A 144,179-nucleotide genomic window follows, 5' to 3' on the forward strand; every position below is an offset into this window, starting at 1 on the left:
GAGAGGAAGATGAAGGCATGGAAAGTGTCCACCATCCCAGTGTGAGAAATGGCTTGGGGGAAAAAAAAAAAAACCCTTGCCAGGAAGAAATGGCTGAGCTGAGGCTGGGAGGTCAACAATTTAGTTTCCACTTCAAAACGCCATCTTGAACTTACTTAATTTTTTTTTTTAAAAGGACAGTTATTTTATTGAGCTGGAATTGACTTACCAGAAAGTGTTCATCTTGGTAACTTTGACATTTTGATATATGCTCGTATATTCTGCAGTTTGCTAAAGGTGTGTACATTTGCTGTTAAACGCAACTGATTATTATTACTGTGTATGGGGAAGGGGTGTGCATGCAGATGAGGTCAGAGGACAACTTTGGGGAGCCAATTCTCTACTTCCATTGTGGGATCCAAGATCAAACATGAGTTGTTCGGTTTTCTTGGTCAGTGGACTGAGCCATCACGCCGTTCCCCATGTACTTTCTTCCAATGTTCTTGGTTTTGTGTGTGTGTGTGTGTGTGTGTGTGTGTGTGTGTGTGTGTGTGTTGTTTTTTTTTTTTGTTTTTTTTTGTTTTGTTTGTTTGTTTGTTTGTTTTCTGGAGCTGAGGACCGAACCCAGGGCCTTGCACTTGCTAGGCAAGCGCTCTACCACTTCCCCATGTACTTTTAAAAGTCCCCCTCATGCATCTCCACAGTCCCAGTCCCCAAGCAGTCAGCAGTCACTGTCATTCTGTCCATCTCACTCTAAGGGACTCACATGTGTATCCTCCGATGGAGCGAGCCTTCTCTTGTGGTTTTGAGGTTCGCTCATGTACTAACACCTTATCCTTTACTCCTGTAATATTTTACGAAGTGGATATGCCTCAGTTGACCTGCCAAGGGACATGAAAGTTGTGTTCATGGAAAATATTGCCACTGTAAGTACTTATGGTACTTGATACTCTAGTCTTATTTCTTACGTGAATACCTAGGAGTAGGAAGGCCATAGCGTATGGCAGGCCCGTGATATTTATTTTTCAGTTACTGTATGAAATACTGGGTTCCATCGTGCCAATTTCGTATACCTAGTAATTGTACGTTGTTCTTATTCATCCCTGCGTGTTTACAGTTTCAGTTACTTAAATCTTATTTTCCAGTAGTCCTACTGACTTTACTTTCTCACCAAGGCTTGAAAGTTGTGGCTCTCTCTCTCTCTCTCTCTCTCTCTCTCTCTCTCTCTCTCTCTCTCTCTCTCTCTCTCTCTCTCTCTCTCTCTCTCTCTCTCTCTCTCTCTCTCTCTCTCTCTCTCTCGGCTAATGAAAACGCACTAACAGAAAAGGGGACAGACAGAAGCTCAAGGTTTTTAATTCTGTCCCTCTAACAAGTTACCCATATGCTCCATGACAGCATCTTTTCTTTGGAAAGGTTTTATTTTTTAATTCTGTAAATGCGGCACAACAACTTCTTACCCAGTGTTTGCAAGGTACAAGGTGTTGTAAGTCTGGGAGAAGCGCTTACAAGAGGACGTGCATAGCTTATGTGCAGATACTTATGTGCATAGCTTATGTGCCAGTTAGTCTAAATGTGTGCACGGTTGTAGTCCTAGAAGCCGCCCCTTGCTGACCTGAGGGACCAGCTGTACTGTTGGAAAATTCTGGATATGAGTTCTTTCTGTCTCTCTGTGTGTCCCTGTCTCTGTCTCGCTCTCTGTTTCTAGATTTTGAATATTCCCCAAAGACCCACTTATGAAAACATTTTGCCCTCCCCACTCAGTGTGATTTTTAATGTCCCCCAAAGGCCACTTGTTAAAGGCCTGGCCCAGTGTGTGGCACAACTGGAAGCTGTGGCAACATAGGGGTTGGGGCCTAATGAGAGGAAGTTGAGTGTGAAGAGCTGTGCTTGTCCTTCCTGGCTCCCACGAACTAACCACTCCCGCATTGACCCACTGTACAGCCACTGACCCAAGGCAATAGGATCAAGTGATTACGTGCCGGAATAAGCTTTTCCTCCCTTTAACTTGATTTTCTCAGGTATTTTGTCACGGTGCCAAAAAGCTGAGTACTAGTATATGTGACCGATGTGTCCCCTCTGGTCACAGCTTACCTTCCTACTCTTGTAATAGGTGCTTTGGATGAGCAGGGATTTCTAATCCTAATGAAGTCCATTTCCATCCCTTCATGGTTGTTGTCTATGCCGCGTTTTAAAAGTATTTGATTTCCACAAAGTTCAAGAACAAATCATCCTACGGTTTCTTCTGCTTGCTTCCTGGGCTTCAGCCTTTACATTAAAGGTATAGCTCAACTGAATTTATTTTCATGTGTATATGGTATGGTGCAGATAGGAGTGCAGAATTTTTCTTTAGTCTTTCTTTACAGACAGCTGACGCTCCAGCATTACGTACTGGAAAGGAAAGAACCACAGACATGAACCCTTTTTTACATTGCGTTTCACCAACGCCTCCCTTGAGAACAGACTGGTGGGTCTATGACGTGGGTGGTACCCTCCTCCCTATTCACCTTCCAGAACCTGAGGACCCCCAGAAGAGAAAAAGAAAACAACTTTCCAGAAAGTCTCTAGATCCGGAGTGATCCGGAGTAAGGCAAGTGGGAGGAGAGCCCTCTGCTTGGCCCCAGGCTTCTCACCAGGGTAGATTTGGGGGCTGCCAGGACAAAACTGCGAGGCTTGATTTCCCCACTTCCGTCGGGGTGTTGGTGCTCACCTGCTTTCCCGACCCAGCCCAGCTGCTAGACTGCGGTGGAAGGGAGAACCCACCACACACCCTCAACATCAGATACAGGAGGCGAAAAAACCCTCCGGGATTTGGGTGACTTGGCTAGGGTAAGTGCTGAGGGATGCAGAAATGTAGAGGCACCCTGTGTGATTTGATAACTGAGCCCTAGGCATCGGCGACTCTCAGCACGTAGGCAACCGCCGCTTCTTTTCGCACGCACGGAGAGCCAGTATTTTCTCCATTCGAAAACTTGTTAAACCACAAGCATCACTCTTCCTACGTGTCTCCAGGCATCCAGCCCTACCCATTCTCAAAGTCTGAGATTGGCAAGGATGATGACTTGCTGTACAGGAAAAGGAGGGAGATTTATAATATGGAGGAAACAGGGTTGGGTTAATTAATTCTACAGAAGAGTTGAAAATCTAAAAGGTGAATCTAATTATTTCACATATTTATATTAAAATGTCTCTAGACTATGCTCAGTTTAGAGACTAATATTTGCTGAAGACACCCCGCCCCCCGCACACACACTCTAAGTATGGATGGAATTTATAGCTCCATAACCAGGATCACGACATTTTTTGCACTTAGAATTTCCTTGAAAAAAAATTTTTTTTCCTGACTTCTTTTGCCACCAAAAATTCCTGAAACTGCAAGAAAAACTTCTCTTGTATTGCAAGAAGTAACAAAGATTCTAGGCAAGGTGAGGCACAAATCTTCTACAGAGGGTTCTGGCTTTTTCTTGAAACTCATCACCTGTGACGGGTGAGGCTCTAAAGAGCTCCATGGAAGGCTGGGTTAGCAAACCTAAAGCTTGGGCTGGAGAGACGGCTTGGCGGGTGAGAGCACTGACTGCTCTTCTCTCTAGAAGAGAAAATTCCTGAGTTCAATTCCCAGCCACCACATGGTGGCTCACAACCATCTGTAATGGGATCCGATGTCCTCTTCTGGTGTGTCTGAGGACAGCAACAAGTGTACTTATATATAATAAAATAAATAATTCTTAAATAAACAAAACAAACTAAAAAACCCAAAGAGGTTCAGAGTTTGCAAGGGTTAGCCCTGAGGCAAGAAGGGCCTAGAATGTGCTAGGCTCTGAACTGGCTACCATAACTGAGGAGCTTGTAGATGAGGCAGCCAAAGTCAATAAATCTATGATTCTGCCTGCAGGTGCGCCATTTGCATTATGGTGTCAAGCATTTTGTTTTTTAAGTACATATTCTTACATGTATTTGTTGTTCTTGTACATACATGCATGTGGCACAGTGTGTGTGTATGTGTGGTATGGTGTGTGTGTGTGAATGTGTGTGTGTGTGAATGTGTGTGTGTGGTGTGGTGTGTGTGTGTGTGTGGTGTGTGTGTGTGTGGTGTGGTGTGTGTGTGTGTGGTGTGGTGTGGTGTGTGTGTGTGTGTGTGTGTGTGTGTGTGGTGTGTGTTGTGGGGGGGGCTGTGTGTGTGTGTGTGTGTGTGGTGTGGTGTGTGTGTGTGGTGTGTGTGTGTGTGTGTGGTGTGTGTGTGTATGTGTGTGTGTGTGGTATGGTGTGTGTGTGTGTGTGTGCGTGGTGTGGTGTGTATGTGGGTGTGTGCATGTGGTGTGTGCATGTGGTATGTGCATGTGGTGTGTGCATGTGTGTGTGTGTGTGTGGTGTGTGTGGGGGGTATGTGTGTGTGGTGTGTGTGTGTGGTGTGGTGTGTGTGTGTGTGGTGTGTGTGGTGTGGTGTGTGTGTGTGGGTGTGTGGTGTGTTGTGTTTGTGGGGGGGTGTGTGTGTGTGTGTGTGTGTGTGGGGTGTGTGTGTGTGTGGTTGTGTGGTGTGTGTGTGTGTGTGTGTGTGTATGTGTGGTGTGTGTGTGTGTGCATGTGTGTGTGTGCATGTGTGTGTGTGTGAGATGTGGTGTGTGTGTGTGTGTGTGTGTGGTGTGATGTGTGTGTGTGTGTGTGTGTGTGTGTGTGTGTGTGTGTGGGGTATGTGTGTGTGTGTGTGTGTGTGTGGTGTGGTGTGTGTGGTGTGTGTGTGTGTGGTGTGGTGTGTGTGTGTGTGTGTGTGGTGTGTGGTGTGTGTGTTTTATGTGTTGTATGTGTGTGGTGTGTGTGTGTGTGTGTGTGTGGTGTGTGTGTGTGGTGTGTGTGTGTGTGTGGTGTGTGTGTGTGTGTGGTGTGTGTGTGGTGTGGTGTGTGTGTGTGTGTGTGTGTGGTGTGGTGTGTGTGTGTGTGTGGTGTGGTGTGTGTGTGGTGTGTGTATGTGTGTATGTGTGTGTGTGTGGTGTGTGTGTGTGTATGTGTGTGTGTGTGGTGTGGTGTGGTGTGTGTGTATGTGTGTGGTGTGGTGTGTGTGTATGTGTGTGTGTATGTGTGGTGTGTGGTGTGTGTGTGGGTGTGTGTGTGTGTGTGTGTGTGTGGTGTGTGTGTGTGTAGGTCAGAGGATAATTCCTGGGAATTGGTTCTTTCTTTCCACCATGTGGGTTCAGTGATTGAACTCAGGTCCTCTGGCTTGGTTGCAGGTGAGTCCTCTCATCATCTCAACCCTTTCCAATCATCAAATTTCCAGCAACTCCTAGCTTCTCTTAATTCAGAGTGCAAAAGTGATAAAAATCAAACTGGAGCCACTTTGGTTAAACCCTAAACAGATAAATAAGTAATGGAGTCTGGGAGGCGCTGGAAGAAGGAATCTAAGCTTACAATTCCATGAGCTAGAACCATAACCTTGTACAGAGGCTCCCACAAAGCTGCCTTCTATAAGGACTATCTATTAACTATCTATTAACTATCTATTAACTGCCCTTCAGACCCTTGGACTGTGTGCTGGCTGGTCTTATGTCAACCTGACACGCAAACTAGAGTTACCTGAAAGGAGGGCACCCCAATGGAGAAAACGTCTCCCTAAATCTGGCTGTAAGGCGTTTTCTTAAGTAGTGATTGATAAGTAGGGTCATTGTGGCTGGGGCCATCCCTGGGCTGGTGGTCCTGGGTTCTATAAGAAAGTAAGCTGAACAAGCCAGGTGAAGCAAGCCGGTAAGTAACATCCCTCCATGGCCTCTGCATCAGCTCCTGTCTCCAGGATCCTGCTCTGTTTGAATTCCTGTCCTGACTTCCTTCAGTGATAGACAGTGATGTGGACGTGTAAACTGAATAAACCCTTTCTACCCCAACTTGCTCTTTCAGCCATGCTGATTCATTAAAAACCCTAAGACAGACTGACACCGTCCAGGTGATTGATTCTCATAGCCAAGAATTATCATTTCAAAATAACTTGTGCAATCCTGTCTTTTAAAAAGCTCCCTCTTGCCTCCACTTTGAATACGTGGGGTTTACTCTCTGGCCTGGTCTGTCCACTGCCGTGCTCCACCCTTAGCAATCTTCAGATAATCTCCCTGTTTGTGACTTAGGTTGATGTGAGTGGAATAGAAATTATCTTCTTTATCCTTTTCCATGGGGCGGTAGAGCCAGTATTTCCAATGATCCCAGTGATTGCTGAAGGCATCCCAAGTAATCCCCAGAAGCGTCTATGAGGTAGGGATCACTCGGACTTTGGCAGCAGCCTGACCTATGAGTTGAGTTGTGCTTTGGCCAGTGGATGAGGAAAGGAAGTGAGCTAATCCATAATTCATCAAGTGCCCTGGCATCCTGAAGTCGACTTAGCTATTTTTTATGATTCGCTGGAAATGCCAGGGTGGGGTGGAGTTATGCAACCAATATTGCTGGATCCATCGCTGGAAGAAAATTGTAAATCTTCCAGAGGCAGGCACTTCCCACAATAACCACGTCAGTTTATACCTTGGGGAAAACAGGCCTAAAGATTCATACATGAATATAGAGAAGACAGTATCAAAAGGCTTCTTATGTTTTAAAGTATTTTGTTTTGTGTACGTATGTGCATGTGTGCCACCAAGCGCATGCAGGTCAGAGGACAACTACAGAAGCCAGTTCTCTCCTCCCAGTGTGCGGTTCCCAGGGACCGAACTCAGTTCACCACGATTTCGGGCAAATACCCTATACCCGCTGAGCCATCTCAGCAGCCCAAAGGCTTCTCGATAAATGTCAATGAGTTTGGGTTCAGATGGTTCCTGGGTGGGGACCACCTGCATTAGAGTGAGGGGAGATGATGCTGCAAGGCAGAGGACGCCTAAGGTACTATGCTACGGTCTTCAGAGTGTGTATTCCAAACATGCGGCCTTGTGATTCTCCCGTGCATCAGTCTTTGAAACACAGCAACTCACAGTTTGGTAGCCTAAGCCTATGGTGGTAGGTGGAGGGTGTGTCTGTGTGTGTAATAGACTAGTAATAGTAATAGTAATAGTAATAGTAATAGTAATAGTAATAGTAATAGTAATAGTAATAGTAATAGTAATAGTAATAGACTAGGAATGGTCTATGACTACACAGACACAGTTCCTAAAAAGAGAAAACACAGGGAAGTGGCCCAAGGGATGAGCTAAAACAGATGTTGGCAGTGTGTGCGGGTTATGCCAAGAGGACATAGGCAGTTCTGGGTTCGTGTCATGGGCTAGTCAGTCCTTCCAGTGTTTGTCCTAGCCCAGTGCCATGGGACCAGTTCCAAGTGAGCATTCTGTGCCTACACAGGTAGACGTCTGCAATCAACAGGGCGTAAATTAGATGTAAGGATCTCCATGCCGTCACCCAGAAGCTAATCTGTTTCTATGAGTGTGTGCAATGGGGTGTGTCAGTTAAAAATAAAATAAAATAATTCAAACAGCCAATCTACTCAATACAGTTCCATAACCCATGACCTGTCCTTACCTTCTGGGACCTTTCTAATCGCTTTTTGACTTTTTTGCTAAGATCAAGTATAGGTCTATGTCATTTCCATCCTAATTCCTTGAATGGTCCTTTCCTTTTACCCTGACCCAGGCACTGGGAAGAGTTAAATATTCAAGCTTCTCTTTCCTTGGACCCATACTGCATCCTTAGAGAGAGTGGGCAATCTTCGCCTCGCCCTCACAGCGGATGGAAGCTTGCACAACGTTTCTGTGGAAAGCCTAGAAACTTCCAACTTCTAAGCGGTTGCACAGATACCCCGGGGCAGGGTTGTCAGGAACCGCTCAAATTCACTCTGGTTTCACAAGGTCTTTCCACTTCACCGGTCTCCTCTCCCTGCTGCTTTCTTCATCAAAGCATTCGCCACTCCCTACTCATCCTTACTCACACCTCCTGGCTGCATCCCATTTATCTGACTCCCCCTAAAACCCACACTTTCTCATAGACCTAAAAACAGATATCTTTCTACGCGATGGGTGCCTCCTGCTACCCATCAAATGTGTTTTAAATTCTGAGAATACGGTTCAAGGACTCAAGGGTCGTTTTGTTTTGAAACCAATGATCCCTCAGAAATCCTTCCTGGCTCACGTAATACCTCTGCCTTGGTTCCACCTTTCCCCCCAACACCTCACCCACACCACAGCATCTCCCCAGCCCCACCCCCTCTCCAAGGATAGCATCTTTCCTCTTCCATCAATTTACGTCCCATTCTGCTTGCTTTCCAATCCAACACTTCCCATATGTTCTCTGGTTTCCCTAAATCTTGGCTCACACCATGCGTGACCTATTACCTCATTCATACCCTATAATTTTCTGTCTATCACCTGCGTCTCCTCTCTAGGAACTGACTAATTCTCTCATGAAGAATTCTGTCTGGACTCTTACTCCAGCCAACTTCCTAGACTATCAACATCGCAGTTGCTTAACAAACATATGGGCAAGTTCACAGATCCACCACCGTCTTATGGGAGAAGTTGGCCCACGTGCATATTTGGAGCTCTCGAAGGCCACTGAATAAACATGTTTTAGTCAAGTTTTCCATTTTGTGGTTGAGAAAAAACTAGAATCAGAGTTCATAAAACTTGTTAGTTGGAGATGCAGCTGCCAGTTAATTCCTTAACCAGTTACTGTCTGAGACGGAATCTTGTTACGTAGCTATAGCTGGCTTGGTACTCATTATGCAGCCCAAGCTGAACTTGAAACAATCCTCCTATGTCATTTCCATCCTAATTCCTTGAATGGTCCTTTCCTTTTACCCTGACCCAGGCACTGGGAAGAGTTAAATATTCAAGCTTCTCTTTCCTTGGACCCATACTGCATCCTTAGAGAGAGTGGGCAATCTTCGCCTCGCCCTCACAGCGGATGGAAGCTTGCACAACGTTTCTGTGGAAAGCCTAGAAACTTCCAACTTCTAAGCGGTTGCACAGATACCCCGGGGCAGGGTTGTCAGGAACCGCTCAAATTCACTCTGGTTTCACAAGGTCTTTCCACTTCACCGGTCATTTGCCTCAGTGTCAAATGCTGAGATTATAGTCATGTGTTGTCTGTTCTTATAAGTGGGAGCTTGGTAGTCTGTGTGCTAGTGATGTGCCTCTCTCTCTCTCTCTCTCTCTCTCTCTCTCTCTCTCTCTCTCTCTCTCTCTCTCTCTGTGTGTGTGTGTGTGTGTGTGTGTGTGTGTGTGTCCCTGCAGGTCTCCAGGCAGGAGGAAGAACCTTGCAAAAAGATAGGAATGAGAACCAAGTGCAGGCTGACTTGGTCAACCTGGATCAGACTTCAGGGCGTCTAATGCCATTGTCGACACATTTAAAACACAGTACAACACGGGAAAAGGTTTCTAGGCAACAAGTCCAATCAGTCCAATTCTGGGTGCGCAATAAAGCTTAAGGTACTATTACATAGAAACTCTTATGAGACCATGATGGTGAGTTCTATAGCTGAAAGGTCTAGAATCCAGTGTGGTCTCATCTACAGCATAGAGGTCAACAGGTCATAGAGTACATGCGACATCTCCCCTAAGGATGGGTAATGGCCCAGGGAGGAGAGAGTCTGGAAAAATAATTCTGGGGGATTTGGGTGAGGTCTGCCTCTATAGCAAAGGTAGGAGAGGTCAGCTCCCACAGATAGCTTAAGACTACCAGGTCTTAAGCAAAATCCACTCCCAGCTTTTTGGACAGAAATAAACAGAAATTTTATCTCCTTCACCTTGGAGAGACCCTGTGTCTTTAACATTCCTGGTTCCCTGGGGGCTCTGTGGGCACAAGGATATTTGGTCTCACTTAAGATAGAGGTTTGGCAATTTGGTTCAAGTCAATACCCTCAGAAGATTATTGCGATCAAAAATAGTTTTCAAACATGGAGTCTAAGTTTGTGAGATTGTAATAAAATTATGGATATTTAATTATTTTTCAGTAAAAACAGGTGAGAGGGGTAAGAAGGCTTGTATTGGATGGGTGTACGTTTATTTCCATTGTCAAAGGAAAGGCTTGCCGGAGGGTGGCTAGCACTGTAGTCAAAGGCATGAATGAGTTCAAGACAGGAACAGCTGAGTTCATGACTCTGTGCAGCTTTGCAACCCTTAGGAAGCTTCTTTACCTTCTGATCATACATTTCTATGTCTATAAAATAGAGAAAATGGTAACTACCTTACAGGGTGTAAGAAATACGTGGAAAATTTATGTAGAGTAGCGAGTTTGGTGTATACCATTCATACGGGCACCATTACATATGTGGAAAGTAACATGTTTTTATTTCCAGATATGGCTTTGTCTTGACATTGATGGATTCTCACATAACCCAGGTTGGCATCAGACTTGCTAAGTAGCTGATGCTGGCTTTGAACTCCTGATCTTCTCGACATTTACGCCTCGAGGGTTAGGATCACAGGCGTGCACCGCCAGGCCTGGCTTTCTTTAGGACATCTTCAAAGGACAGCGATTCTTGCATCCTGCATGTTCATTGCCTCTTGAGAGTCCTGGAGTGCAAGGAGAAATGAGGGGAGTAAAGCAGGACAGCCTCGGTGCTTTTGGAGGTCAATTTTTGATTGTTTTTAAATATGTGAAGTATGTGATATAAAATGTAGTGGGAACAGGCCGAACTCCTAGCTTTTTTCTCCCTTCCTTCCCCAATTGTAAGATGTGGTCCGTAGAAATGGTGCTCTGTGGATAACGTTGAGCGCTCGCTCTGTGGCAAGGCCTGTTTTTCCTCTGAGCGTCTGGTCCTTTTCCTGTCGTGGTCCATGCCTTGGTCCTTGGCAAGCACATGCTATCCTGCACCCTTTGCTCCTTTCCTGTTACACGGATTCCACCCTGTCTCTCTCCCTTGAAGGGCAGCGGTACACCGGCTACCATCGCCCCCACCCCCATCCTACCCCAGGCCACATTTCTCCTCTTTAGTGCATTCTTCTTACAACCCCCAAGGTTACCTTTTTAAATGCAATTCTAGGGACTGGCAAGATACTGCTGTTGGTAGAACATTTGCCTGGCGTGAATGAAGCCCAGGGTTTGTTCCCTAGCACTGTAGTAAATACATAAGAGAAAGCAAATCTTGTCATATCGTTTTCTAAACTAACGGTCTTCGATAGGCTTCCATTACTCTTAAGATGAGATTCTCATCTTTTTTGCAACAAGGTCACACTTTAGCTTGGGGACTCGCTGAGCAACCTAGACTGGACTCATAGTCAAGACAATTCTCCTAGCAAATTGTGCCCCTCCTGCCCCCTGAAGAATAAAATCGCTCACAAATAAAAACACCATACAGCTAATTTAAGGAGACTAAATAAACACTGGCTAACCCTAAACTCCGCACATCTCTAAACTACCCAGCGAGAACAGGCTCTTCCCTGGGCACTGATAGACAGTTGCTAATAAGAGATTTATTGAGGATTCTCATGTATTCGGTTATGATTTTATGATAAACTAACCTGGCTGTCAGAGCCGATTTCCCTATGAGGTTACTCCATTTCTGAATCTGTACCGATTCAGCAGTTCATTAAAACCCTCCAAGAGCCTAACAGCACCCCAGTTCTGGACACACTCCAGAAATGCTTTGATCTCAAGAAAGGCAAGGCTGTCAGCGGGCTTCTCCACCAGCTGGGCTCCCTATGTCTCCTGGGAAGTGGTGTCCAGCTTTGTGGGCAATGGTGTGACCCAGGGTGTGCCCCTCCTTGGAGTTCATAGCCATACGGGCGCCTGCCTGCTGGGGCATAGCATCAGGCAAGCATCAGGCAAGCATCAGGCAAGCATCAGGCAAGCTAAGAGCAGGTGCTGCATCAGTGGCTGAGCTGCTGGCACTGGGCTGGGAACGGATCTCATCTAATGGTCCAGAGTGGCAACCAGTTAAAGCTGCTTCAACATCTGTGCAGCTTCCTGGGGCTTTTTTCTTGCCCTCTCCTCATGCCGGACCCCCTTGCCTGTACTTCTGTACACCTGGCTGATACCGTTTTATCCTTCTCGTCCATTATGGTCTGAATTGAGTCCTTGCAAAGGGACCACCAGAGGCAATTAAATTAAAATGAAGTCATTAGGGTGAGTCCTCATCAAATTTAGCCTGCACTTTCATATATACAGGGAAGGGGAAACTCCGTGAAGTTATCAGGAAACAGATGAGCTAAACCTAAGAGGAAAGCAGCCAGAGAAGAGACACCCTGATTTCAGATTCCAGAACTTCCGGGTGGAGTGTTTCGGCAGCTTAGGCACTGGTCTGTGGCTCTCTGTTCTGGCGACCCCCATTTAGGTTGAAAGGCCATTTCCCCGGGTCACATTCCCTTGCCTCCACCTTCTGTGTGCCTCTGAAGTAGATTCCTGTGGTTGCTGGTATTTAGCAATTCTTTCCACAGTCCACTGAAATAGCTCTTTGCCATCCTAACACTCCCCCATCCCCCACACACCTTTGGCTTTCCTTTTGTCTAACCTATGGATAGAATGCATGTTTTGTTCACATTTCATACCCAGGGTTCAGAAACTATCTCACATATTGCAGACCGTCAATAGTTGAGTGAATGGATAAGACATGGGTGGTTAAAGTCTTGGAGGTTAAGTTAAGGTAAACCAAGAGTCAGCTGGAACTAGAGACCCCACAAGCAACACTGAAGATTTGAGGACGATTCAGAGTGGGAAGGGGTCTGTCTAAAGAGAACCTCAGGCAAGTTACAGTTCTTGGTTAAATCATAGAGCAACCATGCAGCAGGCAGAGAAAGACAGAGAGAGAGACAGAGAGAGAGAAAGAGAGAGAGACAGAGAGAGAGAGACAGAGAGAGAGAGACAGAGAGAGACACAGAGAGACAGAGACACAGAGAGACAGAGACACAGAGAGAGACAGAGACAGAGAGCAATGGCTGTTGAAGATCACATTTTGACTCCAAAGCCAGTAGAAAATGCTGACACATGCAGATAAATAGCAAGCAGCCAACGGTGAGATTCAGCAGTGACCCAGAGAGTTCTCACAACCCTTTTTTGGTTCAGTTGAGAGTCAGTCGCCACCGAGTCTCCCTCTGGGTACCATGACAGCACTTTATCTTATTGGCAAGCTTGATCAAGACAGGACATCTGTTGACTCTCCACGGGGTTCAGGGTGGGGAGTGTGAGCAAAGTCCGGAGCTGTGGGGTGGAGTCAGGCAGTATAAAATCCATAAGTAGACACACCAGATTTCCAGGCAGTTGATTGATGACTCAGACACTCAGTAAGCCAGCCGGCATGACAAATTCAGAGCTCGGTCATGGTGGCACATTCTGTAATACTAGCCCTGGAGTTTAAGGCCAGCCTGGGGCATGTAATGAGATTAGTCTGGGTGTGTAGTAAGAGCCTGCCTTAAAACTAAACAACACAAACCAAAGGAAAACAAAGAAACAATAGCAACAAACCCAAGACACCAAACCAACACGCCCCTGCCAACGCAGCCGTAAGATTATAGTTAGTCTGTTGTTATGTGGGCAAAGAGAAAACAATAGCGTCCTTTGGGTGTGAAATGAATGTGTCAGTGACTTACAACTCAGGTTAATTTCCTGTGGGACAGCCAGGAAATTGAACTACAATTTGATGAACAAGGATGTCCAGCCATGATCAGAGATGGTCTCCAATGTGGCTGCTGTTCCTAACGATGTTTGTGTGGATCCTTGGTCCGTGCTTTAGAACCTTTATTAAGTTATAGAGCACACACAGTGCACAGCTCAGAACCTCAGTAAGTGCTTCTGGCTGGCTACTTATTCGTTATTTATTTGTAAAGATTTCTTCATTTATATTTTATATGCATGAGTCTTTTGCCTGCATGTACGTATAGCACATGTGTGATGCCTGTGGTGGCCACAGGAGGGCATCAGATTCCTTGGAATTGGAGTTACAGTTAATGAGTTTCCAGGTGGGTTCTGGGAACTGAACCCTGGGTCTTCTGCAAGAACTCTTAACGGCTGCCACACCTCTCCAGCCCCCATTTGTTTACTTTGAGACAGTCATGGCTATGTAGCACAGGCTACTCGAAACTTGCTACATAGCCTGGTCTCAAACTCATGATTCTCCTCTTTCAGCTTCCCAGGGGCTGGAATTGTAGGCAGGAGCCACCCTGACCAACTCTGATTAGCCTCGTATTTATTTTTAAATGTATACTTATGTATCTGTATTTGTGTGTATGTGCAAGCAAGTATGCCCACACTAACACACCATGGCATCCATGTAGAGGGCAGAGGACACCTTTAATGGTTCGGTTCTCCCTTTCCACCATGTGGGTCCAGGTCACTGAGGTTATCAGGCTTGGCTGCAAGAGCCTTTCTCTGCTGATTCATGTCAGCTGTTTAAATAACAGCACTTTTGGGTCAGAGCCATGGCTTAGCAGGTGAAAGAGTTTGCCTTGCTCCATACATGTGTCATGATGCAGGAATGTCTTCCCCCAGCAAATAAAATTAAGATACGAAATGGCAATCGTTTGGGGACTAGTGCTGTGGCCCAGTTGGCAGAGTGCTTGCTTGGCGTGCCTAGCCATAGGTCTGATCTCCAGCCCAGCACAAAACCAGGACCTGTAATCCTGCTACTTGGAAAATAGTCAGGAGGACCAAAAGTTCAAGATCACTACAGAGTGAATTCAAGGCCAGCCTGGGCTACATGCAATGTCTTGAAACAAAAACAACAGCAATAATAACAACTCCCCCAATTACCTTATTTCTCAGACTATAAAGATATCATGAATATTGCAGACATACAAAAAAAAAAAAAAAGAAAGAAAGAAGGAACTATACTTTCTAAATTTTAGTGGATTTTTTGTTACGTTTTGTTTTTTAAATGTATCCAAGTACCACTGACCCTTCCTGTCTTCAGGTTCTACCTGTGCAGATTCAACAAACTTTAGGTCAAAAAGATTTGGGAAATAGGCCCAGAGAGAAGGCTCTGTGGTTCCGAGCACTTGCTGCTCTTGCAGAGAATCTGGGTTTGAATTCTAGAACCCACATTGGGTATCACACAAAAACCTGTCACGTGGGCTGGAGTAGGGGCTTAGTGGTTAAGAGTGCTGACTCTTCTTCAAGAGGTCCTGAGTTCAATTCCCAGCAACCACATGGTGGCTTACAACCATCTGTAATGGGATTGTATGCACTCTTCAGGGGTGTCTGAAGACAGCTACAGTGTACTCCCATAAATAAATTAAGAAACAAAACAAAACCTGTCATGGCAAATTGAGCAGATTTGACACCCTCTTCTGGCCTCTCTGGGTATTGCATGAATTTGGTGCATAGAGACACAAATAAAAATAAAATACAATTTTGGAAAAGTAGCCCTGTACTGAGCATGCAGAGGCTTTTAAAAAATAATTTGCATAACATTTATACTGTATTAGATATTAACATAATCTGGAGAAGATTGAATGTCTATGGAAGGATTATGCAAGTTATATACAAAAACTATGTCATTTCCTATAAATGCCTTGAGCAGCCAAAGATTGGGGAATGCCCAGAAGTCTTGAGGTCAATCCCCTTTAGACACTGAGGGAACGGTGTCTGGCTAGCATAAGATTATAATTGCATGCTTCGTATTGTCTTTATTGTTTTGATTGCCAGTGCTCTTAACATATTCTTTTACAACTTGACGTTTTATCCTTTGACGTCTCTGTGGCCTTTTCTCTTTTCACACCTGTGGTCAGCTTGTCCTGATTGTTTGAGGAGAGGGGTATGTGTATCAGACAACAGTTAGACAGGTGTTCTGATAACTGCTTAAGAGACTCTGTTTAAGAAAGAGATTCTGGGTCTACTTAAGAATCTAGGGGCTGGAGAACTGGCTCAATGGTTAAGAGCACTGACTGCTCTACAAGAGGACATGGGTTCAATTCCCAGCACCCACATGGCAGCTTACTACTGTCTGTAACTCCAGGATAAAACATCCTCACAAAGACATACATGCAGATAAACACCAAGCACATTAAAAAAAATTGCAAAAGAGAGAGATTAAATCTAGAATGGAGAAGAAGCCTAATTCAAGGGGTCTGCTTAAAATGACAGTAGAATTTGAAATGGTACCAGTCAGAGTGGATAAAATCAAACACTCGGGTGACAACAGATGCTGCTGAGGATGTGGAGAAAGAGGAACACTCCTCCATTGTTGAAGGGATTGCAAACTGGTACAACCACTCTGGAAATCAGTCTGGAGGTTCCTCAGAAAATTGGACATCGCACTACCTGAGGACCCAGCTATACCTCTTCTGGACATATACCCAAAAGATGCTCCAACAAATAACAAAGACACGTGCTCCACTATGTTCATAGCAGCCTGATTTATAATAACCAGAAGCTGGAAAGAACCCAGATGCCCTTCAACAGAGGAATGGATACAGGAAATGTGGTACATCTACACAATAGAATATTACTCAGCTATCAAAAACAATGACTTTATGAAATTCGTAGGCAAATGGATTGAACTAGAAAATATCATCCTGAGTGAGGTAACACAATCACAGAAAAACACACATGGTATGCACTCACTGATAAGTGGATATTAGCTCAAAAGCTCGGATTACCCAAGATACAATCCACAGACCACATGCAGTTCAAGAAGAAGGACCACCAAATTGGTCCACTCCTTCTCAAAAGGGGGAAGAAAAATATTCATAGGAGGGGATATGGAGGCAAAGTTTGGAGCAGAAACTGAAGAAACGGCCATTCAGAGGCTGGCCCACATATGGACCATATATGCACAGCCACCAAAACTAGATAAGATGGATGAAGCAAAGAAGTGCATGCTGACAGGAGCCGGATATAGATGTCTCCTGAAAGACACAGCCAGAGCATGTCAAATACAGAGGTGAGTGTTAGCAGAAAACCATCGAAATGAGAACTGAGAAAGGGGTCCCCATTGGAGGAATTAGAGAAAGGATTGAAAGAGCTAAAGGGGCTTGCAACCCCATAAGCACAACCATACCAACCAACCAGAGCTTCCAGGGACTAAACCACTGCCCAAAGAGTACACATGGACTGACCCAGGGCTCCAGCTGCATATGTAGCAGAGGATGGCCTTGTTGGGCTCCAAAGGAAGGAGAAGCCCTTGATCCTGCCAAGGTTGGACCCCCCAGTGTAGGGGAATGTCAGGGAGGTCAGGAAGGGGGTGAATGAGGAGGGGAACACCCTTATAGAAGAAGGAGAGGAAGAGGGCATAGGAGGCTATGGACAGGAAACTGGGAAAGGGAATAACATTTGAAATGTAAATAAAGATATGTCCAATCAATCAATCAATCAATAATTTGAAAATGTTTCCCTTAGCTTAGGAGAAATGGCCAAATGTACAAAAATCTCTGAGGGCTGAAGGGAACAAAGGTTCTAGCAAAACCAGAGGGTCTGCGTCGGCTGGGTCCAGGGGAGAGGCATTGTGACCAGAAGCTTCAAGGCCCTATCTCACTGGGGAATTCAGTGCTCACAACCCCAGGACTCCTCTTTCCTACTGAGGGTCCCTTAACAATGAAAGATGCTCCATGGAGATGGGGCATCTACTTAGGAATCGTGCTAGGTCTCTGCTCACTGCTGGCTTTCACCCGCTTATAATTTAGACATTTTGCACACTGTCATGGGACGTGTACGTTCCCACCAACATTGCGTCTGTTCTAACCACATGTGCTATGTAACAGCTCAGGTATCTGTTGGAAGGTGGCGCTCCTGCAGTCTCTGGCAAAGAGGAGTGAAGAGTGAGATATGGGCCATGGTCATTTTCATACTTCGCACTTTGATCATACAGAATGGTGGTTCTCAACCTTCCTAATGCTGCAGCCCTTTGATACAGTTCCTCATGGTGCGGTGACCTCCCCACCCCATCATAAAATTATCTTCATGATTGTATTTTTGCTACTGTTATAAATCATAATACATTGTAGCCCATATCTGATACATAGATGGTCACAGGCGACCCTGTGAAAGGGTCCCTTGACCCCCAGAGCAGTTGCAAACCACAGGTTGAGAGCCACTGCCATAGAAGGACAGGCCCGAGGGGAAGTCACCCAGAGGTCTTACCTGGAACTTGTTGTTCTGAGAAGTCTGTTAACTAGTTATTCTTATCTGCAGCGTTCTTAGAAAGCCTGTATTCTTCAGCAGTACAAAGAAGGGTTTTACCACTGGGGATTTTCAATGCTAAACACCTGCAAGATGTTCGGACGGTCAGATGTATGTGCGGGCAGTCCTGGGGAGAATGAAGACAACCCTTTAAGAATAACAGCAGCCATGTACAGGATGTGAAGGCTTTCTAATTCGTATCTAATAGGCACTTAAAGACGAGATGGAAAAGAAGGTGCAAGATACAGTGAAAGGAGTCCAATTCCCATGTTTGTAAACAGCGAAAACGGTAGCAATTAAGTCCAGAGAAAGCAAAATGGAGCAGAGAAGAGAGAACTGCCACCCCCAGGGCTTAACTACTGCACCACAAGCTAAACCTAGTCCCGACTTTTGATTTTTTCAATACCTTTGAGCTAAAAAATAGGCTTTGTATTTAAAAGACTTTTAAATTAAATTTAATTTTTTTTTGAGACAGAGTTTTTCTAATGTAACCCTGGCTGTCCTGGAACTCACTCTGTAGACCAGGCTAGCCTCAATCTCACAGACCCACCTATTTTTGACTCCTGAGTGCTGGGATTAAAGGCGTGTGCTTCAACTGGCTAGGATTATTTTCAATACGTGTGTGTGTGTGTGTGTGTGTGTGTGTGTGTGTGTGTGTGTCTGTGTCTGTGTGTGTGTGTGCGCGCTCTCGCTCTCGCACAGTGCATGCGGAGTCCAGAAGAGGGGGTTTGGACTCCTTGGAGAAGGGGTTAGGCAGTGGTGAACAACTTGGTAGGGTTCTGGCATGTGAGCTTGGGTCCTCTGCAAGAGCATCGGATACTTAACCATAAATCAGTGTCTCCCGTCCCCAGTTTGGCATTTTTAAATGCAGGGGGAGGGAGAGATACAAAGAAGAATAGTGTTTTATGAAACATGGAAAAGATACAAACTTTAAACCTCAGTGTCCACAGATACAGTTTCATGGAAGCAGCCACACAGTTTGCTTCTGTGTTGGCAGCCACTGCCTTTGTACTCTTGGGCCAAGTTGAGTAGCTGGAACAGTGTATGATTTGTAAAGCTTAATATATATGTTGTCTGATTCTTTCTAGAAAAAAAATTACTTATCTCCATGTAGTTCAAAGTTCAGATGAAGAAAACCCCTCCGGGCAGAATGACTTTGCTCTGATGTGGCAATAGTAATAAAATCAGTTCTTCCTTTTGGAGTAGTTTAGACCAAGAGCACGCCTAAATTTAAACTCTCCATTTCTTCTCCTGTCTTCTGTCTGTCTACCATCTGTGGCCATCTGCTGTGTATGTCTGGTGTCTGTCTGCCCTTAAAGAAGGGCTTTTTGTTCTGTATTTCTTAAACAGCACAGAAAATGTGGTGTGGGAAAGAGATGAGTTGTCGGCAGAAAAACGTTAACAGAATTTTATAAGCGAGGACGTTGGTGACCTCAAGAGACCCAGAATGGTACCCCAAATCACAGACAGATGTGATCCCCTGTATTCATGTGTTGCTTCCAATGTTATGGTGGATATTTGTTTTCTTTAAGATTGTTTTCAACCTGTTGGTTGCTTTCAGCAAATGATTACCACCACCACCACCCACTCACACTCTCTCTCTCTCTCTCTCTCTCTCTCTCTCTCTCTCTCTCTCTCTCTCTCTCACTGTTATGGATCAGGGCATTGAGATGCACATAGTTTAAGATTAAAGCTGTGCATTTAGCATAGGTTGTAGAAACAATTACACTAGGGAAACCGGTGGGGTCTGTAGTGTAAGTGGTCTCAAGCCACATTATTAAGTTGGCTGCAGGTCTGACAGAAGCTCAGACTGTGAGAGTGAGAGGTGTTTTCAGATAAATTCCAAGGCTACATTTTTGGTCTATGGCTAAACAGTCGAAGGTGCTTCATGCTTTCCGGACGATGTAGCATTAGTTCTTGTTATGATATCAACAATTCTAATCCTCCAAACACTTTCTAGCTCCAAAGAACTTTCCTAATAGACCTTTCTAGTTTGTTTCCACATCCGTTTTTTTGGCCAAAACCAGATACTTTCTACTTTGCTTCTAATACTATTTGTTTGTTTCTTTGTTTGTTTGTTTAGGCCTTTAAGACCATCTGTGGCACGTGTTCCAGGTCAGGAGTCTGCCTAGTCCAGTCCGAGGCCCCCCAGGGGCCAAAAAACAAACCACGCTCACCCCTGGTTACCCCTTTGGCTTATGTTGTGTTTTATTTTGATGCTTCTACCCCACTCAAAATTTTCACTACAAGTGACACAGTCACTCCAGTGACACCTCTTCTTTATAAGAAGAATAAGGAGAAATTGTGGGGTGTAAAACATGCCAGGAAATTGGGTAAGGTAGAGCAGGTGGCGACTCGGTGGGCACATACCTGAGGCTTAAGCTACTCTCTGCCCCTGTCAGATTCCTGGCCTGGAACACATGCCATGCACCTTACATACATAAGGAAACACGTCCTGCAGTCACTAGGCCCGAAGGGCTTAGCCAATAAGCTTCCCTTCCTAGAAATTAGCCCCTGCAAAAGGTATTTAACCCCAGGTCTGCCTCCTGAGAAGGGAGTATGGTACACTATGTATCCATTTTCCTCCTTGAACAACCGATAAACTCTTTAGAACCATGGACTCTCTTTCGTCAAGATCTTCCGTGGGGAGCCATGGAGAAGACATTCGACTACAGAGCCGCAACTTAATTCTCCTGTAGAAGGCCTCCCACTCTACACTCCCAGCCACAGCTGCCACCAAGCCTGCCTCTGCCAAGGACAAACATCCAGGCTGAGACAAGCCGGTGCTCCCCTTTCCCCAAGCCTCAGGTTAGATGCTGTCCCCAGACCACAGGCCCTCAACTCTGTTCTTGTCTCTTCTACGGCTCCCAGCGGCATCTGGATGTCCAAGAGTCAGAGAACCTCGTGGCCTCAGCCTCATCGCAGGACCAGGGTCCCCTGTACCAGTTCCGGCTTTCCCACATCTCAGACAATACTTTCTCACCCCCGAAGCTTGGCAGCAGTGTGGGATTAACGCAGTCAAACTCCCTACGGTCTGAGGTTCTGAGCCGTGGGTGGACACACACCGACAGCCATTCAGTCATTTTCTGAGCTGTCTAAAGAAGCATCTTGTAATATTCAAGAAACACCATAAGAAATTAATGTGCAAATCTATTAATAGACTGGTTTTACCACTCGAGAATCTTCCACGGAGCTTGGATACACAGCGTTGTCGCCAAGTGGCACTTGGCACATGGTTTATCCCTGCCAAGCCGAGGTGCCATAGAATTATCAAGGGATCACAAAATCCAAAAGCAGAACTTTTTTCTCCTCAAAGACAAGCCCATATGCTCACTCTGTTAAGTACAAAGCCAGATAGATACAAAGGGGCGGAAGCTGGAAGAACACCGAGGGGGCTCTCCTCGGTTTCTCCCTGCTGTTTATCTTCGAAAGCTTTAGTCTGGCTTTGTTAATCTGTTGGAGTCTCACAGCCTTCTTACCTAGTCCATGTTTACCAGGGATGTTTTAAAACAGTCTACATCAGAAGTCTCCATAGTATGGAGATCCTATTGTTTCTCTTTTTACTCCCTGACTCTCCAGAAGTCCCGGCAGCGTGAGTGGGGAGGTCAGAGGAAAACCCCTAGTCCTTGATTTCCGCCTTGTTCCGTGTCAGGTCTCTGTTATTTTATCTCTGAGCTTGGGGATCCAGCTGCCTGGCGAGCTCCTACCTCCCCATAGAAACACCGGGATTATCGATGTGCTATCATATCTAGTCTTTACAAAGTTTTGGAGATTAAAAAGCAAGTCTTCTTCCTGCTTGTGCAGAAACTGCTTTATCTACTGAGCCGTCTACCCAGCCACTTTAATCTTTTTTGTTAAAAGTATTATAATGAGGTCAGGCAGTGGTGGCACACACCTTCAATCCCAGAGACAGGAGGCAGAGGCAGGGTGATCTCTGAGTTCAGGGCTAGCCTCTTCTACACACAGTGATTGCAGAAGTCTGCTTTCATTGGGACAGAAACCTGCTCACTACACAGACGTTTCTTTCTTCTCTCATGGAATGGCAAATTATTTGTTCATGCCTTTTGCATATTTTTATTAGATTTATTTCTTTCCTTTTATTCACATTCTTTACCACTCCATTCCTCTCCTTACACCTTTACCCTCATCCTAACAAGAAAAATAAAATTTTTACGTGTTAGTACAAAATAAAGATTTCTGAAAGGAAAACTTGGAAGGAATTTCTCCACTCTTCTCAGGCTTTTCCTGCAATTCAGATACACTCCACTAGGTGGCAGCAAAGCTCTTGTCTATGGTTTCTAACGCCCATTTAATTTTCTCTATCAATTACACACACACACACACACACACACACACACACACACACACACACACCAAAACAAAAAGCAAAGCATAGAAAACATCTCATCGTGGACGCTGTGGTATGTCGCAGTGTGTCCCATAGTATATCCCTCTGTCCTCACATCTTGGAAATGCTCATTGCAATGAGTCAGCGGTCTGGTTCCAAATCTCTGACTTCTGTGGAACCAGCAACATGGAACCCTCGCCAGCCCCTCCTGGTTATTCTGTTGTTGCCTGTGTTATAGAGATCCTGAAACTTTGGATCAGCAGGACTGGCCCTTTCACGAGTGCCAAGTGTTCTCAGATAATATAGGTTTTGGGGTGTCCCAAACCTCATCCCTGGATCTGGGTGTGGGGGGCAGCTGAGCTGGTCAGTCTGCCAGCTCTTCCTTACTGAACCACCGGGGTGAGTTCCTCAGCACTACTGTGGCTAGGCCACCCTGTTGTTGTGAAAATACAAAAAATAAAAGATCCGGCATTGCTGTGCCCCATGATATCTGATAGATATCTTAAAACTCAATCAGCAAAGCCTCTCACCAGCTTTGTTCCATCCCCTATCACACTGCCAAAGGCCTCTCTCTGAGCCTGGCCTCAATCTCTCTACCTATCTAGTTCCCAGGGCAGGTTTCCATGCCAGAAACACACATCCCAACTCCGAGGCAGCCCAGACCAGCCGCCCCACACTCCCTTATGCTTAAATCTACACATGAAAGAACACCAAACACAACAACCTTTGATCCAATTGATAGGATATAATTGCTCACCTAAACATACAAAGCCCAGTACACATGCATCCCTTAAGAACGTTCATAACAACCTGTAAAGGTACAGTATGGAATCTTAACATCAGCTGCCATATTGTCCATGGTTGCTTTCTCTCCACTCCTCTGTTTCAGTCTCCTCCTCTTCCTTCAAACTTTTCTCCCGCCCATCCTTCCTTCCAATGACAGGCTTCATTCTATCTTGTACCTGCCTCATCTGTGGCATCATCCCACACCACCCAATGCCGCCATCAGCAGGAGGCAGGGTCAACTCTCCTGCTCTTGTGCCTTGAGGCCGGCCCTCCCTCATCCAGGCTTCCACGGACAGCTCCGGACAGCTCCGCTGTGCTGCCTCCTCAAGGCAGAGAGCCCATTCTCTCAAGTGCTGCAGGCAGGGAGGGGCAGGAGCAGCTCTCCTGCTCTCATAACCCCAGGGCCAGCTCTTCTGACTGCTAGAAGGCGATGAAGGGCAAGTGGGGGAGGGGCATCAACCCTGGACCCATACCACCTTGTGCCAGGCTGGTGGTGAGGTCAGTTTCCCATCCTCAAGCCCTTGAGGCCAGCTCACCCACACCCCAGCTACCAGGGTCAGCTCCACTGTCCTGTCTGGGTGAGGTACAGTGTCTGTTTCCCCCGAGTGCTGCCCCCAGTTAGAGATGGGGCTCCCTAGAGTGCCCCATTCAGTGGTGCGGGGGTGAAGTTATGCACAGACCCTAGACAGCCATGTGTTCCCTGACAGCTGCCCCTACCAGGAACATCCCCATGTTCTCTAGTGGTTGGTATGAGCCACAGACACACAGACATGGACACCGACCCTGTTGATGTGTAACCACGGACTCAGACATGGCCCTCAACAGAAGCTTGGGCTGGGACCTCACCATGGCCTCAGGTGGCAGCACTGGTCACTTATTACTATCCCTCTCCACCCTTGAGTCTCCAGTCCCGTCTCTCTTCATAATGCTCAACTTCTCTTTCCCTCCTGTCTGACCACCACAGACTTGCACACTATGATGGCTCCCTCTGCAGGCTGGGATGACTGGCTTGGAGGCCCGTGGATGACTTCTCCATTGGTGCTGCCTGTGGAAGCAGCAAGTGGGCGTCTATGTGCCCCTGTGTTGAGTTCTGGAGGGCAGATCCACCGGTGGCATGGAGGTCCACATGTTTCTGTCTGTCTTTCTCGCCCCACACTGGGCTGCCTGGATTTTATTTTCTGAATCCTAGGCATAAGACAGCTTTGTCCACCAAGCCAGGCATCAAGCTACGATGAACAACGGACAGCCATCTGCTCTGGCCCTGACTGATGTAAGAACACCAGCCCCCACAAGGTATGTCTTTGCCCCTGGTGACAGTGCAGATTTTAATTGTATATTAATTTAAAGCACTGTTGAAGCATTTTAAACATCATTAATTATTAATTAAATATTAACTAATATTCAAACCCAGGCACGGGAGCACAACCTTGTTTCTTAGATGTATTTCTTTTATTATTTTATGTGTATATATGTGTTTTGCCTTACATATGCATGCACTGTACAGGTATGCCTGGTGTCTGCTCTGCAGAGCTCAGAAGAGGGTGGTGAGGTTCCTGGAACTGGAGTTACAAACGAGGTGTTTGGACTGGGGTGTCTGCACAGACAGTACATGTTCTTACGTGAGCCAACTCCCTGTGTGCCACCACATCTGGCTGCTGTTTTAATACAAAGAGAAACCATATAGTTAAAAAATCTTAAAAAGAACTGATGTACATCTGTCTTTTATTCTATTTTATCCAGTTCTTATCCTTAGATTACTTAGGATATTGTTCCTTTATTCTTTGTTATAGTTTCTTAAGGAAATATGTTAGTGGCTTTAAAGAAATGTTTGACATCTTTAGTCATCATGGAAATGCAAATCCCAACAAACCCTGAGATTCCACCTCACACCAGTCAGAATGGCTAAGATCAAAAACTCAAGCAACGGTAGATGCTGGTGAGGATGTGGAGAAAGAGGAACACTCCTCCATTGTTGGTGGGATTGCAAGCTGGTACAACCACTCTGGATCAGTCTTGAGGTTCCTCAGAAAGTTGGACATAGTACTACCTGAGGACCCACTCTTGGGCATATACCCAAAAGATGCTCCAACATATAACAAGGACATATGCTCCACTATGTCCATTGTAGCCTTATTTATAATAGCCAGAAGCTGGAAAGAACCCAGATGTCCTTCAACAGAGGAATGGATACAGAAAATGTGGAATACTACTCAGCTATTAAAAGCAATGACTTCATGAAATTCCCAGGCAAGTGGATGGAACTAGAAAATAGCCTGTGTGAGGTAACCCAGTCACAAAAGAACCTACATGGTATGTACTCACTGATAAGTGGATATCAGCCCAAAAGCTTGGAATACCTAAGAAAAAATTCAAAGATCATATGAAGCTCAAGAAGAAGGAAGACCAAAATGTGGATGCTTCAGTTCTTCTTAGAAGGGAGAACAAAATACTCATGGGAGGAAATACAGGGACAAAGAGTAGAGCTGGGACTGAAGAAAAGTTATCCAGAGACTGCCCCACCTGGGGATCTACCTCATATGCAGCCACAAAACCCAGTCACTATTGCTGATGCCAAGAAGTGCTTGCTGACCAGAGCCTGATATGGGTCTCTCCTGAGAGGCTCTGCCAGAGCCTTACTGATACAGATGAGGATGCTTGCAGCTAATCATTGGACTGAGCATGGAGACCCCAATGGAGGAGTCAGAGAAAAGAGTGAAGGAACTGAAGGGGTTTGCAACCCCATAGGAAGAACAACAATATCAACCAACCAAACCCCACCAGAGCTCCCAGGGACTAAACCACCAACCAAGGAGTACACATGGAGCGACCCATGACTCCAGCTGCCTATGTAGCAGAGAACGGTATTGTCCAGCATCAATAGGAGAAAAAGCTCTTGGTCCTGTGAAGTCTCCTTTCCCCAATGTAGGGGAATGCCAAGACGTTGAGGTGGGTGTGCATGGGTGGGAGTGGGAGCATCCTCATAGAATCAGGGGGAGGGGGAGGGGTATGGGAGAGGAGGGAAAAGGGATAACATTTGAAATGTAAACATATAAAATATCCAAGAAAAATAAACTTTAAAAAAAAGGAAGAAAGAGGTAGCTTAGCCCTGGGCCTTTAGAGTTGATGCCATCTTCTTGTAGCGTCCGTCTGTCTACTGTGGTATACGGGATGCTGAGGTCTAGGTAATAGTGGTCCTGATAGTCTTTCTCACTTGTCCATAAGTTTCCATTTTTCATTTTTAGAGTTTCATTTTTATCTGTGTTGTTGGCAAAAATCAAGAAATGAAATCTATGAGTTGCTGAGGCCAAAAATCCCCCCTCTACCAAATTGGGCTTCATCTCGAGGGAAGCAGTTTCCCTTGATTCATAGAATGATGTCATCCTATGCCTTAAGCTTTCTAACTGGAAATGTACCTAAGCTAGTTTACATGCGATCACATTTGCCAAAATTTTAGCTACTGCCGTTAATTTTTTTCTTTTCTCTTTTTTTTTTTTCCGTGGGGGAAGGGCTAGCATTTGAACTTAGGGCCTTAGATGTACTAGGCAGACGCTCTACCACTGAGCTATATTACCAACACTACTATTAATTTTATTTACTAATTTTTACACGGTTGGGGATACAATTAATTTTAGAAAGAAAACTCTATAGAAGGAATTCAAAATTAAAATGTAGAGTTTGAATAAGAGTTGAATAAGTACTTATGAATAGTTTTAGAAACAAATTCCCTTAGCTTTTTTAAAATTTAACTTTTTAAGTTTTCATATATGTATATGTTATATGTTTCATATTCCACTGTTTTTTTCCTGAGATTTATTGTATATTCATTTGTGTGTGTGCGTGCCCATAACACTTGATAGTCAAGTGTGCTACCACACTAAAATAGTCACAACCTTAACATGTAAGCTTTAAGAAATACTGTGTGTGTGTGTGTGTGTGTGTGTGTGCACTAGCATGCGTGCGCTTGAATGCATGATGTGTGTAGGAACCTGAGGAGGTCAGAAAAGGGCATCAGATTTCCTGTACCTAAAGATATAGATGTGAGGACTGGGAATTAAACATGGCTTCTCTGCTGGAACAGTAATGGATCTTAATTGTTGAGCCATTGAGTAAGCGCCCCCACACACACACATACACACACACACACACACACAGATGAACATGGTGGCACACTCCTCTAACTCCAGCACTCAAAGGATGCCCTGAGAAAGCCTTAAACACACACACACACACACACACACACACGCACACACATGCACACACACACAAACACACATGGACACACACACATAGACACACACACACAAACACACATAGACACACACACACACACACACACACACACACACACAAACACACATAGACACACACACACACACACACACACACACACACACACACACACACACTCAAAGGATGCCCTGAGAAAGCCTTAAACACACACAAACAACACACACACACACACACACAAAACACACACACACAGACACGCACACAGAGACATACACACACACATAGACACACACACATAGACACACACACAAACATACATACACACACAAACATACATACACACACACACACAAACACACACACACATAGACACACACACACACACACACACACACATGCACACAGAGACATACACACACACACATACACACACACACAGACATACACACACACAAACACACATAGACACACACACACACACATAGACACACACACACACACACACACACACACGATGAACATGGTGGCACACTCCTCTAACTCCAGCACTCAGAGGATAGGCGATTGTGTATGTCTGTGTGGATATGCATTTCTTCTGCAGGAGGCCTGTCAGTGGCCCCTTTAATGTGCTGGCACCTTGGACTTATCTGATTTACCTTTGCAGTGTTTAGTGTCATGACTGCCAGTTCCGAGCAGCTTGTGAGGTTTTTCAGAAGTGGCCATGGTTTGAACCCACAGTCTTTTGGTTTGAACAAGTCTTTCAAGGCTCAGGAAGACTTGTGACCGTAGACTGTCAGATTGGGGAACCTCCTCCCACACATTAGGAAGCTTAGACCCTGAAAGGGTAAGTGCAATGGTTTCCTGTTGTTGCTATAGTATGTTACCACAGACACAGAGACCCAGACTTCACATGACCCAGAGGCGTCATTTCACACATCTGGAGGTCTGCTGGATTATATCCTAGTGCTGGCTGACTGGAGATAGGCAAACCAGCCTGGTTCCCAGCTTCTGGTTTCCTTGGTTTATGGCCACTTTCACCTGCAAAGTCTCTCCTGCCTCCGGCCTTCCCCTGACATGAAAGGACTCTGGAGATTATGTTGGGCCCACCTGAAGAATCTAGGACATTCTTCTGATCTCAGGGTTGTCTAGTTAGCAAACTAAATTCCACACGCAACTTCATCACTCCTGGCCATTAACGTAACGGTCCACAGGCTCTGGGGACCAGGACATGGACCTTGTTGGGAGCCGTTAATGGCTCCAGTAAATAGGAGCTTCTCATTAGTACTTAAACACAGTGGTTCTCTCAATCTTTAGGCATCCACTGACCCATTTAAAGAGTTGCCTCAGATCATCAGAAAACACAGATATTTATTTACATTACGATTCACAACAGTAGCAAAACTACAGTGATAAAGTAGCAATGAAAACGGTGTTATGGCTGGGGGTCAGCACGGCATAACAGGCTGCATCAAAGGGTCATAGCATTAGGAAGGCTGAGAACTGCTTCTTGAGCATACAGTGGTCTCAGGTGTTTGTTTTATACTGGAATTCAGCAAAGGGTAGGAGGAACTGAGTTCTATCCAAGAGCTTAGTGAAAGAGGTATTACAGGCATTATGACAACTTTACATTCAGACACCTGGGTAGAGACATCTGAAGGACAGCAGTATCCTGTACACCTGAAGACAGTTGGATTTCAAAAATTTATTTATTTTTATTTCATGTGTGTGAGTATTTGCCTGCATGTATGTCTATGCATCATGTGTGTGTAGAGCCCATAGAGGCTAGAAGAGGGAGTCAGGTCCTCTGGAAGTGGAGTTACAGATGGTTTTGAGCCATCATGTGGGTGGTGGAAACCGAACTAGGGCCCCTGGAAGATCAGCTATCTTTCCAGTCCACTTGTTTTGAGACAGAGCTTCACCCTGAAGCCCCTATTGATCTCGAACTTGTATCCTCCCCTTTCAGCCTTCTTAGTGCTGGGATTATAAGGCCACATGTAATTCATGCTCTTGAGTGAGTGTTAAAATCTTAAGTATCTAGGACCCTCAGCATCTTGCTCACAACTCTAGTCAATCCAGAGGGAATAAATGCTTGTCCTCTGGGCTGCCATTTAACCTAAAGCTTCCCCTGTGTCATAATCCTGCTTGCAATGTAGGGTCAATGTAAATACCTCATGCCTTCTTGTTTCGAAGGTTCATGGTAGAGCTTTTGTTTTTCTTTCTCCTTTTGCTGTCCTGGAATTCAACCTGGGCCCTTGCACAAGGTAAGAAGGCACACTTCGAACAGGAATCACACCTCCAGACACACATCCAACAGGAATCACACCTCCAGGCACACTTCCTACTGGAATCACACCCAGGCACACTTATAACTGGAATCACACCTCCAGGCACACTTATAACTGGAATCACACCTCCAGGCACACTTCCAACTGGAATCACACCCAGGCACACTTATAACTGGAATCACACCTCCAGGCACACTTCCAACTGGAATCACACCCAGGCACACTTATAACTGGAATCACACCTCCAGGCACACTTATAACTGGAATCACACCTCCAGGCACACTTCTAACTGGAATCACACCCAGGCACACTTCTAACTGGAATCACACCTCCAGGCACACTTCTAACTGGAATCACACCTCCAGGCACACTTCCAACTGGAATCACACCTCCAGGCACACTTCTAACTGGAATCACACCCAGGCACACTTCCAACTGGAATCACACCTCCAGGCACACTTATAACTGGAATCACACCCAGGCACACTTCTAACTGGAATCACACCCAGGCACACTTATAACTGGAATCACACCTCCAGGCATACTTCCAACTGGAATCACACCTCCAGGCACACTTCTAACTGGAATCACACCCAGGCACACTTCCAACTGGAATCACAGCTCCAGGCGCACTTCCAATTTGATTCAAACCTCCATTTCCTACTCCATCCTTTCGGTCCTCTAGATGTTTTCACAACGGATACAAAGTGATGCATCTGTGTGCAGGAATGTGGAACCATCCACTGGAACATGGGCAACCACAGTGTCGACACACCCAAAGAAAAAAGGGCTCTCACTCCCTCAGCAGACGTCAGCCATCGACTGCTCCTTAGTTACAGGTGAGGTCTCTAGTCCCTTATCCATGTTGGAATCTTGGCTGGCTTTATTTGATTTTATGCAGTTAACCACAGCTGCTGTGAGTCCATTAGTTATTTTTTTAATGTACACACACACACACACACACACACACACACACACACACAGAGAGAGAGAGAGAGAGAGAGAGAGAGAGAGAGAGAGAGAGAAGGAAGGGGTAAAAAGCATGTGAATACAGTACTCAGACATGACAGTTACCTTAGTTAGGGTTTTTATTGCTGCAACAAAACACCTTGACCAACTTGGGGAGGAAAGGGTTTGTTCAGACTATATTTCTACCTTGCTGTTCATCAGCAAAGAAATCAGGACAGGAACTCAAGTAGGGCAGGAACCTGGAGGCAGGAGCTGATACAGGGCCCATGGAGGGTGCTGCTTACTGACTCGATCCTCAGGGCTTGCTCACCTGCTTTCTCACAGAACTCAGGACCAGCAGTCCAGGCATGGCCCCACCTATAATGGGTCAGAGCATCCCCCATCAAGTACTAGTTAAGAAAATGCCCTCCATCTTGCCTACAACTGGATCTTATGGAGGCATTTTCTCAACTGGGGCTCCCTCCTCCTTAATGATTCTAGCTTGTGTCAAGTCGACATAAAGCTAGCCAGCACGACGTTCTCAAAAGAGGAAGAGAGCATGGTGCTGGGAGGGGAATCCATTGATGGAAATCTAGGGATAGTTGGTAGGTGATGGGGGTGATTATGTTCCCATTATATCATTTATGTATGATAGCCTCAGTGAATTCAAACCAAACTATTATGCAGTCTTTTCTCTCTGGTTAACATCTAAGGAAGCTTGATGATATCAGGGCTCTCATCGTGGGGTGTTAATGTACTGGGGGCATGGCGGTAGGTAGAGGGACAGCCTCAAGGCTACTCAACTCCAACAAATAGCAGTAGAGATTTTAAACCATTGGGTGTGGTATTAGTAGAAAATTACTAAAAGGGAATATCAAGGTTCAAGTGAGTTTTTAGGGTCATTGCTCAGGGCAGGTCAAGGTGGTCATCACCTGAAGGTGACTGTATATTGTTCACATAAAACAGCTCCTGTTTCAAAGGGAATAGGGGATGGCTTATTCTGAGCCATCTAAGTGATCATGGCCTGGGAACACAGGTTCAGATGACTCTCAGTGACATGTCCTGCCATGGAATAGTTTACATAAAAATTTTTTTTAGTATAAAAATTACAAAGTGGTTCACTTGATAACAACACATGAGGGGCATCACGAGAGGGGGCACAGTAGAGTGGGGTCTCAACTATCTTAGTTTTAGGCTTGGAATGGAACCTGGTAGTGAGCTAGCTAAGTTCAGCAACACATCCCATTGCCTCAAGGATATTGGGTCAACTTCAGGGGTTGGCAGTGAATGGTCATTCAAGGAATGGAAGGCAGCTGGTGAGAATTTCGGCCTTTAATCTGCAATGACTCATCTCCGCAATCACAAAGTTCTAGCCAAGGTCTTCAACATGTATGTTGAAGTCATTCAGAGGACTTCCGTTCACAGTATCGAGGGTGGAAGACTTCCCTAGAGTGACCTCATCCAGCAAGGATGAAGGTTAGTGCTGGGGTCAAGAGAAGGAACCTGACAACATTTGGGTCACAGTGCAGTCTTTTTCACAGTGATTCTTTAAGTCTGTGAAAGCAAGCATAGCTTGGGCACTTGTGATGGGTTGAGTCTCCCATAGAAGTGGTTGTATCAGGGGAAGTACTCTGAGCATCCGTGTGTACCCACATTACGTCATTTATCCTATCTGGAAGCTATTGCTACTTAGGAGAGAGCCGGCCTCCGGGTTGTGAGGATTTAGAGCACCGATTCTCAACCTTCCCAATGCTATGACTTTTTAATACAGTTCTTCGTGTGATGATGACCCCCAGACGGAAAATTACTTTCATTGCTGCATTCTAACGGCAATTTTGCTACTGTTATGAATCATAATGTAAATATCTGATATGCAGATGGTCTTAGGTAACCCTTGTGAAAGGGTCACCCCACCCCCCAAGGAGTCACAACCCACAGGTTGAGAAAAGCTAACTTAGAGTTTATTCTTTGGTACGTTCCTATTCCTAGGTCCTGTTCGGGAGAACTGTCTGGAGAGGCAAATGAACCAGACACTGAAGGACACTTGGAAGAGTTGAAGAAACAACACAGCTTCGATTTGAATAAGCCTCAGCACTCAGTCCCAACAGACCAGACTAGAGGTAGGAATAGATTTCCCTGTGCTTAGTTCTACTTCAACAACCAAACTAATGGGGAAAAAATATCAGAAAACATCCACATTTCCCAAACAGGCCAGTATCATGGGTATATTTCAGTTTCCTCTGCCTTAATCTTGACACACACAGGCCAACCTGAACTAACCTGTAACCAATCCATGGGCATCTCCTCTCTCACAGATGTACAAAGAAAGTAACTGAAATAATCAATCCATTTGTTTGGTTTGGTTTCTTTTTTTTCCCAGCCCTTTTCTTCTATAAAACCAACATTTTCTGCTAGCCCACAGGGTTATTTATTCTCCACTACAGAATGGAGTGTTACTTGCTTCTAGAAGCATGAAATAAAACCAGCTTAGATCTTTAAATTACCGTAACTATGTTCATGTTTTGAGTCACATTTTTTAGGTGTGTGTGTGTGTGTGTCCTCTTATACGTGCATGCATACGAATGTACATGCCATAGGAAACATGGGGAGACCAGGGCACAATCCATAGGTGTCAGCTCTCTTTGGGGTCCTCAGCTTACCAATGAGTTAACGTCACACCCTGAGCCATCTTACTGGGCTGTAATTTTGTTTTTAGAGTAGTAAAGGAGGGATGCTCAGAGCTTCCGTATCTGAGCACAGCAGGCTTGCCCTCTTGGTGAGCACAAACCCCATAGGCAAAGCCAGGAGCTCAAAGAATGAAGAAGGGCTCAGTATAGCAAGTAAAGTGAGAATTCTTCAAGTGGTATCCCCTTAAACAAGGACGGCAGGGGCTTGTATTGGGAAAACACACATACTTCACAGGAAAGTTTCTCTGTGATGTACAGCGGTGCACATGCTACTGAGCATGCTCAGTTTGACGTCATACATCACGTGTTCCCAAAAATAAGGACTGCCTCTGGGTGGGGAGTTTAGCGTTATCTGAGCAAAGCTTACTCTAGGACAAAAGAACCAGAGACTTGTGGTTTTCGATTATTTTTTTTATTTTGTTTTGTTTTCCTTCCTTCCTTCTTTCTTTCTTTCTTTTTTTTTTGTTTGTTTTGTTTTTGCATTCTGTGGGAGGACAGTCCAAAGAAAAGAAAGGCAAAGGAAAAAGAAAAAAAGGAAAAGAATCGAACCATCTAACAGCTGGTTCGTGAAGATAAGGTGAAAAATGGGTCAAATGTCATGACTGGATTCATCAGGCTCCAGGAAGAACGTCCCGATTTGCTCCAGACTCACCTTGGCTTTGTAGTAAAGACCTTCAGTTAGTTAACTTCCTTTCGGTTTTGGAGATTGCACGGAGAGCTTCAGCATATGCTGCACCCAGCTACCGAGCTATGCGCACTGCCACTGGTATCTGAACGTGCTTACCTCGTTAAAATGTTGGCTCCATAGCAGACTCCCAGGTTCTTTTTGCTGTGTACATTTGACTGACTAATTTCTCCAGTGATTAATCTCTAGTCGAGTCAGGGGAATTCTTCAGTGTGACTTTTAGGCTGTTGAATTTTTTAAAAATCCTTTGGCTGCTTTGTGATAACTTTTCATTACAGAAAAGAATTTAAACCTCGCAGAGGCAAAGAAACAGACATCCTTGATGAGCTTTAAAAAAAAAAAAAAAACAAAAGACTTACTTGATTATGTGTACAGTGTTCTGCCTACATGTACGATTGCAGGCCAGGAGAGGGCAGCAGATCTTATTATAGACGGTTGTGAGGCACCATGTGGTTGCTGGGAATTGCTCTGGAAGAAGAGCCCGCACTCTTAACCTCTGAGCCATCTCTCCAGTCCTGTCTTTAATGAGTTTCACAACCTTGACCTTCCGTGGCTCCTCCCTTTGACTACACATCTATCCCTGCACGGTATATACATATACACAGTCATGGCGTGCACACGCGTTTACACACACACACACACACACACACACACACACACACACACACACACACACGAGATCCGCTTGCCTCTGCCTCCCAAGTGCTGGGGCTAAAGGCTCTCGCCACCACCTCTCAGCTGGTTGTATTGTATTTAGTTAGATTTATTTTATGTATTTATTTTTAAATTTTATTTATTTTATTTATGTTTGTGGGTATGCGCCTGTGAATGTCCTCGGAGACCAGAAGAGGGAGTTGGATCTCCTGGAGCTGGAGTTACAGGTGGTGGCGAGCCATCCCAGGTGGGTAGTGGGAAGCAAACTTAGGTCCTCGGCGGAAGCAGCCCCACTCCTGCCTGCCGAGTCCTCTCTTCAGCCCCTCGATGCAGGGCTTTAAAGAGAATCCGGAGATCGTCAGTTCCTGTGAGCGCGTGCTTTATCATGCATTGTTAAATGACCACCGCACAAGTGTAGAGTAAGTGGGATAAAACCGATCTCAAAGATCAGTGACGGAGGCAGAGGGGAGGTCGGGAGCTCTTTGCACTGTTTTTGCTTTTCCAATTTCCTGTAATTTTGAATTTATTTCTAAATAAAAAAACAATAAGCAAAGAAAAACCGCAGCACCATCATTTCTAGTAACCCTGGTGACAGGTTTCTTCCAGAGAAGAGAGAGAGAGAGAGAGAGAGAGAGAGAGAGAGAGAGAGAGAGGAAGGAGAGGGGAGGGGAGAGAGAGAGAGAGAGAGAGAGAGAGAGAGAGAGAGAGAGAGAGAGAGAGAGCTGGAGCTGGGGGCAGGAACTCATCTTTGTTTCTCTTTATGGGAAGAAGCTAAAACTCAGCATACACAGGCTGGACCTAGCCCCCCTGCCCACACTCCCTGGTACATAAGGAGTGGATGTGCAGTTTGATCATCGTGTGGGTCCTAACCAAGATGTCACTTGTCTGTGGGATATGTTCTTCTAGCTGGGCCACCTTGTCTGACCTCTGTGGGAGAGAAAGTGCCTAGCCTCCCACGCAGAGTCTTGATGTACCAGCATGGTGGGGGTACCCAGAGGGGCCCCCACCTGCTCAGAGGAGAAGAGGATGGGGACTGGGGGATGGGGGATGGGGGAAGGATTATGGGAGGGGCGACGAGGAGGGAGGGGCAGTGAGTGGAATGTAAAGTGAATAAGTGAAAAATAAAATTAAATTGCAAAAAAGGAAATGAGATCACCCACAATTCTAAGATCCAGACACGATCCCTGTTGAAAGACTTTTTCCATACACCAGATACAGCCAGGCATGTGAAGAAGCACGTGCACAAACACACACATCACTTAAAAGCCACCACTAATGGGCTGTAACAGACCCTGCCAGACCCCACACTCTGTGCGGAACTCCCCCTGCCTGCCCTGTCTTACCTGTCAGCAGGTCGCTCCTCCTGGCCAAACCCTGGCTCATTTCTCTCTCCTGGCCAGGGTCACCTGATCATCACATCTGTTGACATGAAAGGGAATCGTACTTTGACACCCCCCCCCAACCCCCATCAAGAAAGTATGGGTTTCACTTTGTTTGATCTTAAAAGATGTGGTTTGACTTGCCCGGGTGACAGCCTGGCCTATTCACCACGGATCATGATCTTCCATCGTGTGGGCTGCAAGTCTGCCTGTGACTGACTGTGACAGCTACAGGACAGGTTCCGGGTCCTGGATGCTGAGGGAAGGTGGGGGAGGTAGTGAAGCTTTTGCCCGAGAAGGGACGGTTGGGCCCCATCCAAGCCTGAATCCCTGACTTCCCAATAGAAAATGTGTCCCAATGCCTTAGGGTGGATACCGTTCTGAGTAAGCACTGCAGAGTGGATACTGTTGTTACCAGTCAGGAAAGCCGAGAGAAGAATTCACAGAATCCCATGCTTGCCGAGTAAGCCTTGAGGCTTTAATGACTATCTATATTTTGTATATATTCTTGAAGGTGATTTCTTTCTTTCTTTTTTTTTCTTTTTTCTTCCTTTATTTTCTGAGACAGAGACTTCCCTCTGTAGTTCTGATGATTCTCTGCCCCCCAACCCTGAATGCTGGGGTTATAGGCATGTGATACCATACCTGTCTTTAATTTACTTATTTTTAAGATTTGTTATGTTTAAAAATGTGTGTGTGTGTGTGTGTGTGTGTGTGTGTGTGAGAGAGAGAGAGAGAGAGAGAGAGAGAGAGAGAGAGAGAGAGAGAGAGAGAGAGATGAAGACATGTGTTGGTGTCAAGGAGCCCAGAGGAGGGCATGGGATCCCCTCTATCTGGAGTTACCGGCATTTATGACCTTCCCAGTATGGATGCTAGGAACTGAACTCCAGTCCTCAGGAGAGCAGCAAGAGCTCTTAAGCACGGAGATGTCTCCCTGGACTTATAGCCTCCTTGTAAAGTTTAGCTGTCACTATGGTTTTTTTTTTCTTTTTTTTTTTTCAGTGCTAAGCATTGAACTTAGGGTCTGTATATACAAATAATTTTACACCAATTACTTTATTTGGTATGTAGCCATAGTTTGCAACTTTAGTAGGAGGTGTTGTATCTGGTTCACACAGGAAACTAAGACAAAGAAAGACTGGTAAACTCTCTGGCATTCTACTCTAGACTTTCCACCAATGTACACAGTTAATGTGTCCATGAATACGTAAATCAGAGGATTCCATAGACCACTCATGAACCACTCGGGGTACAGAAAAACTTTAGGGGGCCAGGGATGATTGCCCAAATAGAGTTCTCATCTTTTTTTTTTTATTATTATTATTAACTTGAGTATTTCTTATATACATTTCGAGTGTTATTCCCTTTCCTGGTTTCCGGGCAAACATCCCCCTCCCCCCTCCCCTTCCTTATGGGTGTTCCCCTCCCAACCCTCCCCCCCTTGCTTCCCTCTCCCCAACAGTCTAGTTCACTGGGGGTTCAGTCTTAGCAGGACCCAGGGCTTCCCCTTCCACTGGTGCTCTTACTAGGATATTCATTGCAACCTACGAGGTCAGAGTCCAGGGTCAGTCCATGTATAGTCTTTGGGTAGTGGCTTAGTCCCTGGAAGCTCTGTTTGGTTGGCATTGCTGTACATATGGGGTCTCGAGCTCCTTCAAGCTCTTCCAGTTCTTTCTCTGATTCCTTCAACGGGGGTCCTGTTCTCAGTTCAGTGGTTTCCTGCTGGCATACACCTCTGTATTTGCTGTATTCTGGCTGTGTCTCTCAGGAGCGATATGCATTCACTTTTTGATCATTCGTCTTGAGTTTCATTTGTTCTAGGCATCTAGGGTAATTCGAGCATTTGGGCTAATAGCCACTTATCAATGAGTACATACCATGTATGTCTTTCTGTGATTAGGTTAGCTCACTCAGGATGATATTTTCCAGTTCCAACCATTTGCCTCGAATTTCATAAAAAGTCATTGTTTTTGATAGCTGAGTAATATTCCATTGTGTAGATGTACCACATTTTCTGTATCCATTCCTCTGTTGAAGGGCATCTGGGTTCTTTCCAGCTTCTGGCTATTATAAATAAGGCTGCGATGAACATAGTGGAGCACGTGTCTTTTTTATATGTTGGGGCATCTTTTGGGTATATGCCCAGGAGAGGTATAGCTGGATCCTCAGGCAGTTCAATGTCCAATTTTCTGAGGAACCTCCAGACTGATTTCCAGAATGGTTGTACCAGTCTGCAATCCCACCAACAATGGAGGAGTGTTCCCCTTTCTCCACATCCTCGCCAGCATTTGCTGTCACCTGAGTTTTTGATCTTAGCCATTCTCACTGGTGTGAGGTGAAATCTCAGGGTTGTTTTGATTTGCATTTCCCTTATGACTAACGATGTTGAACATTTCTTTAGGTGTTTCTCGGCCATTCGGTATTCCTCAGCTGTGAATTCTTTGTTTAGCTCTGAACCCCATTTTTTAATAGGGTTATTTGTCTCCCTGCGGTCTAACTTCTTGAGTTCTTTGTATATTTTGGATATAAGCCCTCTATCTGTTGTAGGATTGGCAAAGATCTTTTCCCAATCTGTTGGTTGTCGTTTTGTCCTAACCACAGTGTCCTTTGCCTTACAGAAGCTTTGCAGTTTTATGAGATCCCATTTGTCGATTCTTGATCTTAAAGCATAAGCCATTGGTGTTTTGTTCAGGAAATTTTTTCCAGTGCCCATGTGTTCCAAATGCTTCCCTAGTTTTTCTTCTATTAGTTTGAGTGTATCTGGTTTGATGTGGAGGTCCTTTATCCACTTGGACTTAAGCTTTGTACAGGGTGATAAGCATGGATCGATCTGCATTCTTCTACATGTTGACCTCCAGTTGAACCAGCACCATTTGCTGAAAATGCTATCTTTTTTCCATTGGATGGTTTTGGCTCCTTTGTCAAAAATCAAGTGCCCATAGGTGTGTGGGTTCATTTCTGGGTCTTCAATTCTGTTCCATTGGTCTATCTGTCTGTCTCTGTACCAATACCATGCAGTTTTTATCACTATTGCTCTATAATACTGCTTGAGTTCTGGATAGTGATTCCCCTGAAGTCCTTTTTTATTGTTGAGGATAGTTTTAGCTATCCTGGGTTTTTTGTTATTCCAGATGAATTTGCAAATTGTTCTGTCTAACTCTTTGAAGAATTGGATTGGTATTTTGATGGGGATTGCATTGAATCTGTAGATCGCTTTTGGTAGAATGGGCCATTTTTACTATATTAATCCTGCCAATCCATGAGCATGGGAGATCTTTCCATCTTCTGAGATCTTCTTCAATTTCTTTCTTCAGAGTCTTGAAGTTCTTATTGTACAGATCTTTCCCTTGCTTGGTTAAAGTCACACTGAGGTACTTTATATTATTTGGGTCTATTATGAAGGGTGTCATTTCCCTAATTTCTTTTCGGCCTGTTTTCTTTTTGTAGAGGAAGGCTACTGATTTATTTGAGTTAATTTATACCCAGCCACTTTGCTGAAGTTGTCTATCAGCTTTAGTAGTTCTCTGGTGGAACTTTTGGGATCACTTAAATATACTATCATATCATCTGCAAATAGTGATATTTTGACTTCTTCTTTTCCGATCTGTATCCCCTTGACCTCCTTTTGTTGTCTGATTGCTCTGGCTAGAACTTCAAGAACTATATTGAATAAGTAGGGAGAGAGTGGGCAGCCTTGTCTAGTCCCTGATTTTAGTGGGATTGCTTCAAGTTTCTCTCCATTTAGTTTAATGTTAGCAACTGGTTTGCTGTATATGGCTTTTACTATGTTTAGGTATGGGCCTTGGAATTCCTATTCTTTCCAGGACTTTTTATCATGAAGGGGTGTTGAATTTTGTCAAATGCTTTCTCAGCATCTAATGAAATGATCATGTGGTTTTGCTCTTTCAGTTTGTTTATATAATGGATCACGTTGATGGTTTTCCATATATTAAACCATCCCTGCATGCCTGGGATGAAGCCTACTTGATCATGGTGGATGATTGTTTTGATGTGCTCTTGGATTCGGTTTGCCAGAATTTTATTGAGTATTTTTGCATCGATATTCATAAGGGAAATTGGTCTGAAGTTCTCTTTCTTTGTTGGGTCTTTGTGTGGTTTAGGTATAAGAGTAATTGTGGCTTCATAGAAGGAATTCGGTAGTGCTCCATCTGTTTCAATTTTGTGGAATAGTTTGGATAATATTGGTACGAGGTCTTCTATGAAGGTCTGATAGAATTCTGCACTAAACCCGTCTGGACCTGGGCTCTTTTTGGTTGGGAGACCTTTAATGACTTCTTCTATTTCCTTAGGGAGTTATGGGGTTGTTTAACTGGTTTATCTGTTCCTGATTTAACTTTCGGTACCTGGTATCTGTCTAGGAAATTGTCCATTTCCTGTAGATTTTCAAGTTTTGTTGAATATAGGCTTTTATAGTAAGATCTGATGATTTTTGAATTTCCTCTGAATCTGTAGTTATGTCTCCCTTTTCATTTCTGATTTTGTTAATTTGGACACACTCTCTGTGTCCTCTCGTTAGTCTGGCTAAGGGTTTATCTATCTTGTTGATTTTCTCAAAGAACCAACTTTTGGTTCTGTTGATTCTTTCTATGGTCCTTTTTGTTTCTACTTGGTTGATTTCAGCTCTGAGTTTGATTATTTCCTGCCTTCTACTCCTCCTGGGTGTATTTGCTTCTTTTTGTTCTAGAGCTTTTAGGTGTGCTGTCAAGCTGCTGACATATGCTCTTTCCTGTTTCTTTCTGCAGGCACTCAGCGCTATGAGTTTTCCTCTTAGCACAGCTTTCATTGTGTCCCATAAGTTTGGGTATGTTGTACCTTCATTTTCATTAAATTCTAAAAAGTTTTTAATTTCTTTCTTTATTTCTTCCTTGACCAGGTTATCATTGAGTAGAGCATTGTTCAATTTCCACGTATATGTGGGCATTCTTCCCTTATTGTTATTGAAGACCAGTTTTAGGCCGTGGTGGTCTGATAGCACGCATGGGATTATTTCTATCTTTCTGTACCTGTTGAGGCCCGTTTTTTGACCAATTATATGGTCAATTTTGGAGAAAGTGCCATGAGGAGCTGAGAAGAAGGTATATCCTTTTACTTTAGGATAGAATGTTCTATAAATATCCGTTAAGTCCATTTGGCTCATGACTTCTCTTAGTCTGTCTACATCTCTGTTTAATTTCTGTTTCCATGATCTGTCCATTGATGAGAGTGGGGTGTTGAAATCTCCCACTATTATTGTGTGAGGTGCAATGTGTGTTTTGAGCTTTAGTAAGGTTTCTTTTACGTATGTAGGTGCCCTTGTATTTGGGGCATAGATATTTAGGATTGAGAGTTCATCTTGGTGGATTTTTCCTTTGATGAATATGAAGTGTCCTTCCTTATCTTTTTTGATGACTTTTAGTTGAAAATTGATTTTATCTGATATTAGAATGGCTACTCCAGCTTGCTTCTTCTGACCATTTGCTTGGAAAGTTGTTTTCCAACCTTTCACTCTGAGGTAGTGTCTGTCTTTGTCTCTGAGGTGTGTTTCCTGTAGGCAGCAGAAGGCAGGGTCCTCGTTGCGTATCCAGTTTGTTAATCTATGTCTTTTTATTGGAGAGTTGAGGCCATTGATGTTGAGAGATATTAAGGAATAGTGATTATTGCTTCCGGTTGTATTCATATTTGGATGTGAGGTTATGTTTGTGTGCTTTTCTTCTCTTTGTTTTGTTGCCAAGACGATTAGTTTCTTGCTTCTTCTAGGGTATAGCTTGCCTCCTTATGTTGGGCTTTTTTTACCATTTATTATCCTTTGTAGTGCTGGATTTGTAGAAAGATATTGTGTAAATTTGGTTTTGTCATGGAATATCTTGGTTTCTCCATCTATGTTGATTGAGAGTTTTGCAGGATACAGTAACCTGGGCTGGCATTTGTGTTCTCTTAGGGTCTGTATGACATCAGTCCAGGATCTTCTGGCCTTCATAGTTTCTGGCGAAAAGTCTGGTGTGATTCTGATAGGTCTGCCTTTATATGTTACTTGGCCTTTTTCCCTTACTGCTTTTAATATTCTTTATTTTGTGCGTTTGGTGTTTTGACTATTATGTGACGGGAGGTGTTTCTTTTCTGGTCCAATCTATTTGGAGTTCTGTAGGCTTCTTGTATGCCTATGGGTATCTCTTTTTTTTTAGGTTAGGAAGTTTTCTTCTATGATTTTGTTGAAGATATTTACTGGTCCTTTGAGCTGGGAGTCTTCACTCCCTTCTATACCTATTATCCTTAGGTTTGATCTTCTCATTGAGTCCTGGATTTCCTGTATGATTTGGACCAGTAGCTTTTTTCGCTTTACATTATCTTTGACAGTTGAGTCAATGATTTCTATGGAATCTTCTGCTCCTGAGATTCTCTCTTCCATCTCTTATATTCTGTTGGTGAAGCTTGTATCTACAGCTCCTTGTCTCTTCTTTTGGTTTTCTATATCCAGGGTTGTTTCCATGTGTTCTTTCTTGATTGCTTCTATTTCCATTTTTAATTCCTTCAACTGTTTGATTGTGTTTTCCTGGAATTCTTTCAGGGATTTTTGTGTCTCCTCCCTATGGGCTTCTACTTGTTTATTTATGTTTTCCTGGAATTCTTTCAAGGATTTTTGTGTCTCCTCTCTATGGGCTTCTACTTGTTTATTTATATTTTCCTGGAATTCTTTCAGGCATTTTTGCGATTCCTCTCTGTAGGCTTCTACTTGTTCTCTAAGGGAGTTCTTCACGTCTTTCTTGAAGTCCTCCAGCATCATGGTCTAGAGTTCTCATCTTAAACAGTGTGTGTATCTGTTTAAAATTCAGCTACACGTTTCCTTTAAATTCTTTTTATTTTTAGAGAGATTCTGTGGCGTCTATACCAGGTTTGCAGGATGACGCTGTAGGATGACTATCGATAGTAAAGGGCTCAGGAGTCAAATGAACGGAGCCATTGTTTCCTGAGGCTGCCTTGATCTGTTCTGTGCTACTGCAACAGAACACTGGGGACTGGGTGATTTAAAAGAACTGAGATTTATTTCCTACAGTTCTGGGGTCTGAGATGTCCAGAGTCAAAGGGCCCGCCCAAACCTGGTAAGGGCCTTCTTATGCTGTCATCTCGAAGCGGGAGGCGAAAGCTCAGATAAGGGATCACGTCTATGCTTGCTCATGGGTATAAATGAGAGGGAGAGTAGAGTGGGGTTGGAGGGGAGAGAGAAGATTGCGCCAAAACTCAGCTGTTCAGCAGGAACCTGGCTCACTTCCAAGGTATCAGCACTAATGTGCTCACAGGGAACTGACTTTACCTGACTGTGTCTGTTTCTTTCTCTTTTTTAAAAAGGGCTTTGTTATGTAGCTCCCAGAGGCTGGAGCTCAGGATCTAGACCAAGCTGGCCTCGAACTCACAGAGATCCACCCACTTCTGCCTCAGAGTGTTGGGATTAAAGGTGTGTGCTGCCACAGCCAGCCTTAAGTGCCTCTTACAGGTTCTACCTCTTAAACAGTTTCATCTGGGTGTAAATTTTTATCAGGTGAACTCAGGCAGAGATATTTAAGATATGGTTCTCTCTCTCTCTCTCTCTCTCTCTCTCTCTCTCTCTCTCTCTCTCTCATTTTAGCAAGAACAGCCAAAATAAATACACTTAGCAGGAATCCCAGACATTGTGGTATGCTGGTGCTAGACATAACTTTCTAGACTTATTCATCTTTTTAAATACTTAGAGCGTTCTAAAAACAAAACAAAACAAAACAAACCAGTAAGCATGAGGGACCAAGAGTTCAAGGTCAAAGGTCATCTTAGCTATATAGTTTGTAGCCAGCCCTAGGCTACACGAGACCCTGTCCTGAAATAAAAGAAGCAAAAAAAAAAAAAAAAAAAAAAAGAAAAAAAAAAAAAAGAAAGAAAACAAAAAAAAAAAAAAAGAAAAAAAAAAAAAACCCAAAAGGCAGTACCAGCCATTCAACAAACTTCGTGTATAATGCGAATGCTGCCAGTGGTCACGGAAAGGAAAACATTCAGAGAGAAGAGAATCAGGGCATTTTGATCAACCACTGCAGGCTTGGGTTGATGTGCAGGAGGATGACCATTTCCTTTCTACAACATTTCCTGATGCTTTTGTCAGGCTTCAAGCCCTGCACCCATCCCAAGGGCTTTCCCTGGGATTTCCTCTCTTCTCTGTGTTCAGTAACTACTCGGGCAGTCGCTTTGTCTTTCAAGTTAGAGGTCTTCAGTTCTGGAGTTAGAGGCTTTTACGGCCTCCAGCCCTCCCTGTAGTCAGTCACCCACGTGGCTCGCCCGTGGTCCAGGGGCAGCCACTGATTTGTCATTAGCGCTGCTTCCTCCGCTCTAGTTCTTACCTTCTAGTCTGTTAGGAGCGCCTTTCATTTTTTTTTTTTTTTTTTTCGGGCTGGGACCAACCCCAGGGCCTTGCGCTTCCTAGGCAGCGCTCTACCACTGAGCTAAATCCCAAACCCTCATTTTTTTTTTAAATATTATTTTATTTCATTATTTTTGTGTGTGGATGTTTCGCCTGCATGCATGTCTGTACACTGTGGTGCTTGGTGCCCTGGGAGGTCAAAAGAGGGTGTTGGAACCCCTGGGAGTGGAGCTACAGATTGTGAGCCATCTCATGTGTGTCCGGGTTCAAACTGTGCTACTCTGCAAGGCCAGGCAATGACCTTAACCAATGAACCATTTCTCCACCCCAGGAGCTCGTAATATAATGGCCCCGTTTTCTCCCATGCCAAACTCCTTCTGCACTTAGAGAAGGAGAGGGCTATACTTAGCCCCTGACCAAAGGGAAATTCATCCCAGACTCATTTGATATTTGAGGCGGGTTTTCCTTTCAGTCCCTAGGTATGTCTTCAGGCTGGGTCTGGCCAGCTGTCCCTGTGGACCTTTGTCTACGAGTTCCCCAGCTCTCAGGCTACCTGCTGTCCAGCGAAATACTCTTTTATCTTTAGAACATGCACATTCCAGGACTGGTCCCATCCTGTGCTGGCCCCATCTCACTCTGCTGAACAGCCAAGACATTTTCAGGCAACCCTTGAAGTTTTTCCTCTGTCTGGGTCAGGAATCCAGGCTCTTCTGGAAACCAGAAGATTTCACTACAACTGTCTCCTGTGCACCCCGATTCCATATACATTTGGTATCAATGGATTATGAAGTGACTAATGCGTGTCACATCTGTGATTTGCACCAAACCCTTGTCGACATTCTGTACCTCCAGGTCTAATGGTTTTTCCATTCTCTATGTTCCCCCTTCCTGTCCTGCCTCATCCCCTTCCCCTTCACAATGTATTGCTACGTAGCTCAGGCTGGCCACAAATGCTCAATCTTCCAGCCTCAGCCTTCAGAGTATTGGCGCTGCAGTCAACATACCACCACATCCAGTTTAGCGTTCATGATTTCAAACATGGATGACAAGGGAAAAGAAACTCAGGCTCTAGGCAGAGACAGCCACAGCCAAAAGACAGACAACATTGCCCTAAGCTGTGACTTTTAGAGAGAGAGTATCAAGATAGCCCAGCTTTCCCCAACTTTGAGGCACTAATGAGTGATAACGGACTAAGCCTGTGAGACTGTAAGCAAGCCCCTCAATTAAATGCGTTCTTTCAGAAGAGTTGCCTTGGTCAAGGTGTCTCCTCACAGCACGAGAGCAGTGACTAAGACAGTGATCATATATTTATCTCTGAAAATCTTTTATGCAGGAGAAAGATGAACACCAGTGTCCTGAAGCTACTGTCAAGTTTCTGCTGCTACCAGACATGTTGGGCCAGCCTAGCTATTTGTTTTCTGTAGCAACATGAGTCAGAACACGGGGTTTACAGTTCCCACACAGAGCTGGAGAGAACATTGACTAAGACCTACTCTTGGGGGAGAGTGAGCTGGTTGGAAGGAAGGGTGGTCACCGTGAGAGCGGGAGGGGATGTCTGAGAAGGCAAAAGTGTTCAAGAAAAGTCATGACCGTAAAGACACGTTTGGCCTCGGAGCATAACTCAGGGGCAGAATGCCTGCTTTTCATGGAGGACGCCCTGGGTTCAATTCCCAGCACTGAAAGACAGATGATTCTTGTAGTTGCTAAAAACAAAGGACAACAAACTCAGTGGTTTAAAACAACACAAATTTATTATCTTACAGTTCTGGAGGTCAGAAGTCCTCCAAGGGTTTCACTGGGCTGAAACCGAGGCGCTCTAGCTCTGCATGCCTTCCTGGAGACTCCCAGGGAAAACCAGTATTCTTACTTTGTCCAGTTTCTAGACCCAACCTGCGTCCCTTTACCTCTCCTTTCCTTCCATACACCAAGCAGTGGGGCATGGATGGTCTGCGGAATCTCCTCACATTGTGCCACCTGACACTGATGTTTCTGTGGTTTCTTACCTCATGGGTAATTGGAAGGAATCTTAATTTAACAAGCAACCTGGACCATCGATACTCTGACACAATCACAGGCTCTGGGGGCACGACTGTCAGCATCCTTGGCTGAAGGTTCTTCTGTTTACCGCACAGGTCCACACAGGTTTGCCGGTATTTTACCCCTTTGCTCACTCGCATGTGCTCTGCAGACCCTAATGTACGGGAAGTGTGGTTGGGCAGCAGCAGTAAGGGGTAACCGCTGAGAGAGCTCATAGAGTTTCCTGGTCCCTAGGATGGGCTTGGAGGGAGCTGAGAGAGTTTCCAGGCCTAGGAAGGGCCAATCATCTGAGACAGTGATTCATCCATGGAAACCACCACAGATCCCACTGTGGGGACTAGGATGGGGATATGATGTTTTCGTAGTTTAGATGTGATTTCCGAGGGGGTCCATGTGTTAGGAGCTTAACCCTACTGTGGTCACACGGAGAGTTGGAACCTTGGGGAAGGTCTTTAGGCCAATGAGGCATCTGCTTTTAGAGGAATTTAAGTAGTTCTCATGGGGACCCCGGCACGTCAAGATTAAGCTGCTCTAAGAGTAAAGCTGACTCCTATGTCACCCACTCACTTCCTATTTTGAGGTGTGAATTCCCTCCCTTCCAATGTTTTCCTGCCATTGTGGTGACCAAAGGTGATTGTATGGTCTTGGCCTTGAGCCGGCATAAGTGTGAGTTAAATAAACCTCTTTTCTCTATAGAGTTAGCCTGCTTGGTTATTCCGTTACAGTAACAAAAAGTAGACTGCCACAGATTCGTTGAAGATACAATTACCGAAAGCCAGACATGATGGCTTCAGTAATACTAAGAGAACCTCCCAACAGCTACTGACCTGATAACCTAAAAATACAATGTGAATCAGAAAACTCTGGATTTCCAGGGAAAACCCCTAATTTGACTTAACTATAGCTTTGGCTGCTGGCGGAATAGGAATTTGAGATAAATGTTAGGTTGCTATAGAGACATAATGAGAATTCCTATCTACCTTTTTGATGAGGGTGTTCAAAGACATGACTTGATGTGTAAGCCTCTGGCAAAATGAACACTTAATGCAATGTTTTCCTTGCTGATCCTAATTTTTCTTTTTCTTTTAAGTTGTGGGATGAGGAGATTATTTGCAGAAGAAGGGGTGGAATGTACTGAAGTCAGACTAGTAAGGATGAATGTGTGACATTTTACTGAAGTTATTTCTTCACAGTTTTGTGACATGTTTTTGGAAAAGTCATTAAATGTCTGTCTTCGGTTTTGTTACTTTATTTGTTTATTTAAGGGCCAAGTGAAATGCTAAAAATAAATCCTCACTCAGCACGGTGCCTTGCTCAGAGGCTAACGACAGAAGGCAGTAGGCTCTGACAGGCTGCACCCTTTCGGGCTGGAGTGTTGGTGGCTCATGGGGACAGTTTTGTGTTCTGTGATAGGACCTGTTCTCTACTGCACAGTCTTGTTCATCATCGTCTTCATGGTCATAATGCCAACCGTTACCTTAAAAATCCTCAAAAGGAAGTGGTCAGAGGAAGACTCACCATGGACTGTCAATTTTAGACCACTGGTGAATTTACCTTTTATGGCTTGCTCTTGGCATCAGGGTGGTTCGGCTCAGTGGACTCTGCTCTGAGAAACTGTTAACCAGTGACGGTGCTGGAAGTGGTTTCCCCATAGGCAAAACCCTGGGTTTGTCAGGGGTAGGATTTGGCCCCTGCGGATACCTTGACTTAGTCTGAAGAAAGTTCTTGTGATCAGTGGGTTAGACATTAAAATCTGGATGCTTAATAAGATTTTTGCTTTATATTTTGAATTAGTCAACTTTCTCTCACTGTAATAAAATGCTTCAGATAATTAGAGAGAGGAAAGGTTAATCCTGATGCTTTGTTTTTGAAGGTTCTGGTCTACACACAGGAGGGGCCATTGATTTGCATTTCTGGTGGGGTGCTAGACGGCAATGATGTGTCAACTTGTGTCAGAGAAAACCATTTATCTTGTGGCCAGGAAATAGAAGAGAAAGAGAATGGGGTGAGAATCCTATAACTCCCTTCAAAGGCATACCCCCCCATGACTGAATGATGTCCTACAAAGTCCCACCTCCTTGAAGTACCGTGACCTGCAAAGAGGGCCACCCCAGAGACAGATCCCTTATCATGAAGCCCTTTGGCATCATGGCCCAGGCTATGGCATAGTCTAAGCAAGTGGAAACTAGTAGTCGCTATATCACTAATCATATTTACTAACACTAAATGTGTAATGTGTGTTAGACACTGTGCTAAGGTATGGTGCACGCATGCCTACTTAACTCATCTGAGAGCTCCATGGGGAAAGAACTGTAACTCCCTACTTTATACTCTAAGGAGCTGGGTCTTAAAGAGGCTATGCTTTCTACTTATAACCACCCATCTTGCCAGTGACCAAGCCAGAGCCTGAACCTTGGTCTCTGTCGTCCGGAGTCTGAGTTCCTAGCAGTGGGCAGTGAGCACGTTTAATTTCACTGCCGAGGGAACCCTGGCATTTAATGGGAACCACCCTTTCTTCTGGGAGCTCATTTTCCAAAGAGCCAGGTCTGGATTTGGCTTCATAAAGCCCGTAGTTCAGGGATGAGGCATGGGGCGTGATTGTAGCTATGGGGTCTTGATAGGGACTGCATGGGCTCGGCTCACCAGGCACAGGATGGGAACGGGAACAGAACTCAATAATACTGCCTTATAGAATCCAGACTGTGACATTTTTTCAGTTTATAACCGCCCATGGACCATTACAACAAAAGCATTTTCTTAAGGATTAAGCTATGTACAGCAATATTAGTTACAGCTCATTGAATTTAGTCAGTCCTTTCCCAGTGCTTAGAGGTGATGCTATGATCCTGAGATCTAAACGTGGCATTGCCTTCAGATTCTGGACACATCCAGACATGATGCCACAGGAAGGACGCAGATGGAATAGATGTCACACAATAGCAGCAGCAGGGAGGATAAAAAAAAGACCACACCTCTTAAGGTCTTTATAAATAGGAGAGGACACATCTGCCTGACGTCTTGAACATGTACAGTTCTGTCCACTGTCAATGTGATAGGCAGTCCCGGTGACTGTCTGGCTTTCAGACTCAACTCTCGTGGTAGCAGATCTGATGTCCCATCGGTCTGTATCTGGACTGTGTTTCAGATCATGCTATCCATAGATATGTTTTCTGTATCTTGGGGCAGGCATTTCTGGATGCAAGCATTTTTTTTTTTTTTTTTAAGAGGGAAGCAGATGGGTAGCTTAGAGCCTTGCTTTCGTCTGAACTGATGGTGGATAGAGCAGAGGAAAAGACTTCAGCAAACCCAGGTGTGATACTGAGCTCTGGAAGATGACCCCAAAACATGACTCTTCTTCTAACTCTAAAGAGCACACCAGTCAGTTCACTGTCATTCAAAGCAGTGCAACTGAGTACAGGCTTTGACGTACCTACTCTCCCTGGCTTCCTGGGAAGAAAGGAAGGACCCATCCTTTTGCTCGGGACTCTAAGAAAACCTCTCAAATGGATAGCCTTTCCCTCCATTAGGAGTGTAATACGTTTTCCGCCACAGAGCTACCTCCACCACTAATGACGAAGCTCCGAGAGGTGGACATGACCAGCGCTGGGGACATTTCATCTGAGCTTTCCATTTCTGGCTGGTGGTCCCCCACCATGGGCCCTTGCAGGCCCGTTTCCTGAATGGTCATTTCTGAGTCCGCCTCTGCACACTGTAGGGGAAGCAGGGCCTGGTGTCTGCTCAAGGTGTCGTTGCTCTTCTGGGCCTCCAGGGAGTTCTGACGCATGGAGTTCCTGTGGGCCATGGCATTCTTCTGAGGCTCGTCAAAACTCAGAGAGAAGGTGACCGTGCCACTGCCGAAGATGACCTTCTGTTTGCATCTCGGCTGCTGTGGCTGCTGCTGTTGCTGTGGGTGGAGGGTCAGGGGCTGCTGCTGCTGTTCTTGCTGGGTCAGGGCCAGCGGTTGCTGTTGCTTCTGCCTCTCTGGCTGCGGGAACCGGTCTTCGCTGTTGCTTTTGCTGCTGATGGAGGAGGAGGGAATGGAGCCGGTGGAGCCTCCAAGGCTGCTGGACCGCTTCCGGGAGATGTTGGGGCGGCGTAGAGTGGCGCGGGCTGCTACTTTGAAAGCATGCGCTGCGGTGCTGGAGCGGACTTCCTCAATGGTGTTCCGGGAAGGCTTGAAGAGGATAATGTAGACCTTGTTGAAGAAGATGCAGGCTAGTAAGCCAAAGCTGGCTGCCAAAATGGCGATCACCTCCACGGCAGAGACAAACTTGCCGTAGGTGCTGGCATAGGCTGGAATGAAGGAGATCCAAACGATGAAGAAGATGAGCATGCTGAAGGTAATGAACTTGGCTTCGTTGAAGTTCTCTGGTAACTTCCTGGACTTGAAGGCAAAGAAGAAGCAGATGGCAGCCAGCAGGCAGGTATAGCCGATCAGGGAGCCGAGCGCCATGAGTGAGCCCTCATGGCACGTGATGAAGATGATTTCGTCTTCCAGCTCATGGTTGCGGTAGCTAGAGGGGGGCGCCGTGTAGAGCCAGATGATGCAGATGAGGATCTGCATGAAGGTGCAGAGGAAAACCAGCAGGAACTGCAGGTTGAGCCCCCACCACTTCCGGTGGAAGCTGGTGGGTATCTTGGCTTCAAATACCAGGAGGACGCGATTGGTCTTCACCAAGATGCATGAGATACAGAGCACAAAGCTGATGCCGAAAGCAGGCTGTCGCAGGCGGCACGTCCAGTCCTGGGGCTCCCCAATGAAGAACAAGGAGCTTGAGAAGCAGCAGAGTAGGGAGAAGAGCAGGAGGTAGGACAGTTCTCGGTTGGTGGCCTTGACGATGGGTGTGTTTCGGAACTTGATGAAGACACCCAGCACAAAGGCGGTCAGGAAAATGCCCAGCACCGCAAAGAGAGTGAGAGCGATTCCAAAGGGCTCGGTCCACGCCAGAAACTCAATCTCCTTGGCAATGCAAGAAGTGTGATTCTCATTGGACCAGAAGTCATCCGGGCACTTGTCACAGGCACTCGCATCTGAAAATGACCAGTGCGGATTCAGTTACCAAATAGCACAGTCAATGTAAGTGTGCATGTGAGGGTAGATGTAGTCACTTTGTACTTTACTTATTGATGATATTATTGCTATGTCTTCTATCTATCAAGAATAAACTGTTCCCTTCCCTGACAGTTGTGGGGTGGTCCATTTCTTTCAATTCTGTCTACAATAGTTTGTAGCAGACACTACCTTGCACTCCAGGGGTCTAAGAGGGCCCCTACACTCTGTTTAAAGTTATGTCTGCCTTATACTTAAAACAAAAACAACCTAATTAAACTGTTCATGTTTGAGGTTTTCAGGAGGGAGTTGTGAAATGCAAACTAAACTGATAATAACATGACTACAATACTTAAGTTTATTAACCCTGCTACTGTCTCCCACACAGCTTAGCTTATTTTGGATATGTGATGGTTGTCCTCTTAGATGAAGGCATAGTGTTCCTTGCATGTATGTGGTCAGTCATATCTATGTTCTGAACATTCCAATGAGGGAGACCACATGTTTATCCAGATCAGTGGTTTTCAACCTTCCTGATGCTGTAACCCTTTTATACAGTTCCTCATGTTGTGGTGACCCTCAACCATTAAGTTATTTTTGTTGCTATTTCATATCTGTAATTTTGCTACTGTTATGAATCATAATGTAAATATCCATTATGCAGGATGTCTGATATTCCACCCCAAAAGGGTCACAACCCAGGTTGAGAACTGTTGATCTAGATGATGACTATTTACTAAGTTGTTATTGCCTGTCAGGCAGGGTGCAGTTTGCAGCATGGGTGTTTTCAGTTTGAGATTGGGATGGGATCCTGGCCATGCCATTTGCTGGCTGTGTAACTTTGGTCACAGTTAATTCTCCAAGCAACGGTTTCCTCATTTCTAAGATGGAGGGGAAGATGAACCATTGTTGTGGTCAGGTTGAAAGAACAAGAATTATAGGCAATATTTATCTAGCCCTTCCAATATGCAAAGACAAAGTTTTATTTCAGAAGCAAATATATATATATATATATATATGAACTTAATGTTAATTTCTTTAACTATCACAGCCCCATAAGGGGTCTAATTGTGATTCTCTTTCAGCAGGAGTTGAGCCTGGGCTGGAGAGAGGACTCATGTGGTGAAGAATACCTCGCTGCTCTTGCAGAGAACTCATGTTTGCGTCCAGCACTGACGTGGCAGCTCATGGCCATCCGTAGCTCCAGTTCTTGGAGAACTAATATTCTCTTCTGACACCTGTAGCCACCAGGCATGCATTCTGTGCACATATGTAGAGGGAGGAGCTGACACTAAAATCTGATTCTTGGTTCTTATGTCAAGAAAGACGGCAGAAGCTAATCGCTGAGTGAAGGTAAAGAGGCGGGATTTCCAGGAGGAAGAGGAGAAAAAGAGATGGAGAAAGGGCTCCAGGGTTTGGAGAGATGACCACAAACCATGGGGTTCCTAGAACCTGTGGTGACACTGGTAGAATTAATTATACAGGATAGCTGATAAGTTTAGAGCAATAGATTCTCCACCCAGAAGTTGTGTTGTCTGACTGGTTTTAAATATTAAGGCTGTCTTGTGTTTTCCATCCACAGCATTAAAGTGGGCTGGAAGGGAAAGTGGGCAGCCAGAAGAACGGTCAGTGTTCTCGGGAAAAACGCAAGCTGGCAGTTTGGAGCTGAATGAGACAGGACAGACACTGGAGGAGCTAGCCACAGGGTGATTGGCTGATGGGAGAGCAATCTCAGAGCAATGGCTTGGCAAGCTAGCCTGGATAAAGAGATAACCAGGTGGAGCATGGGCTGGCAGGCTGGCAGGCTGGGAAGCTCGCACGTGCATGGCCCTGAGGAAGGACCTAGTGTGATTTTAAAATTACACGCAACATACATACATACATACAGGCAAGTAAAACACTCACACACATGAATAAACAACAAACAAACAAATGAGCTTGAAACCCAGGAAAAACATCAAAGAGAGGGGGGAGGGAGGGAGGGAGGAAGAGAGGAAGAGAGAGAGAGAGAGAGAGAGAGAGAGAGAGTGCATATAACACCAGGCACCAGCAGGCAATCTGTCATAGCCTTGACTCTGGAGTCCTGAAGTCAGAGCAGATGGCACACTGTCCACTTAGAGCCATGGAGCTTTAAAATAGGGACACACTATTGGGTGGCAGGGTTGGAGGCAGAGAAAGGAGTGTCACATGAATGTCTATAAACACTTGGAATATCAAAACAATATCCAATGAGGCCTTTCTTGTCATCTGCTCAGTGGATGCAGTACTTAAGCATGCTCTCCCTAGAAGGTCAGTGGTTCTAAGTACCAACTCTGTCCAGCTTTCCCATGGGCTTTGCTGATCTCCAAGGCAGCCCAAGTCCTGCACAAGGACTGTGAGGGGCTGATCCTTTACCTGTCTCTCCACTGTACTCTCCATCAGGACACTCCACACACTCAAAGCAGCAGGTGGGCTCTCCCTCGATGATCCCCTTCCTGGTCCCTGCCTGACAGTCCCGGCTGCAGTTGGAGAAGGGCACCTGAGGGCAGAGAACATAGAAATGAGAGGTTTGGGACTGGGGTGTCAAGAGTCAGTCTTACAGCTCCTTTGACACAGGCAAAGTGAGGAGTTTGAGTATAAGAATCAGTGTGGCTAGTTCTGGGCTAGTCCAGATATATATAGAGAGAGCCAGGCTTCTTGGTCCTGTTCCTTAAAAGCAAAAGGTGGTAAGGCCAAGTGTGGACGTACTTGACAGTTTGGTTCAAACTCAAACCATGCAAAGTCCTAGATTTCACTTGATCTCAGTAGCAACTTCATGAGATTTGTGAATAAATTGTTAATATACAATTAATAAACATACATGGTATTTTTGTAGTTGCTCCCACAACTTTTTCAGAAGTCAGTTTGACTCCTGGGTTTGTTGGATACCTATTTGTGTGCTAGCTTTTCAGATCACATTCCCGTCAAGAACTGAAATGTAATTTATAATTCTGTCAAGTAGTCAGGGACATGAATGACTGCATGTGTAAGGACTGCCTTTATCACACATTTACTAATCTGTCATGCCCACTGCCTGATAGAGGACGTTAGGATTACAGGGAACTGTACAGGAAATAGCTTCCAAGGAGGAAGGGAGATGAGCCACGCCCAATGACGGATAATTGCGTGCATTACTGAGGACACGTGATAAGCTGATAGCACCATAGCAGTGTGCCAGTGATGGGATCACCAGTTAGTTTGGGCTCCATTCATTTGAAAAGTCAACAAAGATGTAGTTAGTGGGTGTAAGAGTTTAACCTGTGGAATCTCAAACCTCCATTCTGAAAAGGTCATGACACATGTTGTAATGGAGGTGAGGACTTGCCCATTGTGGATGAGATTCACTGTCACAGGAGACCTCCCCATGGTGAAGCCATCCCACAGACTGGGAAAATTAAGCAATTTGGCAATAAGAACAAGCTGACTCTTTGGTCATGTCATGAAAAGAGGTTCACAGTGCCTCAGTAGAAAGGCACTGCAAAGAGCAACGTAGTGGATCTCAGCCAGACTCCTAGGATGTTGTAGAGGATGCCTGGTCCCGAGGCTGCTTCTGCAAAGTAGCCAGGGTTCCGCGTCTTACTCTATTCTAGTAGCCCCATTATGCCTTTGTTGCAGTGAGAAACACCAGAACCAAAAACAACCTGGGGAGGAAACGGTTTCCTTTCCTTTAGGCTGCAGTCCATTGCCAGGGAAACCCAGGACAGGAACTTGAGGCAGGAAGTGAAGCAGAGGCCATAGAGGGATGCTGTTTATTGGCTTGCTCCCCCTGGCTTGCTCAGCTTGCTTTTTTATGCAACTCAAGTCTACCTTCCCAAGGGTAGCAACAGCTAGATTGGCAGGTAATTCCTTCATCAATCGTTACATCAAAAATGCTTCATGGACTTAAACGCAAGTGAAGCTGACGTTTTTTTTTTTTTTTTCCCCAATTGAGGGTTTCTTTTTTCCCAGATGCTACTAGCTGGGCCAACTTGACAAAAAAAAAAAAAACAAAAAAAACAAAAAAAACAAAAAAAAACCTAAGCAGTATATTAGCATACAGCCACCCAGAAAGTTCAGCATATCCTATGTCTTCTCAGTGAGCATCCTCTGAGTGGTGAACTTCTGGTTATTAGTCAGGCTTTCAGATATGGGCAGGACCTCCTGACCAGAGTCACAAGCATCTTCCCCTTGGTTAGGGGGCTCCCAAAGTAGAAGTAATGGCCCTTTCGATTTTTGTATGGGTCAGCCTGTAGCTATTTCAATGTCCTTGGTCTGAATCCAGGTCTATTTTGGGCTCTCACATCCCTACATGACTAATGGAGATTGGGGTGGATGGAAAATGCTATAAAAGATTGTCTAATGCATGCTGGGTATTTAAGCCTCCCTGAACCTCAAGTGATGAAGGCCATTATTACTTCCGGGTCATTGTGACAACCTAAAAAGCAGTCCCTTTTATCTCAAACTTGAATCTCCTATACAAAGTGGGTAAAGTGTCTCCTTTAGTGTCATTTAAGAGCCACTGACTTGAGAGATGTTTGCTTAAATATTTTGCCATGGTTGGGGAAGTTTATTGTCTGGGAAACTTTATGACTAGCCAGGGAGTCAAAAGCATGGTTAGTTATGAAGTCTAGCCTCCGGGGCTTCCTCTCATCACTTAAACACTCTTGTAGTTCATGGGAACCCTGGACACCAAGAGCTGGGGAGCTTAGGAAAAGACATTATCCTAAAGGCCTTTGATGAATCCCAAGACCCTCCCAAGCCAGCAGTTCCCTGTCTGTAGTACATTTTGCTCATACCTCTCTGGAGAACCCACTCCACAAGATCTTCTCCTCATTGATGAAGAGTCTTTCTCCCTTCTTGGCATACACATTGTAGTACCCAACTTCCTTGAACACAATGGAGCCGTCTTCTGGGGAGAGGTGCCAGTTGATGATGGAATAGTTCCCCACCAGATCACCGCACTCATCAAAAGTCACCTGCTCCCCCATGTTGTTGGTGAAGTTCAGGTGCCGTAGGTGCTTCAAGACCTGAAGAAGACAAGGATAAATCTATAGGAGCCGTGGACGGCTACTTGTGGCTTTGTTGGCTGTGTACTGTGAATATCTCATTCCAGTGAAGAAACAAACATGAAACAGAAGAGGCCTTCCACCACTTTTCCTTACAGTGTCTGTGGTAGCTCTGGTAAGCCACGGCTTCATTGACTACCCGCAATGTAAGTGGTGTAGGAAACACTTTATTTGAAGATGGGGAGGAGAAGAGACTATATCTTTCCTGACCACATCAAATGAAAGCCTCTTTAGGTGCATCCATCATGACCTTGTGGAACCAAGACCAGCAGGGCAAAGCCCTTCCTGGCATCTCCTGAGCTGGGTGTTGAGGAAGGAGAGGAGGGAAGACTGGGAGTTCTTGACCTTTGCACCTTCTTTCCCTATGGCTTTGAGTCTTTATGTCTTGCTGCTAAAATTCAGTGTAGAGGAGAAGGAAGGAACAGAGACGCTGTGGGTGGGAGCCCCTGCTACCACTGCTGACAGTCATGGCATATCCTTGAATGTATCTAAGGTCTTAGGGGTCAACAGAGCCCTTGCACACTTGGCTGACTGGACTGCAGATTACGGGCAAACCTGGTAAAGCTATCAGGATGAGTCGCCTAGTATGCTTCAGAGGGGGCTAGCATGTGAGTGAGTCCAGTTGGCCTGGTGGGAAAATGTCAGTGGACACCACGTAACGTCATGGTGATTATAGAAAACAAATATGGACGGATGGTAAACTGGCCTCTCTCCCCAAGAATGGATACATTTGCCTATGGCAAAGACCTTCCCCTAATGAATAAAGATTTTAGGGGACCAATCACTGGGTGAGGAGTAGGTGGGACTTCCAGGTGTGTGGGGGGGAGAGTGGAGGGGACAGGACAGAGAGTACTGAGAAGAAGGAAGATGGGAGAAGAGAAGAATGACCCAGATCCATGTGGCTTTAAATAGCCACAGGTAGCTATGACTATCATATAAGGGATGGATTATTACAGGACAATCTGTCCAATCTAGGTGGGCAGTTTATGTCACTATCAATTGGCTCTCAGTTTATTGTGTAGACGTTTTGTGGGGTGAGAATTTACTGATATAAATCTGATTGATAAATTGCAAGCCTCTAGAGTTTTAATTTTACCAGGATACAGGGATTTGTGGCAGCAAACCGAGAGATGGGAGGTCGTTGTGTGGGGCTGACTTGGTAGCAACCCTCCAGTGAACTTAGGAAGTCAGGTGGAGGCATTTCAAGAGCTCTGGGCTAGAGAGTCTGCCCAGTGAGGAGGCTGCTGGGGCCAGAGAGTAGCTGGCACTAAGGTGGGATGGAAAATCCATTTTTATTATTCCCACTACACTCAGCTATTATTGGATGTCAGAAGTTCATGCTCAGGACCCCAGGGCTTCACCAACAGCTGCATTCCCAGGTTCTAAGGACTGAATCTTCCAGATGAGAGTTGCCCTTTTGGCTTCTCTAGTTATAAGGTCTTCCAACAAAGCCATGCTACTGGCATCCTGTGTCCCCAGCCTGTAGACTGAGGACTTCTCATCTTCCATAAATGCCTACATGTATATCCATAGCCTATTTTCCTGTTTCTTTGAGAACTCTGAATAATATCACATGTGATAGAAAAGCTAGACTCATCGATTTCTTTCCTCATGACTCTAAACACAGCAAGCAACAGATGGCTTCTCTTCTCTCTTCTGTCCACTACACTCTATAGTGTCCAGGAGTAGAGAAAGATGGGGACAAGAGCTGGAATGATATCATTTCCTAATTTGCCGATGATCTTCCACTCGGACAGATAACACAAACAAACAAAGCAAACATCACTGGCTTCACATCTGTCACTGCTGGTTCTGGCTGGAGATTTCAACCATGTTCCTAACTTGGAAGAGGGATGTACCCCCAAATCATATCATCAAATTTTTCAGGTTTCCACTAAAGAACTCGTGATGCTGGATTTCTATACTAGGGATTAGGCTGAGTTGTGGTTTTCTCATTTGTTCCACAATTGCCCTGAAATCCTGATCCCCGCCCCCGCCCCCTACATAGTTTTCTAGTGTATTATAATAACTTTTAGAGTGCACCATGGAGTTTAAACCCAGATGCCTAATGAACCTGAAATTAGTTTGAGATAATCAGGTACATTCTTCTGTGGATGAAACCACTATTCTCTTAACAATTTTTATTTTTATTTTTACGGATAGTTTGCCTGCATCCATGTCTGTGCATGCCTGGTTCTCCCCAGGAGGCCAGAAGAGGACGCCTGATCCTTTGGAACTGGAGTTACAGACTACTGTGAGCTTCTATGCATGTGCTGGGAATCGAACCCAGGTCCTCTGTAACAGAGCAGCCAGTGCCACCAACACCTGGCTTGAGAGAGAATATTTTTGGTATGAATAAGCATGTGTGTGCACATATACACACGCCTGTACACATGCCAGAGCCAAAAGGACATCTGGTTTCAATGGTAGAAAGGATCTCCCACCGAAGTGGAACTAGGCTGCTGGCCAGCCAGCCCTAGTAATCCTCTAGTTCTGCTTCAGCTCTGGAGTGATGGCACATGGGTTGCGTAGGCCAGACTCAGGTCCTGTCCTGATGCTTGCATATCAAGTGTGCTTTTCCACTGTGCCATCTCTTCAGCCCCTTGTTATACTCTCAATGTCTGTATCACAATATTCCCCCCATTCCTGCCTTTTGCTTCACTGACATACAATGAGGAAGAAATAGCTGCTGCCTATCTGGTGCTGTCCCTGACTGCCTTCACATACCTATGGGTATACAAACTGCCAAAGACCAGCCCCAGATTTCTCATCTACCCCCACACAAGCAATGCTCAGTCAACAGTGGTCCATAATGGTCTCTACCATGTAGAATACCAGTACCACAGTGGGGACGTGACCACAGGCCTTCTCCCTCATCTATCCATACACTGTCTTATCATCCATGAAAGTTCTGTTTTCTTTCAGTATATATCTGCGGCCAAGTCTCTTCCTTTATTTACTTGTTTATTTCACAAGTAGGAACAAAAAGGCCGTTCTGAAGATGAGATATAATAGTATTTGATACAGATAAAGAGATGTTGGTTATAACGTTACATGGTCAGTCATATTCACATGCAACTTCCCCCACACCATGTTTTCTCCCTGTAGAAAGTGTATATATGAACTCAACTGTGAGAAGAGGTACCTGAGTTCAACATTACACTAGTGTCTTCCCTAGGAACCCATCTTTGTGTCAGCAGCCTCTCAAGATCTAAAAGATGTGTGTAGAGAGGGACCTACATAGCTCTTTCAGAGGTAACGCTGTCCTTGACAAGGCACAGATCATCTGGGCATGGACTTTCTTACTAGGTAGATACATGACTTTGGAAAGTAAGTCACCTTGGGTCTTTTCCCCATCCACAAGATAAGAGTACTCAAGACCACTGTTTATTGAACATTAATTTGGTATAGATTTGGTGGAATAGACACCTCGAGATCTCGGTGCATATCAACTGATTGTTTCTCAGGTCAGGAATAGGGCATTAAGTGGCTGCCTAAGGTCAAAAAACTATTAGGTGGACTGAGAATGGTACAGTCGGGAGGGATAGTCTTTATCGATTTACATTACCAATTTACATCAGCCAATTTACATCGCCACTTGCTTGTGTGTAGAAGTCAGATTAGACACGTCATCAGACTATCTGTCTCTAGTTCAACAGCTTAACTAGTATGAAACTTAGGCTGAGAAGAAAGTTTAAAAATGGGATGGTGGGAGCCTAGAGAAATGGCTTAATCGTTAAGAACACCTGTTGCTCTTACAGAGAACCTGGGTTCAATTCCCAGCACCCACGTGGTGGATCCTTCACTCCAGGGAGTTTGATGCCCTTTTCCAGCCTCCTTGAGCACCAGGGATGGATGTAGTACATAGACAGCCGTTCAGGCAAAACACTCATGCACACAAAATTAAAAAAAAAAACTTTAAATATAAGATAAAATAAAAGTGAGATGGAGGATTATGGAAGGCCATAGCTGGAAAAAGAAGTCTGAAGTGAATGACATCTTGCTCTTCAAATGTGATTTATACTTGTCTATCTTTAAGATTTAAAAATCTTGGTCCACCTTGCTGAGAAATACTTTGTGTAAGAAAAGTACACCCACATAAGTGTAAACTCTGAGTTTTATCTAAACATCACTCACTACCATCACCCTACGAGGCTTCCTGATGCTGCTCTCTGGCTGTGGTGGTTTGAATAGGAATGGCCACAATAGACTCTCCTGTGTTTGAATGCTTGGCCCATGGTGAGTAGTGCTATTTGAAGGTGTGGCCTTGGGTTCGGTCCCCAGCTCCGAAAAAAAAAGAACCAAAAAAAAAAAAAAAAGAAAAGAAGGTGTGGTCTTGTTGGAGAAGGTGTGGCCTTGTTCCAGGAAGTATATTGCTGTAGGGGTGGGCTTTGAGATCTCTACGCTCAAGCTCCACCCAGTGTGGAACACAATCTAATTCTGCTACCTTCAGAACAAGATGTAGAACTCTCAGTCTTGTCTCCAGCACCATGTCTGCCTGCATGCTGCCTTGCTTCTCTGATAATAGTGGACTGAACCTCTGAAACTGTAAGCAAGTTGTGATGGTTTGTATATACTTGGACCAGGAAGTGGTACCATTAGGAGGTGTGGCCTTGTTGGAGTACGTGTGTCACCATGGGCATGGGCTATAATATCCTAGTCCTAGCTGCTTGGAAGTCAGTCTTTCACTAGCAACCTTCAGATGAAGATGTAGAACTCTCAGCTCTGCCTGCCTCATGCCTGCCTGGATGCTGCCCTGCTTCCACCTTGATTACGATGGACTAAACCTCTGAACCTGTAAGCCAGCCCCAATTAAGTGTTGTCCTTATAGGAGTTGCATTGGTCATGGTGTCTGTTCACAGCAGTGAAACCCTAACTAAGACATAAGCTCTAATTAAACGTTTTTCTTTGTAAGAGTTGCCTTGGTCATGGTGTCTCTCCACAAGGATGGAAATCCTACCTAAGACACCAACCAACCTTCATATCCTCAGAGCCAGGACCCCACTGATGTGTCACTAGAGGTAGAATAGAATGTGCAAATGGAACCAGAAGATTGTATTCTTCTTCCTCCACACCTCCATTCCTTTATAAAGCTAATGTTCCTGTGACTCATCCATTAGTCTGTATTTACTTTTGCACCAGCATTTCCCCATACAGACACATCTCCATACCCACAAACCCTACCTGTTCTTCAGCACCATCTTGGACGACATTTCCCATTTCCTTCCTTCCTTTAAATTCTCACCTGGATGGTATTACAGTCTTTCCTCCTCAGTCATGTGAGTGAGAAATGTATTTTAGTCAAAATTTGTGTCTTGTCTAGTACCAACCCGTTTTTTGCTTACTAAATATTATTCTTTAAATATTTTTAGAAATTATTATTTTATTCTATGTTTATGGGTTATTTAGCCTTCATGGATGGTTTTTATACCACATGCACGCTTGGTGTTAGCCGAAGCTAGAACATTGAAGCATCCGCTGGGACTGGAGTTAAAGTAAAATGTCAAACCACTTATGTATTTCCTCTTAGTCACCACGTGGGCGCTAGGATAGAATCTGAGTCCTCTCTAAGAGCAGTCAATGCTCATAAATCGGGGAGTCATCTCTACACCCTTCTAAGCCCCATTTCTTTTTTTAAATAATCAATGAATTAAATTAATGTGTATGGATGTTTTGTCTGAATGCATGTTTGTGTACCATGTGCGGAGGCAAGAAGAGGGCACTGAATTCTCTGGAACTGGAATTAGAGACAGTTGTGAGCTACGTGGGTTCTGGGAATTGAACCCTGGTTCTCTGGAAGAACAACCAGTGTTTATAAACACTGAGCCATCCCTCCAGCCCCAAACCCATCTCTTTAAGGATCCTTAATGGTTCTTTTAGCATGCGGGCTTGTAAGTTTTAGATCAGAGCACTTTACATTCTTCATAATACTTTGCCTTTAAGTCATGTAATGGGGAAAAAGAGGTGAAAATCATTTCATACTTAAGAGCAAAAAATGACAGAGAATCTTTACATTGATTATTCTTGGCACACACAAAGATATCTATTTTTTTTAAATGGCCCTGGGATTTGAATCCACAAACCTCATGACTGCTAGGTAAGTTCTTTCCCACTGAGCTATAAACTAGTAAGGATGTGGGGAAAAGGGAACCTCTGTAGCGTCCTGGTGAGAATGTAAATTAGACTAGCCACCATGACTGCCAGTATGGATTTCCCCAGAAAGCTGAAAGAAGAACCACATATGACTCCTGGTGTGGTTGCCATGGAGTTTGAATCAGCCATATCTAAGAATGAAATTATGTCATTAATTTCTATCCAAAAAATGGATAGAAACAAAGAAGATCGCATTAGGCAAAATCAGCCAGACAAATATCACATGTTTTGATGTTTTTTTTTCTTCTCTGTGGATCGTAGATTTTATACAGATATATAAATCTCATCTAGAAAACAGAAGTGAGACTGTCTGGGAAACAATGGGGATCAGAAGAGGGGAGAAAGGGGAACGTAAGGGAGCGAGAATGTGGTCAAGATACATGACATACTTGAATAAAAATGTCTCTACGAAGCTCATCACTATGTGCAATGAATGCGTGTCGATAAAAAGCAATTAAAATTTTAAAAAAAAAGCATTTAAGTATTTCTCCCAGAGAAGGCATTCTTCTGTTTTCAGAATTCTCAAAAGAAAATGATAACTCCACTGTGAAAGAACATGTGAAGTTCTTCTTTAGATGGTACACTGGTATGACGTGTTGCTTCTTTGATTTCTTTGTGAAGTGGTGGGAGGAAAAAGAATGATTAAATCAGGAGGCAGGGCGGGGATGAAGACATAGCAGGATCCCCGGTGCATTTCCACACATATCTCAGAGAAAGGTAAATGCATGCAAGTTCTGAGAATTCCACTTTCTTTTGTGTGGTGATATTTCCATCTTGTGGTCTTCTAGGGTATTCCCACACAGGACTCTAGAGCTAATGTGTGCATTGCAGGCACAAGTAGGAAGCCCCTATCTGCATACCTTCTAAAAGGCAGTAGAATTTAGCCAGAGCCAAGAAGCCAAAAATGGTCCACGCACAGGTAGGACTTTCCATCAACCAAAGAAGCTTATGCTTGGCAGGGAGCCATCAAAAATGAGGAAGAAAAATTAAGAGGCTGGAAGTACACGAGAGTCTGACTGGAAAAGATTTCCAGGAGAGACTGAATTTTGACAGAAAGGAAAAGTTCATGGTGGATAGTGCTTAGAAGTAAAACATGGTGTTCCTTAGGTGTACCTTTCATGGAACACAGGTCTTCCTTTGATGGTACATAGACTTGAAGAGATGAAGGGCAAAGATACCATGCCGACAGCTAACAAGATTTCCACACCCAAAATTGATACATGATTTGAAAGATGGTGCCGGGCAAGTGGCTTAGAAGCAGAGTTTGAGCTGGTAGACACCAGGCTGCAAGCTAATTCTTGGATGAGACTGCACATAGATGTCAGGCTTCTGCCCATATAGATTCTCATAATGATGTCACTACTTGCTGGTGCATCGGATAGCGAGAGACATGGTCAAGATCTTAGAGAGGCTGGACAAGGCCTTAGTGGAGACTGTAGTTATCACGGAAGACGTGTTAGGTAGTGCCCGTGCCACTCAATTCTCAGTACTCCCAAGAGCCATTTTCCAGTCCCCACTCACCCCTCCTTCTTAAACTTTTTGAACTTAAAGTTACTGCAGAGGCTGCAAACAGTGACACTGGGGAATAAGGAACAGAAAGACAGATGGAGTCACCTGTGGTGGGAACGCTAGCCACAAAATTTCCTTTCCCCCTCTTTGCACAAGTCAATTTGGCTTGGGTTTTCTATTACATTACTAATAAGCTTGAATCATAACTATAGTCCCCCCCCCCCGACTCAAACTTAGCCTGGGCCATCTTACTTCCTAGTCTGGGAGAAGAGTTACTGGAAAGCCAAGTTTCCCAAGGAAAACTTCTTTTCCCTTAACCCTACCCTGCTCCAATAGCATTTTCCAAGAGCCAAGGTCTTCCTTCCATGGGCTACAGCTGTGAAGACATATTTACCACCCAGATATTATTGTTTGGTTTGTCTTACTTAAAATTTTACAACTGGACCATGTCTCCCGAGGTCTTCATTGTAGCTTAATGTTTTGGTAGCGGTTCAATGTAAAGAGGAGGTTTGGGCACCCCACAGAGGTTAGAAACTTCTGTTGCCAGTGGTGTCTGAGGAAGACTTCCCATTCATTCAAGGAGGGCTGGGAACCTGTGAGTCCTGACTTGTTTTATGAGCCCAGACAGTTACTCCTTAGATGTGCATGGGAGTTGCTACATTAACACTCATAAGTTACATGCTTTTTGTTTCTTAGTATCTTTCCCTGAAAGGTTTGTGACGATGGGGAACTGTATACAAAGTTGTTTTGCTGGTTGATTATGAGTGTATTAGGAGGGCCAAAAATAGCTCAGCCATTAAAATACTTGCATGAAGACCTGGGTTCAGTTTCCAGCACTTACGTAAAAGGTCAGACATGACGGTACATCTCTGTGGTCATAGCATTGGAGGGAAGGAGGAAGAGACAGAGACAGGAAGCTCACTGACCATCAGTGAGCTCCAGGTTTAGTGAGAAGCCTCATCTCAAAAATTAGGTGAAGAGCTACTGAGGGAGGAACCCAAGAGTTGATTGCTGATGTCTGCATGCATGTGACACATATGCCCACACCCATACATGCACATATATTCACACACAAATTATCACTGTGATAGCCACATATTTGTTTATAGCTTGCAAGTTCACAACTTGTTTTCATATCTCGTTTCATTTTAAAAAGAAACTCGTGTGGACAGCCAGTTAGACGTAAGGTCCATGTTACAAGCGAAGAGGCTGTCACTTGGAGTCTTGGCTTGCCTAAGATCACAGTTTAGAAAGGGGATAGTGAAACTAGGCCATGTGATTCGGAATCAAGGAATACCTCATTCCATGTTTTATGCAGTTTCTCTGCTACATTCTGGAGCTGAGAAAGACATACAAAAGGTATAAAACAGAATCTGATTGAAAAACCAGAGGTGACATGCAAGACACAAGCAGCCACATAGGATATAATCCACACTTGGTTGTTCCCTTCAGAAATTCATGAGATGACAAACACAGTGATGTCACTTCTGTGTATAATTAAGAACTCCAGGACACCTAAATAACTAAGACCTTCTCTTAAGTCCTGATTTTGTTTTATTTTTTTTTTGTAGTTATGGCTAGTGTTTCCCTTTGAAACATTTACTGTCTTGGCTTGGAATGCCTTTCGTATGCTTGTGTCCCAAGTTTGTGCTTAGCTGATTAGCCAGACAGTCCAGTACAGGAAGAACGACATATGGCGAATGCAGTGTCTGCACACAGTACCACTTTCCTCCCTGTAAGCATACGGAATGCTATAGGGATTGGACAAATGCTGGTTATTCACAAGGGAAAATATCTTTAACTTGGATGTTACTCAAGCCACACTACACCAGTCCCCAGACACCTGAGGACTTTTAGGAGCAATGCGTTATTAGGTGTTCTGGACGTCGGACTAATCGATGGTTGAGCTGAAGCTTCCCAGAGACAGGTAATCAAACACCATCAGTTTTGTGGCAGTTGGCTTCTCAGATGTTTGAAAAGGTTTCATGAATTCAAAGTCCTACTTTGCTCTCATTTTGATATTGCAATTTTTGTAATCACTTGGATGACTAATCTTCATTTTCTTAACTGATCACCCAGGAGATGGAGGGTGTGACCAGGAATGTGCCTTCAGAGAGAAATAGCTGAGGAAGAAAGACTGATGCTGGCACCATCCCCCTGCCTGAGGGCCCTGATAGAAAGGAAGAAGGGAAAGAAGGAGGGGGAGGAGGAAGAGGAGGAGGAAGGGGAGGAGGGAAAAGAAGAAGAAGGAGAGGAGGAGGGAAAGGATGAGGAAGGAGAGGAGGAGGAGGAAGGGGAGGAGGAGGAGGAAGGGGAGGAGGAGGAGGATGGGGAGGAGGAGGAGGAGGAGGAGGAGGAGGAGGAGGAGGAGCTAGTCCTTGTCTCTGCTTCCTGGTTGGCCAAGAAGACAACAGTCCTCTCCTGCTACATATTGTTATGGCAATGATGTCCTTACCAAGCACATGGGACCAAATGTCACATAGACTAGACCCTTGGGAACAATGAGTCTCAATAAATCTTCCTTTAAGTTGGTCTCTCAGGTACTTTGGGTCACAGTGCCACAAAAGTAAATAATGTAGTCATTATGTTTCTTTGCTCTGCCACCTTGGTTCTGCTTTACTACACAGAGAACTACTAGCTAAGTGAGAGACTTACCTGCCAGGCCTCAACCTTCTTGATGTCTGCACAGGACCCGTTGGTGAAAAGCCCTCTTCCGGGTAAGCAGGTGTATATATCTTGCAGGGCATGCGCAATGGAGTAGACGGCTAAGTACACGTTGTAGGATATCCGTAAATGTTCGTAATCCATGTAAGGGGTCTCCACACTGTTGATGTTCTCATCCCCTGTGCAGAGGGGTCGGAAGGCAGTAGAGCTATTGAGTAACCTGTTGCCACCTTCCTCGTGACTTCTCACGAAGGTGTCCACAGGTAAAGGTCCTTTTGCGCCTTCTTGGAGGTGGCAATTAAAAGTTTCTTCCCAAAACTCTTTGGCAAAACCATTGTGGACAGACTTCCTGGGATGAACTTTCTGTAGGAATTCTCGGAAGCCTGGAATCTGCCCAGCCTTCAGACCGAACCCAATGGTGCCCCCGACTACATGGAAATACTCAGGCATAGCAATCAGGGAGGAACTGGCCCAGGCCTCGCTAGCCAGCCATATCCTGCCTGTGATGTTACGCCGCACAATCTCCTTGATGAGAGGTTCTAGGTCCGGGCCGCTGGAGAAAACGACAATGACCTTGGCCGTAGAGTTCTGGATCACTTCGACCACCTGCTGGATCTCTTCCTCATCAGAGTACTGGGAGATGAGCTCGCTAAAATCAATGCAGATATCCCTCTCTTCGGCTTCCTCTCGGAACTTCTCAATGCCAGGTCTGCCATAGTCGTCATCAGCTGCAATTGTGCCCACCCAGTTCCAGCGGAAATACTCGATGATGTCGGCCATCGCGGTTGCCTGGTGTTCGTCATTGGGAATGGTGCGGAGGAAGGATTTGTACTGGTTCTTATTGCTGAGGAGCCTGCTGGAGGAGGCGTAGCTCACCTGGGAAGAACCAAGAACTTAGAATGAGTGAGTGAGAGTGATGTGACAGGCCAGTCTCAAGGACTAACGTAATGTCACTTATAAAATGTGTTCAATGTGGGCAGGATGGAGGTGTGAGAACAATCAGGCAGTTCCGTTCTGCCCCAACATGAACCCCCCAAGCACCAGTTAGTTTATTCGGGGAACTTCCTGATTCCCAGTGCATGATTCTTCACGACCATGCTTTTTAAAGTGCTACTAGCAATAGATTTAACCCCTTCATAGTGGAATAGGCTTCTCTCTAAAGGAGTCTTGTGCCTGCTAGCTTCCTCTGAAGTGCCTCTTTGGTTATTCTAGATCCATGTGCTCGCAAAGTTTTGTCTGTTGGGCCCTAGTTCCGATCTGAACATTATAGTCTCCTGCTTACTGTTATGAATGCTTTGTCCAGAATCCAACGTCTGGGAGAGTCAGTTTTCCTATAGTTATAAACTTCAGGCTCTTCAGAGGATCCCCAAGGAGGTCCTTCCTCCAACTCTGATCATTTTTCTCTTCCCATTTCCCAGCATTCCTCTCCTACTTTCCCCGCTCTTGCATAAAAAGAACACCAATTACGGTAAATCCCCAGAGCCTCTTAGCTTTTAGGCTCAATTAAGTCATTGTAGGCTCAGCTGTCCCACAGTACAATAAAGAATAACAAACCTCACTAAATAGCACCAGAAAAAACACCTTTTCTTCTCCCGGCTTCTCGGAGCTTCCACTATCACCCAAATCCCCTTTCTTTGCAGATGATGACTAAGATAACTTGTCCAGACTCTGATGTGAGTCTCAGAGACTCGATAGAGGCAGAAAGGGGGCCTGGAGGAGGTGTGTTGTTGATAGGCACCCACTTTGCCCTATAGCAGCTCTGCATTTGCACATGGGTGTCCATCAGAGACAGAAAGTTTCTGATGTTCAGAGATCACTGTTTAGAGAAATATCACGGCCCAGGAGATGGGCAATGGGTGAGCTGACTACCCTAGCAGGAATGCTCAAGTTCTCTTCTCCTCAAGCCCCACCTAATGCCTGAAAGGATCAGAGAATCACCACCCTGGTTGGGCCCCTGGTAGCACCCCCGGGAGTCACCACAGTTCACCAGCTAGGGAGTCCCGAGTTATCAGAGCATTTCTTCTGATGAACAGCTCTTAGTAGAGTCCTTCTGGGAAGTGAAGTAGCCTTTAACAGCCGCCGTTCTCTAGTTCCCCAAGACACCCTTGAACTTCTTCAGAAAACAAGCTGAAGAGATTAACAGGGGTGCTTTGGGTACACTTCTTACTAATGGGAATAACTAGCTTCATGTGGGCAATCTTTTAAACTAAGCATTTCCAACAGGCATCCTTTTCACCGAGTTAGAGTCTTAACATGAAAAATATCCAAGACACTGAGCTATGAAAGACTCAATCAAATTTGCCAACGGCAACCACTCTGATAAGGGCTTTGATCTTAGAAGCCATAATATGAAAGTGACAACTATTTTTTTTAATCTGAATAATCCCCTCCTGCTTCCATAGAAGTCCAGGATCTAGGTGAATAGATGAAGCGATAATGTACGTGTTATTAATTTCTGAGAGCCTGTTTGGGGGTCCTAGCAGGGGAGCACAGTTACTCGACTGTCTGGGAAGATCCTCGTCGGCCATGTGAGCAGCTTCAGGAAGAATGTACCTGGAGTGGTTGGGGAGGAAGGGGACACCTGCCTAGCCAGCCAGATCAACTCAATCAACCATGGCGATCAATGGAGTGACAGATGTCCTAGCCATATCTATATTATTAATTTTCAAAAGTTTTGTTTGTAGATCTTTAAAAAAGAAAAAAAAGAAGAAGAAAAAGAAACTAGCTTCAGAGTTAGGGATTTTCTCTGACATTTGCCCATAATTGCTCATTTCTTCATTTACTTTTGAAAAACGGACCAAAAATGTTTATAAAAGGATACAAATTAAAGCTCATACTGTCTCTCCTGGGTATAGTCTATTAATGTATGTAATGTAATACTTGACCTGTTTTCAAAAGACAACCTATAAAGTCAAGTATACGTCACTCCATGTCCTCCCAAAACAGAAAGCCTTCAAAAACACATCAAACTTTCCCTGACAGAAGGAAAAGCAACACACATGGAAAATTCAGACAACCATCTGGCCAGTTTCTTCCATCTATTACATCCACTTGGGGGCATGATTGACATATAAGTAGTGGGGTTAGGCCTGTGGCCCTAACCTCAGAGCAGTGTTTTCCAACCCTGCAGTGCGATTCACTGGGGAAGGATCAAAGTTCCAGATAGGCTGCATCCTAGCCTGTTAGGCGATGAGCTCTGCAGGGTGGGCCCAAGCAGCTCCCTTGGTGATTCTAACGTGAAGCCACGGAAAAGAACTCCTGCTGAAAATTGACTGATAATCATCACCATCATCCTCCCCCTTTTCTTCCTCCTCCCATCATCATTATTATTATTTTTAATTATTATTATTTGAGACAGCGTTTCTTTATGTGCACTGCTGTGTGTTTAAATCTGGCGGGCATACGCTGCAGCATTATTTTAAATGCACCATGAAGGTAAGTTGAGACAAAGTATCACTTTATAGGTAGCCAGCCCGGAACTCATGATGTAGAGCTCCACCTGCCGGGATTAAAGGTTTGAGTACCAACCTCCACACCCGGCCCACTGCAGCCTCCTTTCCACTTTAATAGATCATACTTTTCTTGTCTTTCAGCCATGCGGAAGTGAAGCTCTCCCTTCTCATTCTTTACCTGACATCATCCCCATCTTCTACCACTGGGCTGAGAACTTACCTTCGTGGTGATTTTTAAAATAGTTTCACAGTCTGCCAGATTTAAACACAACCGGCACATTGACTAATGCTGACTGGGTCAGAGCATTTTGGTACAAACATGGCAGAGCCAGGGGTTTCCTACGTGGAACATCTTTACTCCCTGGAAGTGTAAATGCTTCTGATGTTACGAGTCTGCAAAAGGATTAAGGTTCTCAGCAAAGAAAGCAGACTCCTTGCAACAAGAGACACGGGAACTCAGTCATATGAATTTTGAATATTGTTTCAAATATTAAACACTGAAAAATTTTGAAGTCTGATCCTCTAATTTACAACTGAACGCTATACCATAACCGAGCCGATTCTATTTTCTTATCCACAGACATTAATCTACTTGCAACTTTCACTCTGACAAGTGACATAATGGATCTGTAGTTATTAATTAAAGGTTGACTTGATAGGCCGTAGTGCTAAAGGGGGAAATCAGGTAATAAAATGGCATTTAGAGTTTACTGTTGTTTGGTGTTGGAGAAGTGGGACGCAACTTTGAATCTATGCTTATAAAAGACTTGGTTTGGTGAATGATTAGTATTTGAAAATGCACCTGCCCGGGCTGAGTCCCTGTAGGATGGGGACGGTTCATATACACTCTGTCAATATTTGTTGGGGGATATTAGGGTATGCTCCATCTCAGAATGCATGACACCATGATTAAGCTCCTGTATTATGGGGAAGCAAGCTTTATTTCCCCTTGAACATAAGCTAACAATAGGGAAGAAGAAACTTTGAGGAAAAAGAATTAGGGGCAGGTATTTTTTTTTTTCTGAATGGTCCCAGAATCATATTCCTTTTGGTAAAAATAGAAGTCCAGTTACCAAAGGAGCAACATGGGAAATAACAGTGAGGAAAAAAAGATCCAATCATATACACGAGAGTTATGTCGAAACGGATATTGGAAGAACAGTAAAGGTCTAAGTCTCAGAGACCCCCGTGCTCTTGATACAGTGCCCAACTACCTTTGCGTCTACGGAAAGCCTCGGAGGACACTGCCAGCTTGCAACTCTTCAAACCTGCTTCTCCTGCTCCCTGAGTCTGGTGCCCATCTAAGGAGCTGCCACTTAGGTGGAGGACAGCTCAGAGGTTAAATGGTTGAGCTGTTCTTTCAGACAACCTGAGTTCGATTCCCGGGACCCGTGTCGGGTGGCTCACAACCACCTGTAACTCCAGCTCCGGGAGATCTGACACGTCGGGTCTCTGAAGGCACCTGCATCTGTGCACATAATTTAAAGTGATAAAAGTAAGTCTTAGGAAGGAAAGCAGTGTTACCTGGGGGATGTAGAAAAGTCCCAGCAGGTTGGCTACCGCCGTGGAGACACCGGAGCCAGTGGCTCCCACCACGGCAATGGTCGAAGGGATGTGCTCAGAGCAGTTGCAGAACTCGTCCAGGTTCAAAGAATCGATTTTGTTCTGGGCAACAAAACTCAAGGTGGCTTCCAGCGCCTTGGAGACGGTGTTACAGGTGTCAAATATCCTATATCCCAGTGTCATGTTGGGAAGAAGGGTGGGGCTGCTGTTTATCTCCTCTATGGCGAATATCATGGCTTGTAACCATCGGAATCCACGGAAGTTATACCTGGGAGAAAGACATAGACATGGTGGGAGACTGTGTTGGAGTAAGGACTGTCAGCGTTGGGCTTGAACCTTGGCTCTGTTCCCCTTCAGTTTTGGGATGTACCCTCCGAGGTCCAAGGTCCTCCGTGTACCAGGAACAATGCTCTCCTATTAGGCTGCCTTTAAAGATGTCATGAGATAGACAGGTAAAATCCCAGCACAGTGCATTCCCGTTGAATTAGGGAACAGTAATATAAATGACTATTACTGGTATTTAGTTGAATAATTTATAGCTGCATTCTCTAGCATGAACATCGCAGTAGCTGATGTGAAAGTGTAGTAAGTATTCTGTGAAGGTGTGAAGGTCTGGGCGTAAGGCATGGCTGGGGTCAGTGACGCCTGCCTCTGTGCTGTGTAATTGTCAGGCTGCAGTGGGAAGGTTGTGAGTTTGAGGCCAGTTCTGGGCTACATAGCAAGTCCCCTAACATCCCCCTTCCCCCGCCAAAAAAAAAAAAAAGCACCAGGGGACTGTAAATAGATGAGGATATTACTATGTGGGAACCTAAAAATAACCTCAGATGTACAGATTTGTCACAAATTTACACTGTGACATTCCTGGAGGTTAAAGCAGAAAGAGAAATGATCATTTAGTTGATAAATATTAAGTATTTAAAGAACTGCGAACAGAAGGGGTAGGAGATGCCTTTAAAATTCTATATTGGGCTCATTTATAATTTTTGCTTTTAAAAAATGGCCATTGCTACTTTTTAGAGAACATTATTTTAAGTAAAAGAAAAGAAATCAAATAAATCAACAAAGAAATAGTGTCAGTTTTCTTTCTCCCTGGCTCGGGAGGGTGAAGCCTGGATAGATGTGCTGACTCAGCAAATCGGAGTGCAGTGAGAAATCCTTCACCAGAGTCAGGCTCCGCCTCCTCTGGGTTCTGAGTCCAAAGTGAACTCAGTGACAGGACACATTGTATTCTATCGTATGGTCGGGTTTCCAGAGTTATTGGTCTAACCTTGGATGTAAAAATTTCCATATCACCTTATGTTTCTTTCAATACTTAGTCACTTGTTTCAAACTTGTAACCTTATTAGGAGATGCTAGATTATTTTTAAAAAATTGATCAAACGTTATTTTTTATAAAACCCCTGCTAAGCTGTTTCTGCTATTTTCAGGGCAAGCATTTTGTTCCTTTACAAGGCTGTTCCATAAGGAGCAACATGGGCAGCATTTGTCTATGTGGACCATATGAAGACACAGTCAATTTTGATGCAATCCTACAGATAGTTTTTTCCATACTCATGAGAAAAAAATGTCCCTGGCTGTCCTTATGCCATGAACAGAAATCCAGTTTTGTTGAGATAATGTTGACCTTCACTTTTCCTTTTCCAGTTATCAAGGGGAAGGCTGGGTCCCCTCTAGAATTCGGGCTGCGGCAGGAAAGCAATGCTCTCTGCGAAGCTGAGTCATATGTGAGGTGAGTGCATGGCCTCTGAGCTCTCTCCTGTCTAAGCAAGGTGGAACTCTGCTGTTCACATCCTGCTATGGAGCTGCCTGTGGCTGGATGCCATGTTCTAAAGGGGTCAAGATCAAAGAGGGAGCCTCAGGTAGGGGACTAGTAGAATGAATGGTGAGGGGTTAAAAAGTCACACAGGACAGGAACTGATAAGAAAACTGAGACTATTGGCTCAGAGAAGAAAAGATCTGGAGGGACATTTAGTCGCCTTCCAATGTCCTGAGAGGCCCCTGGATCCCTAAGTGTTCTGTGATGACCCATCTGTGCCAGGTATGATCTCTGTGTGTGACAGAGTCAGATGTGGATAGTGTCGGGGAGTAGGGCACAGGAAGGAGTTTAGCTTCTTATGCGAAAGACATTGAACAGAAATAGTTTCAAAATATAGTGGCTGCACTTAGAAAATGCTTGCTTGGGTCTTAGAGGCCACCACCCTGCTTTTTTCAACTCTAAATACCTTTATAAAAGATGAACGACAGTAGAAAGGACACAGCAGCCACGACCCATGGGTCTCTAGAGCACATAGGTCAAAGAGAAATGTACTACAGAAGTTTATGAGCTAAAATGAACTTCTGTCCATACTTGCTTAATTAACTAATTGGTGACTGGATAAATAAATCAGTATTGCAGTGTTGAGAATTGAACACACGTGCATTCTAGGAAGAGCTGCACACTAGGCTAAATTTCCAGCCTTATTTATTTATTTGTTTGTTTGTTTGTTTATTATCTGTTTCTGTTTTGGGACAAGGCCCTACTACTGAGACGGGGTCTTGGTGTATAACGTGTAACTCTCAATCCTCCTGCGTCCATGTTGCAGTTGCAGGATGTACCACCCTGTTCAACTCGACTCCCTCTTGGTCTTGAATTGAGCGACACCACTGCCAGCTGCTGATACTACATGAACAGCCATGCTCTGGCTACCAAATTACTGGCCCTTGACAGGCCTGGTGTTTTCTATACCTGGTGTTTTCTTCAGGGAAAGGAAAGGAGGCATCAGTAATCCTCAGCACGATAACCAGTTGTTTTGAAAACAAGAGAAAAGGTTTTTAGTGCCCCTTTGGGTTCCATGCAGCTTTTTCTCTACCATCCAGAAACGGAGATACCCTTGAATCAGCCTTGCCTTACCTAATGCACTCCACAGACTCTGGTCTTGACTTCAGATCTTGATCTTTGGCTGCTACTCCAAAATGGATAGGAAAGAGACCTCCTAGGATAATGTCCCCCTTCTTTTGGGCTCGCTGGTCAGGCCCATAGGCAGAGGAGTGCCAGGCAAGAGCCAAGAGGGCCAAACAGCAGCTGTACGATGCCATAGCGTTGCCTTCTCTTCAGGGGACAGGTAAAGGTGTCAGTGGATTGGGAGCCCGAGAACTCCACGGCCCTGGTGCGGTTCACACCTTCTGGTGGGGAGACATGATTACAGAGTGGTTAGTGACAGAGCAGGAGTGATGGCCTTTGGGTCTCCATTTCTGCCTTCTCTGTTGTAGAGGTGTAGGGTGGCTGGTCCTCGAGTCCCGAGAAGCGACATCATGTAGAGGCTGCCCGAGATGTTTTCTAAAAGAAAAGAGAGGAAGTGGATTCAGCTAAGCCTGTGTTTCATTTCAGTACGATGACAGAGGTAGCTCTGAGTTTCCATTTAGAGGGGCTCAGGAGTAGCAGATGGAGAAGTATGGCTTCAGGTCACAATCTTACAGTACTACATGTAAGAAACGGAAAACATCAGTTGCTTGTACTGCAGAAGGACTGTATGCAAGTCTGAGAGGCCACCTTCTAAAGAGGTCATCGATAAGCCCAGCCTTCTCTGTGGCTGCTGACTGTAAACCACCCATAGCATGGACAGTGTATGGAAATGTCCTAGAAGTAGCAGCCCCTTCAGGTAAAATACCAATGATTTACCCATATACTCCTACAGAAAACACAGAACCAACTTCATTTACATTTAAATCTGACTCCAAACCAAGCAGAAATGTCAGAAAAGATGACCCCCTTTTTCATTTATTTTGAGAGCCCCCTCCCCTTTTAGTGAAGGTCTAGATTTCCAGTTTGTAACGTAATGGTCTACAAGGCTTTTAGAACAGTTCGTCGGAAACGTAGCATCTTCAATGGTGGGCCATGCAATTGAATGCGAGGGATCTTGGAAATTTTGACAAGGGTTAGCAAGGTGGCTCTTTGAGAAGAAGTGCTTGCTACACAAGCTGATGACCTGAGGATCTAAGTTCAATTCCTGAAGGAGAGAATGGGCTCTTAAACCTTGTCCTTTGGTCTTAATATATGCACAGTGGCAAACACCGCCCTTGAACAGCCCCCCACCCCCTGCCTCAACATACGAATCTGACATGCATACTTGTCTGTACAATTCTTTTTTTCTTTTCTTTAAAATTTTAAGTTGATGAGTGTATGTGGTGTGTGTGTGTGTGTGTGTGTGTGTGGTGTTTGTGTGTGCGTGTGCATATGTGGTGTGTGTTTGTGGATGTGTGAGTGTATGTGGTATGTGTGCATATGTGGTGTGTGTGGATGTGTGAGTGTATGTAGTATGTGTTTGTGGTGTGTGAGTGTATGTGGTATGTGTTTGTGTGTATGTGTGAATGTATGTAGTATATGTGTATATGGTGTATATGTGTGCGAGTGTATGTGGTGTGTGTGTGACTATATGTGGTATTTATGTCTGTTTGTGTCTGTAAGTGTGTGTGTTTTTGTGTGTGGTGTGTAGTGAGTATATGTGGTGTGTATGTATCTGTGTGAGTCTGTGTGAGTGTATGTGGTGTATGTCTATGTCTCTCTCTCTCTCTCTGTGTGTGTGTGTGTGTGTGTGTGTGTGTGTGTGTGTATTCATGTGTGAATGTGTGCCCAAAAAGGCCAGAAATTGGACTTTGAATTCCCTGGAGCTAGGATAAAAAGCAGCGTGAGCTGCCCAACTAGGGAGCTTACTACCAAAAACTCAGGTCCTCTGCAAGATCAGGAGGCACTCCAAACTGCTGAGCCCTCTCTCCACACATACCCCTCACTTCATCCTTTCTGTGGCTGAGATAATTCCACTGTTTATATGAAGCACATTTCTAAGTCCACCCCTTTGTGGTTGTACACTGAGGTTGTCCCCATGCCTTAGTCTTGGGGACACTGCTGCAGTGCTGATGTGCAGGTACTTGCGTGATATGATGGTCTGGGGTCTTTGGGGGTAAATCCCCAGGAGTGGTAGAGCTGAGCCACAAGGCAAAATTATTCTTAGTTCTTTGAGGAAACTTTACTCTGATTTCCATAGAGGCAGGACCATTCTGCAGCCCCACCCCCTCTACAAAGGCCGTGTTTTCACATCCTTGCTAATACTTGCCGTTCCTTGTTTTCTTGATGCCTGTTGTTCTGGAGTGAGATAGGCCTTCAGTGTAGCTTTCATAGGTACTTCTCTGATAGCCAGCGATGTTGACAAATTATTATATGATCATTGACTATTTGTATTTCATCCTTTGAGAACTGTCAGTTCACTTCATTAACCTACTTATTGATTCTTTGGTGTCCAATATTTTGAGGCCTAGTTATTAATTTTTTAACAATGATGTCAAAAGTACACGTTGGGGGAAAGACAGGGTTTTTTTTTTTTTTTTTTCATCAAATAGTGCTGGCCAAACTGGATAGTCCGCACACAGGATGGAACTACATCAGTATTTCTCACCCTGTACAAAACTTGACTGCAAATAGATCAAAGACCTTAAGCTTGGACCTAATACTCTTAAACTGATAGAGAAAAAGGCCCAGAAAACACTGTTAAGGCCCCGTGCACAGACAAGAACTTTGTGACTGGGACTCTAGTCACTCAGATAGCACCACCAGTAGAGTAATGGGATCTCTACACAGCAAAGGAACTGGAGTGAAGAGGCAGCCTAGGGCGTGGAGAAACCCTTTCTAGCTGTACCTCTGACTAGTTGCTTTCTAGATTGCTGTTGGCTTTGAACTCTGTCCTTAGCCCTACTGAACTTCCACTCCCTGGCCTCCTGAGAGACTCCGACAGTCATTTTAGCCAATATCACTGGACTTCACATGGGAAGAGAAATCAGAGATGACGAACTTCCATGAAATTCACTCCAGAAATGTCCAAACATTCATGATCACTCTGGTTTTTGGACTCCAATCTTAGTTTTGGATATTTGACCTCAACATATGGATCTGACATTCATGCTTGTCTGTACAGTTTGATATAAAAGTTTACAGAGGCCTGGTAGGATCAAGAGGCCAAGCATATAAATAATCATATACAATTCTGTCCTTAGGAGTCCAAGGCCGGTGGGTGGGAACAGTAGTTCCTGTAGAGAGCTTCAGCATTGACCTCAACGTAAAGAAGAGACAAACGAGATGCCCTACAGAAAACTGAACTTTCTTTCTTCAGAATAAATCTAACCATAACTAAGGCTCTGTCCTTAGCACAATGTCTAGACCAGCAAATGCTAACCGTTTGTTAAATGGATACCTAGGAAGAGAAAGTGTTTGGAAAGAGACAGAGCCTTCTGTGTTGATAAGGTGTTGTATCAGCTCCCGCAAACTCCAGTCAACTCTAAACCGGGCAATGATTTGACAAAGAAGGTAACACCCAGGCCACTTTGTAGGCGAGAAATAGGCTCTCTGTATGCGTGGCTCACTGAAGTGAAAAGGCTGGCACTTGAATTAAGACTGCCTCAAGAACTCAGAATTATAAGGAGTCTTGTGCCCCGAATTAGGTAGAAGTGAGAACACTATGGCCGGCTGGAATCACTAAGACCTCTTAAGGTTTTCCAGTGACAGATTAGCTCCTAAGGGAGGTTTACTAACTCAATAATCCACTCCACAGACAACTCGTGGCAAGAAGTTATGGAAGACAGGGGGTCAGTTTGCAGCAGCAGTGGAGGCTGCCAGCCTAATGTAGGCTCTGTGCAGCCCTTGTGGATCTCCTCCAGCTCCTCTCACATGGAGCCCCACCTCTGCAATGCTGAACTCATCCTTCCCTCTGCCTTCTCCTGTCTGCTGCTGTTCCCTTCCACCATCTTCCCTGCTAGAGCATCCTTCTTTCTTCTCTAGCCCTTGTTCCCACACCACGTGACAATGAGGGCAGGACCAAGTTCATCCGCTTAATTTTGGGTACTCATGGCTGTGACTTTGGCTTATTTCGGCTTGTAGCAATGAAACTGCAAAAGTTTGTAAATAATTCATAACAACATTTTGTATTTTCAAAAGACAAAGTGTGTGTGTGTGTATGTGTGTGTAAGAGAGAGAGACAGAGAGACAGGGAGACAGAGAGACAGAGAGAGACAGAGAGAGGGAGGGAGAGGATCTGGGGAGGACAGAAGAGGGCATCAGATCCCTTGGAGCAAGAATTACAGACAGCTATGAGTTACCCACTGTAGCTGCCAGGAACTGAACTCAGAGTAGGAAGTGCCCTTAACCACGGAGCCATCTATTCAGTCCTCATCCAGCCGTCTATTCAGGCTTCAGTTTTAGTATTTGCATCTTGTATCGTCCCTCATTTAACACCACAGCAAATACATTGTTAGCTGGAAAGTGGCTAAAATAAAGTCTCTCCTGCTCCCCACTCCCTCATTTCTGATGCCGTCTGCTTATGTATTATGTCCCAGCCCACAGGATTAGGGTGGAGTCCTATGACAGCTTCTAAGAAATCTGCTGAGGAGAGCCAGCCTGTCACCCCTGCGTCTGCTTCCTTTGCCCTGCTGAAATGAGGTCTATGTGGCAGTTGAGGCTCAGCTGGAACCAGGAGGAACACTGTAGGGAATGATGATTCTGTGGGTTAGGAATCTCACGGATCGGAAACTCACTACTGAACTATCCCAACCATCGTGCCACGGGGAACACATTTCCTACTTGTTTAAGCCAGGATTTTCCAGTATTTTTTCTTAACCAGTTACTCCTAACAGGACCTGTCCTGAGTCACCAACTCATTTGTGATCCATACACTAAGTTTATTCCATTTAAATCAATCCTGTTTGCCTTCCTCCAAAAAGCACCACATACAAAGCCAATGCTAATATTTGTTTTTTTTCTCTATTCTGGCAGACACATATCGGAAGCAGCTGGTCCCGTAGTTAGAAGGATCTCTCCATCATGAGGATGTTGTGAGGGATGTTTCGGTATAGATAGGTGATTTCTCATTGAGTTCCTTACCCAAGAGATTCGAGCATTACCAAGTAGATGTGAGCAGACGGGGCTATGGGGATGAACTGGGTCACGTTTTTGAATGCATCTCGGGGCAGGGCCCGTATCTTCCTCATTATTGAAACCTACCACAAAGTACCACCAAGCATCACATTTAGTAGATAACACACACATATTTGTTAAAGAGTGACTGGTACAGACCAGGTCTGGTTGGGCAGTTTGCAGAAGGAATAGGGAAATAGTCACCACACTTGACCTCAAGAGTCCTGTGGGTGGGGCTTCTTCATGATCCCAGTTGAATCTACAGCTTTGAACAAGGAACTGAAGCTAAATGGATACTTTAAAAAAAGAAAAAAGAAAAAGAAAAAAAGAAAAAAATCTATCAGTTGAACTTGTCTTTGTGCAAAAATGTAGGAGGTCTTTGTCTGATCTAAGATCCACAGTTCAGATCAATTTGCCAGAGGATAAAGACAGATTAGTAATCAACATTTTGACTTTCAGTTTTCACCAAAATAAAATCCTCCCTTATCTGCCTCTGGCTTCAATGATTCTTGGAACCATGTAATTCTCCAGCTAAGTGACTTTGTCCACCTAGAGACAACCCAGGCACAGATCTTCCAAACACAAAGCCTGAATGTATATTCAGGACATGGTAAGCTCAAAAATTATGATCTCTCAATTTCTGGGTTGTAGGAACAATATTTCTAGATTGGCCATGAAAGAAAATGGAAAAAAGAAATGTTTACGAAGCCAAATTGATTTCCAATGAAGATCACCTGTCTCGGTAGACTGAGCACACAGATTTCTCTTCGGTTGATTGTAGAGTAATCTTTGCCCTCTTTGTCACAGACTGTGGGGTTTGAACCACTGTTGCGGAAAGGCGAGAGTTGAGCGTGCTTTAATGAGGATGAACAGGGAAAAGAAACTGGGAGAGTTTGAGTCATGATCAGCAAACTCGTGTACCTGGCTCTGGTTACAGCTTTCCCCAGTCTCGCTGAGGATGCATCCATGGTGAGGGGTTCTGTACACACTTGTCTAAGAATCAGGGAAGGACAGCCTATCTGCCATCATCTATGTGACCATCCCCCATCAACACGACTGTCCCCAGTCCTAGGTCAGGCTCCATTTCTTATTTCAAGGTGGGACATCTCTTGTTTACAATGAGGGCCTCTTTCAGTACTGTAGGGAGCACAAACTGCCTGGTCACACTCTGTCACCTCCTCCAGTCGGGCTTGTCCGCTGGCCAGCTGTACAGGTTCTGCCCTCCCCTCCCCCAAATCTCCCTGACAACAGGTGTGATTTTTGGAGAGCCCACGCCTCATTTAGCTCTGGTAATGGCTTAATTGAGTTGGAAAAAATGCAAGGACAGGAGCGTGATAAAAAACCAACTGAGCTGGGGACTGGACGGAGAGGAGGAGGGAGATGGATGAACAGGATTGGGGAGGGGCATCCCAGGATGAGGAGCACCATGGAGAGAAGCCAGATGAAGCCAATGAAGGAGAGGAGTAGGCCAGGGTGCTGGCATGCGTTGGCTCAACTGTAGGAGAGTTCTGACAGGCAGAGGTAGCTCAAGGTGCAGGGGGCCCATGAATGACTGTTGTGTGCACATCCACACTTAGTGTGCCCAAAACACAAATGCTATGTGAGGAGCTCATGAGGCTCTCGAGGAAACAGAAAAAGAGAGCAATGGAAGGTGAGAGATATGGAAAGTCAAGGCTAAAACCCTCCGCTGGATTTTAAGAGTAAACAGTGTAATGAGGGATTGCTTCATGGACCCTGCCGATGGCTAGTCTCCAGGTAGAACTGGGTGAGGTACTGGGGGCATAGGCCAAGCTTTAGGAAGTCTTTTCTCCTGTCCTACTTCACTTCATGCCCAAGTGACAGCTGCCGATGGCTGTGTGCACACCCACGGGACTGCAGAGATACCCAAGACGTGTCTTCACAAATATGACAAACCTCCCAGTCTTACACAGTCTTATTCCTTTGAGGAATTGCATCATAGGATTGCCTTTCCAAACCACAGGGGTCCCTGACACCCCAGATGGCATATGGATTCAGTCTGTTGTCCCATCACTTGCCACCACCTGGGTAAAACAAGTCTAGGAACTGATGCGTGCTCTCTGCTACTGGGTAAATTTACCTCCAAAAGGCCCTGGCAGAAGAGATCGTTACCTCTTGTACCCAGACATTTGCCTCCCTCTACAATGCTGTAAAACGTGGACTTGGAGGCATTGACCTGGTGGAAAATCTAAAATCCCAGAATCTGAGATTCTCCTGGGCTCTCTGAACAAATTTTATGTGAGACACATCTCCCTCTTGGTGAGTGCCGCATGTTCCGTGAATGCCAGCTATGAGATCCAAAAGGGCAGTCCCGGAGGGAGGGGGGTGGGTGAATATTTCAGCATACTCTTCCATCATTTCAATGGTAGATTCTGGCTCCCACCTCCTCCCCACAAGTGCCTTTGTTGCTCTCAATAGGCCCTGCACGAGGAGCCCTTCTCCTACCCACCTGCTCCTTGTGCAGGGTCCACATGGAGTGACGTCCTAGACAACTAGGTGTCTGAAGGAGAGGAAATAAAAAACGGGGGGGGGGTAGGCATAAAAGATCCTGCAGACCTATTAAATTAAAAATACAATTTAAGCTAAATATTCCTCATAGTAGTCAGCCCTCAGACAGGATCCCCATGGTGTGTGCAGTAGACCCATTGTGAGCAGTTTCAGGCTCCTAATAGAATGACAACCAATTTACAAAAATCCTGGGTATTGCATCATTAGCTCTTGGGGGTGTGGGATGCAGGGCACACAGAGGTCCTGGGTTCAGTTTGTCTGTACCTTGTGTGTGCATACCCAGGCAAGGGCCTTCAGAAACTGGGTGATTCATGGAGTTACTAGGGTTTGTTTTGTTTTTGTTTTTTAAATGGCCCAAAGTATTTTACAGGTACCACAAACTCCTCAGTTGCTTTTTGTTTTGCCTACTAAGAAGTTGCAAACTGGATTTCTGACCCAATTCTCATTAAGACAGAAATTGAAAGGTACACTGTGGAGTTTGCTAGGACTCAACCCAACCCAAACCCAACCAAACAACAACAAAAAAACCACAACAAACCCAATGGCTCTTCCTGCCGTGTTAGACCTCCATTTCCATGCCTCATTAAATGTTTTCTTTTTATGCACAGTGATAGAGACAACAACACAAATCACGGTGCAAATCGAGCGTGTTGCCGAGGGCAAGGGGAAGAATCACCGGGTGAAACCTGTGTGTCATTAGCAGGCAGGGGATACAGGAGCCATCCTGGCCTCATTAGCTGAAGGAACAGATTTAAACAGTGTCTTGTCACATCGTCAATCTAAGATGTGAATGTTTACAGGCAGAAGAGACACAGGCAGCTTATCTATCCTTCTGGGAACTGGTTTATGGGGTCAAAAATCACAGTGGCCAATCCCACCCGAATTAGGAGCTGGGACTCATGACACCCAGGTTTAGGGATCAAAGAGAAAGCATTTTCTGCTGAGTCAATGGGGATGTCACTATGAATTCCCCACCCGCCCAAAATTTGTCAGTACAGAATTTCTTTAAAATGTTGGTTTGGGTCTTAAAAGAAATTCTCTACAGTTGCAGTGTAAAATTCACTGAGTGTGGGGTTCCTCTCCATTCTAATTGGACTGCAGGTTACACAATCGGATTATCTTTCACTGCCCGTTAAAGTAGACTTTTATCCGAAATGTGACAGACATCAACACATGCTCACAAAACATAAGTGAATTCTCAGCCTGAAAACAGGCGTGGATTGGCTTCCAAGCTAAGAGAGAATCAGAACCTCAAAGGCTGACAAAGGTCTCCCCAGTCACGATGTTTCCCACGGGGATCAGAGCTGACCTGATTGGCTTCTCTGCTTTGTGCTTCATACAGATGGAACTATGTATTCTAGCCTCTTGGGTGCACACACACACACACACACACACACACACACACACACACACAAACATGCACATAAACATACACATATAAACACACAGACAGACATGCACACACATATATACACATATACACATACATACACACATACACAAACACATACACACATATACACACACATACACAAACATACACATAAACATACACATATAAACACACAGACACACAGACAGACATGCACACACATATATACATATACACATACATACACACATACACAAACACATACACACATGTACACACACATACACAAACATACACATATAGACACATAGATAGACACACACAGACAGACACATACATATATATACACATATGCACATACATACACACACATACACAAACACATACACACATATACACACATATACAAACATACATATATAAATACACAGACACATAGACACAGACAGACACACAGAGACAGACACACACGCACACATATACACACACACACACATACACAAACACATACACATATGCACACATACACAAACATACACATAAACATACACATATAAACACATATGCAGACACACACACACACACACACACACGAAGCAAAGTCTCTAACAGTAAGCTCTCTCCCAGCTTTTGTACCTGGCTTCTTTTGTTTGATAGGATCTCGAGACCCAGACATGTGGTACTGTGGAACCTGCTAGCCTTTTTTCTCCATTGAGTAACACAGCCACCATGTGCCTGTCAGTAGTGGAGCATGGTCTCATGCTGGGAGGTTATGACAGTCACAGTGCACTTACGCAGAGGAAGGTGGCTTGGTTTTGTCACTCAATGTGTCTTCTCTTTTAAAACAGTTCTTCACTCATTATATGTGTACAGATGTGCCACTTACATGTATGTCTGTGCACCACATGTGTGTCTGATGCCCTTAGAGTTCAGATGAGAGTATCAGATTCCATTTGTCTTTCTGAGCCCGGGTTACCTTGCTACAAGTAATGTCTTCTAGCTCCGCCCACTTTCCTCTAGATTTCCTTTTCATTTATTTGCCTTCTTTTTATATTCTATATTGTGTTTACGTGAGCATTGTAATTATTTTAAACTTTATAAAATCAAACCATATTGTGCACCATCTTCTGACACTTCGTAAGACTCACCTGCAAGCTTCCCCTCTAAGTCACGATTTTGATCGCTGTATAATGTTCCACTGTGTGACTGTCCACCCACTCGTGTTTTTTCTAAAGGGCATTTGAGATTTTTCAAGCATCACTTCCACATACCACCTCTATGAAACATAAACGCTATTAACTTTTTTGCAAAATTTCAAGGATTCCAGGAACAGGTTCGAAGTACATCTTATATGTGTTTGAAAGTTTGTAACAACAGATAAAAGATTGCCTGAACAGTTAACTGAAAACCACGTGTCTTTTAAAGGTTGTTTCCCTGGCTTGGTCACCACTGCAGTGAAACAACAGAGACAAAAGGCTCACTTCTTGTAGAGGCAGAATCAAATCGTTCTCCTTGTTCCAAGCCGAGCAACTCGAGGGACTTGATTTCCAGAAACTTTAAATTATTTCATACTTTTTTCTAGAAATTTCTATTACTCTCCTATAGGCTTTTCAACCATCTTTTATGGCATGCTAACGGTCACAGATGTCATGTGTTTAACTGACCTCCGTCTGAGAGGAACAGCCTGGCTAATCTCCGGGCATGCATATACCTATTCCCGATGATGTCGCAATGTGGCCAACCACTTCCCAAGTCCCTGTCATTCAGGTCCTCCTCACTGTGCATTTGTATGCCTTTTTGAGAAGTTCTTTTGGAATCTTTGTTGGCGTTTTCATCTCTAAATATAACCACACTGCAACCAGTAAAACTGAGTTTGGCTTTATGTTTGAGGAAGCATGCCTCTTGGTTAAATTCATTTTGATTGTTGTTCCCTGTTTTAAAGGAACATTTCTGCCCCTCAGGAAATATTTATAGACTTATTAGCTGCCCTCTCCAGATTTTCCCAGGAGTACCCAGAGTCATCCTTTAAAACAAATAGACCAAATGGAAAAACCAAATCCTGGCATACATCAGCGGCCTCCATGAAGTCACCATTAGCAATGGCACCTGAAGTTGTCCTGAGGGAGGACTGACTGTGCCTTCCCTAGATAAAGTCGACTTTAATGCAAATGGAAAAGCATCCCCTCACCCCACCCCAACACTAGTGTAATCTAGGGAGTTAGCCATAATGGCTGAGCTGTCTGCTGCTAGGCCAGAGCCCCAGCTTGGGCAGCATCCATTTCCACAAACCTGATGTTAAAGAGCTGTGGTCACCAGGCTGTGCAGGACAGTGAATCTTAACATGTCGTTCCTGGGCCTGCAGCTGTATGAGCACGGAGACTGGTTAGAACTGTGGGTCCCCAGTCCCCTCCATCCACAGAACCGGAAGCCCCAGCTTTAACAAGCCCTCTGTGTTACAGGTGCACACTCAAGTCTGAACATCTTGGCCAAACTATTTCTCTTCTGCATTTGCACCAGGTCATACTCTGTTCTAAGAGCCCCCTGAATCCAAGAATGAGTTCTTTTTGTTTTAAACGAATCTTTTCCTCCCAGCATTGTAACTTCCTAATGTAACCAGCAAACAAAACAAAACAAACGAATAAAAAAAAAAATCCACAGCAACAGCAACAAAAGACTTTCCCTAAAATCTCTCTCATGGGACAAACAGCTGAATACAGTGACACTGCATTCTAGGGCATCGCTCAGAGAACATGACACTGCAGCCTTATGAATTTCTGTGAGCTAAGAGGCAACTCCCCACCCCTCCACCCCCCATCTCAGACAGCTGAAGGGAAGCTACAGCAGAAGAGAAGGGACTTACCTGTGGGGTTGTCACGTTCCTCCACCCTTTCCCAGAAGAAGTCTCATGAGATCTACTTGTAACTTGAATCTCACTATTAAGTTCCTTTCTCAGATATGCAAAATGACTACATTTTTTTTTCTTCACAATGTATCCACTGGTCCCAAATAGGATGGCCTGAGACTCTAAGTAGGGCTTTTAGAAGTCCCTTTTGCAAAGCCCTGTCCATCACTCCCTGCCTTTTCTGGTCTCCCAGGAGTCCTTCTTAGGGCCCTTCCAGGACTACCTGCTAGCAGTCTGTGGTCTGTGTTTACCCAGTGCTCTCTGTCTCTCTGCCTTGCCTGCACCTGGCCTCTGTGAGGCACAGTTTCTGGTCACAACTGGCTCAGCTTCAGTACAGATGACCAGCCTTCCTGAGTCACAAGGTGGCCTTGTTACTTGGAAGCCAGCTGTTTGATTCCACTCCCCTTTAAAATAAGAGTTGATCTTCTCGATCTTGCTTTCCCCCATCCCTCTTTTCTTCCAGAAGTTTCCAAATGGATTCTAAGTCTTCTAATCTCTCTGTAGGTTGTCTAAAAGTCCAGTACAAAGGTCAGTGTGTCCTTTCCTAGTTTTGGGTCACTTTATGTTGATTTCATTAGACCAGGACTCGGTTTGGCTCACGGGTGGCTTGTTTATGTAAACGCACTTTCCATTGAGATACAAGCATGCTGCCCAGCTTCCGAACATGACGCCTCTGGTTGTTTTTGTTTCGCAAGGGTAGTTTGACTAGTTACAGCAAAGGCTGATTTGCCCACCAAGTCTAAAATGTTTACAATTTGGCACCTTACATGAAAGTCTGAGGAGACCTGCATGCAGCTGGGCACAAACTCTTTACTCTTTCCATTCCCCAGACAACCCAGTTCTGTCAACGGCTGCTTCTTGTGACACTTAAAAGGAGCTTACCAGGATTCTCAATAGGAGGAATGAATGTGAGGGTCTGACTGTGGTTAGGGATAGACGTCAACTCTTTCTGCTGGCTGTCATCTGACTCCAGGCACCGGGAGCTCAGCTACTGACAGGAACGGAACAGAGTAGAGGCCTGAGATGGGACCTCCCCGACCCTATCACTGGAAAACCTTCAGCTAGAAGAGGGAAATCAAGCTGTGGTTCTGACTCACCAGCACAGCACAGAGCTTACCCCTTAGAGATTGCCCAGAGAGCCAGTTCTGTAGTATACAGGTTGCCTTCCAGTGAAATGACCTAAAGGGATAGTTTGTTTGCTGTGGCTTGACTGGTAAGTAGAAATGCTACTTATCAAGCAGCCCAGGCATGACCTAAAACTGGGTAGTGGTGGGGAAAGGGGAGTAAACACGTAAGAAATAAGCCGTGACTACAGACAGGGGAGAGAATCCTCTCACTCCTGTGTTTCTCTTCCTCGTTTTCTTCTTAGTAATACCCTGAGGTGCAGAGCAGGGTCCCTTTGGAGAGAACTGGGGAGAGCAATCGGTGTCCTTCAAATGGCCCTGCCTGGATGGGTGGGGAACAGGATCGGATGAGAGGTGAGAAATGAAGGGATGCACAGCCTGGCACAGCCAGCTCCAGCCAGCACAGTCAGTCATGCACTGTACCTTAGGATCTTACTCATGGCAGAGGAGGACCACATGAAGAAGGTTCTAGAAGGGCTTGCCGGGGAGTCCAACTCATTGAAATGGAGATATGTTGTTATCTACAAATAGAGTCCTAGACATTCGGGATGCATAGGACCTGTGTCCTGATAAAGGACTGGGCTTGTGCTAGGGGATTTGTGGGAGGGTTTATAGAAGCTGGCCTTTGCAGGCTGTCAGAAGCAGCTGTCCATCAATCTTGATAGCTCTTGTCTTGAAGGAAGGCAAGCAAGAGTGAGGCTGGGGCTGGAACTGACTGGAAACCAGGCCGAGGAAATGATTTCTACTGATTGGATGAGGTAATGCTTTTGCGTGCACTCAGACACGATTGCAGAGTGGCTCTGTCTTCAACACAGACACAGGGTCGCCTTGCTTCACACTCCTGTCCTACAAGGCCATGGGTGTTCAACAGGAGAGTTCGAAGGCCTAACTGATAGACGGCAGAAAGTTGCCCAAACTTTCCTTTATGGCTCTGACTGCTTCCCTTTCTCCAACGCCACAAAATCCCAGGATAATGGAGCAGGAAAGACTTGCAAAGCATCTAGTTCAAACTCTCCAGGTTCAAGGAAATGGAAGGTCAGAGTTATTATGTGACTTCCAGTGTCACACAGCCAGCAAGTGTGACAACTGGTAATCCTGAACCCTCACCAGCATGAGTCTGACTCCATCAGGGCTCCTCTCCTATCTCTTTTCTCCAACCCACATAGCCCTTAGTTTTTTGTTTTTTGTTTTTTAATAGTAACAAGATAACTTTATTCAGAACAAAGCACAGGAGAGCAGCAGGTCGAGAGATACACAAACAAGGGCCTGCTCAAGGCTCTGTCTGTAGTTCAGAATGCCCTTTCAGCCCGCTGACCCGCTGACCTGCTGACCCGCTGACCCACACCATGCCTTCCTCCTCCTCACCCTTCAGGAAGGACTCAGAGTCCACATCTCCACGAAGCCCTTCCCAATTCTCAGCGCTCTGTGCCTCTGCCTGGCATTTCTATTTCAGAGTCTCTCATCTTTGCCTTGCAGTCAGGACCCTGGTCTGTTTTAGATCTATACAATGTCCTCCTAGCAATCTGCTTCACCCCAAGACTGAGGGAGGCTCTGTGACCATCCGTCTTTTCCTAGTATCCCCTGAAAAATATATGAATGTAGACAGAGTGAAGAACACAAAAGGCCCAGTCAAAAATGCTGAGTGTTAGAGGTGCAGGGTGAATCTGATAATCTCCAGGCCACCCTTCCTGCGATGGCTATCTGGACATGCGGGCATGCAGGGAGAACTGGCCACGACTGGGGGATTCTGGCTCGGGTAGCAGCAGCCTGCAGCTGGTATGTTCAAGCTCCTGTTAGAAGAGAGCCTAGTGTTGGCTGTGCAGCAGAACAGGGTGTAAGGATGATACAGCCCTGACCAGGTGTTTCTGTTTGTGGAAGCAGGCAGTGGTCTCTTCAGTGTTAATGAAAACTAAGTCTGCTCTTACCAAAAACATGCTTTCATGCATAGTTGATCCAATTGGGGTGTTTCTTGTATTCGAAAAACAAGATGAAGTGATTTGCCCAAAGTCACACAGGCAGAGCAACAATGGGAGTGGGTGTTTGCTGGTGAATATCATGGACTCTTCTTCCAGAGGAACTGGGTTCAATTCGCATCACCGCATAATAGCGCACAACAGTCTGTAACTCCAGTTCCAGGGGATCCGATGCCCTCTCTCTTCTTGCTTTCATGGGCATTGCATTCTCGTGGTGCACAGATGTATGTGCAGGCAAAACATTTATACACATAAATAAATAATAGAGAATGCTCCTTATCTCTTATACCAAATGTCACTTCTACCCTGAAGGACAGCAGAGCACAAGGCATAGTGATAGGGTTCAGCTCTGTTTTAGCAATGATTCGCTGGGAACATGGGTCTAATTGTTTAGTCTTTGTACCTCTGCTTTCCCGTTCTGTAACAAAGACGTAGTAGTGGCGGGTTGTATTAAAATAATACATGTGAGCATTTAGCAGGGAACCCGGCACATAGGAAGTACTCAGTAAACAGTAGTTTTTAGTATAAGAATGTGACAATGACCTTCCCCAGGGGTTCCTAGGGTCCTTATTCAGTGAACTGATCATGGGAGCGACTCGATATTTCCCCACTAACTACAGAATACTATTGGCTTGGTCCCTCCTAGCAGGGCCAACTTCCATGGTAACAAGACAGGAGGGGCAGAAAGCCATGCAAACCACCCCAGTGGACCAGAGTCATCAGTGTTGTGAGGTATGTGTGGAGGGTCTAGCAATGTGACACTTCCCTACCATAGGATCGTGATCCAAAGGGACATTTTCTGACAACTAAAATTTCTGCAGTTGACTGATGCCACTCAGAGAGCTGTGAAAGGTCGAACCTGTGGGAAGTGGGACAATAGAGAAAGTCTGAAGGTGTAGAGATGGGTAGGGGTGAGGGATGAGTAGGAGTGGAAGTATGGATGGGAGCAGGGGCAGGGGGCGAATTCCAGGTTCCAAAGATAGGTTATACCATCCTTTGATAATTCTCCATTCAACGAGACTGTGGAACACCTTGGAAGCATGCCCTTCTAAAGTAGAGAGCCTTTGGCTGAAAAGGCCTGGAGGACATTACAGACCCAGAAGGGAAAGGGTCAGGAGATAGTGTCCAGCTCTGGGCTCTGGGTCTCTCGGTAGGATGACAATTTGTCTAGGCTCTATACAGGGAGCCTCAGTAGAGGCTGAGTAGAGACTGCCTTCTGTCCCCTCAGATGGCCTGTTGTGAGGGTCTTCCTTCTGCGTGCTTCCCAGCGCCCACCCCGGGCTGCACTCGCCCCGGAGCCAGCAGTTCCTCTCCCGGTAGCTCCTTTCCCCATGTCAGCAGCCCGCATCCGCCTGCACCTGCCTCGCCAGAGCAGAAAGATCTCAGCTCAGTTTGCAGTTTTGCCCGGCTTCAGCAGGAGAGCTCCGTTTGGTTTGTAAGGCACCTTTCGGGAACAGTGGCCCTCTGGCTAGCGGACACCACCTCTACACTTTACAGTCCCTCACCTGCGGCTCCTTCAGCCCACAGAGGCGGTACTTCAGTGTTTCTTTCCTGGACACCTCAAGAACAGGAAGGCACCTCTGCACAGAATGAATGCTTACGGTCCAGAAGCTGTCTCAGAATAGTTCAGTGTCGCTGTCCCATTTTACAAGGGGACTGAGGTTCCAAGAGGGAAGAGACGTGTGGTGATGATAGGGGGAAGGGTGGGGGTGGGGGCAGTGTTCTGAGTAGAATGAGTGGTAACAGATAGAAACCGTCTTATTACGAATTATCAGGGTGCAAACTGTACCCAGAAGGAAACGAGCCACAGTGGAAAATGCCCACTCCTGGGGATGTTAAGATGTGCCCAGATGAGAGAACTTTAAATTAGAAGAGCAACTAGAAGTCAGTTTGCTAACGTATTCATAAGCTGGGCGAAGGTGCAGACTCCAGTGGTCCCTGCTCACCGTCACAGCTGTCATTGTGTACGTGGTTTCTGCTTTTAGAGATGTGGACCTTCTCCCTCCTTCCTAAATCATTCTTGGGCAAAGCAATTTGATAAGGAACCAGGCCCTCTATGTACACTTGTGTACACAGAGATACTGGTGGGCAGCACTGTTCAGCAGGAAAGAAAGAGCCTCGTTCAAGGACAAGTGACATCATTTTGCAGCATCTCCTTTGAGATAAGGCTATTGCTTTTGGAAAAGCTACCCCACAAACAGAAGAGAGCTGGGCGCCAGCTCTCCCTTTCTGGAGAGTTCTCTGTGAATGGGTTTAGGTGGGAGGGAGCAGAGCCAGTAGATGTGGATTCAGGTGTTTGCATGGAGACTGTGCAAGCTTAATGGATGTAAGTGGAAGCAGGAGAAGAAGGGTGTTTAATAGATAAATAAAGCAGAGGGTAAGCAGTAGCTAAAAGGCACTGTATATTTGCTAGCATTGTTGGTTGAGGGCTCCAGTGAGCTCACAGGTTCCCTGTCCCTAGTTTTAAATGGATGAACTGGGAGAGACTCAGAAAGGTGAAGAGACTTGAGCAGGGCACACTAATAGCCCTGGAGAAAGGGTTTTAAACCAGATGCTGCTGCTCCCAGAAGACCGGGCAGGCACACTAGAGCGTTTTGTGTGTATCTGTTTTATCACTTTCCTTTCTGACAATAGATCCCTAAAGATTCTGCATCTCTAATGCTCAAAGACCATCGAGTTTGGTCTTTTAGGTCTGAAGGATTCAAAACTTCTGAACCTTGGTAGATGTCCACTTGGCCCCACTGTGGCCCATCCAGGTGAAGACTGTGCACAGTGAGGATTGGGAGTTGGACTGTGGGGGCCTGGACTGAGATGAGAGAGGATAGCATCGAGCTAGCTAGAAGGCTGGGAACTGATGACTGAACAAGGCAGGGCAAGTGGAAAGAACGTGAGTGACAACCTTGGTCGAGCACATGTACCAACAGGTATTAAATAGTCTAAACTTATCAGATTTTCTCTTTCTTTGAGACAGGGTTTCTTGCAGCCCACTGTGGCCTCAGACTCACTCTGCAGCTGAAGACAGCCCTGAACTTCTGATGCTCATTCTCCCTCTCTCAAACGCCAGGATTACGGTCATGTGGCACAATGCTTGGTTTACGCAGGTTGGGAATGGAAGCCAGGCCTTCAGTCATAGATACTAGGTAACTCTACCTAGTATCCCCAGCCTCTTTATCAGAGTCTTTAACAGTCTAGATTGTAAAATCTCCAAGAGGAGACTGTAACAAGTCAAACAGAGAATTAACAAGAAAAACAAGTGCCATTCTGTTATGACCCACCCCCCCAACACCTTTTTTTCATTTTTTTCTTCAAAGTGTTAAGCCCATTGAATTCTGTGGCCTGATTGACTCATTTGTGGCTCGTTCTGATCACCAAGGATGCCGATGATACACAATTGCTCTTTTTTTTTTTTCTAGAAAATTTCAGTTCAGGCCACACTGGGTTCCCAAAAGAATCAGTACCCATTGACCCTTCGCTGGCTCCTTGCTGTCATGAACAGTTAACGTCCTGTAGATGCCACTGGGTGGAATACAGCACTGTGGATGGCGGTTGGAGAAAGAGCAGCAAGGAGTGGTTAGATATGGACAGATTCTCAGAGGACAATCCTTTCTTCATTCTGTCTGTTTATAGCCTTCCTGAAGACGATTTGTATTAACCAATAACGTACTTCAATCAAGTTTGTAGTTCTTAAGGTTACAACTCTTTTGTTGTTGTTGTTGTTGTCAAAAGTGGATCCAGGTTACAAAGATCCAGACTGAGACTGTGAACATTTCCAGCACCCCAGGAGCTCCCCAGTAGCCTGATACCACGGGATACTACGTGCCTGACCTTATGTGCAGGATAACCTGGGGCTGGTAGAGGAACAATGACAATAAGAACCAGTAAGGTTCTAAAAAGACTTCCTCCAAATGTGCTACTCAAGCCATACTGCAAGGCAAGGATTCCTTTGGCCTAGCCTGCAAAAGGCTAAAAACCACTGAGCTCTCCCTGTGTTCTGTCTATGGAAACATCTCTTCCAACCAGCGTCCCAGGTTGCGGGCCTGCACCCTTCTACACTAACATTTGCCACTTTGACTCTCCAACGGCCCAGTCCTTCCCTGACCCAGGCTTTAAACCAGTTTCTGCTGGCTCCACAGATCCTTCCCTTTCCTCACATGACCTTAATGACCCCCGTCTTGGTGACCCATGATCTAATCTAGTACTGAAGGCATCAAGAGGGCTACTGATTCCTGAGTGAGTTGTATCTCGTTAATATTAAAGGCCGGATCTTCTGGATCTTCAGAAAGTCACAGCCATGCCCTGGCCTGGGCTCATGAGATACACCATATGACATTCTGTTTCTCCAGACAGGCTACACAGGCCCTCAACCTCTAAAAATGAATCATGCCACCCTTTTCCAGCCTTGACCTTTCTGGAGAACACTTGACTTTATCTACAAAGCACACCCGGTATCGGCCCACCCCTGATTCTCTGCCATAGCACTGAGCTATCCTCGGCTACCCTATCTTGAATGGCTAGCTCTTAACTGGTCTCTGCTTTTGTTCTTGCTCTGAAATAATCCGTTCCCCTCGCTAGCCATGTAGCAGATCAGTCTCTGAGATGTCAGTCAGATCACTCGAGGGGCTGTACGAAGAGGGAAGTTTCCAAAGGTTGTGAAATGACCCAAATGACCACCAGGCCAGGTTGGAACAACTCTTTTTTCGCTCCTGTGTCACTATATCCACTACCCACTACTGAAGCACACTGACCTCTTTAACCTTGCTCTTTCTTCTATCTGGAAGGCTCTCCCATTGGCTTTTCTGGCTGTTCCCCTCACCTGTTTTGCATGAACTGCCATTGTTTCTCAAGACAGTATTTTGGGTATAACCCCCTTTAGTTCTTTTTTATAACACTTATCTGTAATCACATGCTCTGCAATATGTAATTTATAACTAAGACAACTAATTTCTCTGTTTAGTAGTTTAATTATCAAATTTTCAGTTCCAAACCCAAACTATTAACGTAATGGAGTCGGGGGTGGGGGGGATTGTCCATCTTGTCTGCATCTGAATCCCCATTACAGGTCTAGAGTTTAGTAGATGGTCAATGAACAGTCACTGAGTGAATAAACCTATTCTTCACATTTCCGGGTCTTTTAAAAAAAGTTTTTTAAAATTACATTTATTTATTGTGTGCCCACACATGGGTGTATGTGCTACAGAGTACATGTAGATGTCAGAGGACGACTTGCTAGAGTTGTTCTTCTACCGCATGAGTCTTGGGGGTTGAACTGAGGTCATCAGTCTTGGCTGCAAGTGCCTCTTTCCGTGGAGCCACGCTCCTGGCTCCACTTCTGACAGATCCTGTAGGTGGTGTCTCTTAAGTAACCAGTGAGCCTTTCACTTCTTTCCAGTTTCACCATAGCACTCTAGGTTAAAGCACCATCAGCCCACGAGTCCCGCGTTGGCACTGATAGCCTCTTACAGCCACTGCCTGCTCCCTTCTTCAGTTCCCCTCAACCCATTCTTCACGAGGTGGCATGGCTTTTGAATACAGACAGCTGTATTCAAATCACCTCAATGGTTTCCCTCTGCTCTAAAGGTTCAGAGCACACCACTCATAGCGATCTTTACAGTTCTGGTTGGCCGAGTTCCCCCCACCCTCAGCCACCTTTCTTTGTTCCCCAGCCCATTCTGCTTCAGATGTTACTATGCCTCGCTTCTGTTACTATGTAGCAAGGGCTTCATCCACATTCCTTCTATCTAGAATCTGGTTCACCTCACTCGTTGCTCATTTGTGGATCTCAGTGTACATATCAGTGAACCAAGAAAATCTGCCTGAACCCTCCGTGTCTTTTCCCCATCCACCCATACAAAATTGGTCTGCACAGCTACACAACCTTACAGGACAGTAATATCAGCTCAGAAGAAGTTGTGCTTGCAGACAGAATGTTTTCTTTATGGCCTTATATGCTTCACTAGATGGAATTCTTCAAAGGATGAGGTAGTCTTTTCGGCTGTTCTGTTTATAATACATAACAGAATACTTGGCGTATATCAGTTGCTCAATAAATACATGGCTAAAAATTGATTTTTGAAAAATGAATATTCTAAATGGCATAATTATTCCTAAAGCTTACATCTGAGTGATTATGGTTCCTTGCTGATGAGGCATGATTCCATGTGTCCAACGCCTCCAATGGCTTACTCAATGACATCCTCCTAACATAAGGAATCTGCAAGTTCTAGAACAGCTAGAACCCACTGTGTTCTTTTGATGTGCCAGGTTGTACCAATTCCCTGAAACTTAATTTCTTCAGCAATCATTATTCATTAGAGAGGTTCTGTTTCTACATCCATTTTAAATAACTCTGTGTGTGCAGATGTGTTGCATATATGTATCAGTGCACATGTGTACATACATACGTAAAGAAAGAGGTCATTGTAGGTACCTTCCTCAAATGCTCTACACATTATCATTATCATTATTATTGTTATTATTATCATTATTGTTATCATTATTATTGTTATTATCATTATTATTGAGACACATAAACTGAAGCTCACTGATTTTACTAGACAAAATTCTTAACCTGTGGGTCAGGACCCCTTTGGGGTTGAATGACTCTGTCACAGGGGTTGCCTAAGACTTTCAGAAAACAATAGCAAAATTACAATTATGAAGTAGCAACAAAAATAATTTTATGGTTGGGGCCAGCACCACATGAGGAACTGTATTGACATTTGCAGCATCAGGAAGATTGAGAACCACGGGGCTAAGTTGCACTGGCTCGCCAGTGAACCCATGGCTCCTCCTGTCTCTGCTTCCTAAGCACTAGGACTACAGCTACACGCTGCAGCGCCTGGCTTTTTTAAAATGGGAATGCTGGGGATCTAAGTTCGGTTCCTCAGGTTTTCAGGGCAAGCGCTTTACCAATTCAACTGTCGCCTCAGGCCCAGAACTGTTGATCCTTCATGCTTATTACATACTACAGAAGTATCACAAATTTCAACGTGTGAGATCCTACTCTCCTGTGATATCTATAGTTATATATAATTCTAATATATATTAATATATATATACACTTTAAAATTGAATTAAGCATATATAATTTCAAAAATTGAAGACAAAAACTCAAGCAAGCAAATCAGTTCTTCCTACATAGCCCAAGTGAAACTTACAGCCCTGACCTGACTGCTGTTGCCTCCTGAGTGCTGGTATGGGAACATGCCACCAAGCCGGGCTCATGATCAATGTCTACATGAATGTCTAATCCTCAAAGAACTCCCAGGAGAACAGGAGACCGACTCGGGCCTTCTAACATGGCAAAGCAGACGTTCCAGGTAGTACTCATTCACTTCCCAGGCTGTAGGAAGCCAGAAATGGTAGGTAGACATCACAACTCACATTGCGTCCTCACCAGCCTATCCTCACCGCTTCCCCCCGCCCCGCCACAACCCCCTTCACACCTCAGTACTAGGAATAGACTGGGTAAACTGACAGGTCAAGGGCAAAGCGGCCTGCACAGAACAGAGAGGGAGAGGAGGACAGCCCCACCCATCGAGACCTCAATGACCTGCCTGACTGACTGTGTCTGTGGACCGTGTGCCCATCAAGAAACAAGATTAATTTGACAAATATGCTTAAAGAATAGAGCCTGACATTTGTATAGTGCTTGACAGCTTGCAAAAGGGCTTTCATGCCCTGACCTAATTTGACTCTCATAGCAGGTTATGAAAAGCGGACATTATGAACATCCCATTAGAGATGAGTAAACAGCAGGGGATCTGTCGGGGGAGGGGCCTGACAGATGCCCCGGCCCTCAAGTAACTCGGCTCTGGCTCTGTTCCAGAGGTTGTGGTCACCAAGGCTTCTAACACATGTCCTTCACAAAGCGTCTCTCTGAGGGCAGTGCTCGCTGGCCACTTCTGACATGGGGTCCCCTCATGACATTCCCTGAGCTGTCCAAGAAAACCAATTATACCTGACTTGGCACCAGAATCTTGTGGCTCAACTTAATCATTACCCATTCACCAGACCTAAATGCCTCCCGGCAACCCTGCACTATTTCAGAAAATTCAAATCCTCTCCACAGAGTAAAAGCTCTGCCCAAAGCAATAATTTGAAAAGAACAGGATGTATAGAGTAATAACGTCCAGCAAATATTAGTGATAGGTTCTTACCTGCTTCAAAGACAAAGCCTTTTGAGTTTTGTTCTTTTCTTCCTCATTGTATGCCTTATCCATCCTGAGTTGTTTAAATGAGAAGCAATAGAAAGACTTTTGATTTTCTTTTTGAGACAAGGTCTCACTTTGTAGCACTGGCTAGCCTAGAATTCACTATGTAGACCAGACTGGCCTCCAACACATCAAGATCCGTCTGTCTCTGCCTTCTGAGTGCTGGGATGAAAGGCATGCCCCACCACACCCGGCAGAACGATTACTTAAAGACTTTGAAACCAGAAGCAGCAGACTATTAGGAGCAGACAATTCTGAGTTGAGGATATAGATGACACTCACTTTCTTCTTACATTTTTCTTCCCTTGACCACCTGACCATCTTTTGAGCTTTGTCCATTCGTCAAGGGTTAAGGGAGAAACTCAAGGGCTCTCTCTGGAAAGGAAGCTGCACTCATTTGTCATGTTGGTTTAAGATAAGGCAGCTCTCACCCATGACCAGCGACCCAGCCATGCTCCTGGCTCACTCCTGAAGTCAGAGAGTGCACATAGGGCATCACTTCTCCAACTGTGGAGGTGATGTCTCATTATTAACCTGGGTAGTTTACATCCTGAGTGTCTCCCAAGGCCCATAGGAAAAGACTGTCACTGTGACACTATCAGGAAATGGTGGAGCAAGAAGATATCTTTAGGTCATTGGAGGTATATCTTACCCTGGCGGCCTTTCTTTCTCTTTATTGCTTCCTAATGGTTTGCTCTCACACACACCCCCACCATGATGTGCTGCCTCTCAGTGAGTCTAAAGTGATAGGGTCAATTTATTATGAGCGGGAACCTCCAAAGTCATGAGCAAAAAACCAAAACTACAACTAGGCACATCATTCTTTTGACATTGAGACATGCCATGTTATGCCATGTATAAAGTTTATACTCAAGAACCATGCAATCAGGTTACAAACACACACACACACACACACACACACACACACACACATTCACATACAAACTCACACATACACTCACACATGCACATGCATACACACACTCACACGTTCACATACAAACCCACACACGTATATTCACACATATACTCACACATGCGCACACACTCATACACAGTCTCACACATACACACATACACACAGACACTCCCACTCAGGCAACACACTCTTACACACACACACACACACACACACACACACACACACACACACACACACATTTGTTAGGAAAGAGAAAGATTTTGCAGGAGGGGAAACAGAATAAGATACTTAACAAGGAAGATGTCATCAAAGTACATTAAATGAATTTAATGAATGTTGTGAAAGAATACATTGTGTTTTCTGTAAGTCTGTGATGCTGCATTGGGCCACACTTACCTCTCCTCAGATGCTTGAGGCCCACAGGCCATGGGTTGGATATGCCTGCACCAAGGAAGCAGATGGAAGCCTATTTGAGGGGAGTTATGGTAGACCCCAGAAAGGGCATTATTTGGGAGGGTCATGGGGACAAATACAAGGGATGCTAAGGAGGCTCATTCTTTTCTATGACTAATTAAAAATAATAAATGTTACAACCTGATATAGACATAAACTCCACGTCTTCATAAGCTGTGTGTTGTTATAGTTACAGAAAGCTGATTCACAGACCACCCAAGATGCTTGAGGAGGCCATGTTTTTAATAGCAACAAAGACAAAGATAAACTCATTCTCCCACATAACAGTCCAGAAAACTCTAGTTATAGCTTAGGCCTACTTCGTTGTTGTTTTTTTTTTTTCCATCCCCTGAAGTACCAGTCCAGAAAACTCTAGCTTTCTAGTGTGTGGCTTGGGCTGGTCTCTGGGTGAGCCATTTCACACTCTCAAAGTTAATAAATGACCAGGGACAGCAAGTCATTTATCCGTGGGCTTTGTGTGAGCCTTAGTGCAGTCAATGAAAAACAATACTGTGCTCTGTGAGCTTTCAAACAGGAATCTGCCTCTCTACTACACTGCCACGAGTCCAGTCAGAGGACACGAACGATTCTTAGTAGCTTTATCCCATGGTCTTCTCTGCAGAAACTCAAGGTTTACTTGACTAATTCTAGTTATTAGAGTTCTTATATAGGCTGTGCATAGAGTGCGTGGCTACAGAATCCATCTGTATGGCAGTAATACCTTTCCTTGGGGTCAGAGTTGGGACTCAGTTCTATTCAATCTGCGATGCTGCATGACCTCCAGTGGACGTCTGCAGTGGAGTGGGATCTGCCCTCCGCCAGATCCACCACAGATCCCACCAGCTCCCTGAGCCTTGTTAACACTTGCATTAAGAGAGTCCATGATTCTGTTTGTCTTTATCCTCTTGTCTAAGCCTTGAGCCATACAAATAAATGTTTGTATATGTGTACATGTTATGCTTATGATGTATATGAATATGTCTATGATGTCCATTATCTATCTATCCATCTAGCTCATCTGTGTGCTTCTTCTGACAGCCCTTCACTTCTTGCTGTTGGAAGCTATCACACATAAGAGGTCTTAGTGATAAATTAACAGGGCCCATTAACAAATCTTTAAGTGGACATGGAAAATGGAGTCATAAAGTACAATCAAACCTAAGTGGACAGAGCATTAGAGGGGCCGGGGAAACAGTATAAAGGAATAACAAAAATCCCCAACCCTTTCCAAGAAAACAGGCCCCAGGATCAAGTGTTGAGCTAATGGTTTGGAACAAGGCATTGACAGGAGAAATTGGCCAAACCTGGTCAGGACACATGAACGTAGGGAAGAAGCAAGGACTTTGCTTCTTAGAACACTGGAGCCAGCCTGCATCTGAGCAGTTACCCCAGGTTACCCAGCGCTCCTTCCTGCTGTGATCGCAAAAAATGTGTGATAAAAATGAGCTCTTAATTCAGCATATCAAACATGCGTTTAATCGACTGTAGCTAAATTACAAAAACAAACAAACAAACAAAAAAAACAGGTAGTAAGGTCTAGATTGCTTGTAGATGATGTATACAGTCATAAACCCAAGCTGTCCTAATGACAAATACATTTTAAAAAGATAAATGAACATCATTACTTTGTCAAGTCCCCGCTGCTGTCTATGTGAACCACTGGGTCAGGGGACCACAGAAGTATGCTATTCCAAAAGACCAGGAGGACCAAGATCTGTGGCATGGTCAGGCTTGGCCCAGATTGCATGTGGGATATTATAGCACCCCAGTATTGTCTTTGAGAGGAGATCCAGGCAAACAGAACAGTGAAAGCTTAGAAATGAAGTCAGCAGAAGGGATCCATTGTAGAGCCAACCTGGCCATTTGCCAGGAGAAAAGAGCTGTCTTGGTGCATCTTTGGATGCTTCAGAACACTGGAGGAGGTTTTGATTCTTTTCTAGGTGAGTGTGGACAGCGTTGCCAACTGGAAGCTGGCTGTGGTGACGCAGACCTGGAATCATGGCTCCCTACAGGAGGGCTCAGAAGGACTGAGAATTTGAGGCCATTTCGGGCTCCAGGGGTCTGCATAGTAAGACTCTCTCAAAAACAGCAACAGAAACAAAAGGCAGAACTTTCAGGACGATAGATTCTGTTGTGGTGTGACGAGGACTCTTCTAACCATCAAGACTGTGCCTATATGTATATGTACATATGCAACAATAATAATTATAGGAGAGGTCGTGAGTTCGAAAGGGAGTTGGGATCATGGGAGAAGCTGAAGCAGGGAAACTGAGGGTGGGAGTGATATAAATACAGGAGCCATGATCGAATTAAATGCATTGTTTTAAATGTCCACTAATGCACCAGGCTTCAAATACAGCATGAGAAAAATTCCCAGGACAATAATTAAGAGCAAGCCTTAGTGGAGATACATGTGGGGGTTTAGTCATGTTCACAAGGAGGCTGGATGGCCAGGTGTGAGGGCGGCCAGAGGCAACTGCCTGGGTAAAGTATGAATTTACCTGTCCTGGAGGAGAATCTGCAGTTCCAAGAACTCTACTGAACCTGCATTACATTTTTTTTAATTGAACTTAAAGCAATTTTACCTCAAGTAGGTCAGTGCATCGGGGAACAATGAAACAACCTATTTAAGAACTGTCTGTATTAAATATGGAGTCAGGGTCTTCTTGTGGCTGTGATTATAACTGGTTTCTATATATGTATGAAGACACTTCAATCTTTCCAGAGATAAGACCAACCTAAATCCAGGGCAAATGCCTCAAATTTTCTAAATGGGCAGATTTAAATGTTTTAATATAAGATCATAAACCCAAGTTGTCCTAATGACAAATACATTAAACACACACACACACACACACACACACACACACACACACACACACACACACACACACAGAGTAAATGAGCATCATTACTTTGTCAAGTCACTGCTGATGTCTTTGCTCAGCTGGACCTGTGCAGGTCACCTGTATAGTTTGCTCCAGCTCTGACAGGTGTGGTAACTACCAAAGCCAGAGGTAGCATTGCGGTATACGGTCTCCGAGAGTAAGGCAGCCCTTGTCAGAGAGTGGCCCACAGTAGGTGTGAAGGGAGAGTGGAGAAGAGCACCGCCTTCCTATTTCCATCTTCTGTTTGCTCACTCGGCTGCTGGATGAAAGACGCTCATCCCATGTGTGGAGTCAGGTTTTGGCTCTCCTAGGCGCATGGGATGCTATTCTCCATGTGCTGTGGCAACATGCTTTCCCCATGCCTTACCCCAACTCCCTGACTCCAAATCAACGTCTCTGGCAAGCACTGTGGTTTCTGGAATATGTGACTTTAGGCCCCTCTAGCTCACAGCACCTCTCTTTAAGAACTTTAAGAACAAATCTGATTGATCCACTTAAGGGAGGAACTTGTCTTTTACTTTCTGGGGTGTGGGTCTCTGGCACGTCCAGCACTTAGTGTCTTTCTTGATGGAGGACCATCTCTGTGTGGGAGGAATCCTCACAGGATTGCTTCCTCAGGGGTCAGACCACCCTCCCCTTCCCAGGGGTCCCACAGGTCTCCCTGGCATTCTTCTCTTGCCAGCTGCGGTGGAGTGTAGACTCAATAGTCAGCCCTTCTGATGCCGTGGCTTCTCTCTGGTTGCCTTTATATTTCTCGTGTGTTTATTACATTATCCTACCTTCTTCTTCTGGGGTTTCTTGACTCCCTCTCTTACCTCTACCATGCTAGTTACCTGTCATCCTGTGAGGGCGGGACTTATGCTCACTCTCTGTAACCCTCCCCCTTTTCTCAGTCCACGGAATCATTATGGTTCCTTGACACTGAACTGCACACCATGGTGATCATCCAAGGAGATACCAACTGGACAATGTCTTTCAAAGGGCGATACCAAAGTCCCACAGCATGGGAGTCATCTGAAACTTCTCTTTGAAAATATTTATTTATTTGAGTGTATGTCTATGCACCGTGAACCTGGGACTTCTAGAAGAACTGCCGGTGACTTAACTATTAACCTATCTAGCTCCTGGAACTCTCTAGAAGTAAGTTTTCTTCAGATTTTCTGAACCACAAACTAGGGCAAGGCTTGACAACACAGACTTTGGTAACCCCCTGAACTGAAGAACTGCATCGTTAGGGGTAGTTTGGAGCTACTGAGAACTACCAAGTCCTGCTCTTAGAGGTTTTGAGGAAAATGCATTTACTGAGAATATATAGTGGCTTCCAAACCACAACGCCAAACTCTAGTGACCAAGGAAGGCCCACACAGAAATCCCTTTCTCTCCACTCTTTTAGCCTAGTTAGTTTAGAGCTCATACACAACATCATCGCTCTTTCCCAAGGTTAATTTGAGGTTCCCTCTTTCCAGTCAAGCATGAGAAAGGTATGATCCCAGCATCCTCTCCTTCAGCACTAGAGGCAGAGGAGCAGAGAGAATGAACTCTGTACTGTTCTAGGCCCTTCTGTCTAGGACACCTGCTGCCAGGGCAGAACAATAGCACCTTTTCAAGCTGGGAGCTTAACAGGCTATTTTAACAGCTACAAAGTATCTATGCTAAACAATGTTGAGCTTTCAAAGCCTTCCCTTTAAAACCAGGGACAAGCAAAGCCTCAGCATTCTCATGCTTCTTTAATATTTGCCCCCTGCAGTTTTAGTCAGTTTAGTAATATACTAGTGATCTCAGAAGTGCCATGTAGGAAAAAAGAGTGATCACTATCATATAGGCAAGATAGTCTTAGAAGTAAGTAAGTAGAATTAATAAGAGAATTCAGCCGAGTTGCCGGGTATATAGTATATTAAAAAAAATCACCTGAATTTTAATTAATCATCAGTATAAAAATATATCCTTCGAAAAGATACTGTTTATAATACTAACAAAAGTAAATATCCCTGCTTATGAGAGAAAGGAAAGAAATGTAAGAACTTAATGAAGAAAAATTCAGGAGATAGGCAGATAGGGCAAAAGTCTAAATAAATGGAGTGGTCGCCTGGGTTGAGGAACCACTAGAATCAACATGGTTAGGGTTCCAATCCTCCCCCTTCAGTTCAACTACAATTTATCTAATTTCTAATAAGAAATCTTGACAGGTATATGTGGTGTGTGTGTCTCTCTGTAAGTGTACATGTGCACAACTTAACTACTTGAGTTTTAAACATTATTTTTAAAATTATGGTGTGTGCATCCATGTTAGGAAAATACAGGTGACCTCAAAGGCCGGAGGTATTGGTTCTCCTTAAGCTGGAGTCGGTCCACTGTGAGCCACCAGTGTGGGTGCTGGGAACCAAACTTGGATCCTCTACAAGAAGAGAAAGTGCTCTTAACTGCTCAGCCATCTCCACAGACCCAACTACTTGATTTTTAAAAGCTATATGAACGAGCAAAGGACTGAGAAGAGTCAACATTCCTGGAGAAATGGCTTACCATCCCTGATTCCAAAATTTAACTCTTTGGTGGAATAACTGAGATGGTAATAATGACAGGGGAGAGAAACAGCACAGACAGGTAGACAGCACAGGCAGACAGCACAGACAGGCAGACAGCACAGACAGGCAGACAACACAGGCAGGCAGACAGCACAGACAGACAGGCATACAGCACAGACAGGCAGACAGCACAGACAAACAGACAGCACAGACAGGTAGACAGCACAGACAGACAGGCAGACAGCACAGACAGACAGCACAGGCAGGTAGACAGCTCAGATAGACAGGCAGACAGCACAGACTGACAGATAGCACAGACAGGCAGACAGCAGACTGACAGACAGCACAGTCAGACAGGCAGACAGCACAGACAGACAGGCAGACAGCACAGACAGGTGTTTGCATACACAGAATCTCAGCACTTGACAGATGTTGCTGAGTACTGGTGCCCCCTGAGCAGATTGTACACAAATATCACAGAGCTCAAACATGGAATGTGACAGGCAAGGTTTGGAATGCTTTAGAAGAAAATGCAGAATGTAGTTATATACAATTGTTTATACTATTTTTAAGAGGAAAAGGCAAATATTATAACATAAGGAACAATGAACTCAGCTGAAGTAAACTACGACCTTCTGCGCATGGAGTTGCTGTCACTCCGAAGTTAGGAGGATGAGCTGTGAGGGAGCTGGGAGGGCCAGTGCTGGGAGGAAACTATAATTGACAGATGTGAAAGATACATTGTTGCTGCTTTCCCTTTCCTCCCTCCAAACTCTCCCCTAGAATTATAATCTCAAAACAACAATGGAAGTAATAAAAACAGCTGAAACTGGGGATGGACAGATAGCTCAACAGTTAAGCATTGCTGCTATTCCAGAGGACTTAGGTTCGAGTCCCAGAACCCGCAAGGTGGCTAGCCATACTGTATGTAACTCCAGTTCTAGGGGATCCAGTGCCATTTTCTGGGCTTCATGGGCACCAAGCAATGCACATAGTGTGCATACATATACACAGGCAAAATAATACACAAATAAAATAACCAAGATTAATATTGTTTTCGATGATAAAAAGGAAAAAAATTCTATGTAATTTTTCTACTAGAATATTAATAAAACCAATAACAGTCCTCCTTATAAACCATAATTCATGACATTAAATTTCATCTAGGTGGACCTTGAACTTTCCATGTAGCCAAGATAACCTTGAATTTCTGCTCCTCCCTCCTCCGTCTCCTGAGTGCTGTGATTTCAGAACCTTCTCTGTGTAGTCTTGAACGATCTTGAACCTCAGGCTTTGTTCATACTGCATGAGTTTTCTACCAACTGAGCTACATACACCCCCAGCCTCAATTTCTGACAATATAAAACATTGTCTTTTAGAAAAGGGAAAAATATACCTCCCTCCACCGAGAGAGAGAGAGAGAGAGAGAGAGAGAGAGAGAGAGAGAGAGAGAGAGAGAGAGGCTGAGAACTGAACCCAAGGGCATACACATGCACATGCAAAACAAAGCATTTTCCCAAGAGCTATATTTGCATCTCAAAAGATAACGTCTTAGAAGTTCCTAGAAGGCTGAGGATGCTGCCCTAGGATCAAGCGGCTGCAGAGCAAGACCTTCAGTCTTGAAGAGAAAGCACCTTCAGAACAGAGCCCGGGAAGCTAAGGGATGGGCTTCCCTACTGAGAGGTCGGAGGGCTTGCCAGTCCAGCTGCAGAGCTGTGGTGGCTTAGCCCGTTTATGGGCTGGAAAACATCTCTAACAGGCAGTGGCTGCTGATGTGCTGACCAAGTCCCTCCTTTGCCCAGTGCACATGAATTAAAGTGAATAACGCACACAAGCTGCGGCTTAAGGGACTGAATGCATGGATGTTACATGACTGCAAAGAAAGGGAAAGCGAGACATTCAGGAGGGGCTAGCTACCTCTTTCTAGGAAGAAAGAGGAGAGACTTGATTGGGAAACCCAAGTATCTATTTTTGTTGTTTTCCTTTAGGACAGTCAGTCAGACAGACAGACAGACAGACGTGAACATCTTATCTCATGGTAAAAACTAAGGCAAAGTGAATATTTTCACAGTAAAAAGTTAAGATATAAAACAGTGATCGAAAATTAAACTTAGCTAAGTAAACTACTGAGAAAGAAAAATTGGATATTTTGGATTAAAAATAATCTCTTAAAGAGAAAAACATACAACAGTGAAGAAGAGGGGAGGGAGGAAGGTGGAATCGTCTTAAAAGGCTGTCTTGAAGAGACCTTATTTTGATGACCCTGCTTACACACATGATCGTACAGAGCTTGGATCACGTTATGCATCCTGGCTTATAAAAGTTTTTCATTTCACAATCAATGTGTATTTATTATCTGTATAATGGTCATATCTAATGACTTCACAGAGGGTCCCAAGAGACATGACTGGAAATCACAGCAAGCCGTCTGTCTACTTGGAAAATGTAAATTTTTATTGCTACAGTTATACATAACATTTCAGTTAGCCTATTTTCAAATTTGACTTGAGACTATCTCTCACTGTGCATCTCAGGAGGATCTCAAACTCCTGATCCTCCTGCATCAGCCCCTCAAGTGCTGGGATTACAGGCACACACTACAATTCTGGCTTCAAATAGTTCTCTAATGCTAGGTTTCTAAAGAGTTGAAAAAAAAAACGGGTTATAAATTCACTGGAGGCTCATAAAAACAGTGTTTCTTTTTTTTTTTTTTTCGGAGCTGGGGACCGAACCCAGGGCCTTGCGCTTGCTAGGCAAGCGCTCTACCACTGAGCTAAATCCCCAACCCCAACAGTGTTTCTTTTAAACCAACACTTTGTTTTGTGAAGAAGGACTACTGATTTGTTTGTCCTGCCTTATCTTCTGAGGTTAGCCCACTCCTCCTGAGGTAAGCTTGCCCCTCCTGTGGCCTCAAACATTCCACCCCACCCTCAGGGAGCTGAGTGGTGAGGCTTGTTATAAAGAGATGGGGGGGGCATTTTAGGGAAGTCTGAATCAAAGGCTTAAACGGCTGAGCAAAGGATTACTGAGGGAAACAGCCACAGAGGAATCTATCAGAGAGGAGGCTCAGGAGTGGGCTTTCTAGATATAGAAATGGGAGAAGTGAGACCATGAAGGAAGCCATCAGAGACAGACTCAGAGTGAAGAGGAGGAGGAGGAGGAGGAGGAGGAGGAGGAGGGAGGAGGAGGAGGAGGAAGAGGAGGAGGAGGAGGAGGAGAGAGGAGGAGGAGGAGGAGGAGGAGGAAGGTAAGGCTGAGAAAGAGGAGAGGAGGGGTACTTTCCAAAGACCTCATTAGAATTGGAGGAAAGGGAGCTGGAGTGTAGGTGGAGATCCTGAGTCAAGGAGATGAGGTGGTTGGGGAGTGACAGAACACAGGGACAACAGGACAAAACTGATGCAAGGCTTTATTAGGAAAACAGAAGGGCCCTAAAGACACAGAGGAACTGGTATTCATATCTAGATATGAGCTTGGTTGGTGTGAGAGCATCATGAGTTTGTAAAATGGGGGACCGGGTGAATAGGAACAGTATACATACACTTACACTAGCTATGCTCTTCCTTTCTCTCTCTCTCTCTCTCTCTCTCTCTCTCTCTCTCTCTCTCTCTCTCCTCTTCCTCCTTCCCTCCTTCCTCTCTCCTTCCTTCCTTCCTTCCTTCCTTCCTTCCTTCCTTCCTTCCTTCCTCCCGATGTCTATTGTTTATTGTTACAAGCTCTTGATGTGTATCCTGGGCTGGCCCGAAGCTTACTTTCATCCAGCCTGGGCCTTACTTCAGCCTCATGACTGTTTTCAAATTTGTAATTAAGAGCACAGGATTCCCCCCCCCACTAGGATTAGAAAAATAGGTACTATTCAAGGAAAACACAAGGCCTGCTGGGCCATATCGTGTTACGGGGAGGAAGTAGAGAGGATGGTTTAGATCATGAAAAGGATTTTGATCTAACCAGTGAGGACTCACGCAAGGGCACACTGCCAGCCAGACCAGAGCTTAGTTTTGTGTAAAGATTTTCAGCATAAATTATTATTTCCCAATCTCTACCTGCCAGGGCAGTGGCGAGGAGAATCTACAAGACGGTGGAATTACTATGGTGGGATTACTATTGCAAAAGACTTCGAGAACGATCAAGATGGAGTTCCAAAGACGCCATATCCAGAAAGAAGGGTGCTGCGTTACACGCTTCCTGTGTAAGATAGTTAAGTTCTGGGGATCGAAGGGAAGGGTTCTACCCATGACACTGGAACAACAGGGCACAAACCAACAAACGGAACATGGCTGGACGCAGGGAGAAGCTAAACAAGGAGAAACCTGGTCTCTTTTTCTGTGTGTTCTTGATTGAACCAAGATGGGGGTGGATGGGAGGAAAGGAGGGAGAAGAGGAAGTAAGGACTAAGGGTGAAGGGAACATCGAGGGGCCCCCTCTGTCTCCTCCAAGGGGACCTGCAGGCACCGGAGATGGGCACTGCATTGGAGCAGCTCGAATCCAATTATGAAAACAGGGTCCCCCATCATGAAAAACACACACGTGATGAATTGCCGTGTAGGAAAAACAGTGCAGCTGGAGCGCAGGGAGAGCAGGTGTTTCTCGGAATAGCTTCCTGGTTAAAGATGGTGTGTGAGGCCTCTGGACCAATGGTGCTGTGGGCGGAGATTCCAGATCCTGAATGAGACAGGAGGGGAGGAGCCAGGCTGGGAAGGTGTGCAGGGTGCAGATGTGGAGACATAGCCACCACTGAAAGGACAGAAGAGCAGGAGCTTGGGCTCTGGGGCCAGGAGGACATGTGTTCGTCGTCACCTGCACATCGGAAGCACCGGAATCCCGGTCTCTCAGCTTAACTCCTCCCCTTCAAGACAGTTAAGGGGTAGAACAAAATAAACTGATAAAGTACCTAATATGTAATAAAAGCCCCGAATCCACATTATTATAGCACTACTCTTAGCTGTAAAGGCACTGGCTAGAAACTGGAGGACAGGAAATGACAACCGTGAAAAATTAAAACTTTCAGGGACGAGAATGTTAAAATAAACAAGGGACAATGTTAGAGCCTCTAAAAGACGAGACCGTTAGAGCAGGACTGTGAGCCGGTATTCCGTGGACCCGCAACACCAGTTTCTCCTGTGAGCGGTAGGAGAAACAGACATGTAGCCCCACCCCAAGCTGCCTCAATCAGCATTAGGGGCGGAGACCAGCAATCTACTTGTTATAATAACTCCGCCCATGCCACCTTAAAATTAGAAAGCACGGGGGAGGGGGGAGGGGGGATTTAGAAAGTTTCTTGGAAAAGAGATTAATCCTAAACAGATACTCTCCACTGATCAGTAACTGCACCTGTCCGAGAAGACTCATCGGTTTACAAAAGAAGCTTTGGGTGTTCTCCATGCAATGGCACGAGAAAGAATCACCGTTGATTCCAGACCCTGAGTCTAGCCACAGGGAGTGGAGTACATTTGTGCGAGTCCTATCTGTTTGGGGACTAAGTTGCAAAACATTCTTTACATTCTTTACACTTTGAGAACTTGAAGTTGGACAGTTATGTTGATCCATTAAACTTACATATCAATCCCACACAATGAAGATGCTTGGCAAGCCCAGGTTATAAGGAGAGTAGAGTCCGCATAGAGAGATCGCTATAGTTACAGGCTAATGAGAGTCAGAGGCTGACACTAGAATCCATGACTTTAGCTGCTAGCTAATGCTCTTACACCCACTATAACAGCCATCACATCAACTCTGGGAGCACAGGTTACCAGTCGTGTTCCCCTTTCAGATAACACCCTGTGGAGAGGGCCTCTCTGGTCATGAGTCTAAGGAAAATTCTGATGATTTCTCTCTGATAGTGGCTCAGAAATAGAAGCCTTGGTCAAAAGTGATGAATAGTTTTGAGGTATTTTTGTTACTTTATCTTGATTATAAATGATGGATTTCATTATATTTCCATACACGTGCATCGTGTATTTTGATTATAACCACCCCTTACTCCTCTTTTTTGCTACCCTCCCACTGTTACTGATCCCTTTCCAAATAGCCACTTTCTGCTAATTTTTTTAAAGTTATTTATTTTTATCATATGCATATGAGCGGGGGTTTACCTGCATGTATGCCTGAGCACCATGTGCATCATTGCCATGCAGGCCAGACGAAGGCATCAGATCTCTGGAACTGGAATTGTAGACAGTGGTGAATTACCAAGTGGGTGCTGGGAACCAAATCCGGGCCCTCTGTAAGAGCAGCCACCGAGCAGACAACTCTCCCCACCTCTCCTCCTTTTGTATCCTTTATTTGTTTTTACTTTCTCATTATTCAGTGAGTTTCATTAGGCCTGCTTACAGGAGCATGGGTAATTTCCAGTGCCTACAGCACTTAAAGACGTGTCGCTCAAACATGTCCCTCTTTCAAATCCTCAGGGAGCGCTAGGATCCCATGATCCCCTGCCTCCTTCATTAGTGAGGACTTTGCTAAGCTACATTATATACAGACAAGCACGGCTGCTGCATGACTAACAGCGATATTATACTGAGAAGGCAGCAGTCCACAGTGGCCCCTTCTATCTGCCTTCACTCTATAACTCTGTCCCTCCTTCCTTGAGAGAGCCCGGAGCCTTTGGGGTGAGATCAGAAACAACGCGAATGTCCGACACAGATGCTTCCTTTATAGTCTATTCTGAGGTTAATTAATTTGATCAGCATTATCTTTATCATCTCAGCTTACTTGATAAGCTGATTGGTATCTTTACCTAAAAATGTTTGCTTATTTCTGGGGTTGGGGGGGGGATGGCTCAGCTGTTAGGGATTCTTGATGCTCTTCCAGGGGAACCTGGGTTGGGTTCCCAGCACCCACACAATGGCATACAACTGATGGCAACTCCAGTTTCAGAGGATCGGGTGCCCTCTTCTGGTTTCAGAGGGCACTGCAGGCACAAGGTGCAGGCAAAACACCCATACACATAAAATAAAAATAAATGTTAAAAACAGTTACTATTTTCATTCAAATAATGTTAACACACCTAAAAAATTTCCAAAACTGTATTTTGTTTAAGTAAGAATGTTTAATGATTAGATCTAGTCTTAATATCTTTATTAGTTTTACTTACTGGACTTTTAAAATGAATTACTTTTGTAATTCTATTAGCCCATGTATTATATATTTTATTCTGATTACTCTCTCCCTTTTCCTATTTTCCTTCTTAGTTAACATATGTTTTATACTCTGCTACTCAGTGTTCCTTCATCTGAAAACTGTTATGTCCTTTGTTTACCTTTAAAAAATTATGTTTATTATTTATTATTTGTAAGTAGATAAAGTATTTATTTAATAAAATATATCAATATTTGCCTTCAAAATTCCATAACTTTCATTCTTGGAACTTCTTTATCTTTATACAGTGTCTGTTGCTCTTCTCTCTATAAGGTAGTAACTTTTCAAACATTCAAATTCTATTTCTAAGTTGGATCAGCAACTTGAGTATATTTATAGCAAGAAGCTCAGGTCTTCAACACTATAGAAATACCCTTTTTGAATTTGAATATTCTTTCTGTTCCACCAAATTTGTCTAAGATGAGGAGGCAGCCAGGTGTGAAGGGGCAGACATTTCGGACTTCATGGAGTCAGCCGCATCAGCCAGGTTTTGGTAAGCTATCCTACCTTCCAGAGCCCAGGTGTCCTAGTGTGTAAAATGAACATAACGGTATTGGTTTTTGTCAATCTCATGGGACACTGATGTTCTGCTGCTCAGTGAGTTGACAGGGTCCTCTCTGTCCCCGTCCTGACATCTCAACATAAAAGTCTATACATGGAGATCCAAGTATTTGCAAATCAGACATTCACTTGCTCTCTGGTTAACTGAATCCTCCAAGGTTCCGGACACCACGTGGGATCTTAGAGCCTCGGTGCTGAGGAAGAATCTTAAGAACCAATGTCCTGGGTAAAAACTAATAAACTTGGTTCAGAGGGAAGGAAAATGGGCACAGAGATAAACAAGTACTGTGACGCTTGGCTAGGAGCCCAGGCAGTCTAGTTCCAGAGTCCAGGTTTTTTACCTGCTGTAGGACACAGCCTTTTAGAAGAGGACGGTGAAAACTGGCTGGTTGCATGGAACAGAAGAGTTTTGGAATACAGGTGACTTTTAGGATTATAGAAAAAAAAATCACCTGGTCTGCTTGTCCTTACTTTTTCTCTCATCCACAAATGGCACCAAAGGGCTTCCCCAGCAGTGGTTTGGGGCATAAGCAGCCCCAATCCCAGATACTGATTGGGAAGAAATCTCAGTCTTGTGGACTCCGGGTTGGGGGAGTCCAATGCTGTGTCTCTGGACCACAGAACAGGGCTTCCTTCCCCTGCCCTTGCTTTTCCAGAGCCGTGAGTCTCTGCCTCTGCGCAGCCAGCGCCAACTCTGTGTCTGACACACAGAAAAGATGAACTAAGCTAAGAGCTTATGCTACAGATAGGGAAGACCATGTGATGAGTCAAAATCCTTCCATCCACCAGAATGCGGTAAGAAGAAGAAAACCGAATGCTTTCTTAAGGACAAAAAGGTCACCGCGACACGGGGGTGGAGCACTACGTCCCCTTGCACCTGAGTGCTTTTTCTTTTTGTGTGAGGAACACAAAAAGTACAGGGAACGTGGGTCGCGACAAGAGTTACCAGCAGGCAACATGGAAGCAAGAAGTCAAATGACTTTATTTTCCTCTTTGGTGGCGATTTTGCTTAGCGTGTGAAAGACGTGTTGACAGAAGAGTAGCTAAAATTAGTCTCCTCTCCGCAGGCATCGGATTACCTTTGCTTCCATCATCCCTGATAAACACTGGAAGAAAACAGGTTTCTACCCAGGTTCAGGGAGGGTGTGTGTGTGGGCGGGAGATGGGGAGGTCTGGGGGAAATCAATGGTAGATTTGAGAAAATTAATTCAGGTTACTTAACTTAAGAAACCTTCACTCTTTCTGCTTTTTTTTTAATGAAAGGAAAGTCATGAATGAGGCGAGAGCACTTAGCCACCGGCGTGGCTCTGAGCCCTTTCTGTGTATATAGCTTACTACAGGCCCAGGGCCAGGAAGACCACTTCATGGTGAAAGCGCTTACAGCATAAGCCTGAGGACCCAACTTCCATCCCAGAATGCACTTCAAAACTGGGTGTTGTAGTGGGGTACTTCCTTTACTCCAGCGTTTCTATAGTAAGATGGGAGTCAGAAGCAGAAGCAAAGGAATTGCCTTAAGTTAGCAGAGCAGCTGACCTGAAGCAGAGAAAGCAGCATGTGAGACAGACCCTGCTTTAGCTATGCAGAAGCTGAGATCGAACCCTATGTACTGGGACACACATATGACCAACCTCTCTCTCTCTCTCTCTCTCTCTCTCTCTCTCTCTCTCTCTCTCTCTCTCTCTCTCATCCCCCCTCCCTCCTCCTCCCTCTCTCCCATCCACCCCCTCATGCACACACACACACACACACACACACACACACACACACACACACACACACCAAAATACATATTTTTAAGAATTTATAGAACCATGTATCCAACCTTTGAAGACATTATCCTGGCATTTCAGATACCAAAGGGATCTGTCACCAATACTAACAGGGTCAGTTAGGTCAATATTTTAACAAGTAAAAGCATGTCACTACACAGACCAGGCTGACCTTGAACTCATGATCCATTGCATCCAATAAAAAAGATTTTGTGGGGAGTGGTGCTACACTGGGAGCAGAACCCAGCACCCCATACATGATAAGCGAGAGCTCTACTACTGAGCCCCACCTCCAGCCTGGAAAGTCTGCTTTTATCCTAGACCATCCATAGCAGGGCCTGGCTGTTTTTTCTTATTTCCATTTGACCTTTTCCCTCAGTCTGCTCTGCCTGGTTGCAATGTTTACTCATTTCTGTGGCTCAAGCAGTAATACAGCTGTTTGAGCAACTCAATCCAACAACACATCTGTCTGTCTGTCCATCTGTCTGTCTATAATCTTTCTATCTATCTATCTATCTATCTATCTATCCATCTATCATCTACCTATCATCTACCTATCTATCATCTATCTATTTATCATATATCTGTCTGTCTGTCTGTCTGTCTGTCTGTCTGTCAGTCATCTTTCACTGAAGCCCAGGCTGGCTTCTGACAAGTGACAATCCTTTTGTTGCAGCTTCCCAAGTGCTGGCATTACAGATGTGAGTGCCACACCCAGCTTCTCACTGGTTTCACAAGTTCATGTCAGTGTCTCAGTCAGTGCTTGTTAGATTGTGGAGTCACTTTAAAAATGGGGGGTGGGACGGGGTGTCGTGGAGCACACCTTTAATCCCAGCACTCAGAAGGCAGAAGTAGTTACAGCTCAGCTCTCTGAGTCTGAGGCCAGCCTGGTCTGCACAGTGAGTTCCAGGATAATCAGAGCTATGTAAAAAGACACTGTCTCATTAAGATAAAAAAAAAATAGTTAAAAAAAATAAGAAAAGACAAAGGGGAGAGGAAAAGTCCGTCAGATTGGTGTGTAAGTGTGAGAATGGCCCAGGCATGACTGAGGGCTATCTGTGCTTCATGGCAATGAGCAGTGTGTGAACTCAATATTCACCACCTGAGCTAAAGCCAGGGGTGGGGGAGGGCAGGAGATTATATTTATTGGGGATCAGTAGGCTTCTTGATCTTATTTTATTTAAGATTCACTGTCAGTGTGTGTGTGTGTGTGTGTGTGTGTGTATGTGTGTGTGTGTGCATGTCTGGTGCCTCAGGAGCTAGAATTATTTAAGAGTCACTTTCACTTTCTGTATATGTATGAGTGCCTGTATATGTATCATGTGCATGTCCTCAGGGACAGGAGAGAGCACTGGATGCCCTGGAAGGCCGTTGTGAGCCTCCATGTGAATGCCAGGAATGGAATTCTGGTCCTCTGCAAGAGCAGCAAGCGTTCTTAACTACCGAGCCATCTCTCCAGCCCCTCGATACTGTATTATCCATTGGCCTAGAAGTTGCCAGGTCTTCTGAGTTAGAAGGACAGTTCTGGAGGGCACAGTCAAGGAGTTCTCTGCATATAAGCACTGCCCAGATTCCTGTTTCCTGGTCCTGGCTGGTGTCTACATCCCCGTTGTTTAAGGTACAATGACTTGGATGGCAGAGCAGAGCAGGGGTCATCCTGTCTCTACTCCCTCTCCCTCAGCTCCCACGCGCAACGAGTCGCTGAGTGCTTTGTCTCAATCTGCGTGGACGAAGGATTTGACTACTTCTTTTTCAGTGACACTGCCACGGCCCCCATAGTTTGGGACACGGTCATCATAATCAGAGTGGTTTTGATATCTTTAAATGAAATCATCTAAATCCCTATGTAAGTACCCCTTATTCTTTGTACCTCACTTAGAACTACTCACAAATCCTAGAATTTAACACGACACTGCAGGCCTCAGGTTTTGGTAACAACATTGTTTTCCTGCAAAACTCTCACCTCTCTAACACTCTCTCCTCTTTCTTTAACTGGTTGCATACTCATTCTTCAAGATTCAACTCAAGTGGTGACTCTTTATGAACTGAACCTTCTTCCTTGGTCGGGAGAACTGACCACTCTCTTCCCTTGTGTCTGCTCATGATACCTCCACCTGGCAAACAAAATACTCTCTGTGTACCTAAGTTCTATCCCTGAGAGGAGGGATGGGCTCCTTCAATGCTGGGACTGTGGCTTTCTAATCCATCTCACCCACAATGGTTAGCAGAGTTCCGTGCACATAGAAAGTTTACTGCAAGCAATGCTCAATGAATGAAAGTTTGTGCTGGATGAACGTGAAGCACATTGTTTTCTAGAGGCTCTGTGCTGTGACCTTATGTTGTGAGATTTTTATTCCTTTTACAGCATCACTGCAATTGTCGATATATTATAATATACTTGTCTGTACTAAGACGCCAATTATGAAAATTTATAGTATCTGAAACACTAAATCTTTAAATACCGCTCTCTTCTGAACAATACAAGCTGGGCTTGTGGCTCAAGACAGAGTTGGAGCTTTGAGTGTACAAGGCTAGGAATTAGCCCCCCCCTCTCTGTGTGTGTGTGTGTGTGTGTGTGTGTGTGTGTGTGTGTAGAGGAGACACATCCTTCCAATGAGAGCAGCAGCCAGGGATAGAGGGGCAATCTTTGCAGTCCACCTGCCACAGCTATTTTACCTGGGACGCTGTTCAGTGATAGCACCAAACTGTCACCACATAGGCAGCGTGAGCCTTATCTCCGTATTTACCTTCTCAGAGGGAAAGTGGATGATTCACATTTATACTGCAGTATACATTTTATGGTACACAATAAAATGAAATCATAGGAATTAAGTTAATCTGGACATTTAATTTAAAAGCAAGAATTATAGCAATGGAAAACCACGGCCAATGGACAACACACCCAGCCTATGATAACAAGACACTCTTTCCCCTCAAGCCAGTAACACCAACTGCACGTGGGCGTGCATCAAGGGACCCTCCATAGCACCCAGTCTGTTAGGTGACCAGCAGCCAAATACTATTCCTAACTGAAACAGTCTGACCTCACCTCAAAAATCAGATTTTTTTTTTTTTTTTTTTTTTTTTTTCCGGAGCTGGGGACTGAACCCAGGGCCTTGCCCTTGCTAGGCAAGTGCTCTACCACTGAGCTAAATCCCCAACCCCAAAAATCAGATTTCTTTAACATCCTGATTACTCTAGAACCCTAGCAGTGGACTGTTTGAGAAAGACTTTCCCGGTCTCACAGTCTCATTTATGTACACCCGTGGAAGACTTTGTGTCTTTCCCTTAGAGGGTTTATTTTAGCTTGCAATCACATAGTCGATAATCATTTTACTGACAGCTGCCCTCCCCCAAGCATCTGTAAGCACAGGGAGGGGGGAACCTTGTCTTATTTACCATCTTGTTCCCAGGAACTCGTGTGTAGCTAGGCTCTACAAACACGTTAAGTGAATACTGATGTTTTTCACATTTTATCCACCCATTCCTCTGTTTATAAGTCATGCGCATCAACCTTGCACTTGCACCCATCCCGATTCATTCTCTAGTTACAACATCGTCCTTAGATCTGCAGAAGAGGGAGCAGCTGGTGCCTGAACTTGGCAGGATCCAGTTCAAAATGGCAGCATATGAAGGAAAAGTGAAGAAAATAAGGGACACTGATGTATGTAGATTGAGGTTACTCTAAACAGTTCGTACAGCTTGTAAAGAACCTCTCATTCAGTGAAAAACACGACCAATTACTCGGTCTTGACCTACAAACATGGTTTGATTTGTTGATCCTGGAAAAGAGTGAGTGACGTGAGTTGTCGGCATGAAGACCACATGTGTCTTCCCTAAGCAGAACTCAGGGTCAGCTCCTGAATGACAGGGCCTGGCCTAGGATTCCTCTCCTCTCAAAGATGTTGGTCTGCTGCTCCCTCACTGTTTCCCGATCTCCTCCATTTCTTCCTTTGCGTCTTCTCTTTCCTCTGCCTATCACAGGGCCAATTTAAAACTCATTTTTCCAGGTCCTCTAGGGGGAAAACCCCAAGCATGCTACTTTGGGGACCTGGAGTTCAGATGGGAGAGGGAATGAATTCTGGGGCGGCAGAGAGTTTAGGGAGACAGTCCTCCTTATCCTCCCTCAACAGTGTACTGCATCACTTTACTGTGCTGAGACATCCCGGAGAACAGGTGGGAACTTGTCAGGGGCTCTACCCCAACATGCCTCTTTGCCAGTCTCTGGAAGGCAAGGCCTTCAGTCTTCCCCTGAGCTGGCTCCCTTTGCCTCAGTATTCTGAGGAAGAATACTAGAGATGGAGCAAGGTGGGTAATGAGGAGAGTGAGCGGGGACATCATACTTTTCTGGTATGTTCCTTGAGCAGGAAGGAGGGAGGTGAAAGAATCAAGACAGAAGAGAGCAAGCACAATGAGTACACTCGTGTTAGAAAGGCATTGGTGTCATTTCCTAGTTTAAAGTGCATATCGTCGACTGAAAACTACAATGTCGAAATAATAACTCCATCAACGTACTTTTTTTTTTAACCTTCAAGGAATATGGAGGCTGGTAACCAGACACCCTAATTTGGTGCCACTGAGGCAAGCACCTTGGGCAGGCAGGCAGCTGGTAACACACACACACACACACACACACACACACACACACACACACACACACACACCACGCTCCAGAAATCATCTACCTTTCTCCTTCACACTGGGAAAAGTTCTCTTTGACTGGGTCACAGGCATAAGACACATCCCACAGCCTTGTTTTAGCGTGAACTCTATTCATCCTCGTAAGCATCCGACCCCCGCTGTCCCTGAAGCCCAATATTCAGGGATCCCAGGTCTGAGCTGCTACTGCTCCCTGCCCCCAGACCTCTGCCCCTCTTGCTACTTCTACTAGGGTTCATTGTGCCCGCCCTTCTGGTGTCCCCAAGCCCTACCTGGAGTCCTTGTCCTGGCTTCTTCCACAGGAACACCTGTTGGCCCTCTGTCTGCCCAGGAACAGCTGGGTGCTGAAGTCAGGATGTCGTACCAGCCCGCCCAGCTTGCGATGTCAAGTTAATTTGTTTGAGTGGCGCGTGCTACCGTCTGAAGTTCCCTGGTCGCCTTGGGTCAAGCTACTGCCTCCCCGCAGACCCTCTGACGGCCACCTTGGCCGGGCCCGGGGCTCCGCCCCTTGCCTGCTCCCGCTTGCGTGCTTCCTGGGGTCTCCAGCCTCCAAATCCCTCCAAATACACCTACAGTCCGTGCCTGAGCCGGCCTGGAGAGCCCCGGGCTCCCTAGATCTCTCAGGTCAGCCTTTGAGCTGTGCGCTTCGGAGCTGTGCGCTTCGGAGCCGGGCGCTGCGGGCGCGACGTCCCTCCCCCAGGCCACCCGCCGGGTCGGGTTTGGTACCTGGGAGACAAAGGTCCAGCGCTGGAGTCCTCCTGTCTGCGCTGAGGCTCTAGCCATTCCCAGGCTCCCGCTCCTGCTCCTGCTGTTGGTCGGGAGGATACCTCCCCCATACACTCACACTTCCCGCTCCTCCCTGGAGATGAAAAGGGGATCACAAGGCACCGTGCCAGCGGATGGGGCACTTTTTTCCTAATGAAGATCCAGAACTCACAGTATAATAAACACTCTTAGGCGTTCTGCTGGACTCCAGCGTTGTGTCTGCGGTCTGTGCACAAACAGCTCTCTCCCGCCACGGTCCCAGAGATCTGGCAAGCCATGCCCCAGCATCAGGGTGTGCTTCTTGAAGGCAGGAGAGCCCAGCCTGGCTCATAGTTGTTCTCGGGCTCTGGCACAGCACCTGCCACTCATCATGATACTTGAGTGAAATGGAAAATCAATTTATTTGGTAGAAGCCCAACATTTGCTTTTCAGCCCTAAAGCCTACTAATTCCTTTGTGTAAGCAATTTGATAGCCAACACACACACACACACACACACACACACACACACACACACACACACACACACACACACACACACACCAAGATAAAAGCAAGAAGCAAATAACACCAAACCTACCAATAGGAAAAAGGTTAAAGAAGTTAAGGTAGTGTGGCTTAATGGTATACTATGCCGTTATAACGCAGACATGGAAACTTCAGTGCCTCCCAGTTTTCTTAGAACAGATTGTGTTTATTCCTATGAACCACAACAATGAGTGTTTCAGCAAGGCATCCACAGTGGTGCAATAAGGGTACATTTATCATGGGGATAAACACCAATTGTCTAAGTAAACTTAAGACTCCCTCAATAGGGATGAATCCACGCCTGGTACTGTAAGCCTAACTAACTACTTGTGTTTAGAGAAGTCATAGACTTTGAGAGGAGAACTCATGGCTGCCGTGTTTCTACAGATAAATGTAGTTCTCCTTTAAAAAGTCAGGTTCCTTTTTTTCAACAGATAGAGACAATTTGTTACAAGATACAGAAAAACAAGGGACTGTGGGACACCCTACCGCCAACTGACGCATCAGCAACACAAGCACTGCACCGAAGGCTCATGGGAAATCATGAAGGAGGGGGAAGGAAGGATGAGGCCCATGATGCTTGATATGAGATAGTGTTTACCAGACATAAAGGGAGAAATCACCCAGCGAATCTCAATAATATGGTTGCTTGGGCCAGACAGCACAATTCAACCTAGCAGCCGAGAGAGAGAGAGAGAGAGAGAGAGAGAGAGAGAGAGAGAGAGAGAGAGAGAGAGAGAGAGAGAGAGCTCAATCAGGTTGTACTAATACTCTTTAATGATGTTTGAATTAGGGTTTGGACTTCAAGTGTCACCCCCAGGAGCAATTGCTATTCCCAATTTACGGATGAGACTGGAGCACGTGGAGGGGTCTGTACTGAGGATGGAACAGCTGGGAAGCTGTAGAGTTGAGGTTTACCCTCAGTCAGCATGAACACGGGCAGGGCGTGGCCAGTGCGCATGAATAAGCATCTTCCACAGGGCTTGGTTTTGAGTACGGACAGCGATGCTAAGAACAGTGGCTTACCAGTTGAAGAAGCTGCATTTTTTCTAATTCTCCTGTTCCTGTGGACTAGGTCAAGGAGGAAGGATGATTTTTGTGCTATTTAATCTTTGCATCTCCCTAACCTTTGCTAATCTTTTGTTTTAACAACAGAGCCTGACTCTCCCTCAGAGCTGGGCAACAGTTCCTAAGTAGAATTTAATATCATCACTCTTTCTTCAATCTCCCATTATCTATGACGTGGTTAATGTTGAGCTAAATTTACGTAAGCAGGAGAAGGGAGTCCTTGAAATGACCTATGGAAAGACCACCGATACCTGAAATTTGGAAAACACTGTCCTACATTCCACTAAGCCCAGCATACAGAAGCCATGACTGGAGCAACCATGGTGAATGGGATTTTCTTGCTGGCAAGATGCTGAAGGGCTGCTGTGCACATATTCGTGTTCTGCAGATTCATCCTCTCTCTCTCTCTCTCTCTCTCTCTCTCTCTCTCTCTCTCTCTCTCCAGTTGTTTTGTTTGTTTGTTTGTTTGTTTGTTTGTTTTGTTTTTCTGAGACAGAATTTCCCTGGCTGTCCTGGAATTTAACTCACTCTGTATACCAGGCTGGCCTCGAACTCACAGAGACCCATCTGCCTCTGTTTCCTGAGATGCTGGGATCAAAGGGACACACCACCACTGCCTGGCTGTACCACATACTCTTTACTGCAGAAGAGCTGAAGCAGAGAGTTCCGATGCCTATAACGCTCTGTGGGGAGAATTTACATGATAGGTAGAGGATTTAAGTTCCTGCCAGCCAGGAGGATCCGAGTCTTGGCAGCAGAAAGACAGACTTTAGAGTGCCTTAGGTTAGCTCCCATTGAGGACAAAGCTGGACCGAAAGTTCCCAGAAACCTTAGTGCCAGCAGCTGTGGTAGCACAATGACCACTGCATAGTTAACAGAGTGCCTGCAGTTGGTTCCCGAGGTAACTGTTTGGAAAGAAACACTTGATAGGATTTAGAAAGCTTAGGGTACTTGGTTGTATTCCAATCATTTAGCCCCCAATTATACTTGTTCTGGTGCATCCCTATTTACAGCCACCTCATGGGACACCCAGGACCGGCATCTCCTTTCTTCCACATATCCACGTCTCTGGTCTTCAGGCTACACTTTAGGAGGCTTCTGTTGTCTCCAAGGCAGCTGCCTCTGCTGTTCCCTTAATCCTTTGGATCCCTCTGTGCGATTTATAAAATAAAAAAGGTACACAGGATTCTCGACACTCTAAACAGGTATAAGACATTTCTGGTGCGGCTGACTGGTTTGAAAACCCATGAGGTACACTGCAATTGCCCATTGGTTCTGTTTGCTTTGATGCTTAGGGCAGCCCGAACATCACCTGGGCTCTTACTCATGATACATTTTACTTTGCAACCACAATTTCTGGCTTGTAACTCCCTCCTCAAGGCAGGTCATAAAAAATTTCTAATATTTTCCTAGCTTTAGTTGACTACAAGGAAACTTTCTAACTTCTTGCATCTGAAAATACGTCTTAAGAATCTGGACAGGACTTGCTGGTCCCCACCCAGTCCGTTAGCAATCCTGCTATGTAATGAGGTCTCGGAGGAAAGCTGAAAGGTCAGGGTTTCAGAGGTCCTCTGGGTAAAGGTTCCTCAATGGAAGAGGCTGTGTACCTAGAAAGGACATGGGAATAAAGTGGTCCTTCTCCCACAGCTCATCCACACACCTCCTACAGCTCACCCACACACCTCCCACAGCGTACCCATGTATCTCTTTGTCTGCAATCTGTAAGGCCTTTGTTACACACTGGTAAACCTAATTCTTCCTTGAGTTCATGAGCTGCTCTGGCAAGTTAAATGAAATGAGCGGATTCTAAGGGCCTTGATTTATAGCAGTGAAGTCAGCTGTGAAAGGGAGACTGCCTAGGATGGTGGGGCTGACATCTAAAAGTGAGATTAGCCTTGAGGATGTAGTCCCCAATCTGTGGGGTCCGATGTTACCTCTGGGTAGATCCAACCTGTGCTTGTTAGTTTTGGTCAACTTACTACAAACCTTGATATTCCTGAGAAGAGAGAATCTTAACGGAGGAATTGCCTCCATCTGATTGGTCTGTAGGCATCTCCATGGGGGACCTTTAATTAATTGCCACTGTGGGAGGTGGCATCTCTGGGCAGATTAGTCTGGGCTTTATGAGAAAGGAGAAAAACAGTGAGTGGTTCCTCCATAACCTTGCTTCAGTTCCTGCCTCAGTTTCCCTCAATGATAAATGGTAACCTTTAAGCCAAATTAACTCTTTCTCCTCAAGCTGCTTTTTGGTCAGTGTTTTATCACAACAAAAAGCGAACTAGAACAGTATCTGAACCTCATCGAGTTAGAGGACATCCAGCTGGAATCTGCCAAAGAATGTTTGCTCAATGAGGAGAGAGATCTTGGCACCTTTGGGGATCAGAGAAATTTTCTTTGTGGATTATTGTATGAGGGCAAAAGAGAAATAGACTTTATTTTTGCTAAACACAGCTACCAGCTGCCAAAACTTGGCCCCGAAGGAGCTTATTTGGCGGGCGAATGGACAGAACATTTTCACAACCCCATGGAAGGGCTTGCAGCTGCCTTCCCCTGGCAGGCATTAGCCGCATCCAGGGGAAGTGTGCCCAGCTGTCAGGAAACTCTCTGGGTTAGAAACATCTTTCCAGAGTCAGACTGTGGAGGTGACTCAGTGGGCAAAGTTGCTTGGCACAACAAGCATGACAATCTGAGTTTAAATCTCTGGAACCCACGTAAAGCTAAGCGTAGTTGCACGCGTCTGGAACCCCAGTGCTCCTACTGTGAGATAGGATGTGAGACAGGAGAATTCCCAGAAGCTGGTAGATCAGCCAATCTGGTTGTGTGAGGTGGAAAAGCAAGAGACCCCCATCTCAACCAAGGTGGGGGATGAGGGCCAACATCAGAAGTTGTCTCTGACTCCCCACAGACCTTGGCACACTCATACATGAACACGCACACACATGCACACTCCTCATATACCAGGTTTGTTATTCCTTCCTTAAGACTGGCATAACTGACTTCCTGGTTGTTCCACAAGCCTACTTGGAGGCCAGTGTCAATGAGTATAAAGGTAAGAAACAGTCAATATTTTACCCTGTATCCCATTGTACCCAGGTCCCAGAGGATGATGGGACTTCTAAATGGATCCTGAAGTCCCCTCCACCCCCATTCTCTTGATTAGAGAGGCTATGCAACCTAAGAAGCCACCGTCTAACCAGTGTGCATTCTTCAAAGAGGAAAATGCCCTCAGCTTTTGCAAAGGAAGCCACGAATTTGCAAGATACTGACCCATCCCCACAGATGGTTCAACTGGTAAAGGAAAACCCAAAGGCACCATGGGCTTGGGCCTCCCAAGTCTGTAAGTCTCCCTAGCATGTGTCTCAACCGACCTTAATAGTAAAGACTATAAGGTTAGATTTTGGCCACCTACATGGTCTTTAACACCCAGCAGGAAAGTATAGCATAGAGTACTTGGTAATAACAGAACAAAACACAACAAAATGGCTGGACTGGTTCAATTCTCATATGTATCCCTACTAACCTCCATTATCTGACTTGCCAGGTAGGCCAGTCTTAGCTGGTCTGGCTACAATCAGGTTAAAGGACTTTCCTAACCACCAACAAGATTTTGCCTCAGAGAGTCTGTAGTCCCGAATCAGTAAATTCTTCATTAATGGGATTTTTAATTCCTTGCTGTCACCTTGCAATACCTCAGTCTTGGTCATTAAAATCATTCCTGGATTTGGCCTCCCAAGATCTCTTTAAAGCGATAATGGCCCTTCCTTTATTACCTGAATCACCCAGTGAATAGTTAAATTATATATCATCTTTGTTCATCTTTGAGAGCTCAGGTCTCAAGAATGTTGGAACTTACTGTAATCAGACCCTAAATTTTTCCACAAAAAGCTTTGCCAGGAGACTCATTTTACCCGAAAGGCAATGGTACCAGAAGCCTCTCTTAGACCACAAGGTCCCCCCTCAGTAGGTTAGCCTCAGACTAAAACATTATCTTCATGCCTTGGGCCCAACACCCTCAGACCTGGGCACACTCTTGGTAACCTCTCATGAGCAGAAGTTACCATTTTTACTGTAGCTCAATTTATCCGTCTTTCCCTTGATACTCTCTCTGTTTTTCTGCTTAAGAAACCTTTGCCTTCATATGTCAGGAATGTTTTCTCTTCTATTATACCCCAGGAACCTGTTGCTTTGCCTTTAAGATCCATGATACACCTGGAATTGATTTTTGTAGGGGCAACTTTCATTTTTTTTCCTCAAGTGAACATCCAATGGACTCAGTACCAGTTACAGAGGACGCTGTCCTTTTGCTGTTCTGTGACACCTCTGCTATGAAACACCCATATCCACAGGTTTTCTATTGTTTTTCATTGGTCTATTGCCTGGTTTTGTTTTTTTTTTTTTTTTGTTTTTTAAACAACAATATCACACTCTTCTCTTTTTTTATGGCTTTATACTAGATCTTGAAATCTAGTCTACCAAGGGGTTGGGGATTTAGCTCAGTGGTAGAGCGCTTGCCTCGCAAGCACAAGGCCCTGGGTTCGGTCCTCTGCTCCGGAAAAAAAAAAAAAAAAGAAATCTAGTCTACCAACTTTTCTTAGTTTACTCTTCTCCGGGAACATCTTGGATTCCCTTGGCCAAGATCATCCCCCACGGGCATGCTCGAGGTTATTCTCCCAGGTAACTCTTGATCTTATCAAGTTGACAATCAAGAGTAGCTGCCACGGTGACGTAATCATCCCAAAGCCCACATTTGCGTATTTTTTGATTTAATAATTTGACCTTTAAGAATGTCTAAAATACTTCAACCATTGGAACATATTTCTGTGAGTTTTTTTTTTTTTTCTTTCTTTCCTTTTCTTTTTTTCGGGGCTGGGGACCGAACCCAGGACCTTGTGCTTCCTAGGCAAGCGCTCTACTACTGAGCCAAATCCCCAACCCCAAGTGAGTTTTTTTTTTATAGAGAACTTTCCTTGGGCAGAAAAATGGGGTTCCTATTCCTGCCCATAACAGTAGAAACTCATTTATTAATATACATCAAAGATTCAAAACTCCCATACCTTTTGACATGGTAAATTCCTTACTGCCAATTTATGGTGATAAAATTACCCTAATAATGATTTGTTTTTTAGAAGCTTCTTATCTAGAAACATTCTGAGGTCATTCTTCTTATTAGCAAAACACGAATTTCTCAAAGAATCTAATGGAAATGTCTACTAAACAATAGAAAAATCTGTCCAATAAACTGTCATCGTAACATGGAGGTTGATATTTAGGGGGATAATGCATCATTCTTTGGGGATCATACTTTAAAAAGTCACCGAGTGGATTATCCATGGGTTATTGTCACAGATATAGTGAGAAAATACTTGTTTAACTAAAGAGACCACCACTTGGATAGCCCCTGTCCATAAAGACACCAAGGCTATTCAGCGACCACCTATACAGCACCACCTACTCAGAGCTGCTTGTTTCCCCATTCTCTGTCTCCTGCTGCAGGGTGTGGGGGCCACCCTGCTCACTGCTCAGCTCCCCTCAGTCTGCCTGTGCTGCAGACACCCTCTCAGCTCGTCCCTGGCTTCTGCTGTTTCTCTCAGCATCTGCAGATGGCTTTGCCTTCTTCTCCATCTTCACAGGGACCATCATTCTTTCCTCTTCTCTAAGACATAAGGAGCACAAGATGGTCGTGCCCATAGTTATTTGAGGCATAGCAACATTTTACTGAAGAATACACCTATGTGTCTGTGAACCCATAAACTTATAACAGAGCTGGAAAATTCCTGTCGCCTGTGGTTTTTACTGTGCTTCTTATGTTTAGATACACAGACAGTTATTACTGCTCTACAATGCCCAGTACAGTATCATCTACACAGATTTGCAGCCTGGAGCAACAGGTGATGAGCCTAGGGGTGTAGCAGGCTACACTGTCTAGGTTTGTGTAAACACGATATACTCTGCTTTACTTATACATCGACAAAATCATCCGCCCACATGGTTCTCCGTCTATCGACCATCATTAATCACATGACTCTACTAAATTCTTACAGCACATTTAGGAGGGGGCAGGGCACAGGAGGATTGAAAAGAGCATTGAAATGAAGGTATGCTACTGTTCATCAAACTAGCTGCCGCCTTCCCGCAGTGGGATGCTGGTGCCAACTGTGAAGAAAAGTAAGGTGGCTTTCCCCGTTCAGTGAAGAAAAACACATCCATCTTCAGACTGGAGGAATGAACATTCATTTAAGTCTCTGTCTGCCATCATGGGTGGTACTGCCAAGAGCTTTGCTCTCTGAGGTCAGGCCCGGTTATAGGGGATAGATTTCTGTTGTTGGCTATGTCCAGGAGGGTCTCAGGTTGAACCATCTTGGTCAGATCAGAGATAACATTCTGAGACTGATTGGGGGTGGGGCTATGTAAGACAGGAAATCAGAGCCCCCAACCTCAACTTTCTTGTAGTCCAGGGCCGCATTAGGAGAAATGAAATAGACCTGTGCCTTCATGAGATGTAGTGTTGCCCTCACATCCAAATGGTGGAAGAAGGATGAGTCATGTGGCTCTGTGCCCTGGTCAGTCATATCCACAGGCTGTGGCCAGCACTCAGGAGAAGGCAGGAAGTGACCCCAAGCTGCCCACCACCGCTGGTTTCAGAGGAAGAGAGCGGCAGTGTCTCCAGGGTATGTGAGGGTGCAATCTTATTAAGCCTCTGTTAATAAGCACAGCTTCCTTATTAATCAGAGAAATGTATTCTTGGTTCAGAGAGAGAAAGTAGCTTTTATTTTCCAGGACTATTTTTATAGACTATGTTTTTTCCATCTGGTCCCACAGCTGTGAACCCAGGATTAACCACCTTACTGTCACAGGTCTGACCTTAACTATGAGCAGTAAGCTCATATCCGGGTGGGCATTGGACCCAGCCCTTGGTTTTTAAAGTTGTTTCTGAATGGTGGCTAAGAAAACTGTAACTGGAAATAAGAAACACCCTTCCCAAACAACCGCCAAGGTACTTTGGAGAAGAAACATCAACTTTACGCTCCTGTCGGAGCAACCCTCCTTGGGTCTTATAGATGAGCTGTTAATTGAAGCCACCAAAATGTTTTACTTTTTTCTAGAATGAACTTCAGAATTCCTTCGGGTAGGAAAACTTGCAGGGTTTACTTGTCTAAGAATCCCTTGGTATTCCATGCCCTGGCCAGTTGAGGGCTGGGTGTAGTTCAGGCAGAGTCCTTCTCTACCGCAGGTGCCAGTCTTCCATAACAGGGTGCTATGTCCCTTTAGCAGCGAAGCTAAGGTCACCACTGAGTACCCAAGGAAGGGTTCAGAGAGAGGTGGGGCCACACATCATCAGACGGTTCCTAGTTTGGTGTTTTGTACCTAAGGAGGAGAAAGCAGACTGACAAATAGAAGAGCCAAAATGTTAGAGTGGACTCAAGCCCTCCAGGTTGCAGAACAGAGCCCTAGGTTTGGGTATGAGGCCTGGCACCATGTTGGGGAAAACCTGTACCAGACACTCTGCCATGTCAAGAGTCGGGTGATGAAATATCTGTGGCTGGATTGAGCTTTCTTCTCTTTTTCCTAAGCTTGATTGAGGAGGCATATGTTCAAGTCTTACCCTTGCTTTGTATTGAGTTTAATAATCAATATTTGCTCATTATTTAGAAGGTAGAAGATTGATAGGGCCAGTTGAGTCAGATATCTTTCCACTCGAGTTCCTGCAAGCTCAGAACTGCAGACTACAGAACACATCTAGGCTTCTGGGAGCTTTGGTGAAGTTGAAGAGACCAACTACACATGCACTGGGGAGTTGGACCCTTAGTATTTGAGGAAGGCTCTAATAATGAAAGCATAGCTAATCAAAGAATCAAGCCCCTATTGGCCATTTACACTTGTCCTGTGTAAATAAGTCAAGTGCTGAAAGTTTGGAGAGAGAGAGAGAGAGAGAGAGAGAGAGAGAGAGAGAGAGAGAGAGAGGGAGAGAATGTGTTAAGCAGTCAAAAAGAGTCAAGGAGACCATTGCTATTTCTCTGTCCCATGTGGAGAAAAAGGCAGAGCAAGTGACGTTAGCCTCTCAAGGGGGCATGAGGAAGATATGGGAGACCCTGCACTTGCCAGTTTAGAAGTTTAGACTTTCTTCTAGGGCCATGCATCTTGTAGAAGATAATCACTTGCCCTTCATGACACAGAAGGGAAAGTGTGGGTTCAGAGATTTTGTGTCTGGTTTCACTGAGAACTCAGATACTTAGGTTTTGTTTTGTAGCAAGGTCACCATTACTACTGGAAGGGGTCTCTGAAGGCATTTGCTTGTCACTGCTCCTTACTGCACTCAAAATGCACTTTTATTTACTTCGTTATCTGTTGGTTCATCTGGCGCCCAGTGTTTTATCTGGATCAGGTTCAGCTGACAAGCCCAGAGCGCTTCTGTTTCCACCCCTACGTGCTCCAAATCCCTTACGCCAGGAGTTTGCCGCCTCTGTCATCCGTTCTGGCTTAATTTCTCAGAACTTGGTTTCTCTCTGCGAAAGTGACTCACACTGTGCTTAGTCAGCACCACCCAGGGAAAGAGGGGTGCAGTCAAGCCTGGAGCTGATCCTGTCAGGGAAGATGGCTCTGAAGACAGTGTTGGTGTCTACCGTTTCAAAGCAAGAGAGGTCAGTCAGGGAGTAGAATGTAGAACTGAGAGAGTTGTCTGAGAGGTAGCTAGGCATCAGCCTCTCCGACGGTACTCTGGCCGCATGCTTGTTGCTCTGTCAGGAATAACCATGCCTGTGTCAGGACTATGCATGTTTGATGTTTGCTCGTTCCAATTGGCTCCATGAGTCCAGGAACACATGGCCTGGCCTCCTTCAGAGGCTACTGCATCTCCACAGATGCACACAGTACTGGGTCTCACAGAGAAGTATGCAGGAAACGTTAATTGTATAAATAAACAAATGCCAACTCTTTCTTCCCGGAAGGAACCAAGAATTGCATCTCACAGGTTGTGCTCAGTCTGCTGTGGGGTGGATAGCAATATGGAGGGGAGAGAGATTCAGTAAGAGAATTATGGGCAAAGGCAGCCCATCAGTGACTTATGAACTCAGTATAGTGCACTCATATTTTTAGAGAAAACCTTTTCTGATAAGATGCTAAAATAAAGTATCTTGGTTACTTTTCTATTCCAGTCATAAGATATAATGAGCAAGGCAACTTATAGAAGGAAGAGTTTATTGGGGCAATGGTTTCAGAGTGTTAGAGTCCATGACCACAATGGCAGCAGGCCAGAAGGTATGGCACTGGAGCAGGAGCTGAGGATTCACATCTTGAGACACAGCCGTGAAGCAGAGAGAAAGAGAAAGACAGAGACACAGAGAGAATGAGAGAAAGAGAGAGGGAGGGAGGGAGAGGGAGAGAAAGAGGAGGAGAAGGAAGAAGAAGAAGAGGAGGAAGAAGAGGAGAAGGAGGAGGAGGAAGAAGAGGAAGAGGAAGAAGAGAGACAATAAAGCTCACCAAACACAGCATAACGAAACACAATAACACTAGGCACAAACCCTCATATCACAGCTGAACACGGCAACCCAGTAGGAGAAAAAGGGTCCCAAGCACAGGCAAAAGAATCAGAAACATCCCCCACTCCTGTTGTCAGGAGTCGCACAAGAACACCAAGCTACAAAACCATATGCATATGCAGAGGACCTAGCTCAGACCCATACGCGGTCCACTGTGTTTGCTGATTCAGTCTCTGTGAGACCCTAGGAGCCCTGCTTAGTTGATCCTGTGACCCATGTTCTCATGGTGCCCTCCACCCTCTCGGTCCTACAATCTTTCCTCCCCCTCTTCTGTGGGTTCCCCTAATACCATACCCTTTAATCCTTCCTAAACAGTTCTACTAACTAGGGACCAAGTAAGTGTTCAAGCATATGAGCCATTCTCCTTCAAACCACCACACTAGGTAAAAGAAACATTGAACATTCGACAACATTGAAAATGAAGACTTAAAAATCTCCGCATACCTTCTTTCTTCTCCAGTAGTTGCTCCTTTTTTTTTTTAAGTTTGTTTGTTTGTTTTATTTTGTTTTTAGGAGTGGAAACAGAGCAGTTGAATACAATCTGTTTCCATAGAGGCGGAGACCATGCCAACAGAGACTGAGACTAGACCAACAGAGGCAGAGACCAGGCCATCAGCATTGACACTGTCCTTTGGTCTACATCATGCTATTGTAGACGAAATCTCTACATTTCATTAAAATTTTAAAAAACGAGAATGTTATACAGTTCCGTATACAGAGCTAAAAGGCAGCAATGGTAAAGCACGTGTAACAGGCAGATGACTTACAGCATCTAAAAGTAAGAATAATTCTCACAAGTCAGTAAGAGAGAATTGACTGGGGAAAATGGGAGGTAGACAAAACATCTGGGTTTTCCAACATGAAAATGGAACTGGAATTCACCAGCTATCAGGGACACTCTCGGTCAGACGACATCCATTTCCACCCTGTGCATTGTAAACGATGGCTAATGTCCAACTGTTGGGGGCCTGAGAGGAGAGGGGCTGCCATTTGCTACTCAGAGAAGTGTTAGTTGGACCCCCAAAGGCCTACGTGGGGAGCTGGAGGCTTTGAGAGATGAGGCATAGTTGGAGACTTGTGGTCATGGTAGGGATGCTCTTAAGGCGATAGTGGGATTCCATGCCCTCCTCCGCCTCTCTTTCGGTTCCTGGCCATGAGGTGAGCAGTGTGGCTCACCACATTTTCTCATGCTCGCCTGCCTCAGCACAGACCCAGAGCCATAGGGACAAGCAGCTGTGCACTGAACCTCTGAAAACGTGATCCTGGAGTAAACACTTCTTGTCCTCAAGTGGATTAGTTCAGGTATTTTGTTAGAGGTGTATGCAGCCGACTAACATAGAAGGCAATTCGGCAGTGCTCATTAAAAACCCTGTCTCATCTAGTAATTCTCCTTTTCAACAGCCTAGAGAAAAACTTGCTTGTGTGCCAGAGAGGCGTACACAGGACAGCTGTAGGCAGTATGTTCAGTGTGTTCCACTAAGTTATCTCAACTCCTTGTGTATTTCTTACATGGAAAGATGAAATGAATAATAAAATCAAATTTATCTCATCGTTTGGACCAGACGCTAGAAAATAGGCATGGTTCTATAGGCCAAAGAACACTGTCAACGCCTAAGGCAGGCTTGACCTCTATGGAAATGGCTGGTTTTCAACAGGTGTGTATATATATACACACACACACACACACACACACACACACACACACACACAACAAAAAGGACAAGAAATGATCGAAGATGCTAACTGAAGCAGTCACAAGCCAGTGAATGTCTTAAGCCACCAAGAAGCTTGACAGAACAAAGAGGAATTGTCTTTGAGAGCCTCACCAGGAGCATGGGTCTGCTGCCACAGTTATCTCCTGACCTCCACACTCATGCTATGGCACATAAGCATGCGTACACGAGTTTTTTTAACTGCCTGTAACTCCAGCTCTAAGGGATCCAACTCTTATCTTGTGGTCTCCTTGGGCACCTGCACTCATGTACACACACACACACACAGACACACACACACACACAAACACACACACACACACACACAAACACACACACACACACATACACACACACCAAATATATCTTTTAAAAAATTTAGAAAAGTCCCGGACCAGCGGAGGATCCCTGCCTTCAGCAGCTCTCTGCTCCCAGGCCCCCCGGAGGGGAGTTCTCGCCGCCTGGTCGGGCGGGCACTCCTGAGGCAGCAGAGCGGAGGAGACCACCAACGCTGCCCATCTCTGCCCACATCCCTGGCCCAGGAGGAAACTGTATACGGCCTCTGGGTACCCGTAGAGGAGGGCCCAGGAGCAGCAGATCCACTGCGTCTGAGACACCGCACCTGAAGGGACTGACCGGATAAACAGTTCTCTGCACCCAAATCCCGTGGGAGGGAGAGCTAAACCTTCAGAGAGGCGGACACGCCTGGGAAACCAGAAGAGACTGCACGCTGCACACAGTACTGACCCCAGAGGAAAACAAAAGCTATCTGGAACCCTGGTGCACGAAACCTCCCGGAAGGGGCGGCGCAGATCTTCCTGGCTGCTGAGGCCGTGGAGAGCTCATAGGCAACACCCCGCGAGCAAACCTGAGCCTGGGGACCACAGGTAAGACAAACTTTTCTGCTACAAACGACTTGCCTGGTGATCTCGGGTCACACAGAGGCGGAGTTCCTCTGGGGCCGGACACTTCCGGTGTTTGGCCAGACTCCCGGACCAGCAGAGGATCCCTGCCTTCAGCAGCTCTCTGCTCCCAGGCCCCCCGGAGGGGAGTTCTGGCCGCCTGGTCGGGCGGGCACTCCTGAGGCAGCAGAGCGGAGGAGACCACCAACGCTGCCCACCTCTGCCCACATCCCTGGCCCAGGAGGATACTGTATACGGCCTCTGGGTACCCGTAGAGGAGGGCCCAGGAGCAGCAGATCCACTGCGTCTGAGACACCGCACCTGAAGGGACCGACCGCATAAACAGTTCTCTGCACCCAAATCCCGTGGGAGGGAGAGCTAAACCTTCAGAGAGGCGGACACGCCTGGGAAACCAGAAGAGACTGCACGCTGCACACAGTACTGACCCCAGAGGAAAACAAAAGCTATCTGGAACCCTGGTGCACGGAACCTCCCGGAAGGGGCGGCGCAGATCTTCCTGGCTGCTGAGGCCGTGGAGAGCTCATAGGCAACACCCCACTAGCAAACTTGAGCCTGGGGACCACAGGTAAGACAAACTTTTCTGGTACAAACGACTTGCCTGGTGAACTCAAGATACAGGCTCACAGGAACAGCTGAAGACCTGTAGAGAAGAAAAACTACGCGCCCGAAAGCAGAACACTCTGTCCCCATAACTGGCTGAAAGAAAACAGGAAAACAGGTCTACAGCACTCCTGAAACACAGGCTTATAAGACAGTCTAGCCACTGTCAGAAATAGCAGAACAAAGTAACACTAGAGATAATCTGATGGCGAGAGGCAAGCGCAGGAACCCAAGCAACAGAAACCAAGACTACATGGCATCATCGGAGCCCAATTCTCCCACCAAAGCAAACACGGAATATCCAAACACACCAGAAAAGCAAGATCTAGTTTCAAAATCATATTTGATCATGATGTTGGAGGACTTCAAGAAAGACATGAAGAACTCCCTTAGAGAAACACAGGAAAACATAAATAAACAAGTAGAAGCCTACAGAGAGGAATCGCAAAAATTCCTAAAAGAATTCCAGGAAAATATAAATAAACAAGTAGAAGCCCATAGAGAGGAGTCACAAAAATCCCTAAAAGAATTCCAGGAAAACATAAATAAACAAGTAGAAGCCCATAGAGAGGAGTCACAAAAATCCCTGAAAGAATTCCAGGAAAACACAATCAAACAGTTGAAGGAATTAAAAATGGAAATAGAAGCAATCAAGAAAGAACACAAGGAAACAACCCTGGATATAGAAAACCAAAAGAAGAGACAAGGAGCTGTAGATACAAGCTTCACCAACAGAATACAAGAGATGGAAGAGAGAATCTCAGGAGCAGAAGATTCCATAGAAATCATTGACTCAACTGTCAAAGATAATGTAAAGCGGAAAAAGCTACTGGTCCAAAACATACAGGAAATCCAGGACTCAATGAGAAGATCAAACCTAAGGATAATAGGTATAGAAGAGAGTGAAGACTCCCAGCTCAAAGGACCAGTAAATATCTTCAACAAAATCATAGAAGAAAACTTCCCTAACCTAAAAAAAGGCATACAAGAAGCCTACAGAACTCCAAATAGATTGGACCAGAAAAGAAACACCTCCCGTCACATAATAGTCAAAACACCAAACGCACAAAATAAAGAAAAAGAATATTAAAAGCAGTAAGGAAAAGGTCAAGTAACATATAAAGGCAGACCTATCAGAATCACACCAGACTTTTCGCCAGAAACTATGAAGGCCAGAAGATCCTGGACTGATGTCATACAGACCCTAAGAGAACACAAATGCCAGCCCAGGTTACTGTATCCTGCAAAACTCTCAATCAACATAGATGGAGAAACCAAGATATTCCATGACAAAACCAAATTTACACAATATCTTTCTACAAATCCAGCACTACAAAGGATAATAAATGGTAAAGCCCAACATAAGGAGGCAAGCTATACCCTAGGAGAAGCAAGAAACTAATCGTCTTGGCAACAAAACAAAGAGAAGAAAAGCACACAAACATAACCTCACATCCAAATATGAATACAACCGGAAGCAATAATCACTATTCCTTAATATCTCTCAACATCAATGGCCTCAACTCCCCAATAAAAAGACATAGATTAACAAACTGGATACGCAACGAGGACCCTGCATTCTGCTGCCTACAGGAAACACACCTCAGAGACAAAGACAGACACTACCTCAGAGTGAAAGGCTGGAAAACAACTTTCCAAGCAAATGGTCAGAAGAAGCAAGCTGGAGTAGCCATTCTAATATCAGATAAAATCAATTTTCAACTAAAAGTCATCAAAAAAGATAAGGAAGGACACTTTATATTCATCAAAGGAAAAAATCCACCAAGATGAACTCTCAATCTTAAATAACTATGGCCCAAATACAAGGGCACCTACATACGTAAAAAAAACCTTACTAAAGCTCAAAACACACATTGCACCTCACACAATAATAGTAGGAGATTTCAACACCCCACTCTCATCAATGGACAGATCATGGAAACAGAAATTAAACAGAGACGTAGACAGACTAAGAGAACTCATGAGCCAAATGGACTTAACGGATATTTATAGAACGTTCTACCCTAAAGCAAAAGGATATACGTTCTTCTCAGCTCCTCATGGTACTTTCTCCAAAATTGACCATATAATTGGTCAAAAAACGGGCCTCAACAGGTACAGAAAGATAGAAATAATCCCATGCGTGCTATCGGACCACCACGGCCTAAAACTGGTCTTCAATAACAATAAGGGAAGAATGCCCACATATACGTGGAAATTGAACAATGCTCTACTCAATGATAACCTGGTCAAGGAAGAAATAAAGAAAGAAATTAAAGACTTTTTAGAATTTAATGAAAATGAAGATACAACATACCCAAACTTATGGGACACAATGAAAGCTGTGCTAAGAGGAAAACTCATAGCGCTGAGTGCCTGCAGAAGGAAACAGGAAAGAGCATATGTCAGCAGCTTGACAGCACACCTAAAAGCTCTAGAACAAAAAGAAGCAAATACACCCAGGAGGAGTAGAAGGCAGGAAATAATCAAACTCAGAGCCGAAATCAACCAAGTAGAAACAAAAAGGACCATAGAAAGAATCAACAGAACCAAAAGTTGGTTCTTTGAGAAAATCAACAAGATAGATAAACCCTTGGCCAGACTAACGAGAGGACACAGAGAGTGTGTCCAAATTAACAAAATCAGAAATGAAAAGGGAGACATAACTACAGATTCAGAGGAAATTCAAAAAATCATCAGATCTTACTATAAAAGCCTATATTCAACAAAACTTGACAATCTGCAGGAAATGGACAATTTCCTAGACAGATACCAGGTACCGAAGTTAAATCAGGAACAGATAAACCAGTTAAACAACCCCATAACTCCTAAGGAAATAGAAGAAGTCATTAAAGGTCTCCCAACCAAAAAGAGCCCAGGTCCAGACGGGTTTTAGTGCAGAATTCTATCAGACCTTCATAGAAGACCTACATTACCAATATTATCCAAACTATTCCACAAAATTGAAACAGATGGAGCACTACCGAATTCCTTCTATGAAGCCACAATTACTCTTATACCTAAACCACAATAAAGACCCAACAAAGAAAGAGAACTTCAGACCAATTTCCCTTATGAATATCGATGCAAAAATACTCAATAAAATTCTGGCAAACCAATCCAAGAGCACATCAAAACAATCATCCACCATGATCAAGTAGGCTTCATCCCAGGCATGCAGGGATGGTTTAATATCTGACGGAAAACCATCAACGTGATCCATTATATAAACAAACTGAAAGAACAAAACCACATGATCATTTCATTAGATGCTGAGAAAGCATTTGACAAAATTCAACACCCCTTCATGATAAAAGTCCTGGAAAGAATAGGAATTCAAGGCCCATACCTAAACATAGTAAAAGCCATATACAGCAAACCAGTTGCTAACATTAAACTAAATGGAGAGAAACTTGAAGCAATCCCACTAAAATCAGGGACTAGACAAGGCTGCCCACTCTCTCCCTACTTATTCAATATAGTTCTTGAAGTTCTAGCCAGAGCAATAAGACAACAAAAGGAGGTCAAGGGGATACAGATCGGAAAAGAAGAAGTCAAAATATCACTATTTGCAGATGATATGATAGTATATTTAAGTGATCCCAAAAATTCCACCAGAGAACTACTAAAGCTGATAAACAACTTCAGCAAAGTGGCTGGGTATAAAATTAACTCAAATAAATCAGTAGCCTTCCTCTACACAAAAGAGAAACAGGCCGAGAAAGAAATTAGGGAAATGACACCCTTCATAATAGATCCAAATAATATAAAGTACCTCGGGGTGACTTTAACCAAGCAAGGGAAAGGTCTGTACAATAAGAACTTCAAGACTCTGAAGAAAGAAATTGAAGAAGATCTCAGAAGATGGAAAGATCTCCCATGCTCATGGATTGGCAGGATTAATATAGTAAAAATGGCCATTCTACCAAAAGCGATCTACAGATTCAATGCAATCCCCATCAAAATACCAATCCAATTCTTCAAAGAGTTAGACAGAACAATTTGCAAATTCATCTGGAATAACAAAAAACCCAGGATAGCTAAAACTATCCTCAACAATAAAAGGACTTCAGGGGGAATCACTATCCCAGATCTCAAGCAGTATTACAGAGCAATAGTGATAAAAACTGCATGGTATTGGTACAGAGACAGACAGATAGACCAATGGAACAGAATTGAAGACCCAGAAATGAACCCACACACCTATGGGCACTTGATTTTTGACAAAGGAGCCAAAACCATCCAATGGAAAAAGATAGCATTTTCAGCAAATGGTGCTGGTTCAACTGGAGGTCAACATGTAGAAGAATGCAGATCGATCCATGCTTATCACCCTGTACAAAGCTTAAGTCCAAGTGGATCAAGGACCTCCACATCAAACCAGATACACTCAAACTAATAGAAGAAAAACTAGGAAGCATTTGGAACACATGGGCACTGGAAAAATTTCCTGAACAAAACACCCATGGCTTATGCTCTAAGATCAAGAATCACAAATGGGATCTCATAAAACTGCAAAAGCTTCTGTAAGGCAAAGGACACTGTGGTTAGGACAAAACGGCAACCAACAGATTGGGAAAAGATCTTTACCAATCCTACAACAGATAGAGGGCTTATATCCAAAATATACAAAGAACTGAAGAAGTTAGACAGCAGGGGAGACAAATAACCCTATTAAAAAATGGGGTTCAGAGCTAAACAGAGAATTCACAGCTGAGGAATGCCGAATGGCTGAGAAACACCTAAAGAAATGTTCAACATCGTTAGTCATCAGGAAATGCAAATCAAAACAACCCTGAGATTTCACCTCACACCAGTGAGAATGGCTAAGATCAAAAACTCAGGTGACAGCAAATGCTGGCGAGGATGTGGAGAAAGGGGAACACTCCTCCATTGTTGGTGGGGTTGCAGACTGGTACAACCATTCTGGAAATCAGTCTGGAGGTTCCTCAGAAAATTGGACATTGAACTGCCTGAGGATCCAGCTATACCTCTCCTGGGCATATACCCAAAAGATGCCCCAACATATAAAAAAGACATTATCTCCACTATGTTCATCGTAGCCTTATTTATAATAGCCAGAAGCTGGAAAGAACCCAGATGCCCTTCAACAGAGGAATGGATACAGAAAATGTGGTACATCTACACAATGGAATATTACTCAGCTATCAAAACAATGACTTTGTGAAATTCGAGGGCAAATGGTTGGAACTGAAACTATCATCCTGAGTGAGCTAACCCAATCACAGAAAGACATACATGGTATGTACTCATTGATAAGTGGCTATTAGCCCAAATGCTTGAATTACCCTAGATGCCTAGAACAAATGAAACTCAAGACGGATGATCAAAATGTGAATGCAGATCGCTCATGAGAGACACAGCCAGAATACAGCAAATACAGAGGCGTATGCCAGCAGGAAACCACTGAACTGAGAACAGGACCCCTGTTGAACAATCAGAGAAAGAACTGGAAGAGCTTGAAGGAGCTCGAGACCCCATATGTACAGCAATGCCAACCAACCAGAGTTTCCAGGGACTAAGCCACTACCCAAAGACTATACATGGACTGACCCTGGACTCTGACCTCGTAGGTTGCAATGAATATCCTAGTAAGAGCACCAGTGGAAGGGGAAGCCCTGGGTCCTGCTAAGACTGAACCCCTAGTGAACTAGACTGTTGGGGGAGAGGCAGCAATGGGGGAGGGTTGGGAGGGGAACACCCATAAGGAAGGGGAGGGGGGGGGATGTTTTCGGAAACCGGAAAGGAATAACATTCAAATGTATATAAGAAATACTCAAGTTAATAATAATAAAAAAAAAAAAAAAAAAAAGAAAATACAAAAAAAAAAATTAAAGGGACGTCTGTCATTTATAAGTGTCAGAAAATAAATTTCTGTTGTATTAAGCCACCATTAATTGTGGAAATTACTACAATAGTTGATACAAAAAAAATCAGCATTTGTATTTAGTGAAGGATAAACTTGCCTTTCTTTTTAAGTAAAGGCATTGGCCTCGTAGAGGCTGATTCATCTTTTTCCTCTGGAACCCTGACAAGATTATCCTTGTATGGGTCAGAGGTGAGTTAAGACTTTCAGGAGCCACAGGACTGCGTTATATGTTCCTAGATGCTAAGTTCTTTGTCAAACACTGTCCCAGAGACATTGCCTTTTAAGAGACAGATAGGATGGTGGATAAAAATACCTGGTTACTTCTTCAGTTTACCTAAATTTTAACAGAAAGACAAACAATAGCACAGGGAAAAATATGTGAAAATTTGAGTATTATTTCCATGGGGAAAAGAAGACCCAGAAACAAAGCCCAGTGGAGCCACAGCTGGGCTTTCCATCCCAGCCATGTACCTCTATCCATAATCTCAGTCTGCGTGTGGACCCTCTCCACTCCAGAAGAAGACATTTCTATTCTAAACTATAAGTGTGTCAAGAGCTATGAGCCCACACAAAGACAGGCATGTGCAAAGAGGAAGCAAGATTCACAGACATATTTACCTGTATTTTGGACATGTGCCACTGCCTTAAAAGCAGCTATGTCTATACACCTTGACTTTTGTGCCACTCCCATTCATAAGTTGAGAATTTATTGCTAGAGCAAAGCAGCAATATTTAAAGGGGACTTTGGACAGTGACTTTGTTATGAAAAAAGAGCTCACATGAGGAAGATTCTACGCCCTTACCAATGGAAGCTTAGAGAAATCACTTGTTGCCCCATGTGGGGACAGAGAAGTTGGTCATCTATGAAACAGGAGGAAGCTGACAACAAATGTTGAATGAAACCTTGCTCTTGGGTGTCCTAGCTTCGAGAAATGTGAAGGGTATATTTCTGTTGTTTGTAAGCCATGTAGTTTATATCTGTCTTAGTTAGGATTTCAACTGCTCTGAAGAGACGCCATGACCAAGGCAACTCTTATAAAGGCTAATATTTAATTGGGGCTGACTTAGAGTTTCAGAGGTTTAGTCCATTATCATCTTGGTGGGGAGCATGACAGACATGGTGCTGGAGAAGGAGCTGAGAGTTCTACGTCTTGATCTAAAGGCAGCAGAAGGAGACTGTGTGCCACAGTGGGCATAGATTGAGCACAGGAGACCTCAAAGCCCTCTCCACAGAAATATACTTCTCCAACAAGGCCAAACCTACTCCAACAAGTCCACTACAACAATTCCTAATAGTACCACTTCCTATGGGCCAAGCATTCAAACACGTGAGTCTATGGGGGCCAAACCTATTCAAACCACCACAATGGCATTATTTAGTAGTACATCTAATGGGCTAAGAAACATCAACAGGACAGGGAGCATGCACACGTGTGCATACATACACACACAGAAGATAAATCTTTATAAGTATAAAAGAAGATGACATGGGAAGTTCTAAGTCATTTGAAACTGTTTTAGTAGAAAGGGAAATATCTAAGACACAGTGAAAATCCCTTACTGTCAATGGAAAAGAGACCCCATATAGTGACTCAAGAAAGTGAGTGAACTCTGTATATGATAAACCAAGAGAAATCTACACAACACAAATGTGTGTGTGTGTGTGTGTGTGTGTGTGTGTGTGTGTGTGTAGTTTAGGACTTTAAAGACAAAGAAAAGATTTGAAAAGAAGCCAGAGAGAAACAGCAATAATATCAGAATGAGTTCCAGATATCATGGGAAGCTAGAGGACAGTGCAATATTTTTAATACAGGGGAAATAATTGCCAACAAGAACTTTTATTATCTGCAGACAAGGTTAAATGCGTTAAAATAGAGAGCAGAGCTGGCCTTCATCAGATGGAATCCTCCTCATATATTTCAGCAGAAGCAATGCCGGAGAAAGGCTTACGGTGTAGAAAGAGACAGGGTGGCTCAGTCCGAAGGCCATCTGAAATAGTAACATGCACGTGGTAAACAGCGAAATAGATGGCAAAAGAATATGCGAGGTAGGGTATAAGTAATATTAAACTGTTCTATGGGCTGTGTACTTTACAAAAAGACATAGCCATTAACTGAAGATATTTAAAGTTTAACTTTGCATGCTTTAATGTGCACAGCTGTCATTAATAGAGACAGGATGTTTTGTATTACACATAATAAATGACCAAAAAAATCTGGAAGCCCGGAAAAACAATCCAAAAGAAGGCAAGAAGAAAGAGAAAAATATGCATATAACAGGTAGGACAAATAAGTTCTAATTAAAACGATAGATTCAACTAGAAATACACTAGTATTTAAAATGAGTATAGTAAAAATGATCATTCGATTTATAAAAACCAAGACTATGCATTAGCCATATCTAAAACATAAAGACACTGGTAAGTTAAAGTAAAAATCTAAAAAATAAAAAGGACACAGAATCCAAATGCTTTCTAATTAAAATTTTTTCACCTAATTTATTTTGATCATCCTCTTTCCCCTCTCTACCTCAGGATCTACCCAACTTCATGTTCTTTCACTGTCTCCCCGCAGGGAAACACTAAAATACAAACCAAAAAACCACTACCACCACCAAAAAAAAAGAATTAAAAATCAAAAGAAAGAACAAAAACCCAATAAAACAAACAAACAAACAAACAAACAAACAAATAAATAAAGTTCATGAAACATGGAGTCCTTTTGTGTTGGTCAAGTGCTCCTGGGCAGGGGACTGCCCCGGCGTGTGGTAGACATGCTCAGAGATACCCCACTGAAGAAAACTAATTTTCCTTTTCTCAGAAGGAATCTATTGCAAATAGCTTCTTGATAAATGGTGGAATTTTTTGTCCACTTCCCCTGCTTGGTACTGGCATTTTTATGTACAGCATACAAACGTTATCCAATTAAAGATGTGCATTAATTAATGTCACAAAGTAGGATTAAGGACACAAGAATTACTGGTTGTTACCAGAAAACTTAGCCAAATATTTTTGGCTAGTGAAATCATGGATCTTGGAGGAATACATACACACGTTACTTAACTAAAACAGCACAGTTCCCAACTACATTCTAAATGTATATTTTCTTTGAAGTTACAGTTTCAGAGCGTTAGAGACTGCCCTTTTTTTAAAGATCTACTTATTCATGGATTTTAGGTATATGAGTACTTTGTCTTCATACACATCAGAGGAGGAATCAGGTGTCATTATAGATGATTTGGGGCCACCATGTGCTTGCTGTGAATTAAACTCAGGGCCTCTGAAAAGAGCACTCAAGTGCTCTTAACCGCTGAGCCATCCCTCAGTTGCCTAAATATGTACTCTTATGCCCACAGATAGAAGAAATGCCCCTTTGTAACAGACAGAGACCATGAAGAGAAAACCACAGTGGATCAGAATGGAAGAGAACAGGTGATCTTGTGGTGAGCAGCCCCCACTGACGTATGCGACATGGTTCCTGTATCCAAGGCTCAGGAATCAGAGAGGAAGAGGGTGGAGACTGTAACAACCACGGGAACAGGAAGTCTGCTATGAGATTCTATGTCCTAGAAATGACTGGGAAATAGTCCCCGTGGTACCTTAACAATATGGCTGCCTAAGCAAGACCTGAAGAGGCTCAACACCAGTAAACATGTTAACACGGAAGGGAGACATCTCATGGAGCCCTGTTTATAGAAAAAGAACTACACAAAGCTAGGGAATATTGAAAGTGGGAAAAATAGTCTTCCCCAGGGAAGAGCCCTCAAATTGGTTACTAATACCAAATGCTCAGCCCTGAAATCACATATATACCTGTGTGTGTGTGTGTGTGTCTGTGTGTGTGTGTGTGTGTACATATATATGTAACATTATGTGGTTGGAACAGATTATATTTATATATTTAGGAATAAATGTGTGTGTGTGTGAGTGTGTGTGTGTGTGTGTGTGTGTGTGTGTGTGTGTGTGTAGAACAATAATATGGAAACCCAGTAACAATACAGACACTTGACTGACATGATTACGATATGGCACATGTAGTACTACCATATGGACACACAGAGAACACGTTTTTTAGTGACTGTAGTGTGCATTTCCCTTTCAAGCCCATAAAGAACACATGAAAACTCTTGATCATATGTTCAACCACAAAGAAGTCAGAACAAAACCAAAGGCTGGATCTCATGCAAATTGCGTCTCTGATCACAGCACAGTTAAGCTATGCCTTGCAAAACTAAACACAACAGTCTCAGATCTGTAAATGTTGACATGACACAAAATATAATTCTAAAAATCCCAAGGCTTATACAAGAAATCACAAGGAACTTTAGAAAATATTCTGAAGTAAATAAT

General features: G+C 44.7%; 1 protein-coding gene across 1 annotated transcript; it reads right to left on the reverse strand.

The window, feature by feature from the left end:
• Window positions 1-48,670: 48,670 nt before the first annotated feature.
• Casr (calcium sensing receptor) lies at window positions 48,671-119,434 on the reverse strand. Its single transcript, XM_032900174.1, has 7 exons — window positions 119,083-119,434; window positions 74,747-75,172; window positions 71,818-72,124; window positions 66,833-67,717; window positions 56,246-56,476; window positions 53,847-54,006; window positions 48,671-51,433 (listed from the first exon to the last, which is right to left on the reverse strand). The coding sequence occupies exons 2-7, from the start codon at window positions 74,929-74,931 to the stop codon at window positions 49,926-49,928; spliced, it is 3,276 nt and encodes a 1,091-aa protein (XP_032756065.1). The 5' UTR covers window positions 74,932-75,172; window positions 119,083-119,434; the 3' UTR covers window positions 48,671-49,925.
• Window positions 119,435-144,179: the final 24,745 nt, after the last annotated feature.

The sequence above is a fragment of the Rattus rattus genome, chromosome 4 (genome assembly GCF_011064425.1).
Source record: "Rattus rattus isolate New Zealand chromosome 4, Rrattus_CSIRO_v1, whole genome shotgun sequence".
NCBI classification, from domain to species: Eukaryota; Metazoa; Chordata; class Mammalia; order Rodentia; family Muridae; genus Rattus; species Rattus rattus.

What these genes read in the sequence shown, in the direction of transcription:
- Casr (XM_032900174.1), bottom strand. Translation starts at nt 74,931, where the DNA reads ATGGCATCGTACAGCTGCTGTTTGGCCCTCTTGGCTCTTGCCTGGCAC. An exon ending in AGAAGGTTGAGGCCTGGCAG is followed by an intron (nt 56,477 to 66,832) that starts GTAAGTCTCTCA and finishes TGTCTTCTTCAG; the next exon opens with GTCTTGAAGCACCTACGGCA. An exon ending in GGAGTGGGTTCTCCAGAGAG is followed by an intron (nt 54,007 to 56,245) that starts GTATGAGCAAAA and finishes TTGACACCCCAG; the next exon opens with TCCCAAACCTCTCATTTCTA.